The 144,179-nt window shown below is 41.2% G+C and overlaps 5 protein-coding genes and 1 pseudogene across 5 annotated transcripts; 1 reads left to right on the top strand and 5 right to left on the bottom strand.

Moving 5' to 3' along the window:
* Window positions 1-1,131: 1,131 nt before the first annotated feature.
* LOC149305548 (pyruvate dehydrogenase [acetyl-transferring]-phosphatase 1, mitochondrial pseudogene) lies at window positions 1,132-2,727 on the bottom strand (annotated as a pseudogene).
* Window positions 2,728-22,442: 19,715 nt separating this feature from the next.
* LOC149305547 (meckelin-like) lies at window positions 22,443-39,222 on the bottom strand. Its single transcript, XM_089477568.1, has 28 exons — window positions 39,000-39,222; window positions 38,250-38,335; window positions 37,669-37,759; window positions 37,414-37,513; window positions 36,817-36,886; window positions 36,234-36,308; window positions 36,081-36,143; window positions 35,592-35,746; window positions 33,454-33,562; window positions 32,382-32,468; window positions 31,764-31,829; window positions 31,044-31,200; window positions 30,364-30,487; window positions 30,134-30,239; window positions 29,204-29,260; window positions 29,028-29,126; window positions 28,575-28,673; window positions 28,087-28,173; window positions 27,611-27,707; window positions 26,757-26,890; window positions 26,274-26,414; window positions 25,879-25,959; window positions 25,223-25,339; window positions 24,661-24,777; window positions 23,693-23,794; window positions 23,467-23,569; window positions 23,050-23,192; window positions 22,443-22,523 (listed from the first exon to the last, which is right to left on the bottom strand). The coding sequence occupies exons 1-28, from the start codon at window positions 39,220-39,222 to the stop codon at window positions 22,443-22,445; spliced, it is 2,970 nt and encodes a 989-aa protein (XP_089333694.1).
* A 26,956-nt stretch (window positions 39,223-66,178) lies between these two features.
* LOC149305546 (RNA-binding protein 12B-like) lies at window positions 66,179-68,302 on the bottom strand. The gene has a single exon (XM_089477567.1). It carries the CDS (start codon window positions 68,300-68,302, stop codon window positions 66,179-66,181), a length of 2,124 nt encoding a protein of 707 aa, XP_089333693.1.
* Window positions 68,303-76,297: 7,995 nt separating this feature from the next.
* Window positions 76,298-78,991, bottom strand: LOC149305545 (RNA-binding protein 12B-like). Its single transcript, XM_089477566.1, has one exon. The coding sequence runs from the start codon at window positions 78,989-78,991 to the stop codon at window positions 76,298-76,300; it is 2,694 nt and encodes an 897-aa protein (XP_089333692.1).
* A 12,429-nt stretch (window positions 78,992-91,420) lies between these two features.
* LOC149305544 (RNA-binding protein 12B-B-like) lies at window positions 91,421-93,445 on the top strand. The gene has a single exon (XM_089477565.1). The coding sequence runs from the start codon at window positions 91,421-91,423 to the stop codon at window positions 93,443-93,445; it is 2,025 nt and encodes a 674-aa protein (XP_089333691.1).
* Window positions 93,446-98,734: 5,289 nt separating this feature from the next.
* Window positions 98,735-124,602, bottom strand: LOC149305543 (CBY1-interacting BAR domain-containing protein 1-B-like). The gene is made up of 9 exons (XM_089477564.1): window positions 124,574-124,602; window positions 121,051-121,285; window positions 119,472-119,540; window positions 117,995-118,096; window positions 117,274-117,279; window positions 115,395-115,499; window positions 114,498-114,611; window positions 113,532-113,636; window positions 98,735-98,818 (listed from the first exon to the last, which is right to left on the bottom strand). The coding sequence occupies exons 1-9, from the start codon at window positions 124,600-124,602 to the stop codon at window positions 98,735-98,737; spliced, it is 849 nt and encodes a 282-aa protein (XP_089333690.1).
* Window positions 124,603-144,179: the final 19,577 nt, after the last annotated feature.

Below are 144,179 nucleotides of genomic sequence, written 5' to 3'. Positions count from 1 at the left end.
GGCAATTTAAAATATATTTAATTTGTTGCAAAGCAAAATAAATAAATGGTTAAAGTTTGGGGAACTACTATTTCTCTCTGTGTAGAGAAAGATATACAGGAACATAGGCACAGCAAGAAAACGGATAACTAAAACAAAGGAACAGGAATATATTAAAGGTCAACTTACGAAGAATTAAGCATACTATTTCTCTATTGATAACACGGCTTATCTAATGACATCAAGGAGAGGCGGCTGACAATGATGAAGGTGTGTGGGGATTCACTGGGGGGGGGTGTTTTTTTTTTTTATATAACCCCCACTTTGCCCTTGTGAATGGGTCCTGTTAGAGACTGAGTAACTAGCATTTGCTTCATCCATAATAAAAAAGGAAAACATGACCAAACATTACCTCTCAATGTATCTCAGATATTTGGTTAGTGTTACAAGTATTTAGTCCCCCATACAGCAGAAATATTAATAGCGCACATGTACGGAAGAGACTAAAACCTTCCACATCACAAACCAAATACACATCAATAGGATCATACAGCAAACATTTAGACACAATCGTGGAGTGTACAAATAGTCTACATTCTTGTACATATCCTCAGAAATATTAAATGTGATGTACTTCAAGGTCCAGCTAGTCACAGTCTCACCTTTGTTCTGTTCCTATGTAAGGCTATGGCTTAAAAAGTGTATTGGGAACCAAGTAGTAAGGTGGGCAAGCGCACACATTCACTCTACCACACAGAAGCAGTTTGACCAAACATTGGTTACTAGACAAAGACTGGGATATTTAGACGGATATTCTACCTCCACTTTAACAATCCAAGATTTTCTGAAATCTAACTGAACCTGAAAATGTTTGTTGATTAATAATAATTATTAAACACATATCAAGCTTCATTAAGGAAGCCTGGTGCTTTAAAAAAAATAAAAAGCAAACAATCTTTACATAAATGTTAGCAGTATAGCACTTCCAGTAGAGGGGATCAGCCATGCATGTCTCTCTCACTTTAATGTAAGGAAAGGTGATCAGAGGATACAGCTTAAACACAGGTAGCAGATTTCTCATGCAACTAAAAGCATTCTAACATAAGCCCACCTTACAAACTTTTGGTAATCAAGATTTATGTAATGAGCAAATTACTCATCCTGACTTGCTCCAATGACATGCGAATTAAACTGAACAACTATAATAGTAATATCGTCCCTATACATCCTTGCCAACTCCTCTGGAAGGCTAAGCATTTTTGACAAACGTTCATGGTCTACAGCTCCAAACTCATTGTTGCCCACAGCATGTCGTATAAGGTGGGTGGCTGCATTCTGATCCTCAAATGCAGATGAAATTCTGGCCCTTCTCTCAGTAAGGAGTCCTTGCATTTGTCCTAAGGTGACCTTATATCCACCAACAGATATAGGCTGCTGATGGTGAACACCTGTTAGGTACTCTCCAACAATTCTTACCACATCTTGTCTATGCATTGTTTCCCAAAGGCCATCTGTAGCCAATATGAGAAATTTATCTTTAGGCCTTAACCTGTGATATATAACCTCAGGTTCAGCTGTTAAGTAAGGTGGACTGTGGTAGTTGGGTGGGATGAACTTAGTGTATTCATTGTCATTCAACTGATCTGGGCCAGATTCAACAACACGTTTTTGAAGATCAATGCTCCACTTGAACTTGACATCTCCAAATGCTCTGAAAGGCATCAAGAGCCCTAGAAGCCGGTCTTGCTTGACAACACTCTTTTCCTCCTTTGGGTGCTCTGACTTCAGGCGTTCTATCTCAGATTCATTCTGAGCATTATGATCATGGGACATAGTAACTGCAGACCAAGACCCATCTTCTTCCTGCACACCAAGCAAAGCCCTGCCATCACCTGTGTTGGCCACATGCAGGTCCAAACCATCAACATGGGCCACACATGCTGTAGCCCCCGAAAAGGCAACTCTTAACACCCAGTAATTCAGAAACGAGTTTGGATCTCCTACTTGCGCTTCCAGAGACAAATCATTATCAAGTCTTTTGAAGGAATTAATCAATGCCTCCTTAACATCAGTTGTCTCCCCTGTGTTTAGGTCAATCAACTCCTGCCAGTAGGTCCTCAAACTGTTGAAATATAGCTTGGAAGCCTCTTTGCTAAAATAATCATTAGGATGTTTGTGCCACTGCAATATGGGCAGCAGTGCCCGGCCACTTTCCACAGCATTTTCTATCTCAAGTAAAGTTTCCTGAGGTAGCAAAGCAACAGCAATGTAATAAAATAGTCTTTCGCTAACAGCTTGAGCACACGCACACCCTGCATGGCCATCAAACACACCAAGCAGCATCCCTCTGGTCTGTAAACATGTAGCTGCACTTCTCCGATCCTCGATTGGGGCATTTGCTGGCAACTGGTTACTATCAAAGCCAAGGATTGAACTTATGTTTTTTCCATCAAACTCTGGAACTTTAAAACTATATTCATTGGCCTTGAGTATACTGTTGACTTGCGGAGGAGTCAGGTAAAACCTCTGTGGAGTGGTAACATATTTCCTTGTTTGAACACAGTGTTCTCTGTGCTGGTGAAAAGGTGAAGGAAACTTAGCTTCTGATCCATAACAGAAGTGTTTAGGAGATGCCGGCCTTGGTAGGCAACAAAGTGGTTTATGGTGACAGTAACAAACAGAGCGGCATATCCTGCCAAGATCACAGTGTCTTATTAGAGGAAAAAGAAGCTGAGATGGTGCAGACATTGCATCAACCAGAAATGCAGGATTACAACTTCTGCCTGGGATACCTGCAGAATAACAAATATAAAAGTTACACATGTGTTGTATCAGCTACCTTCAAGCAGCCCTAGGTCATTTTAACAACCCACAAAAATGACATTATCTGGAGTAATGTTTTATTTCAGACCTAAACATTATTTGGCTACAGAGTTAGTCCAATAATAATTGTCAGTAACACTCATCTCTGTTATTCCCCAGTTCTGCGAATGAGGCAGGAATTGACAACATTCCTTGTCACCTTTTGACTCCTATTTACAGCTGCAGTTACCATGAAGTTTAAATATCAGATGTATTTAGTGGAACGCCCACTTTTTTGCTTTCTGCGGCTGTTATATTCCTATTGTCAACAGGGTACATAGCAACGTGTGCCAAGTAGGTTTTTGAAGCAGAAAAAGCAGCAACGTTTTGCATGTGGATTTCTAAGTATCGACTTACTAATAGTAAACCCATTCTTTGCTACAACCGAGTTTCCTTCCCTAGCCGGACTTCATCCGAAGCCAGCCTATTATCGCAAATAGAGGCATTTTGTACCTTTTTCAATAACGCATGACTTTTGGGCACACTTGCAGCATAAATATTTAGGCAATTATGTGACATGCTGAATGGCTGCCATGTTCTGATCTACAAGAGGCTTCCAAGCCGAGAAGAACTAGCTTTAGAAACAGCAGCGGATGGTAGGTAGGCAAGTAATCAGAAGACTAGAAATAAGTAGCAAAACATCCAGTAAAAATAATAAATATCCAACTAATGTATATATATTCCCTACAACTGTCCCTCTAACAGAGCTGCCCTTAACTGTGCTGCCCTTCTGCTAAAATTAGATGTTACCATACTCCAGCCCCACTCCTCCAGTTGTCTAACACAGAGTTGGATTGCAACCTCAAGACTTAAGGATAGAAGAACATTGCATGTTATACTTAGACCTATTTCTTAAATAGGCAGTATCTAATGTTTGTTTCCATGAATCGATTCTTCTCCTTCATTCTCCTAAATGACCAGAGTTATACATATGAATGTTGTGTGCATATCTATTGCTTTAACTGAAACACTGTGCACCCCACACACAACCCATCTGCCCTGCAATGCATTTCTGTGCAAAGCTCTGCAGCTTCCCAGGACCCTGACGCTGGCCCTGCCCCTTGCAGGTGGAAAGCATGAGAGTTTGTTAAACAGGCTAGCATAGAACAACCATGGACTGATTGCAATGGTTTTTAATCCTGAACTCTGCATGAGGAAAACGCTAGGGCTGCAACTAACGATTATTTTAATAATCGATTAGTTGGCCGATTATTTTTTCGATTAATCGGATTAAAAAAAACAAAACAATATGCAAACTTTATGTTAAAAAAGCAACTTAAAATTTACATTAACATTCTTATTTTGTTACGAGAACCCAAACGCAATATTTATCAAACTAGTTTTAATACCTTAACCACTCACTTTGCACCCTGCACCCAGCACTTTGCACCCAGTCTCCAACTCTGCCCTAACATTCTGCTCTGCCCCCACACTCACACCCTGCCCCCACACTCTGCCCTGCACCCAGCCCCAGTGGCGTCGGCAGGGGGGGGTCCAGAGGGGGCCATGGCCCCCCTACATTATGCTGTGCCCCCCAGTGTGCCCCCCCAATTGAAACGATATATTACCATGACCCGGCCCACTGCCGGGAAACCGGGACGTTTTCCGGTGTGCCGGCACATTGAGCTGAAATCGCAGCCGATGCGGCTGACAGTTTCAAAGCGGCTGTAAAACCGAAGCAGTAATCCAGCCGCTTTGAAACAGTCAGCCGCCAGCCGCTTAATGGCTTGCCGGCATGCCAATCACTGAGGCTCTTCGTCCCGCCCCTTTGAAGATGCACCGTGACGCTCACTTACGGAACAGATGCTCTGTGACAGGGAGCACGCTGTAGAAGAGCAAAAGCAGCGGTGTTAAGGCGGAAAAACGAAGACCTTCAAAAAAGTAATTATTTCATTTTAAAAAAATAGTTGAGTTGATAAGCAGAAGGAGGGACATTAACAAGGGGGGCTGCCTTGGGGAAATTAAATACAAAAAGATGGTGGCTGGCAGGCTGGGGACATAATTACACATCGGGGGGGTTAATACTGGGGGCCATTATAATAACCATTACAAGGGGCTGGTGCATCAATACACAAGGGAGGGGGGCTGGCTGGGGGCATCAAATAAATCAATACACAAGGGAGGGGGCCTGGCTGGGGGCATCAAATACATCAATACACAAAGGTGTATAGCAAAAATGCACAAAGGAGGGTGGCTGGGGGGGCACAAATACACAAGGGGCAATACACACAAACAACAGAGCAATGTGGAAAGCATTTTTTATACTAGTAGTAGTAGTATAATATAATAATAATATTAGTAGGTTATCCCATCCTGATGTGGGGGTCCATGTGGCAGCAGAGCCTGCCCTGGGGTATGTATTTGGGTGTCAGTGTGGGAGACCCTGTCCTGATATGAGTTTGGTCATCTGTTTCCTGGCACTTTACTTGCTGTAGGGTTCAATAGAACTTTGTAATTTTTATTTATCCAGACTTTGTGGTCACTTCAGAGGACAAAACTTTCTAGGCCTAGAAATCAGTGAGAGGAAAAGTAAAGGTTTTGTGTTATTTACTCTTATTTCAATCTGAATATATTATTAAAAAGGAAACGTAGATGTTGGTTCAGAGTTTGTGAAACTCAATTCTTGATTACAGTATACAGGACGCTATTCCCCTTTGGTTTCACAGGCCTTCACAGACCAAGTGCTATTCAGCTTAGTTATATGCAACTGTATGCATTTTGTTATCTGTGATGAGGTGTTCATTTGGTGATGCAGTTTGGTTCATTCTGTGATGGTTGTGTTGCATTAATTGCTAAAATATTTCGTTTTCAAGAATATTGTTAAGAATAATGCTATCACTGTTTTGTTGCGCTGAATAAAACTGGACTTTTTCATCTAAAAATTTTTGCAGTAGCAAATGTTTGATTCCATTATGTCTAATCTTAATTTTTTGGGGCCTTTTAACTTTTTTGATTTCTGGGATTTTAATAATGTGATAAAAAAGAATGATTTATAGTTGTTTGGATGTCAAATAGTGTGTAAAATTCTGTTGATCTGTATCGGCTAAGTTTCCATACATTATTTATGTATACCTGCAAGTACAGGTTTTTTTTTTGTCTAATTCAGTTGCATGTGCTGTTTCCATGTGTTGTTTATTTGATCTATACCTGAACTACAGGGTGTAAGTAAAAGAGCGGTATGGTTTAGTGAATGAGGGGACAAAGGGACTCTGGGGATGATTACAGGGGAAAGGACTTCTCAATGTCACGGTGCAGTCAGAAGGAAGGAAGACTGTACTGACTCTCACTGTCTTCCCCTGATCTGCAGTCAGTGTGGCAAATATATTTTTTCCGGCGTGGTAGCGGAGGGAGTGATTGCATGCAAGGGAGCGTTGAGCAGGGCCCAAGGAAATGCTTGGGTAGGGTCCAGTTTTTTCACTATAAAATATATTGGCAGCAGGGGCAAATATCTATATATGTTTTGGCCGCAGGGGCTAATATTTATATATTGACAGCAGGGTTTAATATTTATATATATTTGCGGCAGGGCCTAATATTAATATATTGGCTGCAGGGGCTAATATTAATATATATCGGAAACCGGACTAATAATATATACCGGCAGCAGGGTCTAATATTAATATATATCAGCAGCAGGAGTTAATATATATCGGAAGCAGGGGCTAGTTATATATATATATATATATATATATATATATATATATATATATATATATATATATATATATATATATATATATATATATATATATATATATGTTGGCAGCAGGAGCTAATATTAACATATATTGGCAGCAGGAGCTAATATTAATATTTATTGGCAGCAGGGTCTAGTATTTATAGTCATATTGGCAGCAGGGTCTAATATTTATATATATTGGCTGCAGGGGCTAATAATATATATCGGCAGTAGGGGCTAATAATATATATCGGCAGTAGGGGCTAATAATATATATCGGCAGTAGGGGCTAATATTAATATATGTTGGCAGCAGGGTATAATTTTTATGTATATCGGCAGCAGGGTATAATATAAGTATGTATCCGCAGCAGGGGCAAATAATATATATCGGAAGCAGGGTGTAATATTTATATATATTGTCAGCAGGGGTTAATATTAAAGAAAGAAAAACACTTTAGCTGTTATTTTGAAATCATATTTCAATCACGGTCTTTACTTCAAAGAGATAAGAGCATATTATGTAGTTAAAAATGCACGTCTAACGTGTGTGTATATATTATATATATTGTATATGTACCGTTTTATAATTGGCCCCCCTACTTTGGTCCCTGTGAAAGATGTGGTCCGAGTGGGTAATTTACGGAATATGAATGTAAATATCCAGACCCCATTAGCAAGAATAATTGAAGAACTAGGTTGGAATGATCCTTGGCGTTTAATGAATCCTGTTACACAAAGATTTTCATGTTTTTCCGCCTCGTATCAAACTGCATCTAGGATTGATTTAGTTTTATGTAATGATTTGGGGACTAGGTTTATTCATAAGATCGTATATGACTCGAGGACAATCTCAGATCATGTACCATTAGTGGTCGATTTGTTATTGGGGGAGGGGAGGAAGAATGAAGGGAAACCTTTTAGGTTCAATCCCCATTGGCTAACACTATTGGACACTAAAGAGAGGAATATTCATACCCTAAAAGAGTTTTGGGAGATAAATAGAACATCCGCAACTTTAGGGGTGGTCTGGGACACACTTAAAGCATTTTTGCGGGGGCTGCTCCTTAGAGATGTGGTCATAAAGAAACGAAGTTTCTTCCAAAAAGAGAAAGCTATAAGAGAGAAAGTTTTCAGTAGTGAAGCAAATTTTGCAAAAGATCCTTCAAGGGAGAATCATAAACAAATGAAAGAATTACAGGACCAACTTGCAGCTTTGATGATAGATAAGGCACAACACAAGTTATTTTTTAGAGGTCAAAGGAACTTTGTAGAAGGGGGTAGGCCGGGGAAATTGTTAGCAAACTTGGTAAAGGCCCAGAAAGATAAAAGCGATATCTTGGCAATTGAAGAGGAAGATGGTAGGGTGGTAAGGGAACTAGGGCTGCAACTAACGATTATTTTCATAATCGATTAGTTGGCCGATTATTTTTTTTCGATTAATCGGATAAAAAAAATGAATGTAAATTTTTCATTTATTTAAAATAATTTAATAAACAAATGATGTTAAATACAAACAGCAGAATAAAAAAAAACTTTGATAAAATACATTTCTTGTCTTTATTTCCCAACCAGCCCCCCCCCAATTTATGCACATTTGAGCCCAGGCTTGCCACGCTGCCCCCCACATATGCCACTCCACGCTGCCCCCCACATATGCCACTCCACGCTGCCCCCCACATATGCCACCCCACGCTGCCCCCCACATATGCCACCCCACGCTGCCCCCCACATATACCACTCCACGCTGCCCCCCACATATACCACTCCACGCTGCCCCCCACATATGCCACTCCACGCTGCCTCCCACATATACCACTCCACGCTGCCTCCCACATATGCCACTCCACCCCCACATATGCCACTGTGCCTGATACGCCTTATACCCCTGATACACTACTCCATCCTCCCCAGACATGCCACACTGCCTCCCAGACATGCCACGCTGCCCTCCCCACATATGCCACTCCAGTCTACCCCCAGATATGCCACTGTGGCCCCAGATATGCCTTATACACCCTGATACACCACTCCGTCCTCCCCAGACATGCCACACTGCCCTCCCCACATATGCCTTATTTAATGTATATGCCTTATACCCCCAGATATGTCACTCCGTCCTCCCCTGATATGCCTTATACCCCCCAGATATCTCATAGTCCCCTCATAGAGTCACAGACCTGTTCGCATCACACTGACACCATACTTTTTTAAATAAGTACTGGGTTAATCTTCACTGCCCCCAGGATTTAGATTCCCCTTAGTTTGCCCCCCCCCTTTATCTCTAACTGCACCTTAAGTTAACTTTATTAAATTAATCAAATTAACCCTCAGTCCTCATCATTAAATTAACCCTAAACACCCCATTAACCATAGCTGCTCCTAAATTAACTCTAAATACCCCTTTAAAACAACTACCCTAAATTAACCCTAAACACCCCATTAACCATAACTGCCCCTAAATTAACCCTAAACACCCCATTAACCATAACTGCCCCTAAATTAACCCCCACCTCCCCTAACTTTCAGCAGCCCAAATATTAATTTTATACTTACAGTTAGATGAGTGTCACAGCCATGTGGTTCTGGCCTTCTGGGAGAAGGAAGGGGGCGGGGCCAGTTGTCACAGTGATTACAGGGAGGGACTGGTAAGTAGGAGCTGCTGCTGCGAGTCAGACTAAACGGATTATATAATGAGGGGTATTTTTCAGAGCGTTTGCTCGGAAAAAACCCTCATTTTATAATCGATAATAATCGATTCAACTAATCGATAATGAAATTCGTTGGCAACGAATTTCATTATCGATTATTATCGATTAGTTGTTGCAGCCCTAAAGGGAACCAAGTAAAGTACAGGCAGCAGTTGTTAATTTTTTTTCTAAGCTTTATCAAGCAGACCCAGTAGTAAATGAGGGTGATATAGTGGATTATTTAAAGGAGTGTGCTTTACCTACGATCACGGAAGAACAGGATGTATTAGAAAGGGAAATTACGGTGGATGAGATGAGGGATGCACTTTTCTCTTGTGCATCCTCCTCCGCCCCAGGAGGGGACGGTCTCCCTTTTGGGATTTATCAGGAATACGCAGGTGCTCTCTTACCTATGTTATGCTCAGTTTTTACTGAAGGTCTGAAAGAAAAGCAGCTACCAAGCTCTATGCTGGAAGCAGTAATTATTCTTATTCTTAAAAAAGATAAAAATCCAGCAAAAGTGGATTCATATCGGCCGATTTCCTTACTTAACACAGATGTGAAAATCCTAGCTAAAGTGCTAGCTAGAAGATTGGCAAGGTGTGTGTGGGATCTGATTGGAGAAGATCAGACAGGGTTTGTACCAGGAAGATTATTACATTCTAATCTCGAAAGAGTTTTTGCCAACCTCCAGCTGGGCAGGAACTCTTCCCACTCCATCCTATCTTTGGATGCCATGAAGGCATTTGATAGGGTGGAATGGAGTTTTTTATGGCATACGTTAACAGCTTTTGGTTTTGGAGAGGGTTTCTTGAGTTGGATACAACTTATGTATAGTTCTCCAGTAGCAAGGATAAACTTAAATGGTAAGCTTTCCGACATTTTTTCGTTAAGTCGAGGAACCCGGCAGGGATGTCCACTTTCCCCCCTCTTATTTATATTATATATTGAACCCCTAGCTCTTAGTATTAGGAAGAATCATCAAATAAGAGGATTTGGGATAAAAGGTAATGAAGATAAACTGCTGTTATATGCGGATGATCTATTATTGTTTCTGGAAGATACTGAAAAAATGCTCCCAATAGTGATAGACACGGTTGATAACTTCGGTAGTCTTTCGGGTCTTAAAATTAATTGGGATAAATCAACACTTCTTCCATTGAATCCAGCAAGCAGCCCCAAGGTCCAGGGGGTTAAGATTTTGAGTCAGGGGGATCCTGTGGAATATTTGGGGATTAAAATTTCGAGTAAAGTCGATCTTTTTGTGAAGCAGAATCTTATCCCATTAGGTATAAAGATACAAAAAAAGGCGGAGATTTGGGCTAAACTCCCATTATCGTTGGCAGATAGAGTGAGTTTAGTGAAGATGATTGTTCTCCCGCAGGTTTTGTTTGTTTTGTCTGCCTCACCAGTGTGGATTCCGGATAAATGGTTTAGAGGGCTAGAAGCTGCACTGAGCAAACTTTTGTGGGGAAGAGGAAGAGTGCGTATGAAATATGCCAAGCTTACATCACCCGAGGGTGAGGGTGGTTGGGCATTACCCCATTTCAAATTATACTTTCTAGCTACGAAGATTCAGAATTTGAGGTTAGACGAATATGGAAGATTAATACGGTTTCTTTTAGAAACTAGTGGGACCTCTAACCCCATTGAAATGTTGGAGATGGATTTACAAGTGGATGGGGAGGTTGGTTATACAACTTTGGTGAAATTATATAGGAAAGTATGGCAAGAAACTAAACGTATTTGTAAAATTGAGGGAAGTTTACCCCATACACGTATATGGCACAATTTAAAATTCAAGGAGTTTCACAAGGGTTTAGGGAGAGACTTTTGGATTAAAAAAGGTATTAATTTTGTTGGTCAGTTGTTTACTACTGGCCATATTAAGGGCTTTGATGAGCTTAAATTTGAATATGGTTTGGATAATGGTCATAAATTTTGGTACAATCAATTATTACATGCATATAATTACACGGAAAATAAGAAGTTTTTTGTACTTGAGACACATGATTTGTTTGAATTTTTACAGATAAGGACTATAGGGAAAAAGACACTTATTATTTATAAAATGTTGCTTGGAGAAATGGATATAAGGTTCCGAGATAAGATTAAAAGGAGGTGGGAAGAGGAGATCGGGGCTATTGACGAGGCCTCATGGAACCGTATTCTAATTAACACAGGGTGTTGCACTTTAAATAAACAATATCAATTCACTCAACTTAAAATTATTTATCGGCTATACTACTCTCCGCATCAGCTATGGAAGATTAATTGTAGAGACAATTCAGATTGTCCCAGATGTGGGGCCCTTAATGCGGGTTTATTGCACTTATGGTTTCTTCAAGAAAATCTTTTTTTTAGGGAGATTATTGATTTTGAGGAAATGGTTTAATAAAGGAGCCCCCGCACTACCCCAGTGGTTAAATTTGATTGACCAAATTAAAAAATATGAACAATATAGAAGTGGAGAATCCAAAAATAAAAAGAGGGACTTCCAATTTACTTGGGGTCTATGGTGATATATAATTATTTATTTATTTTTTTTATTTATTTATTTTTTTTTTTCCTTGCAGACACAGGGCGGGTTGGGAGGGAGGTTAAAAAAAAAAAAAAAAATTAAAAAAGAAAGAAAAAACACTTTAGCTGTTATTTTGAAATCATATTTCTATCACGGTCTTTACTTCAAAGAGATAAGAGCATATTATGTAGTTAAAAATGCACGTCTAACGTGTGTGTATATATTATATATATTGTATATGTACCGTTTTATAATTGGCCCCCCTACTTTGGTCCCTGGCCCCCCATGTGCCCCCCCTAAATATGAAAGCTGGAGACGCCACTGCCCAGCCCTGCACCCACACTCACACCCTGCACCCACACTCACACCCTGCATCCCCACCCCCACTCTGCCCTGCACCCAGTCTCCTGCCCTGCACCCAGTCTCCTACCCTGGCCTGCCCCCCCACCCCCACTCTGCCCTGCACCCACACCCTACCCTGCATCCCCTGAAACCCCACCCCGCCGTGGACCCCCCCCACTCCGCCGTGGACCCACACATTCGCACATAGACATAAAGAATACTTACCTCCGCTACGTACTCGTTCCACTTTCAACCTTCAAGTTTAAAACTTTATTGAACTCTTCATTGAAGCGCGTCACATCCGTCACGTAGCTAAAAGAAGGCGGAAACTGCAGAGCGTGTAGCAGAAGCGAGGAACGCTCGCGGAGGTAAGTAAAAGGAGCCGAGTGCTCCAACAACGAATCGATCACTCGATAACGGAAATCATCAACTATTTCCGTTATCGATTATTATCGATTTTATCGATTCGTTGTTTCAGCCCTAGAAAACGCACTAGAAACGTGCAGTCCCAATGCCAGCAACTGCCAGCGACAAAACTAAAAAGTAAGGGGTTGGAACAGTCTTATTGTTCTACAGAAGCTTGGCAAAAACCATGCGTGGATTGATGAGGCATGATATGTTTGAATGCGCTATGCCACTCCAGATGGCGGTAAGTAATAGATGGCATTGGTGGGCAAAATTCTAATGCTCATTATAAATGTTACTAGTGTTTCTATAGGAAGAACAGCTCTAATAAAGCCACCCATGCAACATAAAAACACACTTCTAAAATGCATTATGAAGTCACGCAGCCCTGTATAGCCCCTGGGTTTATTATCAATAAATAAGCACTGAATTAGAATGTGTGCACTCGAGTTATCCTGGCAGGGTTCACTAGCTCCCCCACTTGGAAGGAGATGCAGCCCCCCCCCATAAATGCCCTGTGTTTACCTTTGTTCCTTTTGGTAGAATGCATACTTCTCATACTTTGGTAGAGTACTTTAATAACCACTTACTATGGTAGAGGTGTCAAACTATCCCTTTAAAGAGACCTTGGACTTGTCTTAGATTAAGGAAAGCCGTATGCCTATCCAATGCATGTTTAAATCCCCTAGTGTATCAATACAATAATGGTTTCTTATAAAGTTCAGTGACGGACTTAGTAGATAGTTGTGAAAAAGTGGTTTTATCAAAATAGCACCCAATGGAGTGGTGCAACCAGAAGAAATGTTACTATGGGGATAAAAAGGGAAAACAAAGCACAACCAAGTCTAGATAGCCTGGTTGGTCAGTAAGCTATACGAGAAACTAACTACATAACATAAAAAGGTACAGCTTTATAACAACATCATCGTGTTTAAAGCATTTTAAAGAGGAGACGACTGGTGTACTGGGAAACGTACACAATAGTGTCCCAAAATACTTAAGTACTGGTGAAGCAGCCCAAGAGAGGATGAAGGCTACACCATGGAAAGGGCATTTATACGGGACTCCGGAAAAGTGTGAAGTTTAATGCTGATGCCTGCCTTAACAGTTCTAACGCACAATGCATTTTCATAGCAACCGGTCGGAATAAAGCCTTCAGAAAGCACACAGCATTCCTGACTAAACACTATGGCAACAAGGTTCTGCATGCCAGGGTGGAAAGTCATGTGACTCCAGCACCCAAGGGAGAAAACAAAATGGGCATCCCTACACAAGAGATGCAACTGTGGTGAAGATTCAGTTCATCAGAATCCAGTGGCTCTCATGGCGTTTAGCCACAGAACCGCTCCGATCCGCATGTTTAACCCTTACCTGTGCTTGTCACTAGCCATGGGGCTAAAAACCATCCCCAATGCGGGCCACTAGTTTTAGAGGCTGTGGGGCTTTACCGACACTTTGTTGTGACTTCTTGGTATCTATGTAACTGAATCGTTTAAAATAATGTATTTTATTTACAGAAATTAATTTATAAACATATTTCCTGCTGGGATCTGCTCGGACCCACCCAACATTTTCAGATGCTAGATGAGGGACTGGGAGTATGAGGGGTAATACAGTCCCTCATACACGGAGGGGATGCCAGCAGCCTAATATGGATTCATATGGAATGCGCCTTAAAGTGCGCAAAACCACAGCAATATACTACACACCCTACCGGCAGTGAAAGGGTGGCTATGAGAGAGCCTCCTTGCTCAATAGGCCCCGCTAGCGGTGTGTGTCGGGGTGCCGGCCCCCAGGCCCAGCTACAAGATGTACGGAAAAGAATACATACCGATCCGCCTGGGCCCGCGACACACACACATTCTCCAGTCACCAAAAGCTGCGGACATCCACTACCGGTGGACACGACACACCAAGGCGGAAAAGACAGGGGAATAATCCGACATGAGACGGAAAGACAGACAGAAAAGCAGCAGGAAAGGATCGGACAGACCTGAGGGGGAAGTCAGCGTGTGGAGAAAGATTGTACCTGCCGCCCTCCTCTAGCGCATCCCGCAGCAAATACCCGCGCTCTCCCGTCCTGAGGGCTGCAGCACCGAGTTTCGGCCAAGAACGGAGCGCCGTGACGTCTGAAAGGCCGTCCTTCCAACAATAAGGACGCCCTGTGAGGCCGGAGCAAGCGACCCCCGTAAACCTAGCACACAGATCAATAGGCGACTGCTGAGACCACGCTGTGGCGTCAGAACGATCGGCCACCCTTCTGGAGAGACCCGCTCTGCAAACTGCAGCATAATCCGTCACAGCCCCGCCCCGCCGTCTGAAGAAAATATGCGCGATCCTGATTCGCTGCCGTGGAAACACCTTTTCCCGCCTCCACTCTTTGAAGGGGGATTGTATTTGCCAAGTGCCAACTGGCCCCTGACAGCAAAAGGAAAACGAAAATGATTACGCGAGATGGGAGTTATGCCCTCTGTCTGACCACCACCTTCTAACATTTTCTCCAGTACTAACCCCTAACAAAACAACATTGCAGCGCTCACCTCATGTTTTTAGGCCAATATAATACCCCAACCCAACTGTACTCACTGGAACCTCTCTTACCTTCCCTATTAACCCTTTCCTGTTCAGACGCAGCAGATTCTTTTTATAATAATACACTTGCCTCATCTCTCGACAGCATAGCTCCAGTTACTGTAAGTTACCCTTGACCAGTGGCGTCTCCAGCTTTCATATTTAGAGGGGGCACATGGGGGGCCAGGGACCAAAGTAGGGGGGCCAATTATAAAACGGTACATATACACTATATATATATATATATATACACACACACGTTAGACGTGCATTTTTAACTACATAATATGCACTTATCTCTTTGAAGTTAGCCCCTGCTGCCGATATATAGAAATATTACACCCTGCTTCTGATATATATTAATATTAACCCCTGCTGGGGATATATGTTGATATTAGCCCCTGCTGGGGATATATGTTGATATTAGCCCCTACTGCCAATATATATTATTAGTCACTGCAGCCAATATATATAATTAGCCCCTGCAGCCAATATATATTAATATTAACCCCTGCTGCCGATATGAATATAAATACTAGACCCTGCTGCCAATATATGTTAATATTAGCTCCTGCTGCCAATATATGTTAATATTAGCTCCTGCTGCCAATATATATTAGCCCCTGCTGCCAATATATATATTAATATTAGCCCCTGCTGCTGGTATATATTAATATTGGACCCTGCTGCCGATATATATTAATATTAGACCCTGCTGCCGATATATATAGTATTGGTCCCTGCTTCCTATATATATTAATATTAGCCCCTGCAGCCAATATATATATATTAATATTAGACCCTGTTGCCAATATATAAATATTAGCCCCTGCTGCCAAAACATATATAAATATTTGCCCCTGCTGCCAATATATTTTATAGTGAAAAAATATCCAAGCATTTCCTTGGGCCCCGCTCAACGCTTCCTTGCATGCAATCACTCCCTCCGCTACCACAACAAAAAAAAGAAATATTTCCCACACTGACTGCAGATCAGGGAAAGACCGTGAGAGTCAGTCCTGCACCGTGACATTGAGAGGTCCTCTCCCCTGTAATCATCCCCAGAGTCCCTTTATCCCCTCATTCACTAAACCATACCGCTCTTTTACTTACACCCTGTAGTTCAGGTATAGATCAAATAAACAACACATGGAAACAGCACATGCAACTAAATGAGATATAAAAAAAACAACTTGTATTTGCAGGTATACATAAATAATGTATGGAAACATAGCATTGCAGTTATAAACCAACAGAACACACAAACCCAGCATTGCAGCTATAGATCAACTGGAAATCACATGTACACTCAGCACTGAAGGTATAGATCAAATAAACAACACATGGAAACAGCACTCCAGGTATTGATCAACTGAATAAGACATACAAATCCTATATTTGCAGGTAAACATAAATAATGTATGGAAATATAGCCGATACAGATGAACAGAATGACACAAAACCCAGCTTTGCAGGTATATATCAATTGGAAATTACATATAAACTCTGCATTAAAGGTATAGATAAAACACCCTAAATTACAGGCATAGATCACTGGTCACACACCCCAAAGCCAGCCCTGGTGTCCACACTGCCCACATAAAACCCGACCAGCACCCAAATTACATATTGTGTCAACTTTGTCCCCAAACAGCTGAACGTACGCCAAGTTTGTCCCATAAACACCTCTCCCTCCTAATCTATCCTATCTACCCCCTCTCCCTCCCAATCTATCCTATCTACCCCCTCTTCCTCCCTATCTACCACCTCTGCCTCCCTATATACCTACTCTCCCTCCCAATCTATCCTATGTACCCCCTCTCCCTCCCAATCTATCCCATCTACCCCCTCTCCCTCCCAATCTATCCCATCTACCCCCTCTCCCTCCCAATCTATCCCATCTACCCCCTCTCCCTCCCTATCTATCTCATCTACCCCATCTCCCTCCCAATCTATCCCATCTACCCCCATCTCCCTCCCTATCTATCATATCTATCCCATCTACCCCCTCTCCCTCCCAATCTATCCTATCTATCCCCTCTCCCTCCCAATCTATACCTATCTACCTCTTCTGACTCTCTAACCCCCTCCTAACTTTCTACCCCCCTTTGAAGTTCACTTACCTTGGGCTTGTCCAGCGGTGAGATCGCGAGGTCTCTGTATCCCTGGTTCTGCAGTGTGCGCGGCTTCACTGCCGGGCGCCGGATATGACGACATATACCGGCGCCCGGCTTGAAATGCCGGCACTGCGACCAAGGCAGAGGCCTCGCGGTCGCGGAGAAGAGTGAGAGGCGCCGAACGGTTGCTGAGAACTTAATCCTCAGCAACCGCTCGGCGCCTCTCTTTCTCTCCTCCGGGTCTATTAAAAAAAAAAGCCGGCGTTTCAATTGGGGGGGCACACCGGGGGGCACAGCATGATGTTGGGGGGGCCATGGCCCCCTCTGGCCCCCCCCTGCCGACGCCACTGCCCTTGACAACTAAAAAACACCAACCATGGCATACCAAAATCACACGCTTTCTTTAGAAGTGCTGCCACACGGCTGGATGCTACGTCAGAAAATCCAAATCCAGCAAAGACTTTACTCACTACAAATTCTTGTTTTGCACCTACAACTCTGCCCTCTCTCTCACTAAACAACTCTGCTTCTCCACTCTTATAGTCTCCCTTTGTTCCAACCGGCGGTGCCTTTTTTTTTACCTTCAACTACCTTATCTGTCCCTCCATACCCACACCACAAACCTCTCTCACTGACCAAGATCTTGCTACCTACATCAATGACATGATCGAAACTATTACACAAGACCTCTCTTCTTTGCAACCCCCTCCTACACCACCCACCGTCACTCCACCTGGTCACCCTATACCAGATGCCTTTTCCCCTACAACTGAAGAAGAAGAGCTCCCAACTGACCCCATACCATTACATCCCGCAAAGTCTCTATCCCCATCCCTTGTTCTATCACTAACACCTATTTAATCTTTTTCCTTCATCTGGAACTGTACCAACAACCTTCAAGCATGCGTTAATCACACCTATTCTAAAAAATCCTTCTTTAGATCCCATTTGTCAGACTAACTACCGGCCTATCTCTCTGCTTCCTTTTACCTCTAAGTTGCATGAACGGATTGTGTACAATTGTCTTACTAACTTCTCTCTACTGAAACGGCTCTAACAAAAGTCTCCAATGACTTGCTCTCTGCCAAAGCAAATGGCCACTTCTCCATTCTAATACAATTGGATCTCTCTGCTGCTTTTGATACTGTTGATCACCACCTTCTTTTTGACTCACTTGCTTCTACGGGCATTTGAGATACAACTCTCTCCTGAATCTGTTCATATCTGTCTAATCGTTCCTTCTCTGTCAGCTTCTCTGGCAAGACATCATCACCTTGTCCACTTTCGGTTGGTGTGCCCAAGGTTCTCTCTTTATACTTCATCTCTTGGCAAACTAATCAACTCATTTGGCCTCCAGTATCATCTATATGCAGATGATACCCAAATCTACATGTCTTCTCCTGATCTCTCTCTCTGTCTCTCATGTCCCTTATTACCAACTGGAAGGTTCCCCTCATGGTGACATCAGTGAGAAATTATTTTTACATGTTACCATTTGAACTATTTTTTTTTTACATTTATATTACTAATCACATTGTGATTAGAAAGCTGGGCTCCATTGACGAGCATGCTTTAATGCAGTACCTGTATTCAACCTGCAAGGGGAGTCAGAGTTCTCAGGGGGGTCTGGATAGACCCTCTTGGAAACTTTTTCAACTTCCTTATGTTTTTTAAAGGACGCGCTGCCATCAGCTTTCTGATCGCTTTCTGCACCCGTTTAAAGCCATGGCGGTCCTGGCATGTCAGCTGTTGCTAACTGGATGTTAGTGCACGACGTGTCCGGACCGTCTATTGTTAACAAGGGGTTAACAACCTCACATACAATTAATTGTATGTATTGTTGATGTACACTGTCATTCAAAAGTTTGGGGTCACTTACAAATGGCCATGTTTTTGACTATTACGCTTTTGTCTATTAAAATAACATGAAATGGATAAGAAATACAGGGCAGACTTTGTTAATGTTGTAAATCACTATTGTAGCTGGAAATGGCTTATTTTTAATGGAAAATCGTCATAGCTGTCAGAGGTCCTTTATCACTCCCATCACTCTTGTGTTGCAATGGCACATTGTGTTCACTAATCCAAGTTTAAAAGGCTAATTGATCGTTAGAAAACCGTTTTGAAATTGTTACAGCTGGAAATTTCCTTGTTTTCCACGAAAACAGCTAAGTGAACCCAAACTTTTGAACGGCGGCATGTGTATATTTTTTAATTCCAAAAACATCAATGTTTTTTTGCATGCGATTCCCTTCTTGTGTGCTTGTGGTTATTGTCTGTCCCACGCTGTTCAGTACTGCTGTGTATTCCATCCCCAGATCTTTTTGGAACCTAGCAATGTCCCTGTGTCTGCACATTGTGTGTATTGTATACAGCATGTGTGGTATAATAACTTTACATGTATCCTTCCCTTTAAAAAGTCTCTACAGTGCAATAAAATGAAATGTGAAGGTCATGTTGACATGCTATTTATAGAAAGTAGCTGGTGAATAACTAGTTTTAATCAGACATGACAGGAGCCAGCAGGAATCCACGTGTGTCCTTCTTTCTGTTACACTAACTTATTGCTATCGCTTTCCTGGTTCATGTTACCGCTGAGCATTCTTTTTACCATCTCAACCTACTGATTTACTAGTAATACGTATATTACAAGGCTCTGGGCATGTTCACCAAAGAGACAAACACCTTGATTCACTCTACATTATGAAATCCAACAGCAGAGAGCTTCTGCTGCAAGAAGAGATTGGCTGGCGCTGCATAATACAGTTAAACCAGTAAAAGTTCTTTAAAGTAAAGCCCTTTATACAGGGCCAGCTCAACCATTCTTACTGGAAAAACTTTCTAGTGTTGGCTCTTTTGTAAGGAATAGTGAATGGAGGCAGTTGAAACTGCAACTTTTCTGTCAACTGTGCTGCCACCTTTCCCTTTAGTGAATAAACCCCAGAGATTTTGCTGCATTACATAACATTTTATGTACACTACAATTCAAACATTTCATTGTTTTTTAAAGATAAGCAAAATTTGTCCATTAAAATATGAAATAGATTAGAAATACAGTGCAGACATTGGTATTGTTGTAAATGACTATTGCAGCTGGAAATGGGCTGATTTTTTATGGAATATCTTTATAGGTGTACAGCAGCCCTTTATAGCGCCTATAACTCCTGTGCTGCAATGGCACATTGTGTTCGCTAATCCAAGTTTAAGTTTAAAAGGCTTATTGGTCATTAGAAGACCCTTTTGCAATTATGAGTGTGACCCCAAACTTTTGAACTGTAGTATAAGTAAAATTCAGAAATAGGTTGGTTACTGCACACTTAAACGTTATGTCTTACGTCTTTATGTCTTCTATGGAGCAAACTATCTGGAGGTGTAAGGAAGTTAATATGAAGACAAGAACTGTCGGCTTAATATAAGCATCTTGCTTATGACAGTTTCCATCAAATGACTACTAATCATTGAATGCACAGCTTTACTAATTCATTGTTATATGAGCACAATACAGAAGAACAGACACTCCCCTTGTGGGTGGGAATCATAGAATATATGTTCTTTGTTCAATTAATACTTTGATGCTCTGTGGATGGTTTAAAATGTTTACCCTTCCCAACTCTAATCCTTATGTCAAAGCCTGCTGTTTGGAGGTTTTAATCTATTTAGTTTTTTTCCCCCTTCTCTCTCTCTCCTTCTACGTTCACCCCCCCCCCCCCTTATTCACTGGACTTTCACTGTACCCAATGTATCTTGCTGTTTTGGTCATCTCTTTATTTGAAAAGAAATAAAATAAATAAAAATACAGTTTTATAAAAATAAACTTAAAAAAAATACTACAAGAAACAATGTATACAAATAACATTTTATCCATAAAATTCAGCAGCACCGTTGAATTTAAAATGTTTGCTTCTTGAAGCGAAAGGATGAATTACATGAAAATACTGAACAAAGACAAAATAAGCAATATAAAGAACAAATGTCTATTTAGCGTACTAACTACCTCCACAGATAAATATGTTAACGTTAATGGCACAACTAAATATAGTATGTGCACAATTTTTTTTTCTTTCTCTGAGTCCTGATGACCCAGAAGTCACTGCTGGCATGTCTTTTAATGACCTGTGTTTATTTATATCCTACTCTTAAAACTCCTCTTGCCAAGTCAGTAAAATATCTCCTATTTGAGAATATAAGCAGAGATATTTTTTTTCCCAGCATGTTTTCTTGCTGTTTCAGCCCTGGACTGTAATGTTATATTTGTATACTTCTTGGTATATATTTTTTCTATGGTAGAACCTCAAAGATTCGGTTTGAAATTGATATCTCCAGGACAGCCTAAACAGATTTTGAAAAATTAGAGATACAAAAACAATTTTGTTCCCGAACTGAAAATGCCCCCCCCCCCCCCAATTTTCATCAGAACCAAATGTGCAGGGAACATTCCCCTAAAACAAACTGAAAAACGTGTCCGAAACGTTTTTGGTGCATTTGCACGTGTCTATTAAACACGCTATTCCATTAGGGTCTCATTGCTGGCAAAATAAGTAGGCAGATTTAATCAACAATATCTTAAAAAAAAAAAAGTCCAATTCAGGAAAAGCACATTTTACATGTTATGTACATGTTATTCTGTATGTACTTTACTTCCTGCATCATGGAAGTTCAAAATATTGCTTTATCTAGTGTAGCTGCCAACTGTAGGTGCTGTAGAGAAGACGTGTCTTATAGACCCTCTAGATCATAAGCTCGTTTGAGCAGGGCCCTCCTCACCTGTTGTCACATTGTTCTGTTACATAATACTTTTTTATGTCCTGTCCTCCCATTGTACAGCGCTAAGGAATTTGATGGCGCTTTATAAAACAATAAATAATAATAATAGATCCAACTATTTATGATGCAGGAAACAGAAGCACAGAGGAGGGTATAGCTGCTAAATCAGGGCAGCAATATAACAACTGTGGTGTAAAACCACATCAGTTTATATTAAGAAGGGGGAAACAAATCCATTGACTCGCTTTAGTTGGCAGATACTTACAACTCGATTGGCATCTTCTGTTCTTTATTTTCAAAAAATGAAGACAACACAAATATACACATTGCTTCTCTTTACTATGATATGTAAAACATCCCCATGCCATCTGGAGCTCAATAACAAAACAAGTAAAAAAAAAAAAACTGTATAAAAAATATTCAGCTATATAAATATTGTATCAATACAAAATGAACACTTATAAAACATTCCTAACACTGGTGCAGCGATGGGGGTTGTAGCTTCACTTGCTTCTAAATCAGGAATCGTTCATCTATTAGAGTTTTTGATGCCAAATTCTTTTGCCCCACTGCACCACGTAAGATCCGGAAGATCTTGAAATATAAAACGAAAGAAGGCAAGGAAACTAAGTGAAAGATGCATTTTTTTTAAAGCAATAAACAATTACTGTATATACAAAAATATATACTTATTAGTAAGAAATTAAGCCAGTGACTGAAGAAATGGTGACGGGAAAAGCAACTTGTATTGGTGCGATACCACAGAAATGTATGGTGCCAGTTCCAACTGATCATAAACAGTTAAAACAGCTACTGGAGAAAAGTTATTAAAATACAACTAAGCAAAGTATGAATACATTTTATTTCTAAGTACGCCCTTACATACCTGCTCTTACCAAACCAGTTGGGCTGGTGTAAGGATTATTAACTTTAATTGGCTCCCATGTATGCCTAGTTAGTGTTATATCTCCTTGTTTCTCTAAGGATAAAACTGGTTAAAAAGCAGACAGTAAGTGTTGATTGTAATTGGTTAAACTGGCATATTGGTTCCCTAACTGAAGAATTACTCTTGCAATATTTATGCTAAATGTGATTTCAGAAATCTCAAAGACAGACCTACCTCATTTTGCACATACGTGAGAATCGCAGCCAAGACAAAATTTTGAGAGCCTAGATCAACAATGCAGAAAAACAGCATATCGAAGATAAGCAACGTTGATTCGTTACCATAAAACAGCACGTTGCTAAAGGAATGACTTTCATCTTTAGGGAAAGAAAAGAAAGTAATATCAGGCAAATGGCCAAACGTATTACATACTTTACAAGTTACCAATCACCTATAATAATTTGGAACAAATAAATGCTTCCTAAGATTCATAAATGACAAAAAAAAAAACACAATTGGAACTGCTTATTAATTGTATAAAAAAAATCTGCTTTAATAATTATAATAATACAAAAAAACTTTCTGGATTTTGTAGTTAAAAATGTAAGAAAACCCCCACGGCATTGCTACATGAGATGGGTGATACCGTACCATTATAGAAGATGCTTTTGTCCATTGGCTCCATAAATTCCATGCCGAGCATTCGCTCAAAGAGTAATTTATCTTTCACAAAGTAATCCATATCTTTAAAAGCCTACAATACAAGTAGAAAGTACACACTGCGAATGCTGTGCGGAGCTTGTTCTTGTGATATTATTTTCCGTGCCTTTTCCGCACTGTTCACCAGTACACTATAAACAAATAACATGTTACATACGTGATCAATGAAGGAACTAAGGAATTTATTCATGGTATGGTATGCCTTTGTGCACTGCTCAGAAGTCGAAGATGCTTGCAAAAACCTAGAAGGTCCATTCTTCTGCAGAATGAACAGAGTGAAAACAGAGCTTAGACAGATGTAAAAAGCTAAAATATGTCTGCATACCTTTTTCACAGCCTCTAAACAGACCCAGATACATTAAAACATAAAACAGCACCCAAAGCAGACGACAACTTGTTAGAATGCAGTGTGATTATTAATCCATACATCCCACAATTTCTCTGTAGGAGTGTGATTACAGCCTCCCTATGCCATGCTATCCCCCCAACACACACACACACACACACACTTATAGATCCATGCAATCTCACACACTCATTCACAAACATTCACTCATTCATATACTCACACTTGTATTCATACAGTATCTCACAAAAGTTGGTCCACCCCTTACATTTTTGTTAATATTTTATTATATCTTTTCATGTGACAACACTGAAGAAATGACACTCTACTACAATGTAAAGTAGTGAGTGTACAGCCTGTATAACAGTGTAAATTTGCTGTCAAAATAACACATGGCCATTAATGTCTAAACCTTGGCAACAAAATAAAGCCCTTTTCGGCCGATATATTTCAGACACCGATATATCGGTGCATCCCTACTCATATATTACATACTATATATTATACATACATACGAATACATGTAGAGGTTCTGCATTGCAAAGCATTTATTTATAAGCATTGTTATATTATATCTACACGTTTATGGTATTTGAAACTCAAATTAATCGGAAAGCATTAACTGGACCAAAACATCTATAGACTTTAGAAGTGTCTGCACTGTACCCACCAATCGTCAGTTTTTGCCATAATTTGGTATACCGTACACCATTAACATTCACTGTGGTGTTATAAAGACATGCGCTGGAGAGGATTATCTGTAAAACAACCAGACCTACCTTTGTTAAATTGTCGTGAATGCGATCAAACTGCGTTCTCATTCTGTTTGTGATTGAAATCTGAAATGTCTGAACGTCATTATTGGGTTGTAAGCCCCGTTGACTGCACATGTTCTCCTATATCACAAGAAAACACACAAATTAATATTTTGCACAGCGGTTTGGAAAGGAACGCCCGCCTGTAGATGGTGTGAGGCAGAGAGACATACACCTTTAGAAGTATTCTTATGGTAGGTATAAAAAAGCAAATTAAAAACAGACAACTTACTCGATTTGTACTCCATGAAATCTAAGCAAGTATAAAGTAACGCTTTACAGAATTAATGTTACCATACTGTGATTATGTTTTCAATGAGCTGTGAATACCAGAGCATCTGCACATTTGTCTAACGGTGGCGGCCTAGGAATCTGCAGGTAGCCCTTTCTGGGGAGTATCCTTTTTATCATATCTCTTGTACTGGCATCATTATTGCTGCCCAGATAACCAGGCAAAAAGTTATTGTTTTTTGCATAATAAAATATTGTAGTGGTAAGACGGACAGAATAGTAATAATGAATTCACCGCCTCTCTCTTTAAATTCATATTCATTTCCTCCATGCTGGTATCGGCGTGTCCGTGCACAGAACGACCATGAATGTAATATCCGTAGCATCTATGTGATAAAATGAAGACAGATATCTGCAAAGAAAGAATATAAACAGAAAGTTAATAAGGTGTGCGTCCATGGAAATAATTATTGTATGCAAACATTTAGCCCAGTTGCATCTCACACACTGTTTATTTGATGTAGTGAACAGTGAGTTTTTGGAGGTTTTTATATATTTCTCGGATTTTCAGTTAATGCTCCTCAACATCTTGTGACAACTAGCCCGATGTTTTGGGCTACAAATTTGCTTTGTTTATTCCATTTTACAGGTATCACCTCTATCAAGGTATCCTGTTGGGGGTTTATCTTTCTGAAATGCGGTCATTAACCATCCTGGGGGTTTATCACAAGATAACTTAAAAGTAATATAGAACAATAATAAGACTACAAAAGATCTCACAGCTTCAAGGCTTTCTATGGTCAAGAAAAACAAGCTTTTGTTTAACCATTTTTGCCAATATTATTAAATCAGAAATGTCTCTTCTATCACAGTAAAGAAACTCTTGCTTAATACAGTACACAATGCAGCATGTACAAATAAAACCATTATTTCAAGTGAATTGTTACTTACATTGCTCATGGAACACAGATCCACAAACTGTCTGATTTTGTCTTCTATAAATCGTTCATAAAAAACAGAAAAGAAAACAACCTGGAAAAAAACCAAAAAACAGCCTGTTACAGAAATATTCAGCTCACAGAACGCTGCGTTCAGCACGGGGCAGGAGAGGCCACCTTCAAACTTCAAGAACTTTTGAAATGCTCCTTAGGCACCACACAACCTTCTCACAGCCACTGGATACCACCACCTAACCCTGTCATGGAGTCCAGCACACGGAAAGTAGCAATGTCACCAAACAGATAAAAGACTTATTAAAAACACCCTATCCTGTACTATATAATGGTATTTCTATAATAACAATCTGTTAAAATAATTTTTGCATGTTATGTTCCTTCAACCCACACCTGCAAAAAGGCAATAACAAGCCACAGATTGGTGGTCACCCCATATCTCAAAATGCGACTCCATGGAGCTATGTAATCTTCTGGGCTTCTAGAAAGACTGGAAGAGGGATCCCGCAGTGCAAGGTTTTCAAAACCTGCAATCTGAGAAAAGAATAAACAAGTTAGCATGTAAAGGATATGGCAAATAACGTATGCCAGGGACACCATTTCATGCTTCCGATGTCTTTTATGCCCACTGGAATAGACATATGAAATATCCATTAGTGCAAGGATGATGGGTATTCAAGCAAAGCTGGTCGTGGTTAATAAACATGGAAAGTTTAGACATGACCAGGTGAGATGCACCACTATTCCAAAAAGAAATAAAATTAAGAATGATACTGTCAACATACTGCATATGACACTTAAACGGTTAACCCCAGACTAATTATATGAAGGCCAATTGAAATCCATTTCAAATTAATTTAAACTTTTGGACCTCACCTCCAAAAAGAAGAGAACAGCAAGGACTTGAAAGAGCGGATTGATCTTGCGCACGGTCTGAATTTCATTCCACTCATTCGCTACAAAATATGTCCTCCAAATGCTCACAGGTGTAATGCTACTCTTTATACCACCTTAAAAACAAACAAAACGAATGATTCCATCTGAACATCTGGAGTAACAAGCACTCACCAAGCAGGTACAGACCAGAAGTGGTGTTAGAGGGCAAATGACGCCACATGCTGATTTATGTGTTAATTAAAGGTGGTGTTCCACCTGAACGTATTACTTCTGCAATTACATGCACCATCAAAACATTGTTACTAGTACTGTTGTGTGCCTAAACCCTTCCCGGGAATAAATATTTAATCCTGTAATATTTTGTCATAATATTCACTGGGAACATTTTTCATATGCCAAAAAACAACCACTGAGAAATTGTTGCCATAGAAACAAAAAACAAACAAACATCAAAACCCTTGTTACATGTTTCGGCACTGATTTTTCAGGGAAGAATAAAACAGATCTGCTAAGGTGTATTTACTTAGCACACGAGAGAGTACAATTCCACACATGGCCACAGTGGGAAAATAACATAACATATCTATCAGACACCATTTCCATACTGAATGGGTCCTATGTGTACCCCCCATATCTGCCAAGGAGACCTTTTACCTTATTTTAATCATTTACTGAGTATATTAATTATAAGTTGTATTACATTGCACAGGTTTACCTGCATTGTTTTTAGATACATTTATTTAAATGTACCACAATAAACCATACAGACATCATCCAAATAGAAGAAAGAAAAAAAAAAATTAAAAAAAAAAAAAGACACGACCTTAACTCACCCTCAGATTTTATCATCTTGCCTTTTGGTCTCTCCCAGTCAATAAAGAAGATGTCTAATGTGAGCTGGGAGAAGAGTTTGTGCAAAAACTGTAGAGCCTGAAATCATTAAGTGCAACCATGTTAAAAGTGTACTGCACTTCTGTTTTATGTAATAATATATATATATGTAATAATATATATATATATATACACACACACGCGCACAGTGTATTTGAATAAACAGATCTGTAACACTTTCATTGATAAACACACACTAATATACATACATATATATATATATATATATGTATGGCCACGAGTTGTTTGTCTTTAATTTTATATTTTTTGTATATTTCAAGAACTATTTCTATTTTTTTGCACAGTATATTTGAATAAACAGATCAGTAAACGTAACACTTTCATTGATAAACACACACACATTATATATATATATATATATATATACATACACACACACACATACATACATACTTGCCTTCAGACCAAAAGCACAACCCACATAAGTAACAAAGCTGTCTTCTTCATGAGGTAAAGGCAAGAACACAGAAACATATTGCTGCCCCTGCAAATAAAACAAAGAAAAACTTTGTGGACACAGTGGAGTTATGAGTTATTCAAATCAAATTCACAAGAATATAATTCAAACTGAGCAGTTGTGTGTGACTTTGTGCACAATCACTAAACAATCTTCAGGCATTGTAATGGCAAAGCACCAAATAGTCTGATTTTAAAAATATTTATAATATTACTTAATAAATTCCATTTATGTAAGGCTTTATTTTAAACAAATACAAATAAAGCATCTTTGCATTCAACTGGTGCAAAGCGAACTGAAGTCAGTTTTATTTTCACACTAATATGGTGCAAAGTAATTACAATTTTTTAACTGGAAGTTTAATCCGCATTAAGGATCTTCTGTATCTACTGATATGCCATTGTTAAACAGATGCAAGGCTTACTTACTTTGAATAAGATGAGCCAATAAAATCCAGTACCAATCGTCACAGCCAAGAAAACGTTGGCCAGCGCGCCAGCGTAAAATATTAAGAAATGTATGCTGGTCTGAAAAACAAATTCCACCCTCAATATTCTCTACGGATTTCAAAAGCTGGTAAGCATAATAACATGACAAAATAATAAAAGCACCGCTATAAGGAGTTCTGATGACTTTATAACATGGGATCTAAACTACAAAAGATATACACTAGAGATGATATATATATATATTATATAGGGACCCCAGCCTAGGTCTAGCAAGCTGAGCACCCTGACTAGATGGCAAAGTTAAACTTGTAAGTATTAAACAGGCTTGGACTTAAATTTGTTGCGAAGGAAGAGCATAGTCTTCTAAACTTATCAATATTATCCACAAGTCTAAATACATAAATAATATAATGCAATCAACTTCCACGCTACCTGCAAGTCAACAAATGGGCTACCTATCCTTCTTTTCCAAGCTGCGGTTTTAAGAAGTGACCACAAGACAGCCAGCCCACCCAGCACTCCGACAGCAATCTGGAACATAGAGAGGCGTAAAGTGAATATCACGCTAAGATGGAAAGCTCAAAATACACTCGCTAGACATCACTTACATTGGCTTGGACCAGCGAGTCTGACTGTTGCATTTCATAATGTACTGAAAAGGAAACCTGCAAGGGAGAAACATGACTTATGTCACAATGAAACATAATACAAACAAGAATAATATATTATAATATAATAATAATATATTCTGCACGGCTACTGCTTACAATAAAGTCATTGTTGTACCCGTGGGCACAAGATAAAGCAGAGCGATCTGCCACCCAGGGGTTTTATTCACTAAACAATGAGGCTTCAGGAGACATAAAACATTATTATTTGGCTAATGAAACGTCAACCTTCCCTGATACAAAAGGTGCTGTTCCACTTAAACGCTTGTACGTTTTTATTAATTTTGTTAATTAATAAACCTTAGTAGATCGGTAGAAAATGTACCAAAGCTAAACTTTTCAGTTCCTATAGCAAACCCATGGCCCCGTCACCTGTTCACCGCTTTTGCTTACTTGGATCACTTTTTATAGGTACCAACTTCTGCAGACCGGGAACAACCCACAAGAGCGGCAGTTTTGGAGATGCTCTGACCCAGACGTCTCGCCATCACAATTTGGCCCTTATGAAAGTCACTCTGATCCTTACACTTGCCCATTTTTCCTGCTTCTAACACATCAACTTTGAGGATGAAATGTTTATTTGCTGCCTAATATATCCCACCCGCTAACAGGTGCCATTATAACAAGATTATCCGTGTTATTCAAATCTTCACCTGTCAGTGGTCATAATGTTATGGCTGATCGGTGTATCTAGACAGTATTCCTTGGTTCTCATTTTCAGTAAGAAAATCCACTTTTTCTTTTTAGTTATTACAGCTTCATGTGTTCCCTTCAATTGTATTCAATTTTGAAACATAATGTAACACACAATGAGTTTAAAATAACTACATGCCCTTTTTATTTATTTACTGTAGGCAACTAAAAACTTACCTTTACAGTTTGGCTGCTGGGATTCTGCACCTGCACATCCGTGTATTCAACAGTCATCAAGGGCAGATAGATTTTTCCTTTAAAAGTGTTGGGCACAAGACTGACACTGTATAAAAATGCATGGTGTTTAAATGATGTATAACTTACAGTATATATCACATATTATATTTTGAAGCATTCTTACATGATGCTGTTGTAACATGGTCTTGTCATGTCATTGTATTGCTCACCTTATTGTTATTTTGCTAGCAAGTCTAATAACTCTTGGGAGGCTGGTAAGAGCATTCTCTCTCCCACTGAGGGTGTCAACCAAGAATATCCGACGAGTTAATAACCAGTTGTTAACGTTGTCTCCTGGAGGGGTGAAAAAAATGAATTAGGCAATTAAAAATAATCAGACTAGAGTTAAACTAAGATTTTATATATAGATATACACACACACATGGACATGACCGTTACACCAAATTACTTTTATGACATCACATTCTAAATACATAGACATTAATATGTAGTAGCCACCCCCCCCCCTTTTGCAGCTATAACAACTTTCACTCTTCTGAGAAGGGTTTCGACGTGATTTTGGAGTTACATATTAGGACATACGGGTACAAATGGAGAAAAGGGCCTTACGAACTTACAAACTATTAGATCCTCTACCAGACTTCTGTAACGCAAGATATGTGAAATCAATCACATAATATATCTGATGTGAAGGAAACAATTTTCTTTTTTTAACACTTACATATACTGAATATTCAATTTAAAAGTAATAATATGGTGGGTGACCTTATTCCTTAAATATTATCATAAAATAATTCAAATAAATAATTATTTGAAATAATTCAAATAATATTCAAAAGTTATAAGTAGAAGAATGTATATTTTGTCACAGTTTCATGTGTTGTCTTACCTTGATTCACAAAAACGTCATTGTACTGCAAGTTTAGATTGCGGACTGGCACTGGCCAGATGTTTTGCTGACCATCATCGCCTGTCTGTATGAGATACACGTCGTAAAAGACAGGTTCGGGGTAATCCTGCAGGATCCTGGCAAGCAACAATTCACACTATGGACAATTGTCAGAGTTAGTATTAAAGAAATATACCTACCAGGTATTTGAAAGTTTTTACATTTAGTGATTTCATGTATAAATATTCAGTCCTGTACCACCCTTTAGAGTAACATCAACTCATCTAGTATTTGGCTGTTTACAGTGCCAATGGTGGGCAGAGCAGCATGCGAGCAGAGTTAAGAAAAAGCATAGGGCCATCCACACCCTAATGCAAAAAAACTGTATGGAAAACAATCACTGTAGTCCCAACCAGCTGATTTAAAGAATTTATTTAACCATTAAATACCAAAGCCCCCAAGCCTTCCCATGCTCTGTAGAATGGATCAACCAACATGTTAGCCTGAAGGGAAGTAATGGCTGCAAGGGTGTGGACCCATGCCGTCAAAGGCCGTGTAGATCTATGCTGTCTATAGAATACAGTTCTTGCTTACATAAAAGAAGAGCATCACTGGTGCCTCACTTTACTGAATTGGGTATGGAAAAACATGGGTCCGATTGCCCCTCGAACTATTTGCTGTCATCATATATAGAAAGTAAGCTATTTTTAGAACACTAACCTTATGTTCATATGTTGTTCCAAAGCTAAATGCAGCATCCAGCCTTGTCACAATGTCAGGGCAGAGCTATATAAAGGACAACAAAAATGCAATAGTAAAATAACACATAAGGGGAACATTTAGATTTATGATAACTGTGTTTTTCAAATATCTCTATAATAAGATAGACTTGGGTAACTAAGTAGCACATTATGTCATCACCTTGGTTTCAAACGGAAGAGCTCAGCCTATGGTGAGAGATGGAAGTGGGAGTTGCTTTGTTGCGGATGAACGGCCCCTGTATCTCCATGCTTTACCACAGAGAGAGTGAATGGAAGAGGGAATAAATTATCATCCCATCCACTGTGTCTGTGGTACTGCAGGCTTTATTATCCAGTAATACTATGCTGAAGAGCAAAGGTGAGCCAATGTGAGCAAAGATGACTAGGCCAGATATGGTTAAAACTATGGCCATTCAACCAGTGCTCATCCTAACCCACTTGACTATATCACAACATTTCATCTGTGGGATGCAAACACCTAATGGGCTTCATGTTAAGTCAGGCTCTTAATGCTTGAATGGAATTTACAAAACTATGGACTATTATGTTAATTAACCTGCACACTGTAAAAGTATACCTGCAAAAGTCCTCCATCCAAAGTCTGCCACTTCACGAAGTTCCCTCGTACATCATACAGAGCAGCTGTGAACTGTAGCCTTGAGTTCTGTGTCTAGTAATAATTTCAAGTATGAGTTACGTACTTACAGTCAGCAGAATACAAGTGTTCATCGGCATCTGTGTTTTAGTTCACTACCCCTTTACGGTGTAAGCTCATGAGTGGGCTGCCAGAAGCCCACCATTCTTGCCAGGAACTTTGATGGGCATGGTCCTCAACTCCTGTTGTATTTGTTAACCACGCCATATTTAAATTGTACGGGGCTGCCTCCTTGTCTAATTGATGTTACTTTGATGGCATTGTTCTATTTATTTTTTAATGTTGCTAGCTACTGAATGCACATTATTAGAATATAATATATATATATTGAATATTTACAGGTCATTGCCTCTTTTAGGATAGAACAAACCTCACTGCAGATGTGCTGACCCCCAAATACAGTTGATTTTGTTAGATGATTAGGTTATCCAAATCAAGTCAAGAGTTTCGGGATTTAAATAAGGGTCCTCTGAAAAGTTGCTGTGTTTTATTTAGTACTAACATTTTTAAGCTTCAGTTTTATTGTCTACTTGAACCATCATGATTATACAAGAAAGCACCTATTATTGATACACACGGTATGGTAGGAAATTTTGTATCCTGCAATCCACCTTTACAATCCAAACAATAATTGTGTGTCTCTATATATGTCTATGGACCAATGTAAGCATGGAAAGGAGGAATTCACTCTGTCAAAAACATAGGGCACTAAACAATATGAATGTTATGCTGGTGAGTTACATTCCTAAACTGCCATCATTTAACAATATTCCCTCATTCCTTTACATTTCCCCATTCTATTTAGACATTCATGCTGATTGCTGAACGTTTATAACTAAAAGTGAAGTACAAAGTTATCATAGTATAGTACAGTACAGTATTGAAATTCCTTTCTGTATATGATTACCAAGTGTGAACCATCTGAAATGCGCTTTTTCTTGCAACACAATGTGTTGTCTTTTAAAACGCGTTTCCCACAGAACAATTTACTAACCCGTTCCTTTGATTTAAAGGCGAAGCTTGTCGGGAACTGAGTGGATGTGAGGACACGAGATGCTAAACCAGGCTGGTCATCATAATAAAGCCATGGGAGATTCTGCCTCCTACAAAACATGACACGCGTGTAAGGTCAATAATATAATGGATAAGCACTGTTATTAAGACATTGATGCCTGAAGCTCATAACTAACCAGATTTATTCACAGCAATGAAGCTAGCAAGTCGTTTTTTCGTGAATCGCTGCTAAACGCTGTTTGTCTATAGTCCCTGAAAACGTTTCAGTAACTCTAAATGCATTACTTCCACTGCTAAACATAATAAAAGGCAAGTCCCATTGAAACAAATAATACTCTGAGCATAAAATAGAGCACAGATTAAAGTAATGTAAACTTGTTTCTTTGCCACAGTAAGCTTCTTTCATCTGTAGACCTGGAGGCTGCCATCGTTATTAGTCGTGTGATATATTGATGACAATGCTAAAAACAAAACACCACAATGGTTTTTCAATTAATTATTTAACCCCTTCAATCCCCTATAGACGTACCGGGACGTCCAAAAAACGCCCACAAAGAAACCCCTATGGACGTCCCGGTACGTCCAGCCCTTCGTGCAGCGTCAGGGACACATCCCTGCCGCTGCACGGGAGACCAGGCTGTCGTTTGACAGCCTGGACTCCCCACTGACAGCAGAAGCCGGCTTTGCCGGCTTTCTGCTGTCCGATCGCCTGTAACAGCTTCCGGCATGAAAGCCGGTAAGCTGTTACCGGTAAACTGCCCGATCGCGCAGTTGCAAACGCGCGATCGGGCATTCCCTTCCGGGTTACGTCACTGCTGACGTAACCCGGAAGGTCATCGGAGGACAGGATATCCCCTGCGGGGATATCCTTCCCTCCGATGAGGCACAGAGACGCTGCGATCTCTATGCAGGTCTGTGAGGACCTGCATAGAGATCACAGTGTGATCGGTGCAGGGGGATCGCGGGGAGGGGAGTGAGAAACCATGTCTCTCACTCCCCCTCCTGGCCTGTAACAGAAAAGCTGAAAAAAAAAAAAACGGTTAGTCATTTAAAAATAATATTAAATAAATCATTAAAATAATAATATAAATAATACTAAAAAAAATTATAATATGAGCTGTGATGTCACTGTGACATCACTGGTATGTTCAGGAGGTCCCTAGGAGGACCTCTAACCATTACTGTGTAAAAAAAAAAATGTAAAAAATACAAAAAATGTAAAAAAAAAATATAAAAAAAGATAATAAAAAAATTCTTAAAAAAAAACCTTACATCCCATTGCCCTAGCATAACATCTAGCCAGTATAACCCTCCTGCCCCCGTTCACAACCCCCAAACCCGTTAAGCCATAGACACAAAAATTATACAAAATTGTACACCTAATAGTATGCTCCCTGGTGCTGGGAAAGTCTGGAAAATCTATATAAATTAGGTATTTCTGAAATCAGGACACCTGAATTGATAAATTTGGAGGGGATTTTCCATCACTTTACCTAATTTTGTGAGGATTCAGAGGGAAAATGTAAAAAAATAATAGTTTATTTTTCTAATCTTCGCTAGTTTTTACTAAATTTCTCATTCTAAATTTTCAGCTAATCATCCAACTATGGTATCAAACGAAAGCTCTATCTCTCCTTGAAAAAACAATATATAGTTTACATGGGTACACTATTCACAGGAAAAGAGAATAATCGCTAAACCGACATACCCCAAAAAATGGCAAAATTGCTCTGGGCTTTGAGGTACCAAAAACCCCTGGGATTGAAGGGGTTAAAGCAGCAGTCAGGTCCCTGTGCATGTCAACACATGCAGTATGCATTCTCTCCTAATCTTTGGTTCAGGATCACAACTAATTTTTCCCAACAGCCCACCAGCCTACAAACCTTCTGATGCACCAGACCACAGAAAGGGAAGCAGCTCAGTAGCAGGTCAGAGGAGGCTGACAGGTCTTTATTTATATTAGGAATAGTTATGTGATATGCAATTGTAGCTTTAAAGAATGATCACAAAAGGCAAGAAAAAGTTGTTAGTGTAATAAAACCTCACTATATAATGAAAATAAACATATCTAAATGATGCATTGTAATAGGTTAGACTAAAGAACTGTGTTAGACTCACCAAAAAACAATGGAGTGGACAGCTCCCAGTCCGACCGTGTTTGTGTATATATATCGGAACAGAGAACACGCATCAGAATTAGGAGAAATTGGGGAATGCATGTTCATCACACACATGTTACCGAGGGCTTGGCACGCTGTCTGATTGGAGTAGAGCTACAAATCAAATAAACAGATTGGCAAATTATTTGCATCAAGCAATTATACGTCTTACAATTTATTTTAAACCATTGCTTTCTTCATATAATAGGAACAGTAATTCTTGAATAAAATATAGTAAATAAAGGGGTGAATAATGCAGCTTTTCACTCTTGCTACGTTAGATATTTCAATGGCTGCACAAGGTAGCAAAGAAGAGCTAAACCATTGTTAAAATATTTTGTAATAGAAAATTTGAAAGCAACATAACACCAATTAATCAAAAAACTAAATCATGCAAATGTGGTTTATTTTCACTAGTAATTATACAACCCGTTACTAACAGCCTTACCATACATGCTGCTGCTGATGCTTGCAAACGAATGGAAAACCATTCTGACCTCAGCAACATGCCCTGGAAGCAAAAATAAAAATATACAATTTATATATACACACACATATATTGTACTGTAAATAACTACTCATGCATTTTCCTACCACTCACCAGCTGGCTGAACCGAACAGTAGGGAGCACTCTGGATAGGAAGTGTGTTGTACCACTTATGCATATTCCTCCAACCTAAAAATATATAACGCACAGGAGAAGGTATATCATGTGCTATGCATGGCAGAATAATTGCAGTCATATAAGTACAGTAGACATTTGGATTGGGGTACAATAGGTTTTAATATATTCGGAAAAGAGATCCAGTTTAAGGATTAGTAGGGCGAGGTCATACATACAATCACGGGGAAGAGGTAAATGAAACCCAAGATGTTAAATCCCAAAGAGGGTAAACAGTTGGAATGTAACAACTGCAGGAATGTTGTTTTTTCTACCACATATTAAAGGATTCTGTACCAACAAGACAATTATCTTTTAAGCTATATAATGTGTAAGGTTAGTAATATAACTTTGTTTATTAAGTTATTTGGTACATTGTGATGGCTTTAAGCAAGCGTCAGGCAAGCAAGCCAAACTGTTTAGCTGTAAAAGTCAAACAACACAAAAGACATCAAACTTATGTAATGTCTAAAATTATTAACACAATATCGGAATTGGTATATATGCTGGGACTGGTTCTTACCAAAATGTTTGGTTGGTTACAGCTGCATGAGTTACTCCTATTGATAAACGTTTCATGACACCTTTCACACCTGAGGAAGAGAGCGTGACAACTGATGTTGAATGTTGATACATTTAAAATAAGGCACTTGAGATGTAAAAATCCCAAGTCAGAATGTAGCATTTGGGGGACTGTTTAGTCAGTGACAACAGAAGAAAGGGAGTAATTATTTCTGTCGTCATAAAGGTAAACACACAATGCAAAAGATCCTTTTGGGGTTTTTACAGACCTTAAAAATCTCCCTTGTAACATATTTACCGTGGCAGTAATTTTGAATATATTTTATAATTTTGTTTTCCTTGTTTTATTTGTAGAGGGAGAAACTCTGCTTAAGCCAAGTGCCATTCTATTCATTATATTCCATTATATCAACACTTTATCCTAAATATTCTACTCCTGACCCCCACAAGTCCCTTTTGTCAGCATTAATGTCAGTGAAGTGGTATAAATAAGAGATACTCACATTAAAAACCTATTGTCTTATTAATAAAAATGTAATCACTGATTGTAAGGAAATTCCTTCCTTCAGAAAACAAAGTAGCACGTATCGGATCATACCGGTTTCCAAATGCATCTGGAGCTGTCAAAGATGGCTCTGTTCCATCACAGTTAACACAGTTTGCTTTCTGTAGCAAGGTGCCATTCGCGTCTCTTTCCACTAGAGAAATAATTTGCTTTAATGTACACCAGACATGGTTTACACAGACGTCCCTAGGCATATTAATCCTTCCCTTTCCCCGCAATCCCCAGTGAACCCACTAGCATACAATGTTGGTTAAAGTGCCCAAGCAAAAAAACAAAAACCATACTTACTCAAAATCTGCCCTGGGGAACACTGGCAGTTTCCATCCAAAGTTCGTCCACTGGGACAGTCAATACAACCCCAGCCATCTAATGTAACACCCTGAAGTATTAGTAGGAAAAGAATTTTAAAAATCCATATAGTAATTACATTTGTTTACTCACACTTCAAAAGAAACGAACCCTATAGTCTACACGGGTAGCATTGGTTAAAGAACTCCTCCCAATGTCCACTGATCATGGTATCAATCCTTGAACTCCAAAATCATCAATGTCACAGCTGATGAAATGCAGAAGCATTATATTATGTTCATTTGAGATAATTATATTATACATATACACATTTATGTTTTATTTACAGTATTGTAAGTTTCTACAAAATAACATGCGTAATCCCCAATGTTGTTTTTAATATTTGCATTTGAGAGGACAGAGGAAAGGTGCTCGACTCATTTTCACTCTTTAAATCCTTGGACAGAGTAAGGCTAAAGAGGGGACGGTGAATATTAGGACTTCATCAGTGATTTGTAGTTAATTACACATTTCATATAAAAGGAATATATATTAGTGGTTTGTATTATGTATTCCATTACCTTATCTTCTGGGCACTTCTCGCAAATTCCCAAAGGGCCATTGTTAGAAGTCAACTTGTATCCAAGACTACATATGCAGGTAGTACCTAATGGAAGCAAATATATCAATACTAATTATCTTGTGCTAAAAATTAACAAAGGTACAAAATCTGTCTTACTGGAACACAGAAAAAAAAGCAATGACGCTTGTTTATTATCTGAGCACTATTTTTTTAAAATTTCAAACTGTAACTACAATGGAAATTGAGGGATTATGGAGTTCTGTTCAATGGCGTAATAAGAAACATTGGGGAACTTCATGATAATTCATCAAAAGTGACAATTCATGACACAAGACAATCTGTTTGATGCAATGTGTGATTAAACATGATTGAATGAACAATTAGCCGTTTGTAAAGTTAATTTTGTTAAAAGTTTAGTACACATAAAAAGTTACAAATTTTATTTTGTAATTGGAGCTACATTATTATTTAAAAATAGGAGGCATTCTATATAATACACAAGTACCAAGATTATTTGTAGTACCGTTATTTGTAGTATTGTTGAGTAGTACTAAATCATAGCCATACATTAAGCTTTGCATATAGCCATCTGTAGTATATACTCCTAAATCACTGCTATACACTGAGCCTTACATATAGCCCTCTGTAATATAAATATTACAGGTTGAATGTCCGCAGACATGCTGTTGTACTGTTTCGTATAGCTCCCCCCCTCCCCCGAACCTGCTCGGTTCCCGTGCCCGCATACCGTCGCGGTTGGGCCGCATTGTTTCTGGGCACCGTACACAGGACAGGCTGGCCGTGTCATAGTACTGCCGGTCTCCGCACTCCTCGGGCCGCTGGAGAGGGATGGAAAAACTTTGTCCGAAGCACGGCCTGCAGACTAAAGCAAAAAACAAGCAGCTCAGCGTCAGCCCTCGGCCCGGTACCGAGCACAACCGCTTCTCTGTCTCCATAGCAAGGAGACCCATAATGCACCGGGACCCCCACTACCGCTAGGCAAAGACGCGGGGAGGTGCCTGATAACGTCTAGGGGTACATTTTATTATATGCAAGAAGTTACTTCCATCCATACGTGTTATTATTATTTCTCATTAATATACCGCCGCCATAATCCGAAACGCTAGATGTGCCAAGAGAAATAACTAATGCTATACATATAGCAGTATATATACTCATTTAATCACTGCTATACACCGAGCTTTACATATATCCCTCTGTAATATATACTCCTAAATCACTGCTATACACTGAGCTTTACATATAGCCCTCTGTAATATATACTACTAAATCACTGCTATACACTGAGCCTTACATATAGCCCTCTGTAATACATACTCCTAAACCACTGCTATACACTGAGCTTTACATACAGCCCTCTGTAATATTATTATTATTATTTATTGTTTTATATAGCGCCATCAAATTCCGTAGCGCTGTACAATGGGTAGACAGGACATTACAAGTAGTATGTTACATAACAAATTGACTAACAGAGACAACAGGTGAGGAGGGCCCTGCTCAAACGAGCTTACAGTCTAATAAATCACTGCTGTACACTGAGCTTTACATATAGCCCTTTGTAATATATACTCCTAAATGACTGGTATACACTGAGCTTTATATGTAGCTATAATATACACTCACTGGCCACTTTATTACCCCGCTAGTACCGGGTTGGACCCCTTTTTGTCTTCAGACCTGTCTTTGTTCTTTATGGCATACTTTCTACAAGGTGCTGGAAACATTTCTCAGAGATTTTGGTCCATATGGACATGATAGCATCACGCAGTTGCTGTAGATTTGTTGGCCGCACATCCATGATGCAAATCTCCCGTTCCACCACATGCCAAAGGTGCTCTATTTGATTGAGATTTGGTGACTGTGGAGGCCATTGGAGTACAGTGAACTCATTGTCATGTTTGAGATGATGTGAGCTTTTTGACATGGTGCATTATCCTGCTGGAAGTAGCCATCCAAAGATGGGTACACTGTGGTCATAAAGGGATGGACATGGTCAGCTCAACAATACTCAGGTAGGCTGTTGCATTTAAACAATGCCCAATTGGTACTAATTGTGCTAAGAAAATGTCACCCACACCAGTACACTACCAGCCTGAACCGTTGATAAAAGGCAGGATGGATCCATGATTTCATGATGTTTACGCCAAAATCTGGCCCTGCCTTCTAAATGTCGCAGCTGGAATCAAGACTCATCAGACCAGGCAACGTTCTAGTCTTCCATTGTCCAATTTTGGTGAGCCTGTGTGAATTGTAGCCTCAGTTTCCTGTTCTTAGCTGACAGGAGTGGCACCTGATGTGGTCTTCTGCTGCTGTAGTCCATCTGCTTCAAGGTTCCATGTGTCGTGCGTAAAGAGATGATATTCTGCATACTTTGGTTGTAACAAGTGGTTATTTTAGTTACTGTTGTCTTTCTGTCATCTTAAACCATTCTGCACATTCTCCTCTGACATCAACAAGGCATTTCGTCTGTAAACCCTAGAGATGGTTGTGCGTAAAAATCCCAGTAGATCAGGAGTTTAATACTCAGACCAGCCTGTCTGGCACCAACAACTAATCGATAAAATCGATAATAATCGATTAGTTGAATCAATTTTTATCTGAAAAACTCCTCTCCTTCTATAATCTGACCTCAGAGATAGGATTATAACACTAGAATCCAGATCCCCCTCAACACTGCAGAAGACTTGAATTCCACTGAATGCGCACAGACAACCTCCGCCTCTCCCCTCCACTTCCGCTGAGGCTTCTACGATGCAGCTCCAGCATCACATGACCTTCACCGTAGAAGCCCCAGCGAAAGTGAAGAGGAGTAACGGAGGCTGTCTGTGCACATCGTGCAGACCCCCACCGACTGACAGAGAGGAGAATCCAGGTCTCCTGCAGAGGATCATCCTCTCTGTCAGCTGGTGGGGGTCTGTGTGATGCCACAGACAACCTCTGTTACTCCCCTTCACTTCCGCTGGGGCTTCTATGAAGCTCCAGTGAAAGTGCCAGCCAGCAACGGAGGTTCACCCCCCCACAAGACACCAGGGAGTCAGGAGGAGGAGGCAGAGTGGTATATGGGAGGGGGGAGCATGCAGGAAGCTTTTAGAAGACGGAACCGGTCCTTGTATTTAGAACTCGGGCAGAAGTTTTTACCGCAGAGCCATAGCGTGAGAGCAAGGAGGCAGAGTGATGTATGAGAAGGGGGAGGAGGAAGCAGAGTGGTATATGGGAGGGGGGGAGGAGGCAGAGTGGTGTATGGGAGGGGGGACAAGGCAGAGTCGTGTATGGGAGGGGGGAAAGAGGCAGAGTGGTGTATGGGGGTATAATGAATTTCAGGGGGGCAGAGTGGTGTATGGGGGTATAATGAATTTCAGGGTGGCATATTTGGGGGAGGCAGAGTGGTGAATCAGGGAGTATAATGAATTTCAGGGTGGTTTAGGGCATTTATGGGGGGCAGAGTGGCATATCAGGGCGCACAGTGACAAATAGGGAGGTATAAGGCATAAATGGGGGGGTGAGTGGCATATTGGAAGGTATAAGTCATATCAGTGGGCTCAGTTGCATATCACTGGCATATAAGGAGTATAAGGCATATCAGGGGGTATAAGGCATATCAGGGGCACAGTGGAATCCCTGGCATATAGGAGGTATAAGGCATATCTGGGGGCAGAGTGTGCCATATTTGCACCAACCTCCCTGTGCCATCTTTGATTCGTTCATGCATATTAATTCACAAATACTCATTCATTTACTTACTCACTTTCTGACCCCCTGCCTGTCCCTCTGGACCTTCGAACACTCCAAAGGAATAGTTGCACCTGTACTAAACATCACCCATGGTATCTTACTCTTTATTATTATCCCCAGAACAACGCTGCCCCCGGTGAGGATGTTATCTCACATGGGCACCAATATATACTACCCCAGGGGGTAATGGAGATCACGCAGAAGCATTCTGACTCTTTCAAGAAACTTGTTTTTTTTTTTTGCTTTTTTTTACCCTCTGGTCAGGGACTGGGGCTTCATTGGGTCACTGGAAGGTCCCTAAAGCCTCCCAGGCCACCTGGTTGTTTTGTTAAGGGCCACCTGCGATTGTTGGGAGGGGGTACTGGGGGACCGTGGGTGCTGATGCCCTTGGGGGAGCATGAAACACGAATGGGTTTAGTCTCTGCTCTACACAGCCTAAGCAAACAGGTTCATTTATATGGTGGGTACTCTGTTGATTTTCTGCTTTTAACACGGAGCTCTTCGGAATGGGGAGTAAAGAAGGTGCGACCCCACTCCCAAGCTGATCATTTTTACTGAAGTTTATGGATTTGGGGCCATGTGAGAGACAACCTATATCTTGGGGTGTCGCAGGAGTGTGGTCCCCACCAGGGCTCCTAGTCACTCCGAGACTAGGAGTCTGGAGCTGCTAAGTCTATCATCTGCTATACCCAATTACCACAGACATACAAAAATAGGTACAGACCTTTCTTACATGACAGGGCCTCATAAATACCATAAAATGAATTTATTGCCCACGCTGCTGTATCTTTTCCAAATCATACTGACTGAGTCATAAGACGCTGAGACAGGTGACGGTGAGGTTCATGTGGTATAACCCCCAACCGAGATTGAGTCATGTCCAATTGACTCTTACAAAGCAAGGAGGCTTGGCTCTATCTACCTTGCATAAATATTATATTGTCATGCACCTCAGGATCATTGCTTGGGTAACCTCTTCTTTGTCCATGTAGTTGATTTAGATAGAGGACTATTTTCTCCACACAACCATTAAGGCATTCCCCTGGCTGAACCCAGAGGTGAGTATACCTTTAGGTGAACAATTGACTCAGCAACAATAGGACAAATATTTCCTGCTTATCTAACACTGTCAATCACTAACCATTTATTTAACGCTGCCAACCTCCTGATACCATCTCGCTGGAAGTCTACTACCCCTCTGTCATTTAAAGACTGGGTAACTAAGGTTGAGAAAATATGTTCCTTAGAGGAGCTCTCACATGTCTACTGATCAGCTGGAGAAGTACAGAAGCACTTAGCTCTACTGGCCCAAGCTTTGACACAGTGACAGTTTCCAGCATCTACTCTCCATCTGAATTTGAACTGCCAGCCCTGTAAAAGATTGTCAGGCAAACCCCCCCAAAGAGCTTCACAGATAACCCTTCAAATTAGGAGAATTTTTTCTCCTCTTTCCCTTTCCATCCCTACCTCGACTACTCCTTCCCTTCCCTCTTCCCTATTGGACTAAAATGTAACTTTCTCATGTTACCTAAACCCCTCTGTGATGTATGCTCCTGAGTAGTACTATTACCATCATAAATGTTAGCAGACTTGTAAAGAAAAATCTTGTGGAACTCAACATGCGGATATTTTTTTAATGATGTGGTAAATATGTCAGATAATAAAAGTTCATACAAAGTGTTGTAGTTACTGCTCAGCCAAAAGAGGGTGTAGGTAATGTAGTGAAAAGAGTTCAGAATGACGTCCTGCAATAATACTGTTTGGTCAACAGATGGCGTGTGAGACAACAAACAAACAGCAGCAGTGGAAGATCAGCAATCCAAAAGTGCAGGCAATATGGTGAGAACTCAAGTAATAGATAGAGTCTGAATAAAGGACTAAAGTAATAATGCTTACTTCCCTCTTAGAGACAGTCCTTGTGATAGCGGATGAATTCCAGAATAGCAGGACACCATCTTAGCAGTATTGCACCTGAAGTGCAGGCAATATGGTGAGAATGTCTGGATAAGGAGTTAATAGTAGCCCTCTAGCATCCCTCTTAGGTGGAGTCCTTGTGAGGAGGAATACATTTTAGAACAACAGGGCAGTGGCTCAACGGGATTGTAGGAACAGGTCCACAACGTGACACACCAAAGCAGGGCCGGACTGGGACTGAAAAGCAGCCCTGGAAACATTTGGACACCAGCACCATATAGTTTATCTCGCGGTCGAGCTCTTATACCCACACGTACCCCTAATACATGAGTCACACTATTTGCCGTACAAATAACTATAAAACATTCCTTTTATCACATTATTTGTATTAAAATACCAGAAAGTAAAAGTGTTAAAAGGCCCTAATAAAATTAACCCCTTACCGACCTTTTTCGGTTCAGGACTGTCACGGAAAAACGGTCGCTTAACGACCTTTGACGGTCCTGAACCGTCAAAAAATTAAATAAGCTTAACGGCGTTGCTGTAATGCCTCGATGCCCCGGGGGTTTGTATGGCGGCGGACGCCCGTTTTAAAAGTGTTTAGGAGGCGATCAACGATCACCTCCTAAACTTAAATGGTGTCGCTGGAATGCCTCAATTAGGAGGCATCCGGCGACACCAAACACTTACCTCTGGATGGACTGTCTGGATGGTCACAGCTGCCGGTGATCTTCGCCATCAGCAAGATGGCGGCCGCCCTGTAAAAAAAACAATCAAGTTTTAAAAGTTCACTAGATGGTCTCCAGACCCTCTAAAGAACTCTGGCTCCACTTGCAGGTTTAATACAGGTACTGCATTCAACCATGCAAGTCAATGGAGCCCAGCTTTCTAATCACAATGTGATTAGTAAAATAGTCAAAAAATAATTAAAAAAAAAAGGAAATTTTTTTTTACAAAAAATGTGCTAACATTTAAAAATAATTATGCAGTGATGTCACTAGAGGATCCAGTACCAGCAAAATGTGTAAAAAAAATATTAAAAAAAGGATTAAAAAAATAAATAATAAAGTTTATTAAATTAAGTGCTAAAATTTCTCAAAAATCTCAACAAAGAGTTAAAATAAAAGCACTTCAAATACCCAAGGGGTGTCTAATATAAAAAAAAAATGGCTGATGGGGTAAATTCGAGTGGCCAAGCTCAAAGATAGGGCATAGGTACAGACTGACCAAAATGGAGAAAAAAAGCGCACTTCCCAAATGTGGCATTTTAAATCTCAAACAACACGACAAACCCATGCATGTCGGGTATCACTGCACTCAGGAGATGTTCCTTAACACATATTGGGGTTGTTTGACAGTGACATATACCAGAACCTGTGCATCTATAACTAAAGTACAATTTGTGTGAAAAAAAAAATAAAACAAATTACTATTACAAAGTTTGACAAAGTGTGGTTGTATAACTGTTCCATGGAAAGGGTTAAAATAACAGCATTTGAAATACCCTGGGGTGTCTAGTTTTCAAAAATATATGGTTTGAATGGGTTAAATTGAGTTAACCGGCTTCCAAAGAGGAGATGGAGGCAGAATGACCAGATGCTAAAAGTCTGTGTTGAAAACCTGAATTACGCATGCCCCAAAAGTAGCCTTTTACCAGCCAATCTCACAAACCCATGCATGTGGGATATCGCTGTACTCAGGAGATGTTGCTGAACACATATTGGGGGGTTGTTTGACAGTGACATATACCAGGACCTGTATATTTATAACTAAATTGCAATTTGTGTGAAAAAAATAAATAAAAAGAATTACTATTACAAAGTTTGACAAAGTGTGGTTCTATAATTGGTGCATGGAAAAGGTTAAAATAACAGCATTAAATTGAGTTAACCGGCTTCAAAGATGTTCCAAAGAGGAGATGGAGGCAGACTGACCAGATTTGGATAAAAAGGTTTGGAAATCATAAAATGCTGCTTGTACTTATTGCCCTATAACTTACAAAAAACAGCAAAAAAACATAAAAACATTGGGTATTTCTAAACTCAGGACAAGTAGTAGAATCTATTTAGCTAGTTTTTTTTACTTGCTTTTTTAGGTGAGTAAAAGATTTTTCAAATAAGTGTTTTTTTTCAATTTTTCACCATTTTTTTTTTTGTTTTTTTTTATAGTAAATAAGATGATATGATCAAAATAATGGTATCTGAAGAAGGCCCATCTTGTCCTGAAAAAAACAATATATAACTTATGTGGGTACACTAAATGGGTGAGGAGAAAATTACAGCTGAACACAAGAACCACAAAAGTATTAAAACAGCCTCGGTCCCACAGGGTACAAAAAGAAAAAATGAGCTCGGTCCTTAAGGGGTTAAATACATTAGACATAATGGAATCAAAACATTTGCTACTGCAAACATTTTTAGATGAAAAAGTTCAATTTTATTCAGTGGAACAAAACAGTGATCTCATTTTTCTTCACGATATTCTTGTAAGAAACTTTTATTTCTTAATTAATTCAAGTAAACTATTTTTTCAAATGTAATAAAAGCTGTGATTGAGAATTTTTTTTTGTTTTTATTTCCTTTTATTTGCCACTCTGCCCCCAGAAATGCCTTATACCCCCTATATGCCACTCTGCCTCCCTGATATGTCTTTTAACCCCCTATATGCCATTCTGCCCCATGATATGCCTTTTAACCCCTATATGCCACTCTGCCTCCAGAAATGCCTTATTCCCCTATATGCCAGAGGCATATCATGGGACATAGTGGCATACAGGGGGTTAAAAGGCATTTCTGGAGGCAGAGTGGCATATAGGGGGTTAAAAGGCATTTCTAGAGGCAGAGTGGCATAAAGGGGGTTAAAAGGCATTTCTAGCGGCAGAGTGGCTTAAAGGGGGTTAAAAGGCATTTCTAGCGGCAGAGTGGCATAAAGAGGGTTAATAGGCATATCATGGGGCACTCTAGAAAACCCCCCCGACTTACCACTGCTTCTGGCGTCTGGTGAGGGCAGCGGGTGGAGGCCGGCATTCATGAATTAAAGGGACCGGTGCCTCAGCTCTTCGCCCCACCCCTTTTAAGACGTGGGATGAATTGCTGAGGCACTGCCATTGGGCGGCGCGGTGTGTGCAGGCCGGCCGCTTTAACTTCTGTAGGCGGGAGTAGGCGGCCCGGGTGCCGCTTCCAATCCCGCTCAGTGGCTGTTTTGAAGGTGAGTCTGCTGGCCGACTGGCCCATGGACCAAAGAAGCTGCTGGAAACAGGCAGCTGCAACACCGAAGGAGCAGGTACGATATATCAGGTTTAGGGTTGTAGGTAGTAGCTCTGTAAAATTGTTCCAGCAGTGACAAACAACATCAATTGCTCCAGCAAAGGTGTGTAGCCAAACTAGAGGACTGCACTGAGAGGCGGGTCCCACCAAAAAACTTGCGGGCGCGGGCAGTCTTGCTGGGGCTGCAGGTGGGAGCAGGTGGTCAGGCACTGTACCTGCGGGTCCCGGTAATCCCGCAAGGCTGCCTTCTCGCTGCTCCCTTACAGTATCTCCTATCTTGCTCTGCCCAGGAACAAAACGGAGTCACGTGATGTGACATCACTTCCTGTGACTCCGCCTTGTTCCTGGGCGGAGCAAGAGAAGAGACGCTGTGAGGGAACAACTCGAGGGCAGCCTTGCGGGACTGCGCGGGAAATCAGGTAAGGAGGCGGGCGTGATTGGCCACAAATGTGGTGGGAGCGGGGGGGGGATTGGCCACAAATGTGGCGGGAGCGGAACACGCACATTGCGGGATTGGGATTAAAAACAGTGGGGGCGGGATTAAAAAAGCAGTCCCGCGCAGGGCTCTAAGCCAAACTACTTTCATGTACCTGATAGGCAGTTTAACCCTATGTGTCAATTACTATACAATCTGGTTTTCGAAGACAAAAAAAATCCTATAGGGGTATAATATCATCAACCACCAGACAGCCTGGTGCCACCATATAGTTCTATGGCCAGCAATGCCCACCCAACAATGAGTCACTATTTCGGGGTGATCCCGAGGAAGCGACATCAATCCCGTGGTACTAATGGAGAGCCCAGCTTCGGAAACGTCTCCGGGAATAATCCCCACGGTAGCCGGACCAGAGTTCCATAGCCACGGCTGGGTAAACCACGGTCCTAAAGATTGGTAATAAAACCAGGTTTACCAAATGAGCTCCCTCTACGTGACCACCACCGAGTGTTACCAACCACAAGTTTAATGTAAACTGTCGCAGCCTAGCAAAGGACCGGAAGGAATGCTCCAGATGGACGTTTTGGCCGAGGTACGTTTTGGTGAGGTACATCTAGGAGGGACGCGTTCCAAACACCTTATGGAGCTGACAAAGGAGATCTATGAGTTCTGCTTTGACCACAACATTGTTCTGCGAGCGGAATACCTCCCGGGGGAGAACAACAAGTCTTGGATTGGCTCTACAGGTACTGGAGGGATTCGAGCAACCAGAAGCTCCACAGACAAGTATTCTCGGAGTGTCAACACCTTCGGGTACCGTTGTCACTGTACCTCCCGGTCCCATGCTCCTGTGCATCCCGGACCAGCGGTCAGTTGAGCTGTTTCTTCAGCTGTCTCCGGGACCCGGCAGCCCTGACAAGCGATGTATTCCTGCAGAGGTGGCCAAAGTCGCTAGCTTACACATTTCCCCCCGTTCTCCATGATCCCTCGTGTGGTTCAGTATCTCTGGCGCTCATAGGTAGTTCTGCTTCTGGTCACTCTCTTGTGTCCCTCCCAGCCATGGTCTCCAGCGCTTTTGGGAACATCCGTCCAAAATCCCTTGGCGCTTTCATTGTTTCCGTCGTTGTTGGAGGGTCTTTCTCACCCGCTGGTACTCGAAGGGCGAATATCCTTGGTTGCCTGGATGATATCCCCAAACAGGCCTTGGCTTATTAGAGGCGGGTCACCTCCTACTCCGAAAGTCCTGGGCTTCGGGCACATGCAAGTCTTACAAGGCGGCCCGGGGAATCAGGCACACTTGGACGAGATGATCCCCTTGCGGCCCCTCTGACTCTGTTCCTTCTCTCTTTTCGTAGGGTCAGGGCCGGCCGAAGACTTAACGCTGCCTGGGGCGAAGTTTAAAATGCCGCCCCCCGCCGACGCCGGGGGGGGGGCGGCATTATCTACCCCCCCCACCGGTACTTACCCTTAAACAGTCCTGCGGCGAGTCTCCCTGTGCTGCCACGGTGCCGGCTTGTAATGCTGAGCGCCGGAAATTCACGTCACTTCCGGTGCTCTGCATTACAAGCCGGCACAGAGACCGAACAGGGAAACTCGGTGCCCCTCTCTCTCTCCTCCGCTTCAAAAAAACTGCTTGAAGTCCTTCTGAAGTGCCGCCTGGGGCAATTGCCCCAGTCGGCTCCATTGTAGGGAAGGCCCTGCGTAGGGTGTCTGATGTAAAGGCTTCTGAGGCAGATGCAATTTCTTTTTTGCCTGAGGGTGTTACTTTTGCGGTGCATAGACACACAAAGTCGAGGTTGCCGTCTGTCTCCTACCCCTATCTTAAAGTGGATCCTGAGCTGTGTGAGGCCAGATGCCTTCGCTCTTACTTGGTTCGCACGGCCTTTATACAGCTTGTGGTATATGTCACGTTCAAACAACATCCCAATATATGTTCAGCAATATCTTTTTTTCAAACTGGAATTTTGACATGTTGAATATTCTGCCCCTGTGTCTGTTATGGTCTGACTGCTTCTCTGCTCACTGCCAGAGTTACACAACTGAAGACTAACTAGCAGCCTCTCAAGGTTACTCACCTCTCTGGTAAGTTCTTCTCCTTAGTTACCATGGCTAGTCTCCTTTGGACCAGCCAACAGCCAGCCCCTTCAGGCTATTTAAACAGCTACGCTTCAATTCCTCCTAGCCCTTCTGTTTCTGGCCGCAAGTGAATTTTCCTGATTACCTGTGCATGACTTGGCTTTCCGTGAAGTTCCTCCTGGCTCGTTCCTGACATCGCTGGTCTCTGTATTTCTGACCCAGCTTGTCTTTTGTTATATGGATCACAATTTAGGTTTGTTTGCTTGGTTATTGCAATAAAGGTGTTTCGCTCTTTGCGTTTTGTGTCCGTCTGGTTCCTCGTTCCTAACAATGCCCTATGTGGGAGTTTGTTGAAGCTGGCCAAATCAATTTACCTCATCAAATCTTTTTTTTTTTTTTTTTTTTAAACTAGACACTCCAGGGTTTCAAATGCTGGTATTTTAACTCTTTCCACGCACACATTTTTTTTTTTTTGAAACTGAATTTTTATTGAGATCAGACATAAAAATAACACAGGTATCCTCCATGTAATACTTAGGGGTAAATACAGAGAGAAAAACAACATAAGGAAATGCGCATTACAGTCGGACATCACTACAAATATTCCGCCATACAGTGTGTAAAGACAATGTATAAATAACATATCGGTATAATATACATACAATATGTCCCAAAGATCTCGGATTTACATTTTTGGGAATAGGGAAGGGGAAGCGATGGGGAAGGGATGGGGGAGGAAGAGAAAAAAAAAAAAAAAGGAGGGGGAGGGGAAGGAGGAAGGAGCAAGAAATAGAAAGCAGTAGAAGAGAGAGAAAAAGCCGAAAGGTAATCAGGATGCCAGAGTCGCCTTCCGATACCAAATAGTCCGCAAATCTTTCAGGATAAAACCACTAGGCATAGGGCAGAATGTAGCAGTATAATACTCATCCCAGGCCTCCCATGTATCATGGAAAATATGTGGGGTGTTAGAGGCGGAATGCGCCATCTGTTCATAAGTACGGGTTGTGGTAAGCGCATACAAGACGTCCTGAATCGTGGGAGGGAGTGGATCTTTCCACTTGCGCGCAATGCAAACCTTGGCTGCAATCAAGACATGACCTAGTAGTTTTCGCAGTGGGGAGGCTAGCGATGGAGGAAACATATCTAACAGTGCAATCTCCACCTCGGCCACAATTGGAATATGCAGCAATTCCACTATGATATGGAAAACAGCTGTCCAGTAGGGTTTGAGCGCTGGACATGCATGAAGCATGGTACCTACTTCCCCGCACTGTGTCCAGCACAAGGGGGAGGAGGAGGGGAACATTTTAGCTAGTCTGGAGGGAACATAATACCACCGAAAGAGAACCTTCCTGTTGGTCTCGAAATGAGTAGCATTTTTTTGAGACCCCCTGAAACGAGGAGAGGGCATGATACCAAGTTTGAACATCATATTCCCTACCAAGTTCCTTCTCCCATTGTAACATAAATGGAAGTTTGTCTTTAGATCCGTGACCCAATAGAGCGGTATAACAGACCGAGATAGCTCCCGGAACACAAGGAGCTTTCAGACAAAGCTGAACGATCGGAGTATCAGGACAGGAGGCAGGGAGGTCCCTCAGATGTTGCGAAAGGGCGTGACGGACTTGTAGATACTTAAAGAAATCTCGACTGGGCAGGGAAAAAGTACTCTGCAGGTCTTGAAAAGAACGTAGACGACCCCCGGAGAGTAAGTGGGATACCGAAGTGACACCACAATGTATCCAATTATCTAAGTGGACATGAGGGATAAGGGGTTTCAAAGAGGATAATGGGGCGTGCCCGAGAAGATGATTAGGGAACCGCAACATGGATTTATGTTTGTCCCACAATGCCAACGAGAGCGAGGTCGTGGGTAGTACATCCGGCAGGGGAGGTCTATAAGTCTTAGGAAGCCACAGAAGATCTCGTAACGGAAATGGAGAGGTAAACTGTCACTAATGGTGGTTCAGGCTGTAGATCCTCGCTGCAGTACAAGGAAAGGCGCCCCAAGCGGTGATGACGAGTAATGCAGGAACAGATGGTATAGGAGCAGACAATCGGATAGTCGGGGTCACGAGCAGAGATCAGGACTGGCAGCAAACAACGGATAGTCAGGTACAAACTGAGTTCAGGTAAAGGCAGGCGGCAAACAACGGGTGGTCAGGTTCAAGCAGAGTTCAGGCAACAAAAAGGCAAATAAGATACAGGAACGCTAGTGTAGGCAATAAAGGCTCTATCACAGGCAAGGTATAGCTCTAAACTGAGGGTTTAAATATCCCTCCATCCCTAGATCCTCCTACCCACCTAATTAAGGGGGAGGAGGAAAAAAGATAAAAGGTCCCTTTAATCCCCCTAATGAATATTCATGAGATAGCCGTTCGCGCGCGTCCCGTCTAGATCACTCGATCCACACGGGGGCGCGCGTCCCGCAGCAGGACGGACCTTGCCGCGTTTCCCGCGAGCGGGACGAGGTAACATAAACAAGGATTCATGGTCCACCCAACCCACTCTAGACGGTTCCGAAAAGAGAAGAAGGGTTTGGGCCAGGTTGGAGGCAAGATAATAGAGCTTGAGATTTTGAATACCCAAACCTCCAAGTAGTTTAGAGCGCTGTAAAACATGGTATGGAAGACGGGGCCTTTTGTGGAGCCAAAAAAATTTAGACAATCTAGTTTGCATCGTGCGAAAAAATCCAGAAGGCAAGGCTATGGGCAAAGTCCGATAGAGATATAGCAATTTGGGGAGTGAATTCATTTTGAAGGAAACAATACGGCCAAGCCAGGAAATCTCCAGTTTTGACCATCTGTTCAAATCTTCGCAGATTTTGTGGTAGAAAGTTGGATTTAAATAAGGAACCAGCCGACTTGGTAATGCGGACCCCCAAATATGTAATAAAGTCTGTACGCCAAGAATAATGAAAAGTACCGGACACGGCATTGATCACCGAAGTCTCGTATCCTATATTAAGAGCCTGTGTTTTATGCCAATTGATTTTGTAGTACGAGAGATTACCAAAAGTATTCAATAACGCATGTAGGTTTGGGAGAGAAATTGTTGGGTTAGTGAGTGTCAGGAGGACATCATCAGCGTACAGACAAATTTTAGAGTCAACGGAACGTATAGGAAAGCCCGCAATATCAGGGTGATCTCTAATGGCAATCGCCAGCGGTTCCATAGCCAGAGCGAATAAAAGCGGCGAGACCGGGCATCCTTGACGGGTACCATTGCTAATAGCGAAGGGCTCCTAAAGAAAGCCAGAGGTATAGACTCGTGCACGGGACCGGTCGTAGAGGACAGAGACTGCGTTAACGAATTTATCAGGTAAGCCAAAAGCCCTCAACGTAGAGAGCAGATACCCCCAATGAAGGCGGTCGAAAGCTTTTTCCGCATCTAAAGAAAGCAACACACAAGGTTTATTAGCAGATTTCGCGAGATGGGTAATATTAATGATGCGCCTCGTGTTATCAGATGGTTGACGACCTAGGATAAAACCGACCTGATCGTTGCGGATCAAGGCAGGAAGCAAGGTGTTCAGACAGTTAGCAAGCAATTTGGAGTAAAGCTTAATATCCGTGTTTTACAGGGATATAGGTCTATAATTTACACAATCCGAAGGGGATTTCCCGGGCTTAGGGATGGTGACTACATAGGCTTCTGACATTTCTCCAGGGAGGGGTGTAGACTCCAAAAAACAGGAAAAGAGAGCACTTAAGCGGGGAGCCAAAATAGATTTAAATTTTTGATAATAAAGATTGGAGAAGCCGTCTGGACCCGGGGCTTTATGAGATTTTAGGCCGGCGATGGTACGCTCTACTTCATCGGGTGATGGCGGTGCCACCAAAGCCTCCCATCGATCTGCCGGAAGCCGAGGGACTGAAAGAGAGGAGAGAAAATCAGCGGTTGCGGTAAGTCCGTCTGTAGACGGAGGTTATATAAGGAGTCATGATACTTTGCGAACAGATCAGCGATTTCTTTCGGGTTATACACCTTCACAATATAGAAAAGAGAACACCTCCACAGATGGATGAGTGGTAAAGAATAATAATATATATATTTAAATACCCTACAGATCTTGCTGCTCCCGAAAATTAACACTCCTCACAAGTGTTACTAGAAACAGTATGTCAGATACCGGGGCGCAATAGACATGTGGAGAAAAAAAATAAAAAATATAGTGTAATAAGTCTCAGCACAGAAAATAAAATGTGATAATGATTGCACACACAAACGTGCTTGAACCAGTCGCTCATCAATAATAACGGAATCCGCGCTGTCTTGGAAATTCTGTGGTGGAAGTCAGAAACCGAAAAATAGTGCAATAAAAGTTGATATTTCTTTAATAAATAAAGGTAAAAAAACTTACAAGCGGATAGGCATAACGGTTATGTTATGCGTAAAAGCAGTGTGAGGATGTCCTTCACGGTGGTATAAAATGATCGGTAAGTCCGAAGATCGATAATCGAATTAAAAGTCTCTCAACGCGTTTTGCCGACTCCAATGTCGGCTTCCTCAGGAGAATTTCTAAAATCAGTATGTATCCCGTCTGTATCTTCACAGTTTTTAAATGATTTCTTACTTTCACAGGAATATAGCCACAACAAGTGGGGAGCCGATGTAAGAAATAGACAAGAAAGATCAAGGTAGAAGACATCTGTATATGTATTTACATTATATTTCACTCAGTTGTCTTTTATGTCCATTTTCTCTACGGTTGTCCCGTTTACTTTGTTATATTCCTGTGAAAAGAAGAAAAAATATATTTAATACATTAGATGTGCCTTTTATCTCTTAATTACTTCGCTACACATTAAATTGGCATCAGTCAACACTGTTACTATATCGTTGCATTGTTCGCTTGTCCACTTAAGATTGCATCATTCCTAAATACATATACAGATGTCTTCTACCTTGATCTTTCTTGTCTATTTCTTACATCGGCTCCCCACTTGTTGTGGCTATATTCCTGTGAAAATAAGAAATCATTTAATTAATACATTCGATATGTTATAATTTTGATTTCTAAATTTGTTCCCGATTTATTTTGTATACTTACCTATCATGATTATGGGCCACTGCGAGTCCTGACGATAAGATGGAATGAAGAGCTCCACGTCCTTCGCTGTTCTGTTCCTCGCCCGATGCAGTAAACTTTATCCTGAGGCATCCAAAAGACAACGAACGGTTCAATAAAGAAAAAGAAAAAAGAAAAAAAGAGAAAGAAAGACAAAACGTGATGACGTAAACAGAAGAAGACGGCGACCGGGAGCTTTAAAAACTGTGAAGATACAGACGGGATACATACTGATTTTAGAAATTCTCCTGAGGAAGCCGACATTGGAGTCGGCGAAATGCGTTGAGAGACTTTTAATTCGATTATCGATCTTCGGACTTTTTACATACGGACTTACCGATCATTTTCTACCACCGTGAAGGACATCCTCACACTGCTTTTATGCATAACATAACCGTTATGCCTATCCGCTTGTAAGTTTTTTTACCTTTATTTATTAAAGAAATATCAACTTTTATTGCACTATTTTTCGGTTTCTGACTTCCACCACAGAATTTCCAAGACAGCGCGGATTCCGTTATTATTGATGAGCGACTGTTTCAAGCACGTTTGTGAGTGCAATCATTATCACATTTTATTTTCTGTGCTGAGACTTATTACACTATATTTTTTTTTTTTTCCCCCACATGTCTATTGCGCCCCGATATCTGACATACTATACACCTTCACAGAGAAGTCTGTAAGTAGTGGGTGGTACAGGAAGACGTCTGGAGTCGGAGCCTGCGAGCCAACAAGGAATCAGCTTGATTCCCTTTTGCGTAGTACTGCAGGTGAAGCCTACGTAACGCGAATTCCGTGTAATGTAGTTGGAGTTTATGTAGTTCAGCTTTGATCTCCCGTATCTGATCCTGAGTATCTTTGGACCAAGAAGCTTTATTGGTAAGATCCAAGGACACCAGACAGTCGGTAAGTTCTGAGATCATGCGTAATCTCTGCTTCTTTTGGGCAGACGCAATTTTAATAAGATGACCCCGTATGACTGCCTTATGGGCAAGCCATAGGGTGGAGGGTGAAATCTCCGGAGTGGCATTGGTTTGAAAATACTCGGCGAGAGCGTCCGCAACATCCACGCATACCTCCGTCTGTTGCAGGAGACTTTCATTAAGGCGCCATCGGGCTGACGGTGACAAGGTGGGTACATTGACCAGGGAAATCCACACAGGAGCGTGGTCGGACCACGATATATGTCATATCTCTGCGCGTCGAATCAACTGCAGGACCTCACCATCTACTAGGAGCATGTCAATTCTGGAATAACTTGAATGAACATTCGAGTAAAAAGAAAAGTCCCTACCCAAAGGGTGTACCACACTCCATGCGTCAAAAAGGGAGTGTTGATGAAGCAAATCCTGGAATTTTTTACCTTGGTCTGTCACTGTCCTCAAATACCTAGAAGACAATTTTGCGGAAGAGTCCAAGGAAGGAGTAGAAATAAGATTAAAATCCCCTCCAACAATCACTCTACCCTGTCTCAGCCTGTGTAGTTTAGTGAATACATGATCACAAAAAGCAGTCTGACCGGAGTTAGGGGCATAAAGATTAAGGATAGTATAAGGTGTACCGTCAATGCAACCACGGACAATAAGGTAGCGACCCCTCGGGTCACGGGTCTGAGACAACAAATGAAATTGAACTTGTCTACTAATAAGTATAGCTACTCCCATAGTCTTGTTGGCAGCGCGCGCATGATATTCTAGGGGATAATATTTGGATGCCAACAACCTTGCCTGGGATTTAGCAAGGTGGGTCTCCTGAATCAACACTACCGTAGCCTTACGCGTTTTGAGCTCCTGAAACAGCATCCGACGCTTGTGTGGGGTATTTAATCCCCGAGCATTAATAGAAAGGAAGGTAATTTGCATCTTGGTATAATAGCAGTGGCAACTGGATAATGACCGTCTGATCTAATTGACAGAAAAAAAAGAGAGAGATAGAGAGAAAAGAGAGGAAAAAGGGAGAAGAGAGAGAAGAGGAGAGAAAAATAAAAAAAAATAAAAAAAAATAAAAAAAGGGGGGGAGGGAGAGAGGGGGCAAGGAAGGGAAGATAATAAGGGAGTTAATGAGAGGAGCAAAAGCACTTCAAGAAACACACAGTTTGCGCACAACACCAATGGTTATACAGAACGATGTGTTCAAGAAATATAATGAACCGTATGTGGGGGCAAAAAACCAGCAGTAGCTAGGACTTGCTGGCACACAGGCGAGACAATTATGGTGAAACTGAAAAATCTCCATACATCGGGAAGATATTGCAATGAAATCCGTTAGAAAGAAAGAAACCTCGAGCAATAAGAGCCATGAGAACAAAAACAATGTAATTATACAGAATCGTGAATCTCACACGAAAACAAGCGGGCACCAAGCACAACCAGGTGTACAAGCTTGCATATAAGCTCATAACAGCAAAGTATGTTGTAATCGACATACCCTACCAGAGAGAAAAAAAAAACAAAAAAAACCCAACAAGTAGATAATATGTAGAGAACAGAACAATCAGTGGAATCAGAGACGTATATAGTGTTATCCCTATGTCTCACTCAAAGTACATACAAAATAAAAAGAACCTCAGCAGGAAATATAAACATGTGTGTGTGTGTGATGCACATGCGCCGCTAAGGTAAACCGCGCACGGTATAAATAGTAGAGCCTACTCGAGGTAGGTAAGACAATAAATGTGGACACAATGATAACCCACCACGTCATTTGAAATGAGCCGAACATAAAAAAAAAAACCAAAAAAAAAACCCCAGCAGGAAATAAATATGTGTGTGTGTGGGTGATGCATATGCGCCTCTAAGGTAAACCACGCGCGGCATAAATCGTAAAGCCTGCTCGAGGTAGGTAGAACATCAAATGTGGATATGTGGATATAATGGTAACCCATTACGTCACTCGAAATGAGCTAAACAAAAAAAAAAAAACGTGTGGAACTGCAGACACGCAATAATGTAGTGTTTAAGCATATCAGGTACATATCAGTTGACAGGACAGATAGCTAAAACCCACACAAGGCGGGCATGTATGAGAAAAAAAAGTAGATAAGATGTAGGGAACAGAGCAATTATGAGGATCAAAAATACACATAGTATGAACCCAATGCCCTACTCATGTAGACAATGTACACAATGTAAACGTGTGTATGTGAGGCATATATGCCTCCAAGCAGTGGCGGATCTACCGGGGTCGCAGGGGTCGCGACTGCGACCGGGCCCCGGCGGCAGGGGGGCCCAAGCCAAGGGGCCGCCCGAAATCTTTTTTACGTTTTTTTTTTTTTTTTTTTTAAATAAGGCAGGGGCGTCCAACATGCGGCCCGTGGGCCAAATGCGGCCCGCGAGACCTCGAGGTGCGGCCCGCGTAAGATCGGCAGCCAGGGCAACCGATCTTACACGAGCCGCACCTCAAGCCCTGCTACTTACTTGTGGGAGGGTCTTCTGGACAGCACAGAGGAAGCGGAGTTCACGTGACTTCCTACTTCCTCTGTGCTTTAGCAGAGGGAGGCCGCGCCCCCTGCTGAAGTCTGTGAGCGGCATCGAGGGAGCTGCAGTACAGGTAAGGGGGTGGGGAGGGTGTTTGAATGAGTTTGTGTGATTGAGGGAATGAATCTGTGAATTAATGATTATATGAATAAATGTGTGTGTGTGTGTGTGTGATAGCATGGATGTGTAAGTGCTGGAACCTAGGCATGATGGGACTGTGATTGCTGTTAGCAATCACACTCCTATCATGCCAAGTCAGCCAGTACATGCTGAAACCTGGCCAGCTGCCCCCCTTGTGTAGTGATAATGCCAGCAGTATGGGGTCTGCACTTACAGCCACCCTGTACCAGCATGTACTGGCTGACTTGGCATGATAGGAGTGTGATTGCTAACAGCAATCACAGTCCCATAATGCCTAGGTTCCAGCATTTACTGGATGGATGTGTAAGTGCTGGAACCTAGGCCCTTAACAGATTCTCGCACCCGGGCCCTGAGGCATCTAGTTACGCCCCTGCCTCCAAGGTAAACTACTAACGGTACAAATAGTAACGCCTACCCAAGGTAGGTAAGACAAAAAGTGCAGATATAACATTAACCCAGTAATCTACTTGAAATGTGCCGAACATTAAAAAAACAAACAAAAAAAAACAAAAAAAACCCCTGTCTGAAAATGGAAGCACGTGTGAGTGTAGTGTTCAAGCGCGTGCATATCAGTTGGCGGGGCAAACAATGTAACCCAAAGCCTCCATGGGGCAGGCATGCATGAGGAATATAGAAGTGTAGTGTAGCAACATCCTAGGGTCCCCCAGAAAGTATAGCAGACATAAAAACGAGCCTGGAAACAAAAACATGAGTGTATGCGGTGCACCAATGCCGCAGATATCAATATATCGCGGGAGAAATGTGTCGCAAGACCACGCGGCATGGAAATAGACAAGTGTCGATAGGGTACAGACACGGTGTGTGTATATGTATGTAAAAACAGAACAAAAGTTGCAAAAAAAAACAACAAAAAAAACCATCAGTAATGCACTAAGCAAAGGTAGGAACTGCAACTATCTTTAGGATAAAGTCAAAAGAGACCCAATTGCAACAAAAACAGAAGGCTTATCTGAAAGTCACGTAGACGCAGGTGAAAGCCTCGACGGCGAAACGGGTGGCACCAAAGCAGCCTTCGCATGAGAGCGGGAATGATGTTGCTTCGTTTTCCGCTTTCTGCTGGGCCTCAGTATGTCCTCGTCAGTAGGTGAACGTCGAGGAACAGGTGTAGAATCCATTTGGTCTATCGCTGTGACGTCTTCGTGGACTAAGTGCCACTGTTGCAGAAGATAAAGCCCTTCCATAGGTGTGCAGGCAATATGAAGAGATCCATTTTTGGTAATGAGGAGCTTTGTGGGAAATCTATAAGAGATGTGGTTTTTTCGTAAGGCCAATGTAATTGGAATAAAAGTACGGCGTTTAGCGAGAGTGGCAGCAGAAAGGTCCGCAAAAATATGTAGGTGAGTGTACGGTGCAGGAAAAGAGGAATGCTGACGGGCCTGTTGCATAACAGCCTCCTTAGTCGAAAAATAATGGAGTCGTAAAATCACATCCCTGGGAACCGTGGATGGTAGGTTCTTCGGTTTCGGCACCCGGTGAGCCCTATCGAGTCGTAAGTCCGAGTCTGGGGCGTCAGGTAAGAGCGTGACGAAAAAAGAGTGTAGATATGCATGCAGGGACTCGGCTGTTACCTCTTCAGAGATGCCTCTGATGCCTCAGAGGAAGCCTGTGCTAGGCGAAACGCGTTTGTGTATTATTTTATATTAACCCTTTGTTGGTTTTTATAGTTTTTTTATTACCAAAAGTTTAAAATAAATAAGTTTTTTTTTAAACTTTTTTATCTTGCTCCTGGACCTTTTTTAATTTATAAGACAAAATACCTTGTCAACCACCACTATATCCTTGGTGGGGATTTTACCACCTATGCGCTGAGGAGTAAGCAATTCTATCATTGCTCACCAAAAAGGAACTGTGGACACTCCAGACTGCTTCAAAGGCTGAGGCTAAAGATATTCCAAGGCAAGGACTATACCACCTAAATGCACATCTTGAGGCTAACTGAAGAAGCCCATATTACATAGTGCTGCCAAAGAAATCTTTAAGGCGAGGATTATATCGCCCAAGCGTATACTTTGGGGCTAACTGAAGAAGCCCCCACCAAATGTGAGTAGCCCTTTGTGGCCTTCATTTCAAACAAAAATAAGCTTTGAGACATATGGCACTATTGTATTTTTATTTCTTTTATATATTTCATATATATCCGTGAGAGCGCAGCCACTAACCCCCTTGTGAACTACTCTACCTGTCTAAGCCAAGAAGAGGAAACCTTGGCAAGTGGTTCTGCTGCTACATCATCATCTACAATAACTTTGTTTTAAAAAGGACCTTTTTTTTTTTTTGGTTGTTGTTGCTTTTAGCGCTTTTATCCTACCCCTTTTAAGTTTATGTCCAAAGTCTGGCCCGTGGGCCAATTGCGGCCCGCATTCCGGACTGATACGGCCCCACAGCTAAGTTGCCCAAACATGGAACTTACGGCCCCCCAGTAAGTCCCCGAGCTCTACTCAGAACTCCCGAGATCTCTCGTCGCGGGACTTGGCCTCATCAGCCTGCGCCGGCACACACAGCCACAAGAGCATCTGATGAAGAAATTGTGTAGGGGAGGCTTGGATTTCAACCCTCTTCTACAGTCAAACACGAACCCTGTTTAAAGTTACTGTAGACGAGGATTGAAATCTAACCCTCCCCTACAATTTCTTCATCAGATGCCCTTGTGGCTGTGTGTGCCGGCGCAGGGAGAAAGAAAGCCCACATCTTGCGATCTCGGACATCGCTAGATTTGGGCTTTCCTTCTCCCTGCGCCGGCACACACAGCCACAAGGGCATCTGATGAAGAAATTGTAGGGGAGGGTGTCACGCATCGCGCGGCTGTCAGCAGGAGAGCCAGCGCCACACTCGACACTCGACGGCTCAAGCGAGCCTTTGGGGTGTGCCAGGGCGCCACACTCCAGGGGGCGCCGCCGCGGGGTCCGCAGCCGCCGCGGGGTCCGACGCCACCGTGGCGTTCCGCTCCCGCCAGCAGCGTACCTAGCGGGGGGGGCGGTCCGCACCGGGTGCCGGTCATCAGGGGGGCACCCGGCACCCCTCCAGAGACGGACAGTAATGTCCGCCGCTGGAGGAGCAGGCTCGCAAGGGAGCGGTATCGGAGGTCTTTAACAGACCTCCGGCTCCCTTGAGTGATTTTAATCCGGTTCAAGGATCTCCTTTCTTTTTTTGGTAGTCCGCACAGGGCGCCAGAACACCTAAGGCTGGCTCTGCGAGGGGGCGATCTCGGCACTCGATCGAAGACGCCGTGGAGACGTGTCTGATAGGGGACCGTTCCCTGCAACCCAAGGATTGTGTCCCTGGTGGCCACAGACGCCGGGGAGACGAACCAGGAGGAAGACCGGCCCCCACACTCAGCAGACCGCCTCCCTGGCGTCTGTGGTTGCTGGGGAGACGGATATGGTTGTTCTTGGTCTCTGCAGGTGTTCAGGTTTCAAGACTGAGCCCTGGACAACAGCAGAGACTGATTGCAGCAGGTAGGGGGAGGAGTTCCACCCATTGCTCAGTTGTTCTGGGCTATTGCTAGATTACTGTGCCCCCAAATCCTGTGCTACATTGTGTCCCCCCCCAACCCCCCCATTACTGACCGTTGGACCTGCCTGACAACGATTTTGTCTGACCTCTTAATTTCTGAACTGCTGCCAGTATACGTTTGAGAGCTGCTACTGGGTTCCTACCTGTGATCCTGACAGAGGGTTAGATTTCAGTAAAACATGAACCCTTTATTAATGTGTATCAAACAGGAATCTACAAACTAGTGGCTGACTTGATGTCATCAGTCAGGGCAGGGAGAAGGAAAGCCCAAATTTCAGACATCACGAGATTTGGGCTTTCCTTCTCCCTGCGTCTCCACACACAGCCACAAGGGCGACCATCTGCTCCTTGTACTCTCTACATAACTTCTCCCCTTCTAGCCAATTTCTATAATGGCAACTACAAATAAGAAACGAAAAGTTGACAGTGAGGGACGCCGCTTCCAGGACAGGTGGAAAGTGGAATATTTTTTCACTGAAATACGGAATAACTGTGTTTGTCTGATATGCCAAGATACTGTGGCTGTTTATAAGGAATTTAATGTCAAGAGACACTACCAGTCAAGACATAGCATATACGACAAGCTAACAGGCCGCGACCGCAGTGAAAAGTTGAAGCAACTTGAAGCTGTATTAATGTCACAACAGCGATTATTTACAAAAGCCTGTGAGTCAAAGGAAAATGCCACAAGGGCTAGCTATGAGGTGGCAACGTTAATTGCTAAAAATTGCAAATCTTTTGCTGAGGGTGAGTTTATCAAAGAATGCGTTATGTAAATGGTGCAGAATATCTGTCCCGAGAAGAAGCAAGAGTTTTCCAACATTTGCCTGGCTCGTAACACTGTAGCACGGAGAATTGAAGAAATTTCATCAGATATTAAGAGGCAGTTAACGTCAAAAGGAGTTGATTTTGACTTCTTTTCAATAGCCTGTGATGAAAGCACGGACCTCTCTGACACAGCTCAGTTGCTGATTTTTCTGAGAGGTGTGGACGATGAAATGAATGTGACTGAAGAGCTACTTGACCTCCAGAGCCTTAAGGACCAAACAAGAGGAAAAGATTTATTTGTTTCTGTTAGTTCTGCCATAGATGATATGAAACTGCCTTGGAGCAAAATTACTGGGATTATTACTGATAGGGCACCTGCCATGGCTGGTGAACGAAGTGTATTATCAACCCTAATCTGTAACAAGGTGATCGAAGGAGGCAAAGCTATTAAACTTCATTGCATCATTCATCAACAAGTTCTCTGTGCTAAACATCTCAAATATGATCATGTTATGAAACCGGTGCTAAAGACCATTAATTTTATTCGCTCTAAAGCTCTGTGCCACCGCCAGTTTAAACAGTTTCTACTGGATATCCAGGCTGAATAGGAAGATGTTTTATATCATAACGATATAAGATGGCTCAGTGGGGGGTCTGCACTGCAGCGTTTCTACTCTCTCAGAAAGGAAATTGGAGAATTCTTGGAAACAAAGGGACAACCGATGTGAGAACTATCTGATCCTATTTGGCTGGCTGATTTGGGGTTTCTAGTCGACATAACAAAGCATCTGAATGTACTGAACACGAGTCTTCAGGGCAAAGATGCAGCGGTTCACCAGCTTTATTCACACCTCAAAGCCTTTGGAACAAAGCTGCAACTTTTCCTAAGGCATTTGTCACAAACACAGCCCAATACCATTCATTTTTCAGCGTTGCAGGAAATAATTAAGTTTTCCACAGGATGATATCAGTGCGCAAACGAGCAGGTATGCAGCAGACATCACATCTCTGGCTGGGGAGTTTAAAAGGCGCTTTCAAGATTTTGCAGCTATTGAAAAGGAGATCATCGTTTTCTCCTCTCCATTCTCTGTTGACCCTGACGATGCTCCAGATCAGCTGCAGCTCGAGCTCATTGAGCTGCATTGTGACAGAGAGTTACGCAGCCGTCACCAACAGCTCTCAAGAGCCGGTTTCAAGAGATTCGAACATTGGCTAAGAAAATGCTGAGCTTGTTTGGCTCAACATATTTGTGTGAGAATACATTCTCTGTTATGAACTTTAACAAGAACCGCGTGAGGACAAGACTAAGTGACTCTCACCTGCGTGACGTTTTGCGTCTTTGAACCAGACCTAGTCTATGTGCTGCAGTCCAGATCTCAGTTTCACCCTTCACATTAGTGCAGGCAAGTTTTTTTTCAATTGAGATGAATACATTGAAGTTGGTCTAAATCAGTTATAAATATATTTTGAACACATGTATGCTTGGTGTTATGTTCCTGTTCACATTTTTTGAACTTAAAAGTTGACAGACAACCTTTATTACTTTGTGTAATGTACTTTACAATGTTCCTGACATATTTCAGCTTCCTGTTTTTTTGATATTAGAGGCAGAGTGATTTAACACCTGTTTAGATTTGTCATCCAAGTCACAAAATTAAAAGTATGCCGTTTTCAATAAACTTTGCATAAAATAGTTAATTTGCATTTAATTTTAATGGTTCAAAAAATGTCAGGCAAAATGGTCGGCCCTCGCACATGCTCACTTCATCAAATCTGGCACTCTTTGAAAAAAGTTTGGACATACCTGACATATAAGGACCGAGCTCAGACACAAATAGCATATAAGGACTGCGAGGTAGAAGTAGAAGAGCTGTTCTGAGCCAATAAAGGTAGAAGTACGCACAAATAGTATTTAAGTATGGCATACCTAAGCATGTGTTAATATGTGAGTGTGTAACTGTTACACTGTTAACACTGTGTGTGTTAATGTATGCAAGTAGGAATAAATACCTTATCCAACCTGAGATAAGGGTACTGGAACAATGACCTTCTCTTTCAGGACAGCCTGTATAAATGAAATCAATGTCCCTTTCTTGTACTGATCTCACAGAATGATGTTAAGGTAAGCTCCAGACTATACCTCCAAGACATAACATCCAGAGCCAAGCAGTCCGAGGTAACTTGTGCCCGCCCAACCTATCAGGAAGTAATACAGTTTACAGAGGTCTTCCTAGACTCAGTCTTGACCAACTAGCTTGTCTTGAGCTTAGCAAGTGCTCTTTTTTTTCCTTTTGCTGGATTAAACTGAGATGTGTGGGGGTAGAACATAGATGTGTAAAGGAAGAACGTTTTTGTCCTCTTTTAGCCTCTCAAGAAGAGATTCAAGGCTTTCCCTACAGATCCTTGCCTGCAAATGTAATGACATATAAGCAGCTCATTAATGCATTATTCTATAGCTCATACCCTCATTTTAAACGCTCTTCTAGATACAATACCTAGAACTGATGCTCCAACTGCTATCCTTACCAATTCTGAAGCTGCATCACATTGAAAACATTTTTTGAGGATGTCTTCTTCTTGAGCTCCCTAACAAGCGTCTCCGTGCATGTTCGAGATTTTACCTTAATGTCGGGCTGTCTGCCAACTGAAGCTCAGTAGAAGATATGTAGTGCAGCAGGATAATGACCCTTAAGATCAAAGTACAAAATGTTTTGGGTTTTTTTTTTTTAAATCCACCTTTTAGAGTTTCAGTCAGAGCAAAGGGTTCACTTACTTTTTCAAAAAGAACTGTGGTGTGTCCAATAAACACATGAAAAATAATTGATGGTGTGTTATTAGCTTAAGCACATCATGTTTGTCTACATTTGTGACTTAAATGTAGATAAGATTTTATGAACAATTGATCCAGAAAACCAGGTAATTACAAAGGGTTCATTTACATTTTTGCTACTTTATATACATATATTTTACATATGGTAAAGTTTAAACAGACAGCTACTTATTTCAAGATGTGAGAAATGCATATAGGACGTTTGCACCATAGGTGCATTGTTGTGCAAAAAGGAATTATCTTTCTATAATAAATTACTTTATTGAATACACTTTTTTTTTTACTAGGCATTTTGCTATTTGAAACTACATTTGATAAACTCATGAATTAAATTTCGGTTACAGTAAAGCAATTCTACCACTTTTGTTGCAGATGAACTAAAGATTTGTGTACATATGAAGAACATGTTAAAAAAAGTTTTGTGGTTCACACTGGACGTTAGTGTGCTTAGGGAGCGGAAAGAATATGGGTAATGTGCACTTTGCAGGCACCCCACGAATAACAAAAGGGAAAAAATACCAGATTTTGTTTTACTAAAACACACAATATACAAATTATTTGTTTACAGAGCAGGAACATTCCTTTTTGGAATAACCTTTCCTTGGTATTGCCAGAAGAAAGTTTACAAACCAGTAAAACGAAGAAACTGAATTTGCATTTCAAAATAGACTTAGAACCACACGTTTATTGCCAACAAGCTTGGTATTCAGTTCATTTACGGCAGACAAAGCTTCTTTGTAGTTCTGTATACGTACTGTGGCAGTACCGGCTTCAATGTTTTTGAGATTAACAGAGCTCACTTTGTAGCCATGAAAAAAATCAAAAATTTCAGCAACAGTAACTGTACGAGGCAAATTCCTAAGGAAAATAGTTACAAAACTTGTTTTTCCATCAGATACTTTGTCACCGGTGGCTCCTCCAGCTTGATGGGTTCTAGGAATGGACACTTCTTTATTGGCAGGTTTTTCTGCAACAGAAGGATTTGAAACATCCAGAGCTGGTTTTTCTGCTGTAGATTGTAATGAGTGCGTCCTCTCTGTGATACCTGATGTGGGGTTGTCCGACGCTGGATTTGCATCTGGTGCTTCAGTTTCAGAGTGGTCCGACACAGGATCTGCTCCTGGTGTATCAGTTTCAGGGTGGTTTGACACAGGATTTGGACCTGGTCGGTCAGTCTTACTGAGGTTTGATGCAGGATCTGTTCTGGGTGTGTCTGTTTCAGGGAGCCCCAACACAACCCCTTCGAGATCCATGGCAGGTGTCACCTGTGAGGAATCTGATGAAGGTACCATGTCCCTTAACACTAATGTACACCTCAATCCCGTGCCTTCAGGTGTGTCATCTGTCTCAGTAACATGTGGAACCGATTTCTCTAGTGACTGACTAGACGAATCTCTGGCAGCTGAGTGGGTCATGCAAACATCAACTCCAAAAGCTTTCATTTGTTCTTCAGTGATGCATCTTAACAGGATTTCTGCTCCTAGGAACTTCTGATGTTTCAGTTTTTCAGCATTGGATGCTTCTTTTTTAGTTGGGAATTTTACTAGGGCTTCCCCTAGACCAACTCCTTTATCGTCACTTAGCAAAAAAATATATTTTTCTTCCAAAGAAAACCCAGTAAAAAAATTCTTAATGTTAGACTTGGTAACATCAGATGGAAAGTTTCTTAAATAAATGCAGTTTAATTCACCACTTGTGGATTCGCGAGAACTCCTTTTAGGCAAATCATTTGAGATTGACCGCTCCCTTGACCTTGATGTTATTTTTCCTTCGCGTGCAATTAAATCTAACATAGCCCTTTTTGGGATAGAAAATATGCTTAAAGGGCGTCCCAGAAAGAGGATGTTATGCAGGTCAAGAGCCCTTTTGTAATCTTTTCCTCTTTTGAACATGACGAAAGCTTCCTGTGTCTTTTTGCCAGATTTATCAAGTAGGAATGAAATTTGTGAGTCTCTAATGTCAGCAAAGTGGAAATGCGCTTTTATGTCTCTTTTGGTAGCATTGTAAGACAAGTTTATAAGATGTACATAGTATTCGTCTATATAGACTTGACGTTTCTGATTTTTTCTTACTGGTGATCTAGAGTGGGTCCTTTTTCTCCCAGAAGCGGGGGAACCTGGTGGAGAATATTCCTTTTTACGAGTTCCACCAGCTCTGATCCAATCCATTTCATCTGCTGGCATCATTGATACCCGACATGTGCCCATGAAACGCCTACTATAACTAAGACCGACCCTGGCATCTGTACTTCTTCCAAATTTAACAACAGCATTGCCATTCCTAATGCCATTTTGAAATTTTAAGAAGATTACATCTTCAACATCAAGTCCCTTGAAATAATCTTTTATATCTACCTTTGTTGCTTTGAGCGGCATCCCGTGCATATATAAAAATGAAGGAACTCTGGAAGAAGCATTTCCTTCACTTGCTATATGAGGTTCATAAGGATGAAGTTCATTATCTGCTGGTCCGTTACCAAACCCCAAAGAGGACATTGCTTGCGAAGGCTGATTTGTATTGATGCGATTAACTTCAAAAGCGTATCTCATTTCGGCTTCGCTGCTGAGTGAAAGGTGAATAACGGAATTCTTTATAGTACGGCCTGCAAGATTTAGGGCACAGCGGGCATCATCAAATGTTTCAAAGGCAATAAAAGCTTCACTGTATAAACCACCGATTATATATACACCCCCTCTGGGAATGTTTAATCCAACGAAGAAGTGTCGGATATCATACGAATCTGCCACAATAGGAAGCCCCCGCAACCGGACGATTACAGACATTCTTAGATCTACCTGCAGACGAAAAGAAGTACATAACAAATATTTAATTTATATTTCTTACCAATACTATTAAGAGCTTATTTGTAGATTGTCTTTTTACACATCTGAGAAATAGTTATACCACGTAAAATGCAAAACATTAACAAATGCACTAGATCAACCCTTTTGCTAACATCAGTACACTTGCTAGTTCATCAGGCCTTAATTGCTATTTCATAACCATTTAAAAAAAAAAAAAACTAGACGGTATTTCAAATGGTGATATTTTCTATTTTCTATGCACTAACCAGTGGCGGAACTATCGGGGTCGCAGGGGTCGCGACTGCGACCGGGCCCCGGCGGCAGGGGGGCCCAAGCCAAGGGGCCGCCCGAAATCTTTTTTCCGTTTTTTTTTTTTGTTTTTGTTTTTTTTAAATAAGGCAGGGGCGTCCAACATGCAGCCCGCGAGACCTCGAGGTGCGGCCCGCGTAAGATCGGCAGGGCAACCGATCTTACGCGAGCCGCACCTCAAGCCCTGCTACTTACTTGTGGGAGGGTCTTCTGGACTGCACAGAGGAAGCGGAGTTCACGTGACATCCTACTTCCTCTGTGCTTTAGCAGAGAAGGCAGAGGGAGGCCGCGCCCCCTGCTGAAGTCTGTGAGCGGCATCGAGGAGCTGCAGTGCAGGTAAGGGGGTGGGGAGGGTGTTTGAATGAGTGTGTGTGATTGAGGGAATGAATCTGTGAATGAATGATTATATGAATAAATGAGTGTGTGTGTGTGTGTGATAGCATGGATGTGTAAGTGCTGGAACCTAGGCATGATGGGACTGTGATTGCTGTTAGCAATCACACTCCTATCATGCCAAGTCAGCCAGTACATGCTGAAACCTGGCCAGCTGCCCCCCTTGTGTAGTGATGCTGCCAGCAGTATGGGGTCTGCACTTACAGCCACCCTGTACCAGCATGTACTGGCTGACTTGGCATGATAGGAGTGTGATTGCTAACAGCAATCACAGCGAGCACAGTCCCATCATGCCTAGGTACCAGCATTTACTGGTTGCCTGGGTATGATAGGAGTTTGATTGCTGTTAGCAATCACACTCCTATCATGCCAAGTCATTGCTAATTTTGTCCAATTGTGTGTTACCTACTTTTATTAAACATGTGAGTTTTTATTATTATTTTTAAAGGTGGGGGTCATTTTCGGTTTTGGCTAAGTGAACCCTGAATGTTTTGGTCCAGAATTTTCATTTTAGTTCATCCCTAGAATAAACCTAGGGAATCCTGAATTTGTAGTCGCAAAACTTTCAAGGCCCAGAAATCAGTGAGAGGAAGAGTAAAGGTTTTGTGTCATTTTACTCTATTTTAATCTGCATATTTTATTAAAGGCCATATTTTTTGTCACAGTGAAAAATGAGTGCGGCCCGCGCACGTATACAATTCTGATGAAGTCGCCCACTGCAGAAAAAACTTGGACACCCCTGGATTATGCCCTTTGTACATGCGCCCCTTTTTCTTTGATTTTTTTACAGATATGATTCAATATGTAAATTGAATTTGTTGAAAAAAATTGTTGGGTAAAAATCATGTTTTTTTTGGGGGGGGGGTGAGGGGGCCCTTAACAGATTCTCGCACCCGGGCCCTGAGGCGTCTAGTTACGCCCCTGGCACTAACGCTACCTAATTTCACACGTACTTCGGGTGTGAGTTTACAGCTCCTGGTATACGTCACTGCCGAACACCTCAATATGCGTTTAGCGACATTTTCTACGCATAGGTTTGTTGTGTTGTATGGGGTAAAATACCACATTTGGGAGGTGTACATTTTTTAGTTTGCCATTTTGACAGCTGGTCAACCAGCAAGCACATCCTATTTGGGACAACTTTCAAGCTGGCCAATTCAATTTACCAATATCAAACCATATATTTTTGAAAACTTGACACCCTATGCTATTTCAAATGATGGTAAAATTTAAATGTTTGGAGCTGTAAAAGTAAAAACAGTGAAAGTCTGGAACAGGAACAGTAAAAAATATGGTTTAACTGTGGTACAGCGTGAGGTGGGTACCAATACAGAGTACAGGTTTTCCAGGCCAATCTGGACTAAATAATGTGGTATCCATTTTTTTGCTTCCGGCTGCAGCATATTCAATCTTTTTTGTGAGTTCTTCTTTTCAGTGTGTGTGTGTGGGGGGGGGTTAAAAATAAAATGGCTAGCTCCAATTCTGTTTCCCCCCAACACTGCCCAGGGAGCAGGCGAATCATCCTCAAAATGGCCTACAGCTGAAATAGCAGGATTTACGCACAAGAAAGCATTGCAGGTTGAAGTCTGTATCGTATAAATGGCAACTGTCTTAATGCCAGGCCTTTGTCTTCTCATATTGAGGAAGGGCTATAGCAACTGATCTGTCAGAACACCCTACCTGTATTCTTGTTATAGACCCTAATCAGGGGAGGGCTGGCAGCCTAAGGCCTGGGGGGCAAGTCTAGTCAACTGGCCCGTTGCACCATCAAAGCGGCTGCGAGCGACATTGAAAGCGGCCGTCGTGCGGCAGTCACTCCACCAGCGCCTAATGAAATTAAAGTGGCCGGCGTGCACGCACCGCATGCCTCAGCTCTTCATCCCACCACTTTTAAGACGTGGGAAGAGGAGCTGAGGCATGGCCATTGGGTCTGACAGCCGCATGATGCAGGGGGGTACCTAGAGTATTTGGCACCTGTGGCAGACCCTGTATGTGGCACCCCCCCCACACACACACACTTTAAAACTGCATAGTTTCTATGGTTAGGCAAACATTGACAGGGGTACAGCATATTTGTTATCATTATATGCTTAGGGATTATGCGGTACCACCGTCAATGTGTGCCTATACATTGAGCCAGACACTGACAACCCCTATCACTATATACTAAGCCAGACATTGATGTGGTGTAGGCTTACCACTTTAGTGACTGGCATAGTATATAGTAGGGATGCAACGAAATGAAAATTCTGGACTGAAACTAAAAATTCAGCATTCACTTGGCCAAAACTGAAAAAAAAAACAAAAAAAACCTTTAAAATACTTTATTAAAAGTAACACCAAAATTAGACAAAAAAATCAACAACAATATTAACATATATATACACACAAACACACATATATATAACAACAATCACAATCCTATCATGCCCAGGTTCTAGCATGTGCTGGCTGACTTAGCATGATAGGAGTGTGATTGCTGTTTGCAATTATATATATATATATATATATATATATATATATATATATTAATACTGTCATTGAATTATTCTGTCCAATAAAAGTGTTAACACACCGAAGTTGGACCAAAAAATAATTTATAACAGCAATCACACTCCTATCATGCCTAGGCAGCCACTACATGCTGGAATCTGGGCATGAAAGGAATGTGATTACGGACTCCCTATGCCAAGCTATCCCCCAACACTTACACATCCATGCTATCTGAAACCCTCATTCACAAACATTCAGCATAACACCCATCACTCTCACACACTTACATTCAGCATAACACCCATCACTCTCACACACTTACATTCAGCATAACACCCATCACTCTCACACACTTACATTCAGCATAACACCCATAACTCTCACACACTTACATTCAGCATAACACCCATCACTCTCACACACTTACATTCAGCATAACACCCATCACTCTCACACACTTACATTCAGCATAACACCCATAACTCTCACACACTTACATTCAGCATAACACCCATCACTCTCACACACTTACATTCAGCATAACACCCATCACTCTCACACACTTACATTCAGCATAACACCCATCACTCTCACACACTTACTAATCCACTCTTTCCTACCTTTTCTTCTTTCACTCTCACTTTTCCTCCTCCTCCTCTTCTTCTTCTTCCTGTCCTTCCGGTGCACTGAGCGCGGAAGACGGTGGGCGTGGCTTCAATGTTGTGCCGCGCGCATCGTTTCTGAAGGCGTGCCGGCATGGTGGCACCCCTCAGATGAGCGGCAGCCGGGACGGACCGCCCCCCTCCCCCCCACGCCAGGTACGCATGACGGCCGCATTCAATCCTGCTCGCGGCCGCTTAGTTTTTAACTTTGCGGCCGCAGCCGCATTGAATGCTCGTCAGTCCGGCCCACCGGCCCGGATTTAGGGCGGCCTGGGGGGCAATTGCCCCCCTGCCCCCCGGCCCAGTCCGCCCCTGACCCTAATGCACACTGGCCTTCTTGCGACACCAGCTCTGCCACAAGCATAAACCTCCACAGTCCTCCCATCGTGGATAATGATTAGCATACATACATCATTTCAATCCTTAAACTTCAGTGCTAACAGCTCCTCTTGGTACAAAACAAAAGGTCTTCCCCCTTTGTAACCGAGTTCATGCTAGATATTGTGGGAAACCTATGTGATTCAGACACACAGTATAACAAGCTACTGTGCCTAAACAATTAAGTAGCTGGAACAAGGACACTTACGTAGAAGTTATCTACATACACGTGATACCCTTAGTTCATAAGGGGGAATATAATATCCCAAACAATGTTGGCACTGATTCCCAGATGTTCTTTGCAACCTGGCAGGTCAAGGTGGCTATCCTTTCCTTCAGAAGGCCTGAATATATCCAGTCTCATTCTCAGAGTTTATACACCCTCTTACTTCTCGAGAGATCAACACTGATATTCTTTCCATGTTTATAAGCTTCTACAAACCTGGCAGCAATGTGGATAATCAGCGGATGATTTATAAAGCCTGCAACATAGGGGTGCTCCCTAAGGGAAGACAGGCTGTTGTGGCTAAAATATATGAAAGGCAATGTTCATAAACATGGACTAGGTAAATGATGATTGCTTTCCTGAGCAGGCATATCTATTGGATGCTCCCGTAGTCCAGCAACACCCCATTTTTTGTGTTACTGAATGCCTGGATACTGTGGCTACGCACCTCATTTGTCATTAACAGAATGGGTTTTCTATGATGTGCCTGGAATGTCAATTGTTGTGAAGGGGTTATCTTTCTCAGCGGCCAATGATGTATTTACAATTGGGGCCGCCCTAAGCACAAGCTAGGGCAGCGTCCTAAGCCATCTTATCCTTTGCAGGCCTACAGGTAAAAAAAAATAAATAAAAAAAAATAATAAAAATCGCCTCTTTACATCAGGCCAATGGCCATGCTAGTCCACATTCCATATCTTTAAGCTGATTATTGTGCAAAGTCCTGGAATGGGACGGGACAATGATCAGTATGTGAGGATAGAGATGAGCTGTGCATGCACACCATAAGGCAGGGAATAAAGATTGAGCTATCCTATCAAGGCACACGTGTGCTTGATTTCTAGACTCAGATAACCAATGGTAAATTCAACAACCATACTAAGGAAGGAGAATGACTGACGACATTAATAAATATTAATTCACATGTAAACTTTTTTTTTTTTTTTTGGAGAAAAATGCATTTCTTGTATTTCCTTTTATTTGCCAACCTGCCTCCCAGTTATGCACGTTTGACCCCAGGCCTTTTCACTCTGCCCCCCCCAGATATGCCATATACCCGTATATGCCACTCTGTCCCCCCAGCTATGCCTTATACCCACCTATATGCCTCCCCAGATATGCCTTATACCCACCTATATGCCCCCCCCCCCCCGATTTACCAATGCATATTTCTAACGGGGCCTCAATGATTGAGCAAAATGAAGGTCAGGTCTCATTGGAACTCCGTCACAGAAGCCCAGGCAGGAGTGTCGAGTAGCAGCGGCAGTTGTCTGGGCACATGGCACAGAGCACGTTCATCGACTGCCAGAGAGGAGAGTCCACGTCCTCCTCTCTGGCAGGCAGTGAACTTCTGCACAATGCGCGCAGCCCACCTCTGTTGCTTCTGCCGGGGCTTCTATTACTGAGTCACGCCGGCGCCCTCTCATAAAAGCCCCGGCAGAAGCAACGGAGGTCGTCTGCGAGCATCGTGCAGATGTCCACCGGCTAGCAGAGAGGATTCAGGTCCCCTGCAGTGCTGCGGGGGGATCTGGATTTTAGTCTTATAGTCAGACCTCTATTTGACATGCGATTATAAGACAACCGCAACTATAACACAAAGAGTATTCTTAATTTTTTTTTTTTTTATTTAGAGCAATTGCTCTGAAAAATACCTCATCTTATATTTGAGCAAATATAGCACTTGGAAACCACACTACAAAAAAGTAGCAATCCTACATATGAAGGAGGCTGGCGGTGGAGATACTGACTACAGACATGCAAGCTTGTACCAAGTTTTGGATGCCTTACATACGTGTAGCAAATGGTTGTTTTCCACCCTGTAAAGACTTCTGTGGTCTTCAGTGCTCCGGCGTGGTCTTTCCCTGCTGGACTGCAGCTCAAACGAGGTGGTGACATTCACTGAAAATTCGTTGTCCCTTAAGCAAAGCTCCATACCAGCAAAAATCGAGGCCTTTTCGGCAAAATGCAGGCTCCGTGCTTATACTATGACATTGAATGCAACATCATCGTTGCAGTGGTACAAGTCCAGGAAGCTTCCAGGTCATCATGGAAGATGCTGGGGAGTACCAGAGGATCAGCCCTACTAAAGCTCTAGACTTAAATGTTCACCATAGCAAGCACTATGTGATGCTTGAAGAAACAGCTCTGCCCAGCTGAATTGTACATACGTGCTCTGCCTCTTTTTGTTCTTATATTACTTGTTAAACAAGTGTTTATGGTGGAGGCTGCTCATTGCCTGGTAGCAGGGACCAGATATTTGTTTCTGGCTGTTAGTAAGTAGATCGAGCAACAGTCCACTTGCAACCATGCACTGATCATCAAGACTTCACTAATCTGCTGCTTTCACACACTAGTCAGAATGGCTGCTATACATATATTTTTTTTTTTAACTTTTGTTTAAAAAGAGGCTGCCGTTTCCTTTCTACGAGCAGATACCTCTTGTACACACAAGGCATCCATGTACAATAAAAGCCTTGAATGTATATTTGCATGATCATTAAAATGGAGGAGGGGGAGGTTATAATTGGCATAACAAAGCATGGTGCCGAGATTAATACGCCTATGTAGCCATGCTAGCTTTCAGTTGCAGGTTTAATATACATTAAACAAAACTGTATTTTCCATTACTACAGCCCAGAGGCAGAGAGATCTCCAAACCCACCGTTTTCCTTTTTCACAAACGTATAAAATGTAAAAAAACCCAAAAACCAGCACATGGGGCATCAGATTTTTTTTTTTTAACTTACAGCATTGACACCAACTTTTTGAAACAAGTAAAATTGCATGAACTTTTTACACGTTTTGTATATCAGATAAACTTTTTTTTTATGTTGTGTTAAATCTATGAATTTGCTTTCGGTGAAACACAAGTGTGTGTGTGTGCGCATATATATATATACACACACACACACACACTTTACATATGGTAAAGTTCAAACAGCCAGGACATTTGCACCATACGCGTACTGTTGTGCAGAAAGGAAACAAAGGTGATTTAGACAAACATTTTTCTTTCTTTCTAGAATGAATTACTTTATTGAATACACAAATTTCCTTTCACTAGGCATTTTGCTATTTGAAACAAGCTATATTGTATGAACTCATGAATTCAGTTTTGCAGAACTTGACATATGACTCAATCCTGAGTTTTGGTTACAGTAAAGCAATTATGTTGATATAAATCACTTTCTACCACTGGTTTTGTTGCAGTTGAACTAAACATTTGTGTACATATAAAGAATGTGTTAAAGATTTTGTGGCTCCCATGAGCACTGGACATTAGTGTGCTTGGGGAGCAGAAAGAATATGGGTAATGTGCACTTTGCAAGCACCCCACAAATAACAAAAGGGGAACAAAAAATCCAGATTTTGTTTTACTAAAACACACAATATACAAATTATTTATTTACAGAGCAGAATTCCTTTTTGGAATCAATAACAATAACCTTTCCTTGGTATTGCCAAAAGAAATTTTACAAACACAAACCAGTAAAACGAAGAAACTGAATTTGCATTTCAAAATAGACTTAGAACCACGCGTTTATTGCCAACAAGCTTGGTATTAAGCTTATTTACGGCAGACAAAGCTTCTTTGTAGTTCTGTATACGTACTGTGGCAGTACCCGCTTCAATGTTTTTGAGATTAACAGAGCTCACTTTGTAGCCATGAAAAAAATCAAAAATTTCAGCAACAGTAACTGTACGAGGCAAATTCCTAAGGAAAATAGTTACAAAACTTGTTTTTCCATCAGATACTTTGTCACCGGTGGCTCCTCCAGCTTGATGGGTTCTAGGAATGGACACTTCTTTATTGGCAGGTTTTTCTGCAACAGAAGGATTTGAAACATCCAGAGCTGGTTTTTCTGCTGTAGATTGTAATGAGTGCGTCCTCTCTGTGATACCTGATGTGGGGCTGTCCGACGCTGGATTTGCACCTGGTGCTTCAGTTTGAGGGGGATCCGATACAGAATTTGCACCTACTGCCTCAGTCTCAGTAGGGTCTGATGCAGGACTTGCACCTGGTGCCTCAGTTTGAGGGGGGCCTGACGCGGGATTTGCACCTGGTGCCTCAGTTTGAGGGGGGCCTGACGTGGGATTTGCACCTGGTGCCTCAGTTTGAGGGGGGCCTGACGCGGGATTTGCACCTGGTGCCTCAGTTTGAGGGGGGCCTGACGCGGGATTTGCACCTGGTGCCTCAGTTTGAGGGGGGCCTGACGTGGGATTTGCACCTGATGCCTCAGTCTCAGGGGGGCCCGACGCAGGACTCGCACCTGATGCCTCAGTCTCAGGGGGGCCTGAGGCAGGACTCGCACCTGGTGCCTCAGATTCAGGGGGGCCTGGCGCAGGACTCGCACCTGGTGCCTCCGATTCAGGGGGGCCTGGCGCAGGACTCGCACCTGGTGCCTCCGATTCAGGGGGGCCTGGCGCAGGACTCGCACCTGGTGCCTCAGATTCAGGGGGGCCTGGCGCAGGACTCGCACCTGGTGCCTCAGATTCAGGGGGGCCTGGCGCAGGACTCGCACCCAAGGAGTTAGTCTCAGGGAGGTCTGAAGCAGGATTTTCACCTGTGTCTGACACAGAATCAGTTCCTGGTACTTGTATTTTAGGGAAATCTGACGCAGGATCTGTCCCTGGTGCACATGTTTCAGGGAGCCCCGACACAACCTCTTCAACATCCATGGCAGGTGTCACCTGTGAGGAATCTGATGAAGGTACCATGTCCCCTGACTCTAATGTACATGCCAATCCTGTGCCTTCAGGTGGGTCATCTGTCTCAGTAACAAGTGGAACCGATTCCTCTAGTGACTGACTAGACGAATCTCTGGCAGCCGAGTGGGTCATGCAAACATCAACTCCAAAAGCTTTCATTTGTTCCTCAGCGATGCATCTTAACAGGATTTCTGTCCCTAAAAACTTTCGACGGTGGAGTTTTTCAGCATTGGATGCTTCTTTTTTAGTTGGGAATTTTACTAGGGCTTCCCCTAGACCAACCCCTTTATCGTCACTTAGCAAAAATATATCTTCTTCTTTCAAAGGAAATCCAGTAAAAAAAATCTTAATGTCAGACTTGGTAACATCAAAGGGAAAGTTCCTTAAATAAATGCAGTTTAATTCACCACTTGTGGATTCGCGAGAACTCCTTTTAGGCAAATCCTTTGAGATTGACCGCTCCCTTGACCTTGATGTAATTTTTCCTTCACGTGCAATTAAATCTAACATAGCCTTTTTTGGGATAGCATATATGCTTAAAGGGCGTCCCAGAAAGAGGACATTATGCAGGTCAAGAGCCCTTTTATAATCTTTTCCTCTTTTGAACATGACAAAAGCTTCCCGTGTCTTTTTGCCCGATTTATCAAGTAGGAATGAAATTTGTGAGTCTTCAATGCCAGCAAAGCGAAAATATCCTTTTATGTCTCTTTTGGTAACATTGTAAGACAAGTTTTGAAGATGTACATAATATTCGTCTATATAGACTTGACGTTTCAGATTTTTTCTTGCTGGAGATCTAGAGTGGGTCCTTTTTCTACCAGAAATGGGAGAAATTGGTGGTGAATATTCTTTTTTACAAGTTCCACCAGCTTTCATCCACTCTTTTTCATTTGCTGGCAACAAAGATACCTGACATGTGCCCATGAAAAGCTTGTTGTACCCAAGACCGACCCTGGCATCTGTACTTCTTCCAAATTTAACAACAGCATTGCCATTCCTAATGCCATTTTGAAATTTTAAGAAGATTACATCTTCAACATCAAGTCCCCTAAAATAATCTTTTATATCTACCTTTGTTGCTTTGAGTGGCATCCCGTGCATATATAAAAAGGAAGGAACTCTGGAAGAAGCATTTCCTCCACTTGCTATATGAGGTTCATAAGGATGAAGTCCATTACTTGCTGGCCCGTTACCGAACCCCAGAGAGGACATTGCTTGCAAAGGCTGATTTGTAGCGATGCGATTCACTTCAAAAGCGTATCTCATTTCGGCTTCGCTGCTGAGTGAAAGGTGAATAACGGAATTCTTTATAGTACGGCCTGCAAGATTTAGGGCACAGCGGGCATCTTCAAATGTTTCAAAGGCAATAAAAGCTTCACCATATAATCCGCCGATTATATATACACCCCCTCTGGGAATGTTTAATCCAATGAAGAAGTTTCGGATATCATACGAATCTGCCACAATAGGAAGCCCCAGCAACCGGACGATTACAGACATTCTTAGATCTGACAGAATTATCTACCTGCAGACGAAAAGAAGTACATAACAAAAATTGAATTTATATTTCTCACCAATACTATTGAGAGATTTGTATATTGTCTTTTTCTGTATCTAAGAAATAGTTATACCAAGTAAAATGCAAACCATCTTAAAAGAAATGTACTGTCCGTTCTATGCGTTTAATGTTACTAGAATATCCTAGAAAATTGATTAAGGATTTTACTTAGCACCAAAAGTTGGGCTCTGTTTTAACAAAACTGGTAGAATGCAGGGGGAAAATGGCTTATTTATAACTTCATAACCAAATTCCACTTAACAGTACGTACATCTACTAAAATTGAGGCTTCATGATGCAGCAAACATGGGTGCAAATATTCTATTGGCATCAACTATTATACAGAGAAAGAAAAACTGTAAAATGGTATTTTCTAGAAGGATCCACTTTTGATGGAACAGTCATCAGTATTATTAAACATTTTGGGGTGGCTCATACCTTTGCTGTGCTTTGGGATAACGTCAGTTAGAAATCCTATCTACAGGGCCAAAGATCAACCTTGTTACTATAAGTACACTTGCTAGCTCAACAGGCCCCAATTGCACACCAACAGCCGTAACTGCATGCCCCTGGATTCAATACTAAATTATGACTCTTCAGGCCCAGTAACTCAACTGCTACACAAAATGCGCGGCAAGTTTACCTTTAGGACCTACCAGTATGTCATGTTTTTTTCATAGTGGCAGGGACATCTCCCTAATGTTGCGTGGGAGATCAGGCTGTAATATGTATATATGTAATCACAAGAATTGCACTACAAAATGTAATATAATGAATAATAATAGCTTTCTGAAGTGCATTTCTTACTGCTGCAGCTTTTCAGCTAAGTGATATTTTTAACTTCTACAAGCACTGCAAGGTACACTTTCTGCAAAACATTTGTATCCTCTTGACCCTTTTCCCAAGTTTTGGGGGCTCATTTGGCGACGGCTGGGGCCTACGATCGGTGCAGGGAAGATTGGAGGGAAGAGAGTTTGAAACAATGTTTCCCCCTCTATCCATAAAGGAAAAAAGTGTTAAAAAAATTAAATACATTTTAATAAAATACAGAGAGTTCCGGGTTTACATATTGATCTCACTGGCATACATAAGGTGTAAATGGATGCCTAACCATTTTTTAAAATAAATTATAAAAACCTTGACATCACGTTGCACTAGCACAACATGTAAGAATGAGCCCCCCTTCACTACTCGCAAACCCATTTACCCAGAAGTATGAAAAATACTACCCTATAGGATACTATGTAAGGGATGGATGTGGCCCTCACATACATACAAAAATATGTTATTTGTTATTTTGTGCTTATTTTGAAAGACACCCTATAATGCCATATAATGTTCATTTATTTAAACCCCTTCCTAACCCTCAAAGTCCACATACTAACTACACAATATAAACTAAAAAGTAAATACAAAAAAATGTAACCTCTCGGTCAGGTTAAAGAAAAAAAAAATCCACTGTTCTCTGCCTCTCTCCAGCTTATGATCACCATGAGAAAGAGAGAGTAGAGAATGGATAAAGAGGTAGTGCTTAAAGGGTTTCCGTTTTCACCTGACTGTATCCGTGGATGCGATTGGTTGTAAAAGAAAAGTGCAGAGCATCTGCTGTAGACCGATTGTCCCAGTCATGGAGCGGTCAGTGAAAGGGGAGACCACGTGATTGCTGCATGGGAGCTTTTTGACCGATGATGCATCAGGTACATCATTTGTCCGGTAGGAACATCTTTTCATGGTGTACCCAACACATCATTAGTTATGATGCCATTAAGGGCAAACGTTGCTGTCAGACCTTTAGACATAACTGAAAGCACAAATTAAGACTACCTATAGATTCTGCTTTTTGTTCTCCAATGAGTGCAATTGTTTTGGAAAATTTTACCTACAAGATTGGGGAATTAATTAAACATTGTTGGCCCTGCAACCGGCTTCCATGAGTTAATGACTTTTCCTTACTCTATTCCTGCAAAAGGCTGCATTAAAGGAGAAAAACAAAACAAAAAAAACCCAGCAACTTGATAACAAGACAGAGATAAACTAACGAGGAGGAATAAATCAAGCAGATCATGAATGATGGATTTGGGACAAGCAATAGGTTTACGGTAAATTCTGCTAAAGGAGAAGGGAGAGAACTTCAGAAAATGAAACTAATCAGATAATGCTGGCTATAGCACTGGCATCCAAGGACCTCAGCTTCCATTAGATTAAATGTCAATAAATAACCCCAAAACAAGGACTGACAAAAAGTACAAGAGACATTTAGTTTCAATAAGTGACATTACGTGAAAATCTGTGATGGCAACATGCCATTCTTAACCCATTAAAACCTTTGTGATCTTCCATGGCGTCACAAAAAAAAAAAAAAGCGTCCCAAAAGCCTATTGTGACGGCATGGAACATCACAAAGTAGCCAAATGTGCTCCTGTGTAATTCTCTGCCTCCAGTGCCGGAACTCTTACAGAACGGCACAAGACGTCCTTTATGAATGGATGCATCGCGTTCTCGGTAAACGTGATGGTCCATTCATGTTAAATGAGTGCTCCTGATCGGGGGAAGAAAGCGTGTCAACAGGTTGTCAAGCTGGTAAGGGTGATGGGAGTTGTGGCCCACAAGAGCCGGTGCACGAGATAAAGCAAAAGGCTGGCGTGCTTGTGAAAATATATCTCATTTTATCTTAACCGTATTACCATTTAACCTTTTGTTTTCTGTGCCTACCTTGCCCAATTTGGCGCTGTTGTGCAGTGAAACGTAGTATGTCGTGTGCCATGTAGATTTCAAAAAGTACACACACAAAAAAAAAAAAAAAAAAAAACTATGCATGGGGGGTATTTTATTATTTCTCTGCAGTTTTATGTAATCTGTGCAAACAATCCTTTGCCGAGAATTGGTGGCCATCTAACTGGTTGTGAAACGGTTTACATTTTATTTTTGCGGAAGGTAAATATAAAACGTAGATCCTGATAACAGGAAGTTAAGGTGGCTCTACCCACAGTAAACACTTAAATGGGGGTTATAGTTATTTCAATCTGTAGATTATATACATCATTTAGCGCATAGAACTGTAATACGTTGGATATTAGAAAGTGACAGATCTGCACAGCTGAGAACTCTCCAGGTTTTGGCCCGGAGACTCCGGGTGAGGCGCTGCTTCTCAAGTTTGCGGCACTCCCCACCAACAATACCGTTGTGTCCCGCGACATCAGTCGGATCGGCAACATCCCACAGAATCCAGAAAGTTCACGGGTATGCAGATCCGTTTTAAACTACGATGTTATAAGTGGCCCATCTGTGTAAATTGTGACGTACAGTAGATTAAACACACAATGTATACACTAGATCATTTTCTTTGCAGGCTACTGTTATTTTCAGTACTTTTCATAAATGCATCTAAATATGCAGAGTTGCAAAACCAAAAAAATGAAAAGATCTAACTATCGAAACAATATTTTTATTTCAGAGAATGCAGCTTGTGAATTCAAACTTTGTGAAACAGCCGGCTAATTAAGATGCCCCCTGACAACATAAGGGCCAATCTACAGCTGATCAGATTCCCATCAGACACTCTGAACTCCCAGTAAATATTACAAGAAACTGTGTTTTCTGACAAACCCAAATTACGAAAACATCTTATGTAGCGATCTATGCAAATACGTTAACCCGATTTAAAATATTACATATAAAGTATGAATTGCTAATCTGCGCAGGTCAGGGTACTAACGGCAAGACTAGGTTACAGTTGGGATCATTCATGATCTGCACTGCAGTACGGAAAAGTAGGAATTAGGAAAGGAACAGGGATGGTTTGGAGAACATAGTCTGCTTTACTGATCCATGACCGGCTGTGGCCATCCATGCCACCACAAATGCAATTCACCCATTTGGGTTTGCAAGCCACATCACGACGTTTGAATCACACCAGAGGTTGTGTTGTCCCTTCAGAAGCCTTATATGCAGGACGAAATCGGGGGCTATTTGCCACAATTCATTGTTTACATGACGCCACTAAGTCATTTCCTTGGTTAGAGCTGCAGTTTACTCGCACTAAAGGCCTCCTCCTGGCTCATGAGTAGGAGCAGAACACACACAGCCTAATGCAGCAGAACCAGCAGCAACCCAGACAGCCCGAAGACTTCACTCAACACAGATCCGGTGTCCGATCCCATCACGCGTTCCTACTCCGTTAAACACACACCCTATCTTCTCTATATAACGCCACACAGGCTCCACCAGCGGCTTCAAAACCGATTAGGGGGAAATGAATAACATGTCCAATCTAAGAAAGCCAACAAAACACAGCAAATTACCAACCAATAAATCGGTATACGGCACCGGTTCCCCGTTCCGTGCTCAGAATCCCCAATTCCCGGGTTCTGACCGCTGCCACTCCGCGTTCCGTATTACAGGCAGTAATGGCGTCTACCGATCTGCCTGACGAACGTACTGCGCATGTGCGGGGAAAAGGGTGCAGGGCGCAGCTTCCGAGATGAACCGTTTGGAACGTTCTAGCGCCGATCTATAGTTCCTGCGTATAGAAGAAATACGGTGCATGACAACACGTAATGCGACGTCATTAAAGTTACATCAAATGCGATATTTCATCACAAAGATTAGCGCTTATCTTTCAACCAGTTGTTGCTTTTAATTTTTGTGTAAAGACAGAGCGGTTTTTTTTTTATCCTTCAGATTTCTGAGGTTCTCGAATTTTATTCGTCTACAAAAGCTAATAAAAATCCCTGCTAAATAGATAAACTCAGGACAGCTTGTCTTGATTTTAGAAACACTCAATGTTTTATGGGTTTTTTTGCAATTAATACAAGTAGCATATCTCTATTTTCAAACCATTTTTTTCTCAAATCTGTTAATTCTGCCCCCATGTGTGATTTGGGACATCTTTGAAGCCAGTCAGTTCAGCTTACCCTATTAAACCATATATATTTGAGCTGTAGAATATGCTTGAAAACACATCAAGGTATTTCAAATGCTGGCATTTTAACCATTTCCAGGCACTAATTCTACTACCAGCATTTTTTTTCAATGTTTGTGGTAGGATTTGGTTGTGTTTTTCCCCCCACACACAGTACTGAACCCATATTGGGGTGCTGTTTATCAGTGACATATACCAAGGGCTGTATATTCATACCTAAAGTACAATGCGTGTGAAAATAACACAAAAAATTACTACCACAAACTTTGGACAAAGGCTGGTAGTAGAATTAGTGCAAGGGAAAGAGTTAAAATATCGGTATTTAAAATACCCTGGAATGTCTAATTTAAAATATATATATATAGTTTGATGGGGTAAATTGATTTGGCCTGGTTCAAAGATATCCCAAATGTATCTTTGTACAAGGCCAAAACAATTTACCCCATGAAACTATATAGTTAAAAAAAAAGGCAGGATGACCAGATGGTAAAATTTGAAAAAAAAAGCACTCCTCTACCCCAGTCTCAAAGGGTAAAAAAAATAATAAACAGTTCTGTCTAAACAGAGTCAGCTCAAGATTATGTGACCCTGGGAATTTGCCCATTAACCCAGAAACTCCCAGTCAAACGATACAAATTGTCAGGAAAGGCTCAGTTATAAAAACATTCACAGTTAATGAAATATATGTTGTCCAGAACAGCCTACATTGCCTTATTCTGATGAGAGGACCTGTACAAGTGTCCAGTAAAGCGTGGATTGTGTGCTACGGCATATATATATATATATATATATAGGGTAGCAGAAGTATCAGTGGCGTCTCCAGGTTTCATATTTAGGGGGGGCACATGGGGGGCCAGGGACCAAAGTAGGGGGGCCAATTATAAAACGGTACATATACACTATATATATATATATATATATATATATATATATATATACACACACACACACACACGTTAGACGTGCATTTTTAACTACATAATATGCACTTATCTCTTTGAAGTAAAGACTGTGATTAAAATATGATTTCAAAATAACAGCTAAAGTGACAGTTATTTTTCATTCTTTAATATTAGCCCCTGCTGACAATATATATAAATATTAGACCCTGCTGCAGATATATAGAAATATTAGACCCTGCTGCAGATATATATTAATATTAACCCCTGCTGCAGATATATATTAATATTAGCCCCTGCTGCAGATACATACTTATATTATACCCTGATGCCGATATACATAGAAATTATACCCTGCTGCCAACATATATTAATATTAGCCCCTACTGCCGATATATATTATTAGTCCCTGCAGCCAATATATATAAATATTAGCCCCTGCAGCCAATATTTATTGATAATAGGCCCTGCAGCCGATATACCGTATTTGCTCGATTATAAGACGAGGTTTTTTTCAGAGCAAATGCTCTGAAAAATACCCCTCGTCTTCTAATCGGGGTCGTCTTCTAATCAGACCTCAAATAGAGGTCTGATTATGAGACTAAGATCCAGATCCCCCGCACCGCTGCAGGGGACCTGGATCCTCCTGTCTCCCCCCCCACACTTACTTACCGGTGCTTCCTGCTGTATTGCCGGGGCAGCGGGTTGACGTCTACGCGATCCGCGTAGACAACGTCCACTGCAGCCGGAAGGAGGTGTGGCTAGCAGCGGGGGTTGTCTGCGTCCGTCGCGGATACCTTCCCCGACTGTCAGAAATCAGAGTTCCCCGCACAGGTGCCGGAACTCTGATCTCTGACAGCCGGGAAAGGTATCCGCGACGGACGCAGACAACCCCCCGCTGCCAACTCCACCTCCTTCCGGCTGCAGCGGAAGGAGACGTCAACCCGCTGCCCCGGCAATACAGCAGGAATCTGGAAGCACCGGTAAGTGTGTGTGCGTGTGTGTGTTAAATGGGGGACATAAGGCATTTCTGGAATGCCTTATACCCCTATATGCCACTCTGGCACTTAGGGGGTTAAAAGGCATATTATGGGGCAGAGTGGCATATAGGGAGTTATAAGGCATTTCAGGAAGCAGAGTGGCGTTAAGGGGGCATTTAATAGAGCACTCTGCCTCCTGAAATGCCTTATAGAGTGCTCTATACAATGCCTTTTAACTCCCTTAATGCCACTGCCTCCTGGAATGCCTTATACCTCCCTATATGCCACTCTGCCCCATAATATGCATTTTAACCCCCTAAAAGCCAGAATGGGATATAGGGGTATAAGGCATTTCTGGAGGCAGAGTGGCACATAGGGGGTCAAAAGGCATACCATGGGGCACAGTGGCATATAGAGGGTTAAAAGGCATATCATGGGCCACAGTGCCATATTGGTGTGGCAAGCCTGGGGGCAGATGTGCGTAACTGGGGGACAGGTTGGAAAATACAAGGAAATAAAAACAAAAAAAATATTTTTCTCAATCATAGCTTTTATTTAAAAAAATAGTTTACATGAATTAACATTTACTGGTAAAACTTTTTTCCTTTAGGGTCGTCTTATATTCAGGCTTTTTCTTTTTTTCCTAAGTTAATATTCAGATTTTGGGGGGTCGTCTTATAATCAGGGTCGTCTTATAATCGAGCAAATACGGTATATAAACATTAGTCCCAGCTTCCGATATATATTAATATTAGCCCCTGCAGCCAATATATATTAATATTAGACCCTGCTGCCAATATATTTGCCACACTGACTGCAGATCAGGGGAAGACAGTGAGAGTCAGTGCAGTGTTCCCTCCTTCTGACTGCACCGTGACATTGAGAGGTCCTCTCCCCTGTAATCATCCCCAGAGTCCCTTTGTCCCCTCATTCACTAAACCATAGCGCTCTTTTACTTACACCCTGTAGTTCAGGTATAGATCAAATAAACAACACATGGAAACAGCACATGCAACTGAATGAGATTAAAAAAAACCTTGTATTTGCAGGTATACATAAATAATGTATGGAAACATAGCATTGCAGGTATAAACCAACAGAACATACAAACCCAGCATTGCAGGTATATATCAACTGGAAATCACATGTACACTCAGCACTGAAGGTTTAGATCAAATAATCAACACATGGAAACAGCACTCCAGGTATTGATCAACTGAATAAGACATGCAAATCCTATATTTGCAGGTAAACATTAATAATGTATGGAAATATAGCCGATACAGATGAACAGAATGACACAAAACCCAGCTTTGCAGATATAAATCAATTGGAAATTACATATAAACTCTGCATTAAAGGTATAGATAAACCCCCCTAAATTACAGGCATAGATCACTGGTCACACACCCCAAAGCCAGCCCTGGTGTCCACACTGCCCATATAGAACCTGACCAGCACCTAAGTTACACATTATGTCAACTTTGTCCCCAAACAGCTGAACGTACGCCGTTTTTGTCCCATAAAGACCTCTCCCTCCCAATCTATCCTATCTACCCCCTCTCCCTCCCAATCTATCCTATCTACCACATCTCCCTCCCTATCTACCACATCTGCCTCTCTATCTACCACATCTGCCTCCCAATCTATCCTATATACCCCCCTCTCCCTCCCAATCTATCCTATGTACCCCCCTCTCCCTCCCAATCTATCCTATGTACCCCCCTCTCCCTCCCAATCTATCCTATCTACCCCCTCTCCCTCCCAATCAATCCTATCTACCCCCTCTCCCTCCCAATCAATCCTAACTATCCCCTCTCCCTCCCAATGTATCCCATCCACCCCCATCTCCCTCCCAATCTACCCCCTCTCCTTCCCAATCTATCCTTATCTACCCCTTCTCACTTCCTATCTACCTCTTCTCTCTAACCCCCTCCTAACTTTCTAACCCCCCCTTTGAAGTTCACTTACCTTGGGCTTGTCCAGCGGTGAGATCGCGAGGTCTCTGTATCCCTGGTTCTGCCGGCTTCACTGCTGGGCGCCGGATATGACGACATATACCGGCGCTCAGCTTGAAATGCCGGCACTGCGAACCAGGAAGAGGCCTCACGGTCGCGGAGAAGAGTGAGAGGCGCCGAACGGTTGCTCAGAACTTATTCCTCAGCAACCGCTCGGCGCCTCTCACTCTCTCCTCCGGGTCTATTAAAAAAAAAAAAAAAAGCCGGCGTTTCAATTGGGGGGGCACACCGGGGGGCACAGCATGATGTAGGGGGGGCCATGGCCCCCTCTGGCCCCCCCTGCCGATGCCACTGAGAAGTATTATTAAACACTCATCTACAGACACCAGACAAGCCAGAAGGCTTGCTTTTCCCTCAGAAATCTCATGGTGCTTTCACAACCACAAGGGATTCTGGGTAGGCACATGCAAATAAGGTAAACATATATATATATATATATACACATACACACACACACAAATAATTACATATATTGTAATTTAGTATGTTTTGTGAATTTGCCGCTTTATAAAAAAAGGTTGCGCTTTAAGAGGGCACTTTTTACAGGGCATCCGCGCTTACGGTATGATTTATGAATGACAACCAATGTAATGGCATCTAAAGGAACAAAATGCCACCTGCTATTCAGGAAACAGTAGCACGAAATGTATATATTTTTGTGTGAGAGAGTGATACATTATTTTGAGCGAACACAGGTTGTATCTGAAGAAAGGACCTCTGAGATCTGGAGAATTTACGTATGACTCGGTTTTTTTTAGTATTAGCGCAATGGATGGCATCACAAGCGACTGGGAATCCATTTTACGATTGGTTGCGGTCTCGAGAGTTTAGAACATCAACCTGGCATGTCACGTGCTGCGTCACAGCGGCGAGCGTTCTCTCTGGAAGCGGTGGTGAGCGCCATTTTCTTGCTGAGGGAGGTCGTTGAGGCGCTAGCGGACCGTGTTGTTTATCCTTGTTTGAGGGTCCTTATGGTCGTTGCGTTCCGGTAAATATTGCCAGTTGTGCAGTTTTGGGAGGAGAGACTAATGCATCGCGGGGAGGAACGGGGCTGGTGTCGAATTGATAGGGATGTACGGCCGGTGGTTCGCTAGGCCTGTGTGTAAAACCTCACGGCTAATATGCAGTGTTGGTGCCTGATGCTCCGGGTTTGCAAGCATGATTCACTTGCGCTCCGGTTGCCGATCTGGTAACATGGCGCATCCGTGGACGAGCTGCTGTCTACAGTGTGTTCCGGTGCTTGGCATTTGAGCCTCACCTTTTGATCGGAGTGGTGGCGGCTTTATTAATTGGAATCGGTTTTTTGGATTGTGAGCTAAGCAGCCTAAACTATAAATAGATCCTCCTATCTGGACGCGGCCGGGCTTTAAGGAGTCCCACCCATACTCTGGCTTGTTCTTTGCTGTTCCTGTAGCTACCGAGAGGACCCCTTGCGCCACATGCGTTGGAATACGGCAGAACACCTGAATGAAACTCACTGGCTTCTCATCCACTCTATGCATGGAAACGGTGTCAGAGGCACTTTCCTATTCGGATTCCAAAATAAAGCGGCTCAAGCTGTTCCAGCTTTAATGATTTTGTCTTTTTGATGACCTGACTCATAAAAGGTCACGATGAATCAATCTTATTTGGCACTTAAAGTGTGCAAATGGCTGTAACTCTTTATTATACATGGTTTCTTGGGGTCTGGAGACCTACATGTTGCCTCCCATCTCAATCCCTCCTTTGCTTGTTGTGGCTTAAGTGTGCGGTTTCTGTCTCTACTTCTCTGTTAAGATTTATTAGAGGAGCTTCGCTTCACAGCGGATGAGCGCGGCTTGGTTCATCTACTCGGTCTTTTGTCCCCCTCGCTCTATTTGCCTCTACCACTTCTGATGAGAAGCGGTTCTATTTCTCTTGTTAAAGTCTAAACCTCTGGCTTACTTTAAGTATTGAAATTGTAAAGCAAAGATCACTTTTAGTTATCTTTCTGTCTTTAGATTGTTGTCCCAAAGTATTTATGGTAGTACCTGATGGCATCATTTTAAAAATTATTCCGTTTGTGAGACTTTGTGTTACATGGAGGAGCACAGGTAGTACACGTTTCTGGTGCCACGAAGGAGCAAAGTTTTTTTTATGCTGGTCCTTTGCCCCTCTTTTAATGGGTTGGGGTTTAAAAACACCATTGGATATCATGGAACTTCTAATGTGCAGTGCGTGTAACATTGTATGGATTCTAAGTTCAGGACCTTTGTGAGTTCGCATTTTCAACCCGTTACTTCTTACATCTTATCCTAGAAGAATTTTCTCAGCATCCATGGAACAATTTCCAGGCAACGAGTGTCTGTGAACTAGTGAAAGCGTTCAGATCTCTGCTGCCGGTGTTCACAAACGGTTTAACCAGCAGGACGGTGGCTTTTCTGAGTTTTTAATGAATCCTGTCTTTATAACAGTTGATCGGGTTTTGTATTAAAGTAGCCACTGTTGTAATGTTTGGCTATGTTTGGTTTCCTTTAAATGTTTGATTTCTGTGGGATTTTGCTTTAAAGCAGCTGCCAAGATAATCATGCATCTGATGAATGGAAATGCACGTTGCTGCCGTTCTTGTTGAAAAGGTTACACGGTAGCTTTGTGTGTTTATGTAAGTTCATGAACCTCGATTTAAGTCATCACTGACAACAATGGTTTGGATCTTTGTGGATATGATTGTTAATCATGTGAACTACTGTCTGTTATACTTGTAAAGGATTCGGAAAACATTTATTTTGCCTTAATATCTGTTTTAACTTCTTTCCACAGTTAAGTTGTTAGCAAATTAACAGGTCATCTGAAAACACAGGTAAGCTGTAAAAAAAAAACTAGCCTATTTAAACTTTATGAAAGTATGTATGTAGTTATAATCCGATTCAATCACAGAATGGATGGGATTTGTGGTTAAGGAGATTAGATCCCAGTCACCAAGGTAATTTATGGTTTCTTCTGTAACTCCTTCATACTGTCTATTGGCCCTTATAATAAACATTTGGATTGAAAATGCAAATGGAGTCAAAACTTGGATGCAGTATCCGTGAGGTCCATGGATGTATCTAAATGTGTGGAGAGTTCACTTTGCAAAACGACTTTGCCAAATAGACATTTAATTAACTTTTCTTTACCAGCATTTGAAACGCATGGATTACATTTTTGTGTGCAAAGGTACTACATATAACCAGTACCAGGCTCTTCTCTTTCCATGTTACTGCATTTGTGGCATAAATCCTCTAATTGCTGGCAGTTGGCATTATGTTTGTATTACATTACATGCTGATTTGATCCAAAATGTTTTAATTTGATTTTAATAAGGCTTAAGTTTGAATAGTTACTTTTGGACTTTTCCAGTTCAGGCCTTCCAAGTGTTTTGGCGTTGCATTCATTTGTATTTTTTCCATCTTATTTAAAGGCAACACTCCATTTCAGAATGACTTAGCATATCCATGTTTTGGTACCTTTGTTTGTTTTTAAAGACTACATATTAAAAATGCTGTTTATATACTTGTTTTTTTGTCTGCAGGTATCATTCAATCCAAACCTAAAAATGGCAGTAGTCATCCGTTTACAGGGACTTCCTGTTATAGCTGGGTCTGCTGATATTCGGCATTTCTTCTCTGGATTGAGTATTCCGGATGGAGGTGTTCATATTATTGGCGGAAAGTCTGGTGAAGCCTTTATTATATTTGCCACCGATGAAGATGCCAGGCGGGCTATGAGCCGGGCTGGCGGTGTTATAAAGAAATCTTACATCCAGCTTTTTCTAAGCAGCAAGACAGAAATGCAAAACACTTTAGACATGAACCGCAAAGGAACCAGAGATTCAAAGCATTCGGGTCCTGTTGGAGATCTTTCAACGATATCGACTACAGCGAAGAAAGGAATGAATCAAAATAAACTTGATAATCATTCTGATTCTGGGTTTCATAGTAGTGGAATAAAGCATGCGGATAAACTGCACAAACCAAATGAGGCAAAGAGAGACAACAGGGAACCTAAAGAAGATGATAGTATTTATGTTTTTTTATATGGTCTTCCATATAGTGCAACACCTGATGACATCAGATCCTTTTTTGATGGTTTACATTTGGTTGATATTATCTTTCTGCTACGTCCAAATGGTGTTAGGAATGGAAATGCTTTTGTCAAGTTCGGTAGCGTTGGTGACGCTAATGCAGCGCTCAAGCATAATAATGAATACATGGGTCACAGGTTTATATCTGTAAAGAAGACTTCTGAAGAAAAATGGGTTGAAGCTGGTGGCCAAATTGATGACCTAGATATGCAACGCGATCCTGTTGGAGACGGTTATGGTCGCGTAAGAAATCGTTCTAGATCACCAAGGAGGCAAAGAACAAGGTCTCAATCGCCTCATCTTCAGCAGTTTTATATTCATCTGACTAACTTATCCTTTAGTGTCGCTAAACACGATATAAAGAATTTTCTAAGTGATCCAGATATGGCAGACACGCAGATCAAATTTCTGTTGGATGAGTATAAAAACAGAACAAGGGAAGGGTTTGTTATGCTAGATAATAAAAGGCAGTATGAAAAGTGTCTTGGTTTACACAGAAGAGAATTAAAAGGGCGTCTAGTTTATGTATTTCCTATTACTAGAAAAGAAATGTTGCAGTTAATTGACTCGCATGAACAACCATCGCCATCCATAAGAAGCAATTCACGAGACAGGAATTTTTCAAAAGGAAGCTTGAAAGAACATGCTAATTTAAAAAGATGCTTATATCTAAGGAATTTTCCTTTTGATGTGAGCAAAGGTGAAGTCCAGAAATTTTTTGTTGGATTTGCTGTGCGTGAGGATGACATTATCTTGCTTTATGATAATAAAGGCGTTGGACTAGGGGAAGCCGTGGTAAGATTTCCATCTGAAGAACAAGCCATCCTGGCTGAAGGTTTAAATCGTCAACGGTTCTTGGGGACAGAAGTCCTTTTGAGGCGCATCTCTGAGGAACAGACTAAACAGTTTGGCTCTTTCCCTGATGCACCAGAGATGAGAGATGCAAGGAACTCTCCTGTCTATGAAGATGACTTTCGTGAGCCAGTAAGTTCACGTGATCGTACTGACCATCCCCTTGACGTGAGTGAAGATTTTGGGAATAGATTGTATGAGCCTGTTCAACACTCTGTGGGCTTGTCTGATTTTGGGCAAGGACATAATTTCAGAGGTTCACCAGAAAGGCAAAGTCCATACCATATGAATGTTCACAGAGGTAGTGAGCCTTTTGGGAAGTTTGATATTGAAGAAAGAAAGATGATGGATTACAGCGACTCAGAAGTTGATCAGAACCAAAGCTTTGGAAACAGGTCAAGTGGAGCTTTAATACGTATGAGGAATTTACCATTTACTGCTACAACAGAAGAAGTCTTAGATTTTTTTTATGGTTACAACGTAATTCCTGAATCTATCAATTTCAAACGTACAAAAAATGGATTGTCCACAGGAACAGCAACTGTGTGCATAAAGGATTATAATGAGGCAGTTGCTGCTGTCAATGAACTTAATGAGAGACCTATAGGATCCCGTAAAGTTATCTTGAGTCTGTTGAAAATCTAAAACAAAGGGATTTTTTTCCACTTTGTTTTTGTTTCCCTTTGACACGTGTTAGTGTTGGCCTGATTATATAAGTTTCTTTACTTTTCTAAACAAAATGAGCCAAAAGTTAAGCCAGTGCAGCTAATTTTCATAAGTTAGTCAAAATTGTGTTAAGCAAGAGTGCATCATTTATGTCTTTGGTCACTTTAAATATTCTAATTTTCAATATATTTCCAGTTTATTTTCAGATGTGAGTTTTGATGTACAGATTAAAAGTTATACATTGCATAAGACTGTCTAGATATTTCCTTGTTAAAGAATAAAAATTATACAAGCCATTGCTTTAAAAACCGTTTAATGTGGTCGTGTTTGGTATGACTTGTTACATTAAGTTATACAGTCATAAAATATGGTGGAGAAATGGATAGCAAGTGCCCCCTATGGAATTTCATTGGTGAGTATTCTCACAATCCTTTAAAACATTGGAGACTAAGTGCCAAAGGACTGTCATCTGATTATGGAACATCCACATTTCTTGGACAATTTGAGGTGTCATGATTAATATGTAGAATTCCAGACCATGCTGTTAACATTTGAATTTTTGACAGTGTGACCCAAACTAGAATACTCGGTTTTACTGAAAGCTTTGTTTTCTTGAGTGTCACAATTCTTGGAGCTGATATATAATCAGGTTATTCAAAACTACAAAGTGGGAGGAAAAAGCTGCATTTTGTTTCCCACTTCAAATACTTTTCACTACTGTCTGCATGCATGTGAAAATTTGGACTATAATTCTGACTTTCTGAACATGGTGTTAGTAACACGGTTATAACTAAGCTTTAGGTAGAACTGACACTTGCTTTGGGACATTAGACCTGTGGGTGCAAAAAATACTTTGTAACACATGGAATGGCAGATAAAACAAAGATTTACATTGTGTGCTTGGACCTTCCCTTAGCATAAATGAAAGAAGACATGAACAGCGATGGCTGTGACACTGAAACTACTGCTAACGTTTATATCATCCCTACATCAGGAAATACCATGGGTGTTCTCTTTATGGTTTTTATTCACTTGTGCCTTAATTCATTAGTGCTGTCTCCACAAAAAAAGATATGCACCTTTTTAATAGTTGTAGTTTGTTTACAGTCCTGTGAAAAAGAAACCCTCTAAATTCTATGGTTTTATATATCAGGATATAACTATACGCTGTTCCTTAGATCTTAAGATTAGGTAATTACAACCTTAGGTGAGCGATGACACATGACATAATACAGTGTCTTGATGTATTCAACAAAAATAAAGCTGAAATGGAGAAGCCATGTTTGAAGAACAAAGTACACCTTATGACTCAATAGCTTGTAGAACCATCTTTAGCAATAAGTTGAAGTATTAGTCTCCTGTGTGATTATTATACGTTATCATTGGTCTTGCATCATTGTAACTTGAAAAAGACCTTATTGTGAGGTTGAAACAGTTTTTTCTTCCTCTAATAAACCTGCCTGACGCTGGAATCTTTGAGTGCCTGGAGCCTTATTTATCTTTTTGATTTACTGGGGAGCTGGCCCTTCCTGGCACAGTTAAGCACCTGAGTTCCTTTGGAGTGTGCAGATTCCTTATTCTGGTTATTCACACCATTGTGGATGAATTTTGGTGCACTCGCTCTAGTTCATTGAGGTTTTCAGGCTTTTTTTATGCACAGATCTCTTAAGGCCCCCCACAGCGTTGAGGCTGTATTTTGGGCCATTGCAACACCTTGATTTTTTTTCTTTTTCAGGCATTCTGTTGTAGATTTGCTGATGTGCTTGGGATTATTGTTCCATTGCATGACCCGTTTTCGGCCAAGCTTTAGCTGTTGGACAGATGGCCTCCCATTTGACTCTAGAATAGTTTGGTATACAGAGGAAATTATGGCTGACTCAATGACTGCAAGGTTCCCAGGTCCTGTGTCTGCAAAAAAAGGCCTAAATCACCCCCCATTGTGCTTGACAGTTGGTAAGAGGAGTTGTGCTGATATGCTGTGGTGTTTTTTTTGCCAAATGTGATGCTGTGCGTTACGGTCAACCATCTCCACTTTGGTCTGTTCTGTCGAAAGGACATTTATTTCTGAAGTCTTGTGGCTTGTTCAGTTGCAACTTTGCAAACCTAAGCTATGCTGCCACGGTCTTCTTAGGTAGAAGAGGCTTTCTCCTGGCATCCTTTCCAAACATGAACTTTTGTTGTTTTTGCAATTTCTCTGAGCATTGCACCATCTAACCTTGGAAGGAATTTGCTGGAACGTCCACTCCTGGGAAGATTGGCAACTGAGTTGAATGTTTTCCAATAATCTTTCTTACTTTGGAAATAGCATTATAAACCTTACTGGATTGATGGGCGCCAACAATTGCTTCTCTTAGATCGTCGCTGATGTCTTTCCTCCTTGAAATTGTGTTAACTCACACCACAAAGCTACAGACCAGCAAACTGCTAAAATAGGTGGTTGCATATGCTGATCAATTAATCAAGGGCATTTAATTAGCAGAACCTGTCTGCTACTTGGCTTCTTAATTCCTACGGAAGCAGTAAGGGTGTACTTGGTTTTTCACGCATGGCTCTCCTGCTGAATAAAGCATGACACAATGTAATATGTTAAATGTTTATCTGAAGATTTTGGAACTTTGGTTAATGATATCATTAATCTGAAATCCTTTCTTTGCCTTTTAACTCATAAAGGAGAATCAGATATTCAGAAACACGGCAGCAACATGGGGATTCATTAACTAAAGGGAGTGTTGTGGTTTGAACTCCCTCACTTAACTGTTCATTATGAAGGGCCAACAAGGACTGAACTTACCCTGTGTAATGTATACAACATGTAAGGAGACTGAAGAAATCACTCTAGTAGAGTAAAGGAGATGAAATACAACTCTCCTGTTAAACCTATTTTTAGCCAATAAACCCCTCTTGAGAGGTTCGTTCTGTGCTTTTTTTTTTTTTTTTCTTTCATATGCATTGTATGAAATATCACTCTCGGACAGTTGAATTGTGCTCTGTATATTTTATAGGTCACAAAGTTTGCCAAAACCCAAGAAATTCCTGTTTTTTTATTAAATATATAGATTTATGCTGTTGTAATGCTTCAACTATTCCTTATGGCTTTACACTGTCAGGGATATCCTTGCACCAAGAGGAAACAAGTTAAATGTGTTGCATGTAATAACCTACATTACTGTACACTCAAAATGGATATAAAATACCGTATTTGCTTGATTATAAGACGATGCTCTGAAAAATACCCCTCGTCTTATAATCGAGGTCGTCTTCTAATCAGACCTCAAAAAAAATGTCCGCTGGGGCCAGGCTGCTTACCGGTGCTTTGGTCGCAAGCAGTGTCTCTTCTAGCAGCAGGAGAACAGGAAGCTAGCAGAGTGTCACATAATTCTGCCTTCCCCCTCCTTCCTCTGGGGGCGGGGCCAGAGAAGTTGCTCGCACAGCCGGGCCCCTGCAGAAGTCTTCGAGTGAGAGATCTGCAGTTCAGGTAAGGGGGTGGGGGAGGGTTTTTGTGATTAATGTGTGAAGTATGTGTGATTAATGGAATGAATGAGTATTTAAATGTTTGTGAATGAGTGTGTGTGTGATAGCATGGATGTGTAAGAGGGGGGGGTGGTGGTAGCATGGCATAGGGAGGCTGTACTCACGCTCCTATCATCCCCAGGTTCCAGCATGTACTGGCTGCCTTGGCTTGATAGGAGTGTGATTGCTGTTCGTATATATACCTCCAGAAATGCCTTTTAACCCCCTATATGCCACTCTGTCCCATGATATGCCTTTTAACCCCCTATATGCCACTCTGGCATATAGGGGGTTAAAAGGCATATCATGGGGCAGAGTGGCATATAGGAGGGTATAAGACATTTCTGGGGGCAGATGTGCATAACTGGGGGGGCAGGTTGGCAAATAAAAGGAAATAAAAAAAATATATATTTTTCTCAATCATAGCTTTTATTAAATATGAAAAAAATGTTTACATGAATTAATATTTAGTAGTAAAACTTTTTTCCTATAGGGTAGTCAGGCTTTTTGTTTTTTTTCCTAAATTAATATTTAGATTTTCGGGGGTCTTCTTATAATCAGGGTCATCTTATAATCGAGCAAATATGGTAAATACGGTGGCATCTTTTTAGAAACAAATCGTTTTATACAGGTAATTTTAAATTGTTGAGAAGCTAAACTAATGCAGGGAGTAACACCAGACATAAAATCTGTGGGGTTTTTCCGCTTCACCCTTTTTCTTTCTGGGCAAGAAACACAAAGCAAAATTCCAATAGGTGTATGAAACAATGTCACCACAAACATTGACTGAGATTGGTGGTAAAATGGGATGCATACAACATATCAATTATACCAATTTAATACAATGGCTAGTTCACTATTTAGAACTTTGTAATTTCCTTTGGGGAATTCTGTATGTCTGTCCCAGTAGGAAGAATAGATAAGTATAGACGATTGTAAGCTTGCAAGCAGCGCTCTCTTCACCTAATGTATCGGTTTGCCTTAGTCTGTTAATTCTAGTCTTGTCATAGGTTTTGAATATATGTATTGTAAGAAGTGCGTAAATTGTTTGCGCTATATCAAATATAATAAAAAAAAAAAGACAGTTACTGCCACCAGTGAGTAGTTCTCATTGCTCAAAAAGTGAACCAATATAAATATAATACATTGGTATGAGTGCAATTAAATATAGATATAGCTAGTCTGTGTTAAAAACAAAATACATTTTAATAGCTTAAAAATTGTCACTCTTAAGATTGTATATCCATATTAGGTTTCTGTACAAACTAGCTATATCTATATTTGATAGCACTCACACCAATTTATTTTGTTTCTAGTAATTTCATTTGGGGACTGCTAATCTGGCCAGAATGGGACATGGGCCCAAGAAAGCAATCTCTGAAAATTCTACGCTTGAAAATGTGGATGTTTGCTCCATCACTTCCCGGAAACATACCAAACCTAGGGCAAGGCTTTATTCGAGACATGTTGAATATAGATAGTTGCACATATTCTGTACAAGAAATACATTGCAAGGTTGCATTTTATGTGTGAACTGCACCAAAGGAAAAACATTTCCACCAACGTTGGGATACCTGCATTTGACTCTGCTTTTTTTTTTTTTATTTATATGGCTTGCTTTAGATATTTGTGCAGATTTGTTACATTACATTTAATTATATATAACAAGCAGATTCTGTAGTGCTCTACAGTGTGTAGGATAAAGTCAGTTAAGGGGAAGTGAAACAGTAGGAGGAGGAGAGGACAGCTAATCCTCATTCAAGCAGTCAAGTTTGTTGGTTGTTCAGATGGCATAGAAAGTCTCGAAAGCGGAGGGTCTTCAGAGAGCTTTTTATATTTTGCCTATAAAATGTAGAAAATATGACAGAACAGGGATGGAAATTGCAGAAGTTTTCCCAAAGGAAGCGGGTACAGCACAGGTGAAATCCTGGATGCAGGAAGAGGTGAAGAAATATGAAGGGTGTGTATATGGATAGGTTGGTAAAGATATCAGAGTGTGGAGTTAAGGGCTCTGTAGGTCAGGAGTTTGAATTTGACGACGGGTATGGGGAGCCAGTGGAGCTATAGGCAAAGAGGCACAGCAGATGAGGAACAGCGACAGAGAAAGACAATGTGATGGCCATCACAAAGTGTGTGTGAAGGAGGTGGTCCACTATGAGAGACCGAGGGAGTGGGGAGAGGGGGAGACCAGTTGGTGTATGGAGTTGCAATAATCCAGACGGTGGATTAGTACTTTGGTTGTTTCTTGTGTGAGGAATGACACGATTTGGGAGATTTTTTTTTTAGGTGATGGTGGCAGGATTTGATGAGGGATGAAGGAGAGAGCAGATTCAAGTGTGACATCGAGCTTGGTCTGTCGGTTCAATAGTTGAGTTGTCAACAGTGATAGATGTCTGGAATTGTGGACAGCGGGTTACTATAAGTGGAGATGTTGAGCTTCAGAGGGGTATGTAAGGGGTATGGCAAGGTTGAATGTTAGTAGATTGTGGTGAGACAGAAAGGGAGACTTGGAGAATTGAGCATAGATGAGAGAACTTTAGGACAATGTGATGGCCATCACAAAGTGTGTGTGAGGGAGGTGGTCCACTGTGAGAGACCGAGGGAGGAGGGGAGTGACAGTAGTTTGAAGGTGGCAGGTGAGTATGAGTCATCAATCTTTATAGGGCTGAAACAACTAATCGATAAAATCGCTAATTAAAATTTTCAACGATTTTCATTATCGATTAGTCGAATCGATTTTTATGGATTATAAAAGTTTTTTTTCAGAGCAAATGCTCTGAAAAACAGAGATCGGATTTTAACACTAGAATCCAGATCCCCCGCAACGCTGCAGGGGACCTGGATTCCCCTCACTGTCGGCCGGTGGGTGTCCGTGCGATACGCACAGACAACTTCCGTCTCTCCCCTCCACTTCCATACACCCCTCCGACTCCTCCCCCCTCCCATACACCGCTCTGCCTCTCTTCCCGACTCCCTGGTATTTTGTGAACCTCCGTTGCTGACAGGCACTTTCACTGCAGCTTCATAGAAACCTCAGCGTAAGTGAAGGGCAGTAACGGAGGCTGTCTGTGCACATCGTGCAGACCACCACCGGCTGACAGAGAATCGAGGTCTCCTGCAGAGGATCATCCTCTCTGTCAGCCGGTGGGGGTCTGCATCGCACAGACAGCCTCCGTTACTGCCCTTCACTTACGCTGAGGCTTCTATGAAGGTGCAGTGAAAGTGCCTGTCGGCAACGGAGGTTCACAAAATGGGAGGGGGGAGGAGTCAGAGGGGTGTATAGGAGCCACCCTCCCATACGCCACTCTGCCTTTCTACCCGGGGGTCAGATGTGCATAACTGGGGGCAGTTTGGTAAATAAAAGAAAATATAAACAAGGCTTTTTTTTCTCATAGTTTTTATTAAATATGAAAAAAAGTTATTAGTAAATATTAATTCATATGTTAACTTTGTATTAACCCCTTCATTACCCTATAGACGTACCGGGACCTCCAAAAAACACCCACAAAGAAACTCCTATGGACGTCCCGGTACGTCCAGCCCTTCGTGCAGCGTCAGGGACACATCCCTGCCGCTGCACGGGAGACCAGGCTGTCGTTTGACAGCCTGGACTCCCCCCTGGCATGAAAGCCGTTAAGGCTGTTATGGTTGAAAGTGCCCGATCGCACAGTTGCAAACGCGTGATCGGGCATTCCCTTCCGGGTTACGTCACTGCTGACGTAACCCGGAAGGTCATCGGAGGACAGGATATCCCCTGCGGGGATATCCTGCCCTCCGATGAGGCACAGAGACGCTGCGATCTCTATGCAGGTCTGTGAGGACCTGCATAGAGATCAGTGTGATCGGTGCAGGGGGATCGCGGGGAGGGGAGTGAGAAACCATCTCTCTCACTCCCCCTCCCGTCCTGAAACGGAAAAGCTGAAAAAAAAAAAGTGAATTCATTTAAAACATATTAAATAAATCATTAAAATAATATATATAATACAAAAAAAATTATAATGTGAGCTGTGATGTCATTGACATACGTTGATCGTATCATCTTATTTACTATAAAAAAAAATGGTGAAAAATTTTTATGACTTTTATTTGAAAAATCTTTTACTCACCTAAAAAAGCAAGTAAAAAAACTAGCTAAATAGATTCTACTACTTGTCCTGAGTTTAGAAATACAAAAAACAGCAAAAAAACATAAAAACATTGGGTAAGTTATAGGGCAATAAGTACAAGCAGCGTTTTATGATTTCCAAACCTTTTTTAAAAAATCTGGTCAGTCTGCCTCCATCTCCTCTTTGGAACATCTTTGAAGCCGGTTAACTCAATTTAACCCATTCAAACCATATATTTTTAAAAACTAGAGACCCCAGGGTATTTCAAATGCTGTTATTTGAACCCTTTCCATGCAACAGTTATACAACTACACCTTGTCAAACTTTGTAATAGTAATTTTTTTTTTTTCTCACACAAATTGTACTTTAGTTATAGATATACAGGTTCTGGTATATGTCACTGTCAAACAACCCCCCAATATGTGTTCAGGAACATCTCCTGAGTACAGCGATACCCCACATGCATGGGTTTGTTAGATTGTTTGGCTGGTAAAGGGCTACTTTTGAGGCAACACAGACTTTTAGCATCTGGTCATTCTGCCTCCATCTCCTCTTTGGAATATCTTTGAAGCCGGTTAACTCAATTTAACCCTGTCAAACCATATATTTTTGAAAACTAGACACCCCAGGGTATTCAAATTGCTGTTATTTTAACCCTTTCCATGCACCAATTATACAACTACACTTTGTCAAACTTTGTAATAGTAATTTGTTTATTTTTTTCACACAAATTGTACTTTAGTTATAGATATACAGGTTCTGGTATATGTCACTGTCAAACAACACCCCAATGTGTGTTCAGGAACATCTCCTGAGTGCAGTGATGCCCGACATGCATGGGTTTGTCGTGTTGTTTGAGATTTAAAATGCCACATTTGGGAAGTGCGCTTTTTTCTTCCACTTTGGCCAGTCTGTACCTATGTCCTATCTTTGAGCTCTGCCACTCCAATTTACCCCATCAGCCATTTTTTTTTTATATTAGACACCCCTTGGGTATTTGAAGTGCTTTTATTTTAACTCTTTGTTGAGATTTTTGAGAAATTTTAGCACTTGCTCAAAATAATAAACTTTATTTTTTTATTTTATTTTTTTAATACTTTTTATATTTTTTTTTTTTACACATTTTGCTGGTACTGGATGGTTCATCCAGTGACATCACTGCATAATTATTTTTAAATGTTAGCACATTTTTTTCCCCCTTTTTTTTTATTTTATTATTTTTTGAATATTTTACTAATCACATTGTGATTAGAAAGCTGGGCTCCATTGACTTGCATGGTTGAGTGCAGTACCTGTATTCAACCTGCAAGTGGAGCCAGAGTTCTCTAGAGGGTCTGGAGACCATCTAGCGAACTCTTTCATCTTTATTGTTTTTTTTCCCGGGCCGCCGCCATCTTGCTGATGGCGAAGATCACCGGCAGCTGCGGCTGTGACCGCTCTCCGGATCGGTCACAGCCCATCCAGAGGTAAGTGTTTGGTGTCGCTGGATGCCACCTGATCGAGGCATTCCAGCGACACCATTTAAGTTTAGGAGGCGATCGTTGATCGCCTCCTAAACGCTTTTAAAAAGGCGTCCGCCGCCATACAATGTATGGCGGCTGTTGACGCCCCGGGGAGGGGCCAGACATGGCCCCCGATGCCGATCTCGGCCTTGCTGAATGCCTCGACATCGACATCGTTGATCACTTTCTAAGCTTATTTAATTTTTTGATGGTTCAGTACCGTCAAAGGTCATTAAGCGACCGTTTTTCCATGACTGTCCTGAACCGGCAAAGGTCGTTAAGGGGTTAAACTAGGCTCTGGGGGAGAATAAAGATACAAATGAAGTGCTAGCTAGAATAGAGTGGAAAGGGGCTCTTATGGGAAATGGGGGTGAGAACAGTAGGGGTTAGCATACAAAATATGGAACTACATAGTATAAAATCTGCAGTCATGAAGTATTTGTCAACTGATGAACCAAAAATGGGTAGTAACCTTAAATGTATTTTAGCAAATACGCAAAGGTTGGCAAACAAAATGGGTGAGCTGGAGATACTGATAAGTGATGAACAGTATCATTTGACAGTATCACTGAAACACTGTGGCATGTTACACATGACTGGTCAGTTAATTTACAAGGTTGCTAGCTTTTAGAAAGGACAGAGAAAATAAAAGTGGAAGGCGTTTGTTTATATGCAAACCCTAAACTAAAGCCCAATATTAAGGAAGATGTGGATGATGACACTAGTATTAATGTGGAAACACTGGATGGAGATAGTAAAAAGAGTTGCACGCTACTTGTAGGTGTATGCTACAAGTCACCAAACATTAGCAATGAAGGGGAGGATTACCTTGGATTGGAATAGTTGAACTAGTTCCACTAAGGGCAGCAAGTTTCTGAACCTGCTTAATGACCAATTTATGTCACAATTAGTAGAGACTATCTGCATCTGGTAATAAATTCTTCATTGTGACTTATCTCAAACATCAAAGTAAGAGAATACTTGGGGAATAGTGACCATAAAATGGTTGCATTTGTGATTAATTCCAAAAACCAATTGGGTAACTACCAAAACACTCCATTGCCGAAGAGCAAAGTTCGACGTACACCTATGGGAAATAAATACAAAAGAAGGAAATAAAAACCAATGTGGCTAACCAGGAAAGTAAGACAGGATATGAACAAATGGCATTCAAGCATTATAAAAGCGAGGGATTGGCAGTATCATTTATGGCATACAAAGATGCCAACAAAGCCTGTAAAAAGGTGATTAAAATGACAAAACTGGAAAATGAGAAACTTAATTGTTAACCCCAAGAAATTCAATTTTAAGTATATCAATGGAGAAAAACATAAAGGTAGTTTTTTTTTTCTTCATAACGTCACCCTCTTCCATGTTGTCCCGCTGGCAGAACCCGGACTTTGAGCCGGGGCGAGCCCAGGGGAGGTTGGCTTTTTTGAGGGTTTTTGATTTTCACACACCTGGGATTCCTTCCTGGTTAGACCGCTTCACTTACCATCAAATGTCACATTATGTATCCTCCCTCCCGAACCATCACTGTTTGTACAGGGACCTTACGGTCTTTGAAACTTTATGCACTCAGAAGCGCCCGCCAGATGGGGCCATCATCTTAGTGCATTGCTATACGCAATGTTGCTGTCAATGTTTTCCGCCCTGTATGAATATCCCGTATTTCATTTGAACCCCTCATCTCCTGCTGTTACCCCTGTTTTCTGCCCAGTATGTCTGTATCCTACCTGTCTCCGTACCCTACTGCTATCAAAGGGTTAATTTTGGTGCCCTCTAGTCTAGCTTAATTGCATTTGTAAACCAAAGTGTGAAACATCTGCCTCCTGTAATTACCTAATCTGACCACTTGTGAGGCAGCCCTATAAATCTCCAGGCCTCACTTGGAAACGTAGCTGCTGTGGCCGCTCCCCTAGTGGCCTCCTTATAAGTGGCTATTTAAGAGTTACACTGGAGTTAAACGGGAGGGAAACGACATACCAGGTACCACTGCAGAAAGCGGCTACGACATCATCGCAACCGGATCAACACATCTCCATCCACGCCGTCCTCTCCTATTGTCTCACTTCCCACTCAACCACCGACTAGAGTGTAAGCTTGCAAGAGCAGGGCCCTCTTCTCCTTTTGTACCAGTTTATGCGTTTTTTTGTATGTGAAATTTTTCTATTGATTGTAACAGCGCTGCGGAATCTGCCGGTGCTTTATAAATAAATGTAATGTCTGACACGCCACCCTCATTCTTAGACTTTCAGATGCGGACTGGACTAAGATCTTTACCCTCACCCACCAGAGTTCTAGGGCCACTAAGACACAAGACTGTTGGAGGTGGGGTAGTGATGTGGGCACTATGATTCATATTTGGTGGGCCTGCCCCACAATTCAAGTATTCTGGAGAGAGGTTTACCGTGTCATTTCAAAGCTCAATTACTCGCCTCCGCCTTTCCAGGCTTTGTTTATGCTGTTACATCACACTTCGCTTTCTGTTTTGCAATATAAGACGTCTGTTATTAGACATTTTCTTGATGCTGCAAGATGTCTTATACCTATTTTACTGCTTGGGGCGTTCGTAGTTATATCTTTCTATGTCTTGATCTGCTACGTGAAGGCAGTATTCCATGTATGATACAATGTGTTTTCTGCTTGTATGCTTTGCATCTACATGTATCATGTACATATCTTTTGTGCACTGTAACTTATTGAACATGTCTTCTCTGCATTGAGGTATCAATTCCTCTGTGTTCCCTCCCTCCCACCCACCCTTCCTTTCGTTCCTTCTGTACCCCTTGTCCCTCCCTCCATTACAATATATATAAAAAAAAATAAACATTGAATTTTGAAGAAAAAAAGTTAAAGGTAGAGAATGTTGGTCCTTTATTATCGGAAACTGGAAACTTGGTTAGTGAGGACAGAGAGAAAACTGACATCTTTTTTGCTTCTGTTTACACCAAGGAAGAACTAATGACTGAGCCCCTGCTGGCTAATGTTAAGGAACCATTATAGCAAATATGGGATTGGCTGACACAAGAAAAAGTGCTCAAGCAATTAAATACTGTTGAGATAGACAAGGCCCCTGGACCGGTTAGTATACACCCAAGGGTACTTAAAGAGCCAAGCCTAATTCTGGCCCAACCATTATTTACTGATCTTTAGGGGCTTTTTCAGTTTGGGCATAGTGCCATTAAATTGGCGCAAGGCAGATGATGTGCTCAAAATCGGACATTTCCAGGCCAGTAAACGGTACATCGGTAGTGGGGAAATTATTTGGTGGGTTGCTAAAGGTATACATTCAAGAACATATCTTGATCCAGAATCCAATCAGTAGCAGTCAACATGGATTTGTGAAAGACAGGTCTTGTCCAGCCACCTTATTAGCATTCTATGAAGAAGTTAGTAAAAATATAGATCTGGTTGTGGCCATAGATCTGGGCTTTGCTAAGGCATTTGATACGGTTCCACATATAAGGTTACTCTACATTGGGGAAATGTCTGTATTTGGATCGAAAATTGGGTAAAAGAATTCAGAGAGTTGTGACATTGGCCAGTGCGCATGTATTAAGTGGAGTGCCTCAAGGGTCTGCCCTGGGTCCTCTTCGTTTTAATCTGTTTATAAATGATCTCACAAGCTGCATTGAGAGCCCTGTCACAGTTTTTGCTGATGACACAAAATGAGGCTGGGTAATTCAGACTAATATTGATGTTTCTTCTTTGCAGTTGGATTTAGACAGAGTTGGGGACTGGGTGGGCTAGTGGCAGAGGTTCAATATAGATAAATGCAAAGTTTATGGTAAAAATAATAATGCAACCTATGCTATGAATGTAATATCCCTAGGGAAAACTACCAACGAGAAGGACTTAGGAATAATGGTAGACAACTTAGCAACAGTGCGCAACGCCAGTAAGCAGCTGCAAGGGCCAATAAAGTTTTGGCATGCATAAATCATTGATTCACAGGAAGAGGACATCATCTTGGCTCTTTACAGGTAAAGGGTAAGGCCTCACCTTGAGTATGTGGTACAATTCTGGGCACCAGTCCTTAAAAAGGACATTATGGAACTAGAAAAGTGCAAAGGAGGGCTATAAAATTAATAAGGCATTGGAAGATATTGACAGAGACTTAAAGAGTTAAAATTATATACACTACAAAAACGGCATCTTAGAGGGGGATATGATAACATATCAATATATGCTGGGCCAATATAAAGAGCTCTTCAGTGACCTGTTCATTAACAGAAATGTACAAACAAAAAAAAGCTGACCCTCAGACTGGAAGGGCAGAGATTCTTTACAGTAAGGAGATTCAAAAGAGGTCTGGATGTTTTTTTTGTTTTTTTTTGAGAAAGAGATTATTCGGCATAGGCCTGGATCAGAAAAATCACGGACCAAATGGAGTAATACTGAAGCACTATAGGGATATGGAACCCCTCCAGGGTCTTAGAATGGATCAGTAATGCAAACTTGGGCTAATTCTGAACTTCTGGCTGCCAAAGCCAGCGCCATCAAGCATACCAATTTTTGTAGCCGACAAAAAAAAAAAAGTTTTATTAAGATTATTCAAAAAGTCTAACAAGCGATCAATATGCCAAGTTGAAGTACATTGTGGGGTAATATACCAGAACAGAGCTATTACCTTCAATAGTCTAAGCTAATAGGGATCTTGTGTGAGATTTGGTATCAGTACATTTAGAGCAGAGCCATAGGTTTTAATGCTAAATCAGACTAAAATTCGAGTGTGAGGAATTCCAGTGCTAAAAGAATAGACTCAACCATAGAGGGAGAAGACCAAAAGGACACTTTCAAGTCATTCAATTCCTCAATACTATTTTTTTTTTTTTTTAATATCTCATTCTGGTGTGATGTCTTAGGGAACAATAAATCAACGCTAAAGCTTGATCTGATAAAACAGGATGGGAGGGAGACTAAGAAGCAAGTCTCTTAAAGTAATCCACCGTTAATTGCAAAGGAAACTGTGCGCTTGCTTAAGGGCTGAACCAGGGTGTACCATGGTCTGGACGTCCAAACCAGGACTATCTGTTGAACTCTGTCCTGATGAAGAAAAGTGTATGGAGCTGGTATGTCTGTCCATGAAAAGGATGTCACATAAAATCCTCCATGCCCCCTTTGACCATGTTTTGGGTTATAAATATTGGAGTCAGAGCGGATGAGAGGCAAATAGATCTACTTGCCGCTGACTAAACGTCTGTTTTATTAGCTGGAACAGCAAAGTCTTCAACTAAACTGTTGATAGCCACAGATGTTGGCAGGACACATACTCTGCAACCACTCTTACCCAGATTATTAGAGCCCAAGACCACAGGTCCAAAGGTTCTAGACACAGCGTTTTTGACTTGTGCCCCCTCTGTGGTTTATTTAAGCCACAGCTGATCTGTTGGCTGATGGCACACAAACTTTTGAAGGGCCTAAAGGAACAAGTTTGTGAAAGGCTACCTTTTTTTTTTTAGATAGTTTGTGTTATATATATATATATATATATAACACAAACTAACACAAACTAACACAAACTAACACACAAAGTGAGCATTCCTGCTCTGACCAAGTCCCTCTTATTGCCTTTTGAGCAGGGAATGCTCCCCAACTGTGAGCAAAATTAAGGCAAAGGGTAATGGAATCAATTATTGAGGATGGGGAATCCCAGTCCCCAGAATAGCTGTTAACTCCTTCACCTGTGACTGTGTAAGGAATGAGCACCCTTGAAGCCCACAAACATTCCTGCATAATAATGGAATCGTCCTGCGCAAAGGGATCATTCCTATAACCTTTGCCAGATCTTTTGTAGTTTTTTTTCCCCCCATTTTGCTTGGGGAATACCCAAAGACAGCAGAAAACCTAGAAAGAGAATATTGCGAGTGTTAGAATGGATTTTTGGAAATTTAGTACAAACCCCAGAACCTGAAAAAGAGCTATGAGAATTTCTCTGTTGAATTAGCACAGCCAAATCTGAATTTATTAGCAAAATATCACCTAGATCAGGGCTCGACAAATCCCAAGCGCCAGGTCGCCATGGCGACAGAGAATTTTGCCCTGGCGCCTAGGTGTTTGTCAGCCTCTTACATCTGCAAAAAATTGCCCCCTCGTCACCACGCGGGGGGCGCTGCTGCTGCTGCCTTCCCAGGAGTCTGGGCAGACAGCACAGCCACTTCGAGCCCGCCCCCAAGGCTGAGATCACTCCCACGGAGTGATCCTGTAGGCTGAAAATGCGGTTGCAGGAAAACCAGCAATCGTGTTTTCAGCTGCCACAGGCAGCTTCAGGGAAGGGGTGGTGTGTTGATTAGGTCCCCACACAAGTGTGGGGAACTGACGCAACACCCCCCTGCTGCCTGATCGCTCCATGAGAGCGACAGTGCAGCGTTAACCCCTTCAATGCCGCGGCATTTAGGGGTTAATTCCCGTTTTGTAAGGGGTTCTGCTGCTGGTCTGCAGGGGCTTCCAGGCAGACCAGCAACAGCAAAAACGAGCCCCCAAAAGCCCTTTGATGACTCCTATAGGCATGGAAGCCTACAGCAGTCATCAAAGAGACTCCCCCCTGCAATGGCTGGTCTATAGACCAGAGGCAGCTTCAGGGACAGGGGGAGAGGGTTCTTCGGTCTCCACATGAGTGTGGACACCAGCCCCAACAGCCCCTGCTGCAGCGTTAACCCCTTCAATGCCACAAATGTGTATGACACATTCGTAGCATTGCAGGGGTTAACATTTGTCCCCAAAAGCTTGTGGGGACTAAATATCAGTCAATGCTGTGCTCCAAATGCTGTGAGTTTAGTAAGTGGGCTGATGATGATCAGATCACTCCTGACCAACTGTTAGTTTTAAAAAAAATCCTGGCTCCTAAACTTTTTTAGCTGGCGCCTAGATTCACAACAAATTTGTCAAGCCCTGACCTAGATAATGGAAGCTAACAAATTCTTTCTGTCTGACTTGAGAAATCAATGATTTCATTATCCTGGAGAAGGTGTAAAGGCTGTGTATTTTTAACTGGACATCACATAAGGTCTGATCCATGGCATGAGTATATATTAGTCACGGTACTGTAAAGTAAAGCTGGCTCCACTTCAGGAGCCACCGATGCTTGTATATCAGAAATCCCAATATGATTTCTGAGAAGTTAGTCATGTTCCTTCACCAACAGTGCTATGAAAGCCAGTAAACCAAAATCTCTAACCTCAGAATCCAAATCCACAACCCATCTAGAGGAAAAGAGCTTTGATGGTAGATTATTGCCCAGTTAACTCTGGCCATTTGCAAATTGTTTACCTTCACTCTCTCAGAAGATGCATCCGAGCTTACCACTTCCTCAAACTCCCTGTCAATTTCAGGTGAACCACAACAGTAGTCCGATTGCAATGGGTTACATGAACGCTCTATTAGATGAGGGACTACACTGACTTTAAGGAGCCAAAGCCATTATGAGTTTGCTTACATTTTCAGGAGCAGACAGAATTATTCTCTGCACAATGTACGGGGATCAACAAGAAGGAACTGAACAGACCCACAGAAAAGGCTTCGAACAGGCCTCAAAATGTGCCTATATATATGTGTAATAATAATATGATAGATTATATAAAAAAAAAGGTCTCTGGGGTTATGCTGGGTGGAGTTTTAAACTATATCCATTTTAGATTTAAATCGTTTTACTGATTTTTTATTAATGTTTCATATTAAATTTGAACAATGATCTCACAGGAGCAGAACATAAATAAAAGATTTAAAAGGAAAACAAAAAAAAAAAAAAAAAAACCCCAAAAAATAAATGGGGGTTTTCCTCTCCTGCGTGCTGAAGAATGACTCCTTCTCTGTCCCCCCCCCCCAGCCCTAGAATCAGAAGAGGAGTGAAGATGTTTTTTTTTATATTTTTTATTTTTATCTGGACCACATACTCTTCAGAAGCAGCAATGGTCCCTGGCACAAAAGGCTCTCTTATGGAACCTTTTAACGCTCTGGAGACTGCATCTAGGACAGGCATCCTTCAAATTTGTGGCTACACAACTGTCCCAATCACCTGCGGTGTGAGCATTTTCAGCAGGCAACGGCCTTTTCAGGAATCTGCTGCATACACACAGGCTGTCGCAAGGTGGCTATGCCTCCCCCAGAGGGACAAAAAGAGCCCTGCAGGAGACAAGTCTTTAAGAAAGACAGTAACAACCTCTGCCACCATGCCCATCTCTGCATTGGCAGATATTTCAGAGACTATCACACACAAGCAGACCATTAAAATATTTTATACTGCAGTTTTAGGAATAAGTCATGAGTGAAAATGATAAAAATGCTGAAAAAGCTCCAGGTTTAGGGTACACGATACCCTTAACAATAAGGTTAAAGTTTGTAAAGAAAATACGGCTATAAACAGATATGCTCCAAATCATTTGAAAATACTGTTCATTACATACACTGTACACAGGTTTATCAAACAGTAGATGATTGAGAATCCTCAGTGGTCCTACACACAACTAAGATTTTTTATAAAAAAATTACACCATCAATAACTAAAGATAAAATGATGACAACGCTATTCATTGTGGTTTGTCTGGGTTAAAACTATGGACTCAATGTTTACACTGAAGCAAGACATTGGCTAACCTACTTTAATATGAGAAGCAAGCACAATATTTTTTTTTTAAATATCAAGATATCATAAGATTTACAGACACATATACATCCAGTTTAAAATTTAAACAATAAGGTTGCATTGTGATGGGTCATAATGTGAGCTCTTGTTCCAAGCAGACACAGTAAGCCCTGCATAATGTATTGTTAACTCTTTGAAGACTTCTCAGCAACGTACCTGTGCTATAGGGTCAACATTCTTGCAGGAGAAATTACGGCCGGTCTTTCATAATGTATATTAATGCTTTCAGATGACATTTCATCTCATTTACAACCCCACTGTTTAGCGTATAAACCCAAAAGAAATGCACAGTCTGGTAGCCAGCTAAGCAACACAGAGCATGTTAGGTAAATAGTTACAGCTAAGTGCATTCAAGTTATGTTAGTCAGTGGCAGTTTACTGGAAACAAAAATGTAAAGTGATTCCACATTCAATACCAAAATAATAAATTGTGTTTACTAATATAACACAAATACTGTCATTTATACTGTACACCACATGGCACTTCTTTAAACAATTGTTTATGGCAATCCATTTACTGTGCAGGTGACCATTTCCCAACCTGCAAACAAATTCTTGCCTTCTGTGCTTGAAGGCAGTTCAATCATATTGCATTGTTCTTGTGTTCCATTTCAGAAGATGACTTCCAGGCCACATAAAAACCTCACTCACGGGTAGTAACTAATGATATAGCCAGTCCCCCACCATATTTGCACATGCTTAGAGATGCAAAAATACACCTATAAATAATATGAATATTTTGACATACTGAATTTGCAAAACCTCAGACATACACACGTTGTTAACATGCAATACACTGTGTAAGGCACAAGGAGTTAACGGATGATTCACTGAATAACACTTTGCTGCATTTTCTGAGAAGCTGCATTTATTCCATGTGAGACTCCCTGTTAGTCGGAGACAAGTCTATGAAGTTGAGGTAAGAGGAAAACCTGGGTAAATTGCAAAGCCTCATATATGCTAATCATCTTCATCAGATGAATTCTCCTCATCTTCATCTGCTACGTCATCATCATCATAATCTTCTTCCTCCTGTGTTTTTTTTGTGTGCCAGGTACCTGTAGGTTGCTAAAAATACAGAAAGCATATTGATAAAACAAGCAAGAACATGAAATAAAAAAAAAATTTATTTATACACACACATCTTTATATTAACCTCTTCACGACCAACGACGGGCCAGACACGTCACACAAAAATGGTCAGTTAACGACCAATGAGGTGCCTTTGCTTAAAACGGAGTTGCTGTAATGCCTCGATGTCGAGGCATTCAGCAACACCAAGATCAGCATCAGGGGCCATACCTGGCCCCTCTCTGGGTGTCAACGTTCGCCATACACTGTATGGCGGTGGACACCCGTTTTAAAAGAGTTGAGGAGGTGATCAACGATCACCTCCTAAACTTCAATGGTGTCGCTGAAATGCCTCTATAGCGAGGCAGTCAGCAACACGGAACACCCGCCCCAGACCGGAGAGCGCTCACAAACGCCACTGCGAAATATTTTGCAAGATGGCGGCACATGCTTTAAAAAAACAACAAAATTGCGAAGCCATGCAAGTCAATGGAGCCCAGCTTTCTAATTATAATGTGATTAGTAAAATATATTTTAAAAAATAAAATATGGAAAAAAATACCATGAATTTTGACAAAGGCTGTTGGTAAAAATTAGTGCATGTAAAGGTTTAAAATACTGCCATTTGAAATACCCTGGGGTGTCTAGTTGTCAAAATTACATGGTTTGATAGGGTAAATTGAATTAGCCGGCTTCAAAGATGGCCCACTTAAGTCATGAGGTAGTAAGACCAGATTTCAAGTTGAAAAATGCACACTTCCCAAATGTGACATTTTACCTCCTAAACAACCAGAGAAACACATGCATGGGTGGTATCACTATACTCGGGAGATGTTCCTGAACACATATTGGGGTGTGGTTGACCGTGACATATACCTGGAGCTATAAACTCATACCTGATGTACAATTTGTGTAAAAAAAATAACAGAAATTAGTAACACAAAGGCTGGTGGTAGAATCTCAAGCATGGAAAGGGTTAAAATACCAGCATCTGAAATACCTTGTGGTCTCTAGTTTTCAAAAATCTTGCAGATCACTTCTTAAGCTTGTTTAATGCCATGGCGTGCCAGGCACGTCATTGGTCGTTAAGGGGTTAATATAACCACACAATGGTTTGATTATATAAGAGGCCATGACATCACTACAACAGGACTGTAATACACATTTAGTGCCAATACACAATATTGGATGCATTGTACATGTGACATGTATTTCAAAGTCCAACTATTTACCGATAACGATGAAGACATTCCTTTTGATGACCCACTCCTTGAATTGGCACGTACTATGTCTAAGCGAGATTGGAAATCAGGTGGGTGAAGGGAACTTCTGAAAACCTAAATATTTGGAATATGATTTATAACAATAAGATATAATAAAATAATGTTAACAAAAATCTAAGAAAAACTTGAATTTGGGAAGGAAAAAAAGGATGTAATACATGGGCAATTTACAAATCTATAATAACGAAGCAATTAAATGTGTTCCTTATATTGCCAAGGATTCGTCAGTATATAGGAAATGATGCATATCAGGAATTCCACCAAACATCTGCTTTAAATGACTGAAGGCATATGAACCAGCACATCTGGTGCTTACTGTTTCCAAGCCTATGTTGTAATATGCGAGTAATAAGGTTAAGCTTAAAATGGCAGGTGTTCCGGGTGGGTCTTAGCCTGGTAACACTGCTTTTAGAGAACATGGTACTGACCCAATGTGATCGTTGAAAACAAAGCCACTAACAGTACCAGAGGTGTTAAGGTTTGTGGACATATTTCCCAAAACAAAGCCTTCTGGTCCATTCATGAGCAATATTTGCTGTATAACACAACAGGACACGCACAGAACAAAAGCTTCCACAATCACAGGCAAAAATGTACCTTATCACAAATATAGGACCCACTCGTTTATAGGTCACACCAGTAAAGCTTGATATTAATTAATTTTAAAAACATTACTAGAAAGCTATTTTCTCGCTCTCCCATGCTTAGTCTTCACTCTCTCTCAAAAGGGTGGCGCTTCCACCATTCCCCTCATTTGAGGAGCAGGGGAAAGTCCATGCCCTTGAGTATGCTCATTCCCCGTTCCTCCAATTAAAGATTTAAATTAGGGGGAAAAAAAGCGCTGCATATAAATCGGGAAAATATGGTAAGTCATCCATGGTTTAGCATTTTACTAACCAGCGTTTTCTAACTTACCTCTAAATCTTCCTCTTCATCAATGTTATCAACATGATGATAAGCTGCAGTTAGCACCTCTAGAGCTTTTCCATGGAACAACATTTCAATCTTCACAAAGTCACAAAATATTTTCTAGTTCAAATATAGAACATACACACACATTATTATTTAGGCAAAATACATATTTTTGAAATTGCAAGCCCCAACATCTTCTTCTTAAATTTAATCTAACATTAACATTATTTCCAGTTGAACAGCAGTGGAAATTTATTTAAAACACGGTGTTTTTGACTGCTGGATATTTGTTTTATTAGTTTAACGATTTCACTTATTTTACACTGTGATTGTTAACGACACCTTGACTCGAGGACCGATGCATTTTGTTATGCCGCTTGAACTGAATATTGAATATAGCGTTGGATGCTAAATATACCATTTTGGAGGATTGTGAGATTTTTTTTATGTAAGGATTTTTAAAATTATTTTTTTTATTAAAGATCATCTAATCGTCGGTTAATTTCCTTTTTTATCAGAGATACCGTGGAAAGAAACAGCAGTTACCCAAAGGGTCTGCAAGTTGATTAAGGGAGCAGTAATATGCTCTGAAAAGTGTGAGAGGCTAGTAATTTGATTCCTTTCTATGTCTACATTGGTATTTTATACTTATTAACCTATGAGAATTTTTGTATTTTGTCTCCTTTGCCATATATGCCCTTGAATTAATGGATTGTTAATACCGCCATAAAGTAAATCTGATGAACTAAAATCACCAAGGAACAAATGTAACTAGGAATTACTAAACTGTCAAAATCAACCGATACACCAAGGTCTTTAAACAGTAGAATTGTATATTAAGATACAAAACACACTTGAAGGTTATTTTTACAACATATTAAATAAATTAAATTCAATTACTTTAAGGTCTTTTATTTTCTGCTTCTCAAAATCGTCAATGGTTTCCTCAAGTTGACGACTTATCCGAGCTGCATCCATTGTTGCTCTTTGTAGTTCAGACTCTGCCTAATAGCCAAAAACAGGGATATAAAGTAATAAGCAAAAAAACCCTCTCATTTACACTTCGCTAACACAGGAATTTGGAAAACAATAGAATGTTTTAACTATCTGGTGTTTATTTACTATAGGGGGGAGTTGGCTTGGCTAGTTGTTGCTTTAACTTACTATTATAATAAACAAGTTTATTTTGAGTGAATGGCTGAGCTGCCATGTATAATTCATATTATAATGGCTGAGGAGACTGAATACATCTCACAAATTTAACTATACACTATACAGGGCTAGTCAAAATTTCAGCAGAAAAGCTCACTCTACCTATCGTGAATACATCTTTGTTTATAACACCTGAGTTTCTCAAACAAGGACTTGTATTGAACATGAATAATGCATAGTTAAGTTGTACATTACGTATACATTCTGCAGGGCCATTACAATATACTTTATTTATAGAGCGCCAGCAGATTCCAACAGGGAAAATAAGTAGTAACAATAACAAAATATTGAAAACTATATTAACCCCCTCATTCCCCTATAGACGTACCAGGACGTCCAAAAAACGCCCACAAAGAAACCACTATGGACGTCCCGGTACGTCCAGCCCTTCGTGCAGCGTCAGGGACACATCGTTTGACAGCCTGGACTCCCCCCTCACCGGCTTTCTGCTGCCCGATCTCCCGTAACAGCTTCCGGCATGAAAAGCCGGTAAGCTGTTACAGTTGAAAGTGCCCGATCGCACGATCGCGCAGTTGCAAAAAATTATAATGTGAGCTGTGATGTCATTGTGACATCACTGGCATGTTCAGGAGGTCCCTAGGAGGATCTCTAACCATTTCTGTGTAAAAATATATAAAAAAATAAAATGTAAAAAAATAAAAAAAAAATATATATAAAAAAAAGATAAAAAAATGTATTAAAAAACCTTACTTCCCATTGCCCTAGCATAACATCTAGCCAGTATAACCCTTCTGCCCCCGTTCACAACCCCCAAACCTGTTAAGCCATAAAAATTATACACCTTATAGTATGCTCCCTGGTGCTGGGAAAGTCTGGAGAATCTATATAAATTAGGTATTTCTGAAATCAGGACACCTGAATTAATAAACTTGGAGGGGATTTTCCATCACTTTACCTAATTTTGTGAGGATTCAGAGGGAAAATGTAAAAAAAAAATAATTTTTCTAATCTTCGCTAGTTTTTACTAAATTTCTCATTCTAAATTTTCAGCTAATCATCCAACTATGGTATCAAACGAAAGCTCTATCTCTCCTTGAAAAAACAATATATAGTTTATATGGGTACACTATTCACAGGAAAAGAGAATCATCGCTAAACCGACATACCCCCAAAATGGCAAAATTGCTCTGGGCTTTGAGGTTCCAAAATCCCCTGGGATTGAAGGGGTTAATACACATTAAGACATACCAGTACAGAAGAAAAAAAAAGACCCCTGCTATTGCAAATTTATAATCTATAAAAGCCAGTTCAACCCTTTTTGTAGACAAAACTCACTGGGATTGGCTTTTAATAACGCATAGTGAGATTAAAGAGTGACGAGAGAAGATTAAATTCAGAATATCTGAGCACTGGCAATGAAACAATGTTCAGTAAAATAAGAGACCTCCATTATGTTGGTTGTCCAACACAAAGATATAAAATTTACTATTCTATATATATTTTAAATATATATCTATATATATCATCACAGTCAAATCATTTGCACATTTTATAATACAAGTTGATTGCTGCATCCTTTTCTTGATTCCTGTGAAATATTTTGTACCTGTGACTGTAAAGAGTGGTTAAGGAGAAACAGCAGATGTATTTCAAAAATATGACCCAAGGTATCTTAGGATCCTAGGCTTAGAATGTCTAAGTTACACAATTAAAAGTACAAGAAGCAGACATGGACTTCATGAAAGAGCCATTAGCACTGCTCTGGTGAATAGAACATAATTATGTGAGCGAATGGCAACATTTTACATAATACCACACAATCCTTTTCTAATTAAATTAATTGCCCTGTGGAGAGATGGAAGTGTTGTGGTCCAGCTGTACCTTACAAGAAAACAAAAAGAATCATAATATATGATTGGACTCCATGACACAGCTCTATCATCAGCCCACCACAGAAAGTTAATAATTAATATTCCACAATACAGGGTGAATCGGCTGGTACCTGCTAATAGCAGCAACAACTGTTAGAAAAGGTAAGTACATATAAAACATATTCAAGTGAAGTGGGAATATACCCTCATTCATCCTGGATTCATACGCTAAGTAATGACGTTGGGTTTCATAATCTAGAATAACCAATATATGACTATATGATACTATATGCTATCCAGTTATAAAAAAAAAAACAAAAAACCAAATTGGTTATGTTTCTAATATAGGAATTTTAATAACTTCCCATTATAACATATTTTTAGCATAACAAAACAGTTCTGCACTTTTCACATTATAGCCACTAGAACTGTAACTATTCCGCCTACAAAGGATACAATTATCTGACGATCTGATGGATTTCTTTGACGGGTTTTTTCCAGCTGAGCCATCTGCTTTGCTTCCCTGTTTCTAGCAGTTAAAGTCACCTTAAGGTCCTCCTATAAAAGGTAGAGAAATAAGGATTTTGTTATGAGTTTTTATTTATCACTATTATGAACACAAAAGCGTGTGCAAACATGCATGAGTACAATGTAAAATAAGGGGAAAACACAAAAAAAAACTCAAGGTAAAAATGGATAAGCAGCTCCAAAAAACAAAAAGCAATACAAATCCAACAGGATAGAGGTGGGAGCACTACAGATAAGAATATATATATATATATATATATATATATATATATATATATACACACACACACACACACATACATATACACAACTGGCAAGGACTATACATAAAATGTTTTAATATGGTCAAATGACTCCAGAACACATTAAACATAAAATATCAAATTACATACATGTGTGGTGAATATATAATGTTAAAATACATATAAAATAACAAAATAAATATGCAATGGTTTAGCAGTCGTGCGTCTGGGTTTAGATATGAAAGAACAGAACCCGGCGCGTTTCGCCGCTGGAAAGCAGCTCCCTCAGGTGTAGGGAAGTCAAGATAGCCCTCGGTTACAAAACAAAAAAAAGGATGAATTAGGAAGACCAGCACTTGGTACTTAATGTTTGTTTCATGTGTCTGTCTCCAATGTTGGGGTAAAGTTTATTTTGTGTCCGGCTGGATAGAGAGCATTAGAGTGTGCTTGGTTTACACCTTTATGTAGTGGTTGTTTCATACGTTCTGGTGGAGGTTTTTCACGTTTGTGTGGAGGGTTAATCCCGCAGCGATATCAGGGAAGCAACATCGGAGACAGACATATGAAAGAAACATTACGTCTGACTTAAAAGAAGGATCCCAAAGTACCAAGCTCTGGTCTTCTTAATTCATCCCTTTTTTTTTTTAGTAACCGAGGGCTATCAACTTCCCTACAACTCTGAGGAAGCTGCTTTCCAGTGGCATAATGCGTCCGGTTCTGTTCTTTCATATCTAAACCCAGATAATAATATCTTACAGGGGGGCTCATTTTATTGCAGTATATTGTGAAAGCTTATTCTTTGTATTGGCTTGTGAAGAGAGACAGGTGGTCACAGGGCTAGATCACTCACAAGAATGCATTCTGGTTGAAATCAATGCAGGGGTATAGTAGTAGAGTGTGTGCACTGGCAAGCAGGTGATGTCTTTGACCAAAATAATTAACCAGAAGCCAAAGAGCTGGTTCAGGGAAAGAAAGAAAATGCATAGGAGATCCGAATGAATCCCTCCATGCCCTTGCAAGGGGGAAAATCATGAATGTAAAGGGGACACAGCTACCATATGCATTAAAGTGGATACTATGGCTGGAGTGTTAATCACAAACATTTTAATTCTAGAACTACACAGCTTGTGTGTGATAAGTGTTAAGAACAAGTACATACCTACCCTTTTGAGCTTGACTATTGCGCCATAACTTTTGAGTGGTTCCACTACTTTGACTTCAAGTCTTTCAACCTAAAGTAAGAAGGAAATATAATAGTTTGATGTACAAATAACATACTAATTATATAAAAGAAATACCTAAGCTGGTTTATTTTTGTACTCTTCATGACGGAGGTTTTAACATTTTTGCAGTTCTTGTGTATAGCTGTAATTATCTTCTCTCTTATTTAGTGTGCCCACCCAAGTTATATTTTTTTTTTCTTCAGAACCATATATTTTTTAAAACTAGACACCCCAAATGGTGGTATTTTAACATTGGCAATGCACTAAATCTACTACTAGACTTTGTCAAACCTTAAGGTAGTAATTTATTTTATCGCACAAATTGTGCTTCAGTTATAATATTTCAGCTCCTGGTATATGTCACTGTCAAACAACAGCCTGATAGGTACAGTAACACCCCACATGCATGAGGTTGTCAGGTTATCTGGGAGCTGAAAGGCCACATTAAGGACATGCGCAATTCCATTTTTTCACTTGGAATTTTGACTTCTGGCCCTCCTGCCCTCATGTCCTTTGTTTGTGGTAATTGTCAAGCAAAATGCTTATGTTAAAGGGTTAACAAGGCATCTTGCATGAAGGAGAGAAACTGTTTTTTTTTTAAGTCACATTCTGCCATCAATGTTATCAGGAGTCCTGGCCACACCCTATCATAAAATCAGTGGGGCAAGACAAGAAGATGGCATTAGCGAATTTAATAGGGCCTGAGAAATAAGAATAGGTCACCTAGCTATCAGATACCTGTACACCTGTTATTAAAGTACATGGTACCATAACTGCAAAATATAAGATAATAAAATACCAGGCAGGAGTTTGCTGCCAGGTTTTACGACCCGGTTCGTAAAGTGCCTGGGCTACACGCTCCCCTCCCCACGTGACACCAAATGGGCAGATTCCCCAAAAAAAAAGTAACAAGGGTTCTATAAGAACAGGAACCTGGGACTAAAACGTAGAATTTCTTTATATTTTGACAAGTGACCGTAACATCAAGAAATTCCCACAGATTATTTTACTTTTGTTTCATATAAAATGACCCCCCTCTACACCTTTAAATATAAAAAAAAAACAAAAAAACACACGTTTTACAAAAAAATTCAACAATTATATTATATATAATATAATTCTTAACAGCAATCACACTCCTATCGTGCCCAGGCATACCCAGATTCCAGCATGCACTGGCTGACTACGCATAAGAGGAGTGCGATTGCTAACATGCCAAGTCAGCCCGTACATGCTGAAACTTGGCTAGCTGTCCTCTTGTGTATTGTTGCTGCCAGCAGTATGGGGTCAGCATATCACTTACAGCCTCCCTGTACCATGGTCCCCCTCCTCACACTTACACAGCCAAGCAACCTTTGCGTAAAATACATGTCCACTTGAGTGGCAGTTGGTAGTATGTGATGATCAATCTGTCAATGGTTAAGGTCACAAACACTGCAAACAAATCTGCAAAGAGCTAGACCGTCTTACATTAAAATCACAAAACATTTGTCATAATTCCTGCTAACCCCATGAATACCTCTGCCTGACGGTAATCCTGTAGCCTGGCAAATTCATCAGCAAAGTTTTTCAACCCAGTTTTTAAGTTTGGGGTTTCAGTGTCTGCATACGTGTTGATTGCTCTGACAAGAAGATCGGCTTTGTCCCGCAGTCTGGCGGTCTTTCGGACATACCCGGCATATAGTTGACATAGATCTCCAAAGTGCTTTTCCACATTGTTAACAGACTCTTGTATCTGTCTTGTTTGGTTGTCTCTGGAAAGAAATACAATGGAAAAAATATTAACGATGTGATTTTATCAAGAATATTTATGTAGGTTTTATATCATTACACACACACAGTTGTGATCAAAATTTTCATTATTAATTAGTTGTTGCAGCCCTATACAGGTCCTTTGCAGCTCTGAGGTGGAACTGGATCCTAGCCTTGCTGCTTGCCTGGGGAACTGCATTTCCCGGACATTTGGCGATACAAATTGCGCATCACTGTAAATAGAGCATCTTCAAAAGGCACGCATAATTATAAAAAGATGTTTGTCTATAGACACTTATATAAAAGATTCAACAAACATTACACACCCTAGGAGTGATTTCTGAGGACTTAAATGTAAGCAGGCAACAATAAAATGTTGGAGAAAGCAAGCAGGATGCTGGGTTGTATATCGAGAGGCATTAATAGCAGTAAGAGCGAGGTGGGTCTGACACTTTATAGATCTCTGGTCCAGTGTTAATTTCGTTAACAAAAAGTTTTCATCAGCTGCATGTTATCCATGATTCAAACTAAGCAATAATTAAATAAAAACTAACTTAATAGGATGAAAACTATGACGAAAATGACTGCAATTTTTGTCAACGAACGAAAACACCAAGAAAATAGTCCCTCCCAAACATTTTCCTTGTGTTTTTGCAACAAAGCTTGTACACGTATGAGATGCTGTCAAAGACCTGATCCGTGGGGTTTACGGCACGATTGGCAGCTTTGCAGCATCCACAGAAACTTTGGTAACATGTAAAAATAGTTCCCCACTGTCATCATAAAAAAGTCCAAATTATATATATATATATATATATATATATATATATATATTGCACACACATACAGATACACACAAAAATACTATGGCAAGCTGTAACAAAGGCTGGTGGTAAAATGTGTTCATGGAAAAAGTTCCAGCACTGGAAATTCCTAGGTGTATATTTTTCAAAAACATATGGTTTGATGGGGTAAATTGAATGTTTTTTTTAGTTGATTAAAATCTGCTGGAGATTTAGTCGACTAAATTCTACTAAAGAAGAGATTTAGTCGACTAAAATATGACTAAAACTCAAATGGCATTTTAGTCAAAAGACTGACTAAAACTAAATTGAAATTTCCTGTCAAAATTAACACTGCTCTGGTCAGACCTCATCTCCAGAAAGATTTTGATTTCTAGAGAGTTCAGAGAAGCACTACGAAAACAGCGAATGGTTTGCAGGATAAAAAAAATATTAGGAAAGACTGAGGGATCCCAATATCTAAAGCAGGAAGGAGTGAGGAGAGATTTGATAAAAAAAAAACATTTAAATACGTGAAGGGATTTCCCAAGGTAAAAAGTGGAAAGTTTGTTTAAAATTAGAAGAAATGTTAGAACAAACGAGATCAGAGGCTTATATGTACTGTAAAGAAGTCTTACTTTACTGAGAGGGTTAGTAGATAAATGGAACATCCTCCCAGCAGAATCTAATACAGGACTATGGGCAGACTAGCCAAAGGTTCTTATCTGGCATCTATGTTTTTTTATGTTTCACCTGCAGTACCACCGCTAGACATCATAGGGGGGTTATGTATAAAGGAGTTGCAATTGCAAAGGCATTAAAAGTTTACTGATTGCGACTATTTTTAAGCTGTATTGTGTACCATGTGCACATAAATTAGGCCAATTGATTAAAACACACAAAAATCATAGCATAAAGTGTTACGTATAAATATTTTGGGGGAAAATAACAGCTACATTTTATAGGTGACATAGAAACTATCCCCCCCAAAAGATTGACAGCAGATAAGAACTGTTCATCCCATGTAGTCTGCTATTACTGTATTTGCTCGATTATAAGACAAGGTTTTTTGCAGAGCAAATGCTCTGAAGAAGAACCATCGTCTCATATCTGAGGTCATCTTCTAATCAGACCTCAAACAGAGGTCTGACTACAAGACTAAGATCGGGATCCCCACAGCGCTGCAGGGGACCTTCACATGACCTTCCGGTGCTCCTTCATAGAAGCCCGGCGGAAGTGCTGGCAGCAGCACCGGTTGCCCCACTGGATACCAAGGAATCGGAAGCACTGCTAAGTCGGGGTAGGGTAAGAGTGGGGCATATGGGGGGGGTATAAGGGTTAAAAAGAACATCAGGGAGGCAGAGTGGCATATAGGGGGTTAAGAAGAACATCAAAGAGGCAGAGTGGTAAATAGGGGGTTAAAAGGAATATCAGGGAGGCAGAGTGGTAAATAGGGGGTTAAAAGGAATATCAGGGAGGCAGAGTGGCATATAGGGAGTATAAGGCATATCTGGGGGGGTATAAAGCATACCTGGGGGGCAAAGTGGCAAATAAAAGGAAACAAAAAATGCATTTTTCTCATAGCTCACATATGAATATTTACTAGTAAAACATTTTTTCCTATAGGGTAGTCTTATATTCAGGCTCCTTTTCCTAAATTAATATTCAAATTTCAGGGGGGGGTCGTCTTATAATCGAGCAAACGCGGTATTTCTACTGTTAGGACTCAACGTTTACTTGACCCTGGTCTTACTTTCACGACACCCCAACGCCGTGCTATCCGGAACGGAGGCCACAGGGGCAGACAGTGGCAAAGCAGCATTTTTTCTGGATTTTTCGAGGGACAGATAAGTCAATTATAGAGACCATTTAGAATTAACTTTATTTTCCTTGGGGAATTCTTTATTTTCGGCTAATACATATTATTGAAACAAAACTTACCAGAAATATATAAATATTTTATTGTATGTAGCTTTAGCATAATTAAAATGAGGCCAGCGAGTGACTTTACTATCATTATTTGGTTGTTTCATACGGTGTCATGTTAGCGCTGATGGCACTAACCACTATGACTTGTATACACAGTGCTCAATACTCACTGTGTCCAACTATGGTTACGTACACAATTGTATACATATTTTGGTGGCTTTTTATTTCCTTCTGTTCCGACTAATTCACGTATTTACCACCTTGTCTGTACGGCAGAACTTTCTCAAATTACTAACACTCCGTCACGAGCGGTAACTTTGTGGTAAGAATTCATGCATTTGATTTACAGCATAAAATGCAGGAAGAGCAGTGTCCCGAAGATAACGTGTGAGCAGCCATTTAACACACACACATATATATATATATATACACACACCGTGACACCAGACATCTAACCCAATTTAGAAGACCGCCACAGTGAAGCCCTATCATACAACATGCATCACGCCTATAACCTGTATAGTATAGTATAGTATCTGAACATTTACCCCCATCCCATCCCTGAGGCAGATAATTTACCTGGCCCTTGCCTCGGGGGTCTGGCTCATGTTGATGATGGCGCGTCCTACAGCTTCACAAAAGCAGCTCCACCCAGACGTATCCGTCACCAAGGAAACCGCGTCGCCGTGTGGTTACGTACTACGCCACAGTGGGCGTCATCAAAAAGGGACTGGCCGACATAGCTTTTGGGTGATGTGTTGGTTTCCGTTAGTTACTGGCCAGCCTCCCTGTGCAACAGCCGTTAGTTATAGGTTAGGTATAGTTTCAAAACAGTGTTGGAAGTTACTGTCGTGTTAGTGAAATAGTAATATGCAATTGCAGCGGAATTAAAACGTTACATGTATGTATGTATATAGAGAGAGAGAGAGAGAGAGAGAGAGACACATATATGTATATAGACTTATAACATATATAATTAGATATATAGTGACATATATACAGATATATAGAGAGACATACCGGTGTCTAGAGAGATTATATATATATATATAAATACGTGTGTGTGTGTATATATATATGTACATATATATATATATATATGTATAATGGACCCCCTTTTGCCTTCACAACAGCCTTCATTTTGTATCAAAAAGATTTTTTACGTACATTAATGCCACAAAATTTAGGAGTGGCAATGTAGGTGTTTTGAAATCTGGAAATGGTAAGTTAATTAGTGACGATCAGGAAAAGGCAGCAATACTAAATGATGACTCAAGATAAAGTTTTTAAACATTTAGGTAAACTTAAAGTAGACAAAGCTCCAGGGCCAAGGATACTATGGGAAGTTAGTCAAGAAATTGCCAGACCACTGTTTTTGATTTTCAAAGATTCTTTCCAGTCGGGAATGGTACCAAACGATTGTCAGAAAGCTGATGTGGTTCCGAATGATGCAGAAGCAGATACCCTGCCTGCAGGGCCGGACGGACATTCAAAACAGCCGCTGAGCGGCTACGAGGGGATTGAAAGCCGCCTCCTCCTCCAGCCACTGGCGCCTAATGAAATTAAAGAGACTGGCGTGCACGCACCGTGCCGCCCAATGGCCGTTCCTCAGCACTCTGTCCCACGTCTTAAAAGGAGTGGGAAGAAGAGCTGAGGCACGGCCATTGGGCGGCGCGGTGCGTGCACGCTGGCCCCTTTAATTTCATGAATGGCCTCCACCCGCTGCCCCCACCAGACACCATGGAGCAGTGGTAAGTCGGGGGGGGTGTTGTATGGGGGCTAGTGATGGGAAGTTCGGATCATTAAAGTGAATCTGAATCTTTGGATCACTCAGTGTGACTCACAGGAGTTACTGTTTTCCAGTAACTCCGTGCAGACACACTAACGATTGGCCCCACCCTTTCATTATGAATCTTCCCCCCTGCCTCCAGTGATGTCAATGAAGGCAGAGTCGTTCAAAGATTCGGATCTTACAGGGATCCGAATCTTACAGTCCGGATCTTTGAAAGACTCTCTGCCTTCATTGGGATTCAAATCATTCAGATAATATCACCATACTTTAATAAATATATTAATAATCACTGCCCCCAGGATTTACATTCCCCTTTACCTGCAACTGCACCTTAAGCTAACTTTATTAAATTAATTAAATTAACCCTCACCATTAAATTAACCCTAAACACCCCATCAACCATGTCTGCCCCTAAAATTAACCCTTAACACCCCATTAAGTATAACTGCCCCTAAAATTAACCCTAAACACCCCATCAACCATAACTGCCCCTAAATTAACCCTAAACACCCCATCAACCATAAATGCCCCTAAATTAACACTAAAGACCCCATCAACCATACCAATTTATTAGGTAATTTATCTGGAGTACATGCAATTAATTTAGGGGCAGTTATGGTTGATGGGGGCTTTAGGGTTAATTTAGGGGCAGTTATGGTTGATGGGGTATAAGGGTTAATTTTATGCTGATGACTGAGGGTTAATTTAATTTATTTAATAAAGTTAACTGAAGGGGCAGTTATAGGTAAAGGGGGGCAATAAGTGTCAGGTAATGCACTTTGGTACCAAAAATGAGTGCATTGCATCGGGAAAGCAGAAAATGAGAAGGACTTAGCTACAAAGTGCAGTTCCAGTCAGCGGTTGCAAAAGCCAGTAAGGTATTGGCATCACATTGAATTTGCGGTGCACTTTTGGGCACCAGTTTTAAAGAAGGATGCTATAGAGCTGGAGAAAGTGCAGAGGTGGGCTGAAAAGTTAATTAAAGGAATGGAGAATTTTAGTTATGAAGAAAGACTAGAAAAACTGAACTTGTTTTCACTTGAAAAGAGATGTCTAAGAGGGAATCTGATGACATTGTACAAATACATACAAGGTCAGTATAAACCGCTCTCTAGTGATCTGTTCGCCAAGAGGTCTCTACAAAAGACACAGGGTCATCAGCTGAGACTTGAGGAAAGGAGATTTGAGCATCAGCATAGGAAAGGGTTCTTCACAGTAAGAACAATAAGAATATAGAACTCTGCCCAAGGATGTTGTATTATCTAACTCTGTGGATATTTTTAAGAAAGGTCTGGATGCTTTTCTGGTTAAGCATAACATAAAGGGCTACAACTGTCATATTAAAAAGTTGATCCAGGGAGTAATCTGATTGCCGCTATGGAATCAAGAAATATATTTTTTCAAACAACAATACTATACTATACTTTCTACAAGGTGCTGGAAACATTCTTCAGAGATTTTGGTCCATATGGACAAGATGGCATCACGCAGTTGCGGCAGATTTGTCGGCTGCACATCCATGATGCAAATCTCCCGTTCCACCACATCCCAAAAGTCCTCTATTGGATTGAGATCTGGTGTCTGTGGAGTACACTGAACTCGTTGTCATGTTGAAGAACCCAGTTTGGGATGATGTGAGCTTTGTGATATGGTGGAAGTTGTCATCAGAAGATGGGTACACTGTGGTCATAAAGGGATGGACATGGTCAGCAACAATAGGCTGTTGCATTTAAACGCTGCTCAATTGGTACTAAGGTGCCCAAAGTTTGCCAAGAAAATGTTCCCCACACCATTACACCACCACCACCACCAGCCTGAACCATTGATAAAAGACAGGATTGATCAATGCTTTCATGCTGTTTACAACAAAGTCTGACCCTGCCATCTGAATGTTGCAGGTGGAATCTAGACTTATCAGACCAGGCATCGTTCTTCCAGTCTTCCATTGTCCAATTTTGGTGAGCCTGTGCCAATTGTAGTTTCCTGTTCTTAGCTGACAGGAGTGGTACCCGGTGTGGTCTTCTGCTGCTATAGCCCATCTGCTTCAAGGTTCGACGTGTTGTGCGTTCAGAGATGGTATTCTGCACACCTTGGCTGTAACAAGTGGTTATTTGAGTTACTGTTGTCATTTCAAGCCAGTCTGCCCTCTCACATCAACAGGGTATTTTTGTCCACATAACTGCCACTCACTGGATATTTCCTCTTTTTTGGAACATTCTCTGTAAACTCTGTAAAATCCCAATAGATCAGAAGTTTCTGAAATACTCAGACCAGCCCATGTGGAATCAACAACCATGCCATGTTCAAAGTCAATTAAATCCCCTTTCTTGCCCATTCTGATGCTCGGTTTGAACATCAGCAAGTTGTCTTGACCACATCTACATGCCTAAATGCATTGAGTTGCTGCCGTGTGATTGGCTGATTAGCTATTTGTGTTAACAAGCAATTAAACAGGTGTACCTTAGAAAGTGGCCAGTGAGTGTATATACTATATTTTCCTTTCACTCACTTTGCATTTTGTTAAATGAGAAAAATAAACTATTGACATGTCTATTTTTGAAAGCATATTACTTTACAGCATTTTTTTACAACTGACTTTTGCACAGTACTCTGTATAAGTGTGTGTGTGTGTATATACCGTATATTCCGGCGTATAAGACGACCCCCAACTTTTCCAGTTAAAATATAGAGTTTGGGCTATACTCGCCGTATAAGACTACCCCTCTACCCAGTATACAACAACCAGCCGATCACGGCAAGCGATGTACCTTACCGGTGATTGGCTGGTTGTTATACAGACATATACATACATACACTGCCCTTACACACACACATACATATATATATATATATATACACACGGTATATATATATATACACACACACCAGCTTACAAACACACAAATACCTACACTGCTCTTACACACACCTGACCATACACATACACTGACCATCTCACACCAACATATATACACATACACTGCGCCTCTTTCTCCCCATCTCTTACCTTTCTAATCTTCTTTCTTCCATCCAGTTGTGGGAGCGTGAGGTCTGTCATTTCAGACCTCTGCTTTACTGCTCCCTCATCACTAAGCGCCGGCAATTGATGCCGAGCGCCGGGACATGACGTCATCCCCGCGCTCGGCATCAATAGCCGGGGCGTAGTGATTAGGGAGCACGGAAGCTGAGGTCTGAAGTGCCAGACCTCGAGCTCCCTAATGTTGGGCTAGTTGGGGAGATCATGATCTTGCACCTACCTCGGCGCGGCCTTGAAGACTGGCCCAGGGGAGGCGGCTTCTCCACTCGCCCCTCCCCTAGAGATTCGTGGCTTCGTGGGGAATCTCCTGCTCGGTAAGTAAGTATACCCAGCGTATAAGACGACCCCCGACTTTTGAGAAGATTTTCTCGGGTTAAAAAGTCGTCTTATATGCCGGAATATACGGTATATATATATATATATATATATATATATATATATATATATATATATAAACTGGTTGTTGAGAAGCATCATAGGGCATAACATAAAATGTTGAAAGACACTTCCTTCAATTGTGCTTGTCTCTTAAAGTTGTGAATAAATTGAATCTGTAGCCTACATACAGTTAAATTAGTTGGTTGGCACAAGAAAGGAAAACCAAAATAAGCAGAGTTCATATATCATGATTTAAGCCACACTACCTACATTAGTTATCATGTTCAGTAGTGTAAATACAGGGGTTGCAGTGGTTGCCAGTCAGCCCTGCGACCGCTTTTTCCGGTCTTCTCATGCAATCCAGGAACTTATCTGGGTCAGGTTATGTCCTGTGAAACCAAGGCTCTCACACAGTGAGTGAGCAGCCGGACAGAAAGCTGCAGGGGCGGTGAGAGCTAAGCAGGAGCGGTATGTATGTATATGAGCATGAATGTGTAACTATGTGTCTGAGCCTTCCAGGTTGTAAGGGACGTTTCTAAACTATTTTGAACCGGCACGGAGAGACAGGAACGTATTGGGGTCACTCACAAGCTGTTTGGGGCAAAGGTGGTGATCACAAGCTCATTAGGGAAAAGGTGGGGCTAGTGGACATGTTGCTTGGTGGGAGACCTGGGGCAATTTTTCACCAGGTCCCTGTTGTTTCTAGTTACGCCTTTGATCACCTTGTTATGTTAATTTATGAAAACTACATAATAATCTATATTGTCTGTGTTAATCTACTTACTAGCAACTATTTTTTTTCTAGTTTGCTTTTTGGACATTGTTTTTGTATATATACGTAAGACACAATTAACTATAATGTTAAATGAGATTTGTTACTGATATAAGTAAAATGTGCACAATATACATAAATCAAAAGATTCTTCAAAATGTCTCAAGACAATCTGTATAGTATGCAAAAAGCAATAAAAACTAAAATTAAAAAAAAAATACAGTGCTATTCAACCTGACTGCCTTTATATTGTTTGAAACAAGAACATTTAAAATATTTCAACTAGAAATGTTCTTACATCTAGATAATTTAACAGATTGTTACAATTTCCTAAAGTGTTTTTGTGCAATCACAAAAGTGTTTTTTTTTAAATGTTTTAAATAAATTCAAAATAAATAAATATAGTTTTTAGACTAATGGGTTTGGAAATATTATGACTTTTGCTTCTTTATGTTTTAAAGAATCCATCACTTTCATTTGCTAGTACTCATTTTATTTTTTTGTGCTGGTAAACTGAGAATACAAAAAGCAAAAGGAAGTATAAGCGTTATTTTAAGAGGTAATAGAACACACTTCAAAACTATTAGATGTGCTAAAAACTAACTTTTTTCTGCTTTTTTAAGGGGAAATTTTAGCAACTTTTTTCCGCTCGTTTTGCTCCATTGTTAAATTACTAAAATAATGAGCAAACGGTGAGTTGGCATTGAGCGAAACTCATATTTACCATCAGTGCCATTTTATACATAAAATATAAAATAGTCCCCCATGGATTCATTTCTGCTGCATTTTATAGTAAGAAGTATCTGCACGCCCTCACCAAACCCAAGAAATGTCAATCCAATCCATTTTCCATGTTCAATATGTTCAACATGATTCTTTTATGTACAGAGCAGAGAATGCAACCTAATCATACCATTTTTGAAAATCACTTTAATAATAGTGGTATGTTCAATAAAATTCCAAACCACTTAAGTGTATTATGGAATAAAATTGTGGAAAGTATATTATTTAGCTATTTTGTAAGTAAAATGTTCTGCACATATTTCTTTATTAATTTGGGGTCTATTCAAATAAACATCCATTAACAAGCAATAATGACAATTTTCCATTAGTAAATAAACTCCTTTGTTGAATATGGATACTTTTCAATAGCTTAGTTACTATTTATATAGAGTGGGCACGTTATTAGAGCATACTGAGATTTACCACTAATTTCCTGCATGTACTTCCCCCAAGTACATAAAGTGCACACACTGTGATAGCTGTACTTATTGTCGCTTTCATGCAAAAGAAAAAAGGAAACAAACTGAAACTATGTTCCAATACATCCCTTTCACTTGATGGGGATGTTTTATAAGGAGGAGCATTAAGAAGGTTTCTGGTACTCTGTATTAACAGCTATGGAGACATTTTGTACCTGGTATTTGAAGAAACAATTCCAATATATATATATATATATATATATATATATATATATATATATATATATTTATTTTTTTTCATAGAACCAAATAGCTTTATGTACTTTGGCTGTATTTAGAAATTAAGTTTAGAGTCTTGATGTATTTGCTTTTGTGAGGCACGGTTGAAATCTGTAGTATGACAGTAGAATTGTTATGTTCATCTGCAGAAATGTACCCTTCTTCTAGAACATGTTGAATGAAGCAATTCACAAGCACCTATTTGGTTTGGTTGTTTGAGGTCAGATGCGTGAGAACCCTTATAATTGTTTTTCAGGCAAATGTATAAACGGATCAGAATCCTTACTGTCACGGACTGGGTCCAAACAGATGACTGAAAGGACCTAGCGCGCCCAAAGATTGTGTGCAGGAGTCACAGTGCAGTAGTGGAGTTAGACAGGGCCTGGTTGCAGGGCAACCACACTCACCCAGGTGTTGAGCACCTAGGGTTGTGCAGCCAAACACCAGCGCCCTGATATAGCAGCGGATGAAGTCCAGAATGAAACGAAGTGATATCCTGCAGGCACCCTGGACCAGGCATGAAACATATCACTGGAATCACGTGCAGGATGCTGCAGGCTGGGAGTATGGAAGCTATGCAAAGGATATAGCAGAAACATAACAAGCAAGGGACAGGGAGACCAGGCACGAAACATAACCAGACAAGATATACATGTTACAGGGCACTACAGTGAACCAGACAAGGAATAAACATTACTAGACAAGATATACATGATACAGGGAACAACAAAGGACAGGGAACAAGGCAAGGAACACAGGGGAAGGAGTGAGGAGCCAGAATCCTCGGACGCTTCTCCTTTAAGCAAGGATAGGCCATATTGACTAGGACAAAGGGAGAGGAGAGAGGAACCAGAATCCTCAGATGATACAAGGAAGGGCAAAGGTACATAAGAGACAAACAAACATGAATACAGGAACTAGCCTAGAACTATATGATAACAATTGGAGATTCCGTCACATCATATGGCCATAGTATGCTTAGCCCACCACTACGCCAAAGTACTCCAATGACGGTGGGTCCTAACACTAATCCCTGCTGACAGTGGTACAAAACAAACCAAACCAAACCAAACCAAACCAAACATGTAATCAAAACACATAGCACTGAGACATACCTTAGACTGCAGACTGAGACAAACGGAACACACAGGTGGGGCACACCTTATAAAGGAAACAGAGGTGAAGCAAAGAGCTGAAGCAGAAGCAAGGAATGGAAGATCAGAACAGAGCAAAAGGAAATCCAGGAATGGATCGAAACAAAACAGGGAAACTGAAGCAAGACAGATATGCAGCTCCGCAGCCTGGGCAGAATCTGACACTTACTATACATACTCTCCAACTACTTGTGCAACTGTTCCAAATGATCTAGTGAGACCCCCTGCATATATACACAGGACATGCTCTCATTACTTTCTTGCTAGTGATTTGTTACTTCAAGCAGCCAAAACTGATGCAAATCTCAGAGGAAGGAGAGTACACTGAAAAGTAAGTATTTTTTGGTAGGTACATAATGCATTTTAAAGTGTTGGTGAGGCTGTGTTGGACAGTAGACTGTCCCTTGACAGTGTATTAGCCTAGACTTGTGCATTCAGATACATACAAACTTTATTTTTAATACATTTTATGTAATTTATGCATTTGTATGAATCTCCAAAAATGTGAATGAATCAACAATGAAGCAAAGGGAAAAGTCCATTTTGATGCCAATACAACCCGTTTTTGGCATTCTTTCAGCAGAGAAAGCGGGAAGTCACTGTGGGTAGGAGGGTGCAAAATACATGAATGATATAAACCAATATAGTCCTGGCATGAAATAAAGGAACAGTCTTATTGGTTATAGTAGTGATTGATGGTTTCAACAGTCTGTAATGTTGGGGCAGTAAACATAGTCAAAGGGTTTGTGTTGTGTTGCACATATACTACATGTGGTGGTAAATGCAGCTGTTTTAACTGAGTGGCAGTGCAGGCTGCCAAGCCTTGTTCAAAAGTGTAAGATTGGTGGGAGCTTTCACAAGGATGTGAAACCAAGCCAGCATCAGTGGGTTCTTCAATATGTCCCCTGAGCAGAACTTTGGGGTGTTGGGTGCATTGGGCCGAGGAGAATGGGCATTAATGGGGAAGGTTGTGGCAGTCCTAAAGCCGTTCGGGGGCCTGACTGAGATTTTAATGCAAACCTCTGACCAGGTCATCCTCTTATTTGGCCATCTGATGCAGTAAATCAATGACTTCCTCTTTTCGTGCAACAGATTGACACATTGAGCAGGAGGCTAGATAGAGGAACTGACAGGTCCCATGCAGGCCATCATGGACAGCCCAGAGTACATGCTGGCCACCCTCTCTGACCCAAAGGTAAATGGCAAGTAACCCCTAAAGATTTTAATTTTCAACCAAGGGAAATGCTTGTCCACAGAGTGCCTGAGATGCACCACATGCTCAATAAAAAGTTGGAAATGGAAACTCCCAGCAGTAGCATCACCCAGGGATCCAATACCCAATCCCTCACTTGTGCAGAGCAGCAATGTTAGTTCCACTGCAGCAGCCATTTCGACAGAGGTCCTTGATTCTTTGGTCGTCTAGCGCCTTTGAAACGGCCTACCATGAAGAACTCTCCACTGCCTTCTACTGCTATATAACCTCGTAATTTTTTTGGGACCAGAAAGCTGTAATCTGACCAGGGCTAGCACCTGCTTTCACGCAACAGATGGCTTTCTTGAAAATGATCAGTTTGAGGAAGACCCTTTTTTATTCCACCACGGCTGTGCCCCAGTGCACAAAACGAGACCCATAATGACTTTACAATGTCATAAAAATCCCTGTTTGTGTAATGGTCAGGTGTCCCAATACTTTTTTCCATATAGTGTATATATGTATATATATCTTCATAAATATACTGTATATATTAGACGTGTGCTTTCGGATTCATATGAATTGCAAATTTACTGAATCCCATGAAGCCATGAAAATTAGGCCGGACCCCCCCACAAGAGGGTCAAATAAGTAGTTAGAATCAAGAAACTTAGTTAATTGAATATAACAAATTATTTCAAGAAGCTTTTGAGGCGAAAGGAAGTACAGAGATGGGATGGTAATTGGACAGATCGGGTCCAGGGAGTGGATTTTCATATTTCATATCTGATAGTTTGTTTTATTTTTTAAGTATCTGGCAAAGTCAGAGGCATTAAGGTTGGTGGAAGGGGTAGTTGTGATAGGTCAATGGGAATTGAAAGTACTGAACAGGTCTAGGGGTATGAGACAGGGAGGAGATGATGGAAGTGAAGTAGGTTTCCTTAGCAAGGTTGAGAGCAGAGAAGAGTAATAGGAACGTAGCATTAATTTATAGTTCAGATAGTCAGACATGGAATGTGACTTGCGTCAACAACATTCAGCAGTGTGGGAACAACATCGAGGGTTACAATTGTGTGCCGGGGTGGAAACGTGCACATCGTAAAGAGCGAGTAGTAGCTGGGGATAGATCCTCAAGAGCAGATGTGAGGGTGGAGTTATAGAAAGAGGTAGCGCTTTTAGTACATGACATGTTTGAAATAAAAGGAGGAGAGAGAGTAAATCGGTTGAGAATTTCTGAAGGTTAATAGAAATAAGGTCTCTGGTTAGGCAAGGTCAAGGTACAAGGGAACGAGTAGGAGGCAAGGTTATAGAGCATGATAGGAAGTGGTGGTCAGAGAGGGGAAAAGGGGAATTAGAGGGGTAAGTGAGAGATCTCACACTAGAAAAAAATAAGGTCCAGTGTGTGACCATCATCATGAGTAGGGTAGTTAATATGTTGTGTGAGATCATTAGAGGAGGTAATGGAAATACATTTTCAAGCCATGGTACTCAAAGGGGTATCAACCGAGATGTTGAATTCTCCAAGGATGAGAGAAGAAACAACAGAGGGAAGGAAAAGGTAAACCCATGAAGAGAAGTGGTCAAGAAAGATGTTGGTCAGGATAGGGGACCATATATAACAACAATGCATAAGGACATGGGATTAAAAAGTCCGACAGCATGTACCTCAAATGAAGAGAAAGACAGTGATGGAGCAGAGGGAATGGGATGAAAGTTGAAGTTGGTGAGAGTTGGAAGCCTACCCCACCACCCTTCCTGTCACCAGGTCTGGGAGTGTGAGTGAGGTGAAGGCCACCAAAGGAGAGAGCAGCGGGATCACAATCGCCCTCTAACTGGCCCAACATTAGGGAGCGTGAGGTCTGTCGCTTCAGACCTCGGCTTCCATGCTTCCTAATCAGTACGTGCCGGCACTTGATTCAGAGGTCTAAAATTACAAACCCCGTGCTCCCACAACTGTATAGGAGATGGAAGATGATAGATGATAAAGGTAAGAGATGTGTGTTTGTAAGCTGATGTGTATATATGTGTGTAAAGGCAGGGGTGTATGAGGGCAGTGCATGTGTATATGTGTGTGTGTATGGACAGACTTGTGTAAGGGCAGTTAAAGTGTATATGTGTGTGTGTATGGACAGGCTTGTGTTAGGGCAGTGTATGTTTATATGTGTGTTTATGGACAGATGTGTGTAAAGGCAGCGTGTGTGGACAGTTTGTGTATTTGTGTGTTTATGGGCAGGTGTGTAAGGGCAGTGTATGTCTATATGTGTGTTATGGGCAGGTTTGTGTAAAGGCAGTGTGTAAAGACAGTGTATATGTGTGTTTATGTGTGTGGGCAATCGTGTGTAAAGGCAGTGTGTGTGGGAAGTCGTGTGTAAGGGCAGTGTATGTGTATATGTGTGTTTATGGGCAGGTATTTATAAAGGCAGGGTGTGCGGGCAGTTGTGTGTAAGGGCAGTGTATGTCTATATGTGAGTTATGACAATGTATGTGTAAAGGTAGTGTGTAAGGGCAGTGTATGTCTATATGTGTGTTTATTGGCAGGTATGTGTAAAGGCAGTGTGTGTGGGCAGTTGTGTGTAAGGGCAGTGCATGTGTATACGTGTGTTTATGGGCAGGTATGTGTAAAGGCAGTGTGTGTGGGCAGTGGTGTATAAGGGCAGTGTATGTGTATATGTGAGTTTATGGGCAGGCAGAGTTCCAAAACCATGGCTGGGTAAACCTGGTCCTAAGGATTGGTAATAAAACCAGGGTTCCCAAATGAGCTCCCTCTCCTTAACCACCACAGAGTGTTGCCCCCAATAAGCATAGTGTAACCCCAAAAGAGCGATGTGGTAGGACAACAGGTGTCCGTAGCGACGCAGTTCTAATTGTTGGTGGGCATGTCTGCGGTTCCTAGCCGCCACACAATTCCATGGATTTGTGGCTATGGTGGTGGAACTTATTAGTGCCCCCCCCTGTTTTGACTATGGTATCATGTGCCCCCCATATATTGTTCCTAGAGTCACCACTGGTTTCTGATGATGTGTATGGGAAGAGTTTCAACAGAGTAAGCTGTAAAATGAATTCTTTGGTAAACTCCCATACAGTGGCCAGAAATTGGCAGTTAGATGGAAAGTGGCACACAGATGGAAAATGGCCTGTGCCCTCCCCTGGCCTATCCTCTTTCCCCCTGCCTTCAAAAATCCCTCAAGACTCACTTCTTTAAAGACACTTACAACATTACCCATTAACACCCTCCCATATTCCTTTAGCACACCTTTCCTAGTCCCTCTCCTGCATTACATATACTAGTGTGGCTGGTCTATCCCTAACAATGGCACTTTTACCTATTGTGTAATACACCCTAACTCCCCCTGGATTGTAAGATCGTTTTAGCTGGACCTTACTCATCTGATGTTCTGTAAGTCAGATTGTTTGTTATATACTACTTATGTTGTCCTGTCTACACAGCTCTGGAATGTGAAGGCGCTATATAAAACAATGATATATTAAATACTAAATTGTCTACCTTTTTGAAAAGAATATTCATTTATTGCCTGTAGAGGGCAGCAAATGATAACATTTCCCAAAAAGCCATGCTTGCATTCAGTCTGGTAGGTGCATTTACAGTTCACATTTTCTCATTTAGTTGTTTGTGATGTTTGTACAGTTATTCATGTGCTCTTTCCGTTTATGTGCCCAAGCAATACAACTATTCCTTTTGAAATATCTATATATGTTTCATATACGAAAATTGCCTGTTTTGTCTGTGTGTATGAATCTCCGATAATGAGGCGGGTCTCAGATGAAACTGCTTAAAACGACTAACGAGTTGTAAAAATATTTTGGTATGATTTGTGATTTGTTTGCCACACATGGATGCTGTCGCTACAAGTCGTTTTGGCGCCATTATAAGTCGTTTTGGCACTCTTTCATGAGGTAAAGTGGGAAGGGAGCATGTTTAGGAGGGTACATATCAATGACTGATGGCAGAAGTAGCCAAAAAACTAGAGGTGCCTCTTTGATGATTATGGCTGTGATTGATGGGTCCAACAACCTTTGGGGTTTTTCCTTACGTTTTCACTCTGGCCAATCAGCATTTACAAGGGGAAGGGACAGCCAACAAACTTTTTTTACCATTCTATGGGGCTTTTTTCTCTTTAAAAATGAACTGCAGGAAAATCTCTATTTTTTGGTCAACACAAATATAAATATTTGGGACAAAAGTGTTGTCAAATAAATACTTTTCCTAAGTAGAGTTTACTTGATTAATGCTACCAGGACAGCCAAACCTCTAATTTTGGAAATTATCTTTATACCTTATCATATATTTTTAAATTGATAAATATTCGTGACAAAAAAGACATTTTTGAGACTACCCATTGCCAATTTACGCTACCCAGCCAAACCTCTATTTTGTGTACAACATAAACATTTTTAATTACCTTTATATCTTATCATATTCATTGATAAATATTGGTGACAACATTTTTAGAAATGTCTGTGAGCGGGAGTCATTCTCATTTTGGTTGGGGAGAGCTGGCGGCAGGCATATAATAAAATGTATTAGTGAAGTGACCCATGGTATTCCAGTCCCAATTAGTCAGAAGTTGAACCACCATAAGCCGCATGCAGCAGCACAGAACATGCTTGATTTACTACTACATTAGTGCCAGGGAAAACAGAGTGGTCGGTGCTCCAAACATTGGTAGGGCCACTTGGAGCCAAGTCCCCAGTCTTTGTCTTCTGTGGCTGCACTCGCCCAAAAGGATATGCTGCATATGCCTTTGGGGGAGTGCAGCCACAGAAGACTTCCTTCCCACCCATGCATAAGCCTTGTGTGGGCCTGATCTTCTAGGATCTCCCCTAGAGCAGACCCACTGAAGTTTTCACGTCCATTAACTGAAGTCTTCAAGGGGAAGTGGGGGCCAGAAGGCACAATCCACTCCCCCCACCAAAAATGGACAGAGTCTATGGAGACTCAGTTCCACTGTGTCTTTAGGCGAAGCAATAATGCTTAACTTATTTGAAACCAAAAGACGTGCACTAAAACCAAAAAACTGAAAGGTGCAATACATTCCAGTGAAAAAATCCACAGGACCCAGCCAGATGGCTGGTTAAAAAATGTCCCCTCCACCACGAGCCATAGACAAGGGCAATTTTAGGGTGGGTAAGTAAAAAATGGATCACGAGGGGATTCAGGGTGAATATAGTTTGCTTACCGACCTGTGTACAGTGAGAAAAACTATGTACCCCCGCACACCACACAAAGTGCCCCAGTGAATCCATGCCAATATAACAACCTTGGGCTCTCTGGCTCAACTCTCAGTCTTAAGGCCAGAGGCCCAAGTTTTCCCGCTCTCACAGATTCTCACTTGATCTTAGCCTAAAACATTTCCACTCCACCTACCAAAATAGGGTTGGGTTTTAGTTACAACCTAGGACTCACTGAGGGGTCATGTGCTGTGACTTGGTGTGATCCAGGGCGAAGATATCTTGTAAGCTATTTTATGATGAAGCAAGGAATATTGCCCCTGGTGATACAACTACAGTAAGCACTGCCTGCACTCCCCAGAGCAAAGATGGGCAGCCGGTGTCAGAAGATAGTGAGGAAAAAGAGGGAAGGTCTACTCCTGCTGCAGGAGTGGACATTACTCCGCCTTCTGTCCAGATCGAAGAGGATATGGTCATTGGCAATGACAATGTTGTTGATGGAGGAGTCAAGCGACACATCTTGCAGCAATAATTTCATTGTTAGATGTGTTGCTCCTTCCAAGGAGTGTGACTGGTTCCCAGTGTGACTGGTTCCCAGAGACAGATGGGGAAGGGACATCCACTGTACCAGCCTACCCTATAATGTTTTGGGCTTTCCATTTAAAGGGCATGCCAAAGAGGCAGTTAAATAAGGTGACATGACTGCCTGGTCAGCTTAAGGCTGTTGGAGGTTCTTCTTTCTCCATGATTAAGGGGGCCCTTCGGGCTGAAGCTCTTGCTCCTCACTACCAACTCCCCTGTTGCACCACCTTCAGTAGGGCTGTAGTGCCCCCCCCCTTTATGTGTCATAGTTGAAGGACGAGCTGGTCAAGGCAGCTAGACAAACCATCCACTTCGCTGTAGCTGGTGTAGGCACACAGGGTGACAGGAGGATTGGAACTTGGGCAGAAGAGCAGAATGGTTATAAATCCTTCCTACTCCATGCTGGGGTTAGGCAGCTCTTAGAAAGATGATGTTGCAGTGTATTGGACCACAGGCAGACAAAGCAGTAGAAATTGGAATGATGGGGACTGACGGGGCAACAAACATGGTGAAGGATGGAACAGAGAACTTAATCCAGAGCACTGCCACGTTGGGCCAGGTTATCTCATTACTTACCTCCTCCCATGCCCGCCAAGGCAGCACCAACCCTCTGGAACTCTCTTCCCCATGCTGTCCGACTCTCACCAACTCTATCCTCCTTCAAACGCTCCCTAAAAACTTTTCTCTTCAGAGCAGCCTACCACTGACATAAACATCAAAACTTCTCTCTCACCCACTTACAACCCTTATCTCGCCCTACATTAACATCATTCACTACCCCGTAGTCCTCACCTCCTGTTTCTCACCCCTTATCCACCTAGAATGTAAGTTCCTGTGAGAACAGGGTCTTTCATTCCTCTTGTATCTGTATGTCAATTGCTGTATTGTACTTGTCATTATCTGTAAAATTTTCATCTTGTACACTGCTGCGGAATCTGTCGGCGCTTAATAAACAAAGTATAATAATAATAATACCTACCTTATACAAAACCTGAATTAATTCCTGGAACAAAAGGAGGTTGAGAAGCTGATCAGTAGGTTGATAGAAGAGCTGACAAGTCACATACAAGCCATTATGGACACCCCAGAATACATGCTGGTGTCAGGAACCAATTTTTCGCTGCCTGAACCATGGCTTTTTTATACCTGTGGCGTTTACATCTGCGACCACTAGTGGCCACCCTCTGCCCTCTGGAGCACTCAGAACTCAGGTGTGCCTTGTTACCTGGGTTGAGCCCTAGTCTACATCCAGCTGGGCCTTGTTACCTGGATTACCCTGCCTTTATGAACCTGCCCTGCCCTTCAGTCAGGGCCTTTGTATTGAAGTCTATGGACCTTCCTGCTGTGGCTCTGCACCTGTACTGTTCCTGGTTCTCTGCTTTGTGTCCTGATCAAGTGGACTCCCTGCCTTGTGTCCTTCCAAGTGGACTCCCTGCCTTGTGTCCTTCCAAGTGGACTCCCTGCCTTGTGTCCTTCCAAGTGGACTCCCTGCCTTGTGTCCTTCCAAGTGGACTCCCTGCCTTGTGTCCTTCCAAGTGGACTCCCTGCCTTGTGTCCTTCCAAGTGGACTCCCTGCCTTGTGTCCTTCCAAGTGGACTCCCTGCCTTGTGTCCTTCCAAGTGGACTCCCTGCCTTGTGTCCTTCCATGCGGGCTCCCTGCCAAAAGACTTATTACCGGTATTTATTTTGCCATACGTCCGGTTTCTTGCTTTGACTGTATTACCCTTATTTGCTGGTCCTGTTATACATAAAATACACTGCATTACCTGGAATTCTGCTTGTGGTGTCTGTTTGCATAATCATGCACCGTGGGTTACATACTGAACCCCAAGTATCCCCTGCGCATGGGCTCCTACCCGACCTGATCACCCGTGTCCTGACAGCTGGCTACCCTCTGTGAACCAAGGGTTATGGGCAAGTTGACCCTCTAAAAATATCAAAACATGGAGGGACATGCTTGTCCATAGATGCAGCACAAAAGGGCCATGCAAGTGAATAAGAGATGGAAATTCCCAGCAACAGTGGCAGTAGTGCTAGCCACGTGTCCAATTTCCAATCCCTTGCAGCCATTCAGAGCAGCTGCAGCACTAGATCCACCGGAGCATCAGCTATTTGGGTAGCAGACCTTGCTACTTTGGTGGTTACTACCACCCAAGCTCCCCAAGGTCAGGCTAGCACCTCTGCTATGGTCAAGGCCTATCTTGAGGAACTGCCACAACCTCCTAGTACTGAGACTTCCTTCCTTACTCTGGGGGATCAACTATTTTATGGTGGCAGTGGTGGTCCTGTAGTGCAAGATTCAGTCTGGATCTCTTCCTAAACCTTGAAATGGTGCTGCTGTAGGTAAAAGGTGAGTCAAGAATGCATCAGGGTATGCGGTTGGATGCCAATCCTTCTCCCTGACCTATTGGACTGTTTAGAGGTTTATTCTGTTATTGTGTGGTATTCTCTGCATACTGGGTTTCAAACCTTGCTGTGCACAAATCTAAAATCTATGTGTGTGTATGTATATATATATATTAGTAAATGGAATCTAATTAAAATGTTAATGTTGGTTATAATAATAGCTGAACACCTGTGCCATTTTATTCAAAATAAAAACTGGATTTGTTGGCTTTTCATAGGTTGTCCTTGGATAACAGAATTTTTTTTGCTGCTAACCTACTGCGGTTCACCGCTAATTGTTTGCCTTTTTAGTTCTGCTGTAATAAAAACACAAAAAGCGTACCGGTTACGCTATTATCCAAGGTTACATTTTTTTGGAATATCAATGTGTTATCTTTTTGAGGGAATGGTAATGTACGTACACAGAATATAAACAAGAACAAAGCAACTTTTTTCCAGACAAGCTCATTTCTCACAAGCAAGGGTAATAAAGTCCCATGGAAAAAATATTTTTCTCCTTAAGCATAAAATACAGTGCTATATACAGTAATGTAGTTTAGTGTTTTTTTTTTTTTGTTCCAATAAACTTCCTTCGTCTGCAAACCCAGAGACCACCATTACAGAGACTTTCCCTGCTCAAACACCACACTGAGCTGATTCTTTATGGCAATGCTAATGAAGTCAGTTCTTCAATAGACTTTTATTAGTCAGTGTGTTGAGATGCATGAGATAGTATGATAAGGTGTCAGGGAGTTTATCTCATTGATTTAACTAAAATAACTGACATAACTAGCACATACAAATGGTTAATATGCAGCTGCCTGAAGTCATTATATTACACAAAAATTAGAACTGTTTTACAAAAGAAAATCAAAGAATATTTTTGAAAACATACATTTAATCTAATATCAGGAATAACCAAAAAATACCAGTAAACAGTGGGATATTTTTAATATAATACTTACCAAATAAATTGCTTATTCATTTTTCACAATCCTGAATTATACAGGACAGTGTCGTTTGCGGGGATTTGTCCTGCGAAGCAATGCTCGCAAACTATTAGTTTTTTTGGGAAATGGAGATCAGTTTTCACTAGACTTGCGCATTCGTCTTCGGGCGAACATGAAAACGAGCACGAAGAGGCCGTTTTTTTGTTCGTGCCGAAGAGAATACAGTGCCGGCAAAACGTAGGAGAAGACGAAGACACACAACCACGAAGAATCGAAGATTTAAAAATTTCAAACAGGAGTGAGCTGATCTCGTCTGTCCAATCAGCTCACTCTTGTGACGTCACGCTAAGGGTCTCGTCCAATGCCTGTGCTGCTGTTTTTTGAATTCTGAAGGCGCCTTTATAAGACCAGAGCTTGCCTGAGAGATCCATTCATTTTTCGCTGTGACTGCTTTGGCAACACTGCTGTGCTGCATCCGAGCGTTACAGAGAGAGATTGTACTGTTCTGTGTGAGACTGGTAAGCCTTAGCCTGCCATTTCTCACAGTGTACTCTTCCTCACTTCAGTTCTACTTAATATATTTAATAATAATAATTTTATTAATTTAATAATTTTTTTATTTAATTTGTCATCAACTGTAGTGTGTAGTGCTGTTGAGTTGACAGTGCACTCAGTGGCACTGGGGTGCCCTTGCCCTGGGCTGGCACTAGTGCCTACTGCCTGTCCTGCTTAAATAAATTAAATAATAGAATTTATAAATAATAATTTAATAGAATATATAATAATTTAATAGTACATTATAATATTATATTTATATATATTTGTCAGTCATATATATATTATATACTAGTGTACTGTAGACATTCAAGACATCTACTAGTGTCTAATCTAAAATCAGTAATTAATATCAATAATTCTATAATTCTTATCTTAATAGTTAATTAAATTAGCTATAAATAAAAGTAATAATATTAATTACTACTAGCGTATAGTTCAGCTAATCTTATTAGTACTGGTGCTGCAGCTCTATAGTTTGTGCTTTGTTTTAGCAACAGCAAGAGACCAAGTCAATTTTTTATTAATAATCTTTCATTTTATTTCATTTGTTTTGCTCACCTCAGTCCATCAGTGAAGTGAACTTGTTGGGCTAGTGAGTGCAGCCGCATAAGTGCTGTGTTCTTTTTTGATCAGCAAGCAGTGACGTTAACTGTTTTGCAAAGATTTTCTCATTTATTTTACATTTTATTAAAAGTACCCTTAGTGTTTTGCTCA

The sequence above is a fragment of the Sceloporus occidentalis genome, unplaced genomic scaffold (assembly GCF_023333645.1).
Source record: "Sceloporus occidentalis isolate IW3139 unplaced genomic scaffold, rSceOcc1.0.p SCAF_11, whole genome shotgun sequence".
Classification (NCBI taxonomy): Eukaryota; Metazoa; Chordata; class Lepidosauria; order Squamata; family Phrynosomatidae; genus Sceloporus; species Sceloporus occidentalis.
This window is presented reverse-complemented; position numbering and strand designations above follow the sequence as displayed.

Bases quoted from the DNA above. Each gene is read 5' to 3' on its own strand.
- LOC149305547 (XM_089477568.1), bottom strand. From the start codon at position 39,222: ATGGGTCTCCTTGCTATGGAGACAGAGAAGCGGTTGTGCTCGGTACCG. The intron at 30,488-31,043 runs GTAAGACAACAC...TCACCCCTCCAG, and splicing joins TGACGTTTTTGTGAATCAAG to GAGACAACGTTAACAACTGG. The intron at 28,674-29,027 runs GTAGCGTGGAAG...TTTGTTTTTCAG, and splicing joins GCCCATTTGTTGACTTGCAG to ACCAGCATACATTTCTTAAT.
- LOC149305546 (XM_089477567.1), bottom strand. From the start codon at position 68,302: ATGTCTGTAATCGTCCGGTTGCGGGGGCTTCCTATTGTGGCAGATTCG.
- LOC149305545 (XM_089477566.1), bottom strand. From the start codon at position 78,991: ATGTCTGTAATCGTCCGGTTGCTGGGGCTTCCTATTGTGGCAGATTCG.
- LOC149305544 (XM_089477565.1), top strand. From the start codon at position 91,421: ATGGCAGTAGTCATCCGTTTACAGGGACTTCCTGTTATAGCTGGGTCT.
- LOC149305543 (XM_089477564.1), bottom strand. From the start codon at position 124,602: ATGAGCCAGACCCCCGAGGCAAGGGCCAG. The intron at 114,612-115,394 runs GTAATTGAATTT...TATTTGAACTAG, and splicing joins AGAAAATAAAAGACCTTAAA to AAAATATTTTGTGACTTTGT. The intron at 113,637-114,497 runs GTAAGTTAGAAA...CCAAATATTTAG, and splicing joins ATGAAGAGGAAGATTTAGAG to GTTTTCAGAAGTTCCCTTCA.